The following is a 139,601-nucleotide window of genomic DNA, read 5'->3' as shown; positions in this document are numbered from 1 at the left end:
CAGGGAAACGATATCCCACTCACCGCTGGGTTTGAAGTCATCCCGTGAAGCATAATCGCTGAGGAGGTTGAGATCTATTTCTGTGTGGTCGTACGTCCAGGAACGAAACTTAAGGGTGCAGTTTTGCTGGTCAAAGGGGAAATCTCGGACTTCGATTTTGCATGCGGACTTGTAGATAGCCGGCGGGAGCCAGTCAACATCTCCATTGTTGGAAACTAAAGCGTTGGAGTAGAAGGAAACTTCATACGTTCCATCAGCGCTGAAAGAGACGAGAAGACCAAAGGTGTTTTTAAAACCCTTCTTTTTCAAGGACGGAATAATTACAGAACATAGAAACATAGTAATCAAGTTTGAAATAAAGCTTGATCAAAATTATGACCAAGAGCTCCAGCATATCATTACACCCTCACTAATATTTGCTTTGGCACATTTTTCTCAGTGAGTCGAACCTTCAAACTCACTTTTTGTAGCCATCAACAAGTTCCTGATAAAATTCTGGCTGGATATTTGAACTGGTAGGATCAAACCTTCAGCCAGACTTCTTTTCAACTGAGTTAAAGCTGAAACTTTAGATACATAATTCTGCAAGCTTTACGTCAGCCTACTTTATCCATTCTAAAACCAGTTTGGATGTGTGTTAGGCATCAATTGTCCTGTTTTGTTTTAGGTCTGATAGAAAAGGTTACCCTCAGTATATCATAGACTTTCTCCAGTAGCATTTCAGCTGGGCCAATCAGAAAATAGATAGAGAAGTTGTGAACGACAACATCTGTCCACCTGCAGTTTTAACAGTAGTGACGGAGGAAGTGTGAAGCTGTTCAGTCCGTGTGTTGGCCATGTTCACAGTGGGGGACAGTTGTTTACTGCACTGGCAATTTCCGGTAAGCTTCATAGCCTCCACAAGGTTTGCCCGTATACATGACTGGCAAATGTTAGATATTGGGTAAAGTTTAAAGCTTCAACAGAGTCCACACCTCCAGAGAAACGATATTAAGAAACATTTCTGAATATCATTTCTCAATATTTAGAAACTATATTGAGAGCTATCATTTCTCAGTAGCCAAGAGTTTACCTAGCAATTGGTGTTTCCTAAAAATAAAAACATATAAATATATATTTTTTCCCTTGTAGTGACCAGAAACACCATTAGTGAAAGAAACTTGAAAACTATTACCTGAAACGACGACAAGATAAAAAATATCAATATCAGAAATGAAACAGGGGAACTGAATTTGAATTCCCATTTAGAAAGTTGAGTTTTTTCAAGCATTTCTCTCAATCCTCCAATTTCATTCCAGCTATGCTCACACATGCACCACATGCCTACACACACACACACACACACACACACACAGTCAGAAAGTCATCTTACTTGTTATAAAGGACGATATCCGGAAGCCAGATGTGCTGTGACGGGAGCCTGATTTTCTTGATTCCCTCATACTCGTTGGGATCCCACATTAATCTGTAGTCATTCCATCCCTGATGCAAGATTAAAGTTATGGAAATCCATGTGAATTAATTAATTTAAACACACACACACACACACACACAGTCATTTCAAAATATCCATTATTTATCCCCTACAAGGAGCTTTGAAAAGATGTACGAATAATTGTAACAAAACAAAATAAATGAATGCTGAGGTCATACGTAAACAGGCTGGTTCATCCATAAAAATATTGGTTGAGTCAGCTGTCAACGTGTGTTTATAATAGTAGCACACCAAAATCTTTGGCTAACATGTGAGCTGACCTCACCAGGGAACTTTCTCTTTACGTCTGTGCACAATTTTCTACAAACCACTGCACTGCGACAAAGCTAAATACGTTTGTGAGCGTATGACACTGACTAATATAACTAAAGGCACGCAACAATCCCTTTTCTCACACAAATATAGCAACAGACAATGGAGTTCAGCTGAACAAACCTGGGTTAACCAGCAGTTGGTGGTCATGATCTGCTCCCTCTCGTTCTGAAAGGCAGACAAACATGGCGACACAGTTGAGACACATAGAGAAATCCTTTAAAATAGCAATCCATGACGATGTGATGGTGCGATAGCAGCATGTCTTTTCAGCTGTGGGATCCTGCATTCAATTACCACGTTGATCAGCTGGGCCAGAGACACTTGTATGTTAATGGAGACCTGCTGGCTGTTGTTGACAGCCGGCCTGATCAGCTTGTTATACCGCTCCGGTGACAACAGGTGACTCACCAGCCTCTCCTCTACGTCTGCACACAGGGCAGCTGGGTACATGCAGAGATAAACACACACGCAGAAAAAGAAAACTGTTGGAAACAAACTGACTAAAGCTTAGTGTCATTTTTTACATAATATCAAACATGTATGCAGTCATGTACAAAATCAAGCCGATTTCCTTCTTCAAGCTTTCATACTAATATCTTATCTAGTGTCTCTTATGCTAAAGGTGTTCATATAAATTAAATATTATAGCCACAAAAACATGAAGTCATTTCCAGCTACATACATTAAGCACAAAAAGTAAGGAAATGTGTGCGTGATTCATTATTTCTATCCACCCAGAAACAAGTGGATGAAACACCTGTGGATGCAACGCTGTCGACCTGTAATCACTGTAAAACCACCAAAAGGCAGCTATTCCAACACGATAGGCATGTGAGAATCTGTAGACTACTAGTAATGCACTTCTCAGATTTTCCACCATCTCACTAGTAAAAAACACGGTGTGGGCAGTATTATGCGGGGGGAATCATTTTCTTCAGCAGGATGGGAAGGTGGATGGAGCTAAATACAGGGCAACCTAGATCCAAATAAAGGATATGTTGTGAGACTTGATTATTGCTTTTTACTGACATCCTTGCCCAGAATGGTTGAACAAAAGCTTTTTTGCAACAAGACTTGGCAGACACTCACATCTTTAAATATGCAAGACTGGTGGAGACGTAACTCAAACGTGGTGGAACAAAGTAGAGTCAGAAAGGTGGACGTTTTTTGGTCAAATATTTTTGAAATTGTGTGTCATTTTCCTTAAACTTCATAAATATGCATTACTTTGTGTTTAATCTCAATAAAATACTGGGTAACACTTTATTTGAAGGGGGGTGAATAAGACTGACATGACACTGTCATAAAAACCTGTCATGAACATGAATAAGCCTTCATGAATATTTATGACTGTTGTCATAAAGCGTAATTCGGTAAATTATGACACTTTTAATACAAAGTTGACATTATTCAAAATGTCTTTGTTATGACAACTTGACATTAACCAAGAAATCATTACTGATATAAATTTGTTATAAAATAATTACTGATTGCATTTTAAAAACTAGGAAACTTTATGTTATTAAAGGTAAAGTTTAAACGGTAATGATTTCCTGGTTAATGTCAAGTTGTCATAACAAAGACATTTTGAATAATGTCAACTTTGTATTAAAAGTGTCATAATTTACCGAATGACGCTTTATGACAACAGTCATAAATATTCATGAAGGCTTATTCATGTTCATGTCAGTGTCATGACAGTATTATTTCAGCCCCTTCAAATAAAGTGTTACCAAATACTGTATACTAAAGTTTCTGCTCAAGTGTGAAAAGGTTTAAAGTTTTAAAGGGTATAATTTTAATTGGAAGATACTGCATGTATAATGACATGCATGCTCATAAAGACACTATTTAAACCTCACCATGGTCGCAGTGGAGTGATGAACAAAGACTGAGGTTTCAAATAACCTTACTATAGTCTTTTGACCTTGTATAATCGGCGCTTCTGTGGCAGCGTCCTTTTGCTACTTTTCTCACTGTCCCGCACCAAACAGAAGAAGCCAATTTTACTTTAAAAATGCAAAAGGGGGGCAATGTAAAAATAAACCGTCCCACAAAATATTTATCAACTGGGAAAGATAAATTTCTTCCTATGAATGCCAGAGCAACAGGAAAACATGAAGACGTGTAGCGCACACTACACACTGCACACTGCGCGAGGCCATGTTAGGTGTTAACTCTGACAGCAAATCCTCAAAGAGCAAATAAGGAAAGAATGAGCTCTATTAGCTGAGGGAAGCTGAGATGGAGCTTTGTGTCTACCAGTGGGTCTCATCACACATGCATGCCCACCCACAGAGAGAGACACTTCGGTCCGCCTCAGTGCACTCTCTCTTCACGTCAATAATTTATGGCCACTAAAATAAAAATACCATCATTTTTGGTGCAGAGAGACTCAAACATAATCAGACATTAATCTTCAGGTCTTTCCCCACTCACGTAAAATCTTTCAAAAGATCAGAACATGGAGATGAAAAAAGAAAAAAAAGATGAAGAGGGTGATGTTGTGTTTGAATGACACAGGCAGAAGATCTATTATCAGACGATACATAAAGGAAAACAAACTTTAGATTCTGCATCTTTTGGGTTTCTTTTTAGGATGGTGAATAATTCAGGGGAATGCCATCTGTGGCGGACCGAAACAATTCAGGCTTTAGCTGTATTAGGATTCACTCAGTACACTGCCCTAATCGGTCATTCTATTAAAAAAATAAAAAACAGAGTGCCACTCGTGCATCGTCTGACAGCATTGTGGTCAAATGCTGTCAGACCTCTAGCATTTTTTATGTGAACCTTCCTGGAGTTTCTGATTTCTGTTCATTGCTTTGTCTCAATGTTTTCCCTCTTAGTAAAAAGTTCTTTATATAAGGATACAAAAACAATGAAAGCTCTATATTGCCACATTGTTTCCTGTTTTTTTTTTTTAATTTCTTTCTTTGACGTGTCTGAAAACCATGATGGCTTACAACAAGAAGAGAAACAGGAAGCTCAGAAAATGGCTTTCTTCCTTTTCTCAGCTCCCACTGTGTGACTTTTACATGAATCCACAGCTTGGGTTGCAGCTACTGTAACTGCTGCCACAGTTTGTTTTGCTGATAGAGTTGATTTCTCAATTCATCCACTTATTCACCATCATCACAACAAGCGTGGTGAAACAACTTTATTCAGTAAATTGTAATATTATGAGTTCAGTAACTCAATACGTGAAACACATTAAGGCAGACAGACATCATCAAACCTACTTTCCGGTTAATTATGATGTTTTTCTACTTACTGCTAATGAAAACGTAACATTTCAGACTAAACTGTTACATCAGATCAATAAGAAACACTTAGTTCAGAAGTGTGGGAATAACAATAATAGAAATACCTGTTGAAATGTTGTTTTCAGGATACTTTTAATCTTACGAATGAGCTTAATTGAAATGCATATTCTAATTAACTCTATAGCCTGTCAGCTCATGGATAAGGGGCCCTGGTGACTTCACATTTATCAGTACTTATGAGAAAAGAGGTTTTATTATAAATAGTATCTTTCTAGTCTCAGAAAAAAAAAACATAGTTTTGAATTTTTGGGGGGATTTTTTTTTATAATCCACATAAAGTCATGATTATGTATATATAGTTTCTATGCATCCAGAATGCTCAGTTAAATGTTTTAACTATTGGTGTCAGAATGTTTTGAATATAATTATTCAGTTGGGAAAAAATACCATAATTCCTATTTTTATTTTTTAAAGCTTATCATTAATAATCCATGACATCATGTTTGCTTATGGTGCAAATATGAGATGACAAACAGGCTCATTTCTTTTAACCATAGCAACTATTAGATACTATGGATACAAAATATTGTTTTGGTGTGGTGTCAGGCGAACCAACTCAGATGTAAATATCTGGACTTTGGACTTTGCGTGGAACCATATGCTTTGTTGCAGTGAAACAAAGATGGAGGCTTTCAACAACAAAATAGTTCCACCCGGTTCAGCTTCTCACAAAGAATGGGTAGTGTGGGGAAAAAAAAGTAAAACTCATAACTAAAGTGGAGGGTGTCTGATGCGGTGTGCTTAGCGGGTGGAGTAGTCATGTTGCAATTAAAAGGTTGTAGGGTGAATTACAGCTTCCTCCTATCACATGTTGATGTGCCTCTGGGCAAGGCACAACCCAGACTGCTTACCAATCTGCGTGTTAGTGTATAAATGTAAGTGTGATTGGATGAAAGTAGCTACAGTGTAAAGTGCTTTGAGTGGTTAATGTGAGTGGAAAAGTGCTATATAAGCTCAGTCCATTTACAATTTGCTATTACAGCGATAGCATCAGGAGCTCTTTGGGATATAAACACACAAATAGTCCTCTGGACACAAGATCCACCTTTATCCAAGGACATCTTCAGTCCCAACACTCACCACAACAAATGATAAAGACAGATTGTGAAGAGAAATTGTCAAATGGTCTCTGTGTAGGATCTATCCTCATGAAATGCTATAGAAGAAAACTAAGTAGTCTCCCATTAACTACTGTTTTCCATTAAATAAATGTAGGTTTTGTTATTTTCAAAAGTTTGTCTGTGGTGTTATACCACAGCACTAAAATATGTTTTCTTAAAATAAAAGTTTTTACTCATATTTATGGTGGTAAATATGTTCTACACTGTGTGTAGCACCTTGCCAAATCCAGACACAAACAGTAAGCCTGAGATTAATTGGAAACCAGAAACTCCATGAGAAAACACACACAGAAATCAGCTCTGCAATGAATAAAATGTGTTAATGTTATCAGAATGGAGTAAAATCAACCATCTGGAAAATTTGTAAATTCTGCTTCGCATTCATGTCTGTTACAAATTTAAATGAACTCTGTCCATTCTAATAAAAAAGAGTGATACCCGGTAAAGGATTATAACTTTAATCCTGTGTCTAAAATAAAAGCATGCGGTCAAAGGGACATTAAAGCATTGTTGAGGCTGTAGGTATATATGAGTCTGTATGAATAACTCTGACTTTAAGTGGATGAAAGAAAATCTTTAATAATATCAAAATGCATAACAATAATTCAAATAAATCATTAAAAGTTCAAAACCGGTATGTCATTTATGTTCCTGATAAGTGGACCACTGTGTCAACTGCAGATGGAGCAGAGGTGATAATAAAATATTCATAAAATCAGTTCGGCTGCACATTAACTAATAAATAACATAAAAATAAATTAATTTGAGAGGAAAGAAATTCCAACCGGGACAGACAAAATAAACATTTAGTGGTTTTATTTGCAGTTGAAGACACACGACCAGAATGTTGTTGTATTTTTGCCACACGTATTAACGTATTAACAAATCAAATTATGATACACATTAGCATTGCTTTTGTATTTTATATTGTGTTCTTTTGAGCTCATTTCAGTACCATGGAGAGGTCCTGAAGATATTTTAACTTCTCATAATCTTCTAAATTCAGGCTTTGGGTTGAAGGCTGAGCTCTTACCCAAATGACTTCATGCTTTCAATGCCCAGTATCTTAGAAAAGTATTGCCTGTTTTACATCCACAAAGCTTAATAACGTATTTCACTGAAATTTCAACAGACTAAAAGAAAGTGGTGTATAATTGTGAGATAGAAACCAAATTTGTCATGGTTGTGGGAGGTTTTTAACTTAGAAAAGTGTAAAAACTGACATGTATTTGTATTCAGTCCCATTAACTCTTGTATTAAGTCCCATAGCAAAGTAAAATGTTGTTATTTTTAAATTTTCAGAAGTAACCAAAATGTTGTCATCCTGTAATCCCAGTGGCCTCTGAAGTTTATTAGTAAATAAAAAGCTTAATGAAGACCAAGGGACCCAACAGACAGATCAGGGATAAAGGTGTGGAGTAGTTTAAGGAAGATTTAGGATATATAGTGCAACAATGTTCAACAATTTCATTGTTTCCCTGAGAGCGATTTGAGCCAGCATCCTAAAATTGATGCACACCATACACAATGTGTCTTTGAATCATCCTGAATTAATATGAGTCACAACAAAACTTAATTTCTCTTTGGGATTAATAAAGTATTTTGAATTTAATTGAATGTCACACCAGCCCCTGGATGATAATCCAGCTAGGACTTGCAGTAACTTGCAATGACTTGCAGTAACTGATAAAATAAAGTCACTGTTGAAAGTTATTCATAAAAATATGTGTTTACCACGAGCAGTGAAACGAGCACAACAAAAATGTTGAAGACGTTGCTCTGGTCAAACCAAAACTAAACCCTGTGGCATAAATACAAAACACTGTTTGTCAAAGCAAACTATCCGTTTACATACCATCCCCATAGCAACGCATGGTGATGGCAGCATCATGGTTTTGGGATTCTTTTCTTCAGGAAGGACAGCTAATCTGGTCCAAACTCAATTGTCCAGTAATTGCATCACATAGTGGTTCTGTAGGAGGTGAATGATTTTTTGAAAACTATGTACCATTTTAATTATACTTTACAGTTAGGCATGATCCCACTTTGGATTGGTGCAACACAAACAAATTCCCAATAAAATTCCCCCAGATTTGTTAATGCAACACAAAATTTCGTTGCATGTAGGGAACAGAACACATATTTTAATTCCCTTCTTGTGTTTGTAGATAACATTATGCAGCTTTACATACCTTAAAAAGTCATAAAGCTTAAATTGCTTAAATTAAGATTTGAGGCTCTATCTCAGCATATCACACGTCACCTGTGTTATAATTAAAAGGTAGTTTAATTGAACCACCTGCTTTAAAGTCCAATTCCCACTGCATTGAAATTGACTCTAGAAAACTAGCCATGGATTAAGCATTTGCATTGAAATAAATAAATATAATTCTACCCAGATTTTGCTCCTTTAAACTTATTAAGCAATAACTTAATGATTCGGGGCAGAAAGTGCAATAACCTTCAACCAGTAACATCTCCATATGGTCAAGAAAGTGAACAGTAGGGCAAGACAATTTCAAGACAGCTCATCAAATTAATAATAACAACAACAATAATAAAAAAAAAAATAATGCATGAGAAAACTAACTCACCTTCCACGGCGAGAACCAGGAGAACCAGCGCTGTTTTCACCGGGACCCCCATCGCTTTATCTCCTCCAGAGCGACGCGCGCTCCCAAACTTCCAGATGGAAAGTCTGTTGCGTTTTCTTGGCGTGAGATTTACTCAAATCAGCAGGAGGAAAACGAAAAGCAAACCAAGACTAAAGCGCTTATAGTGCTGCCATCATGTCACACTCTGCGGCTGAACGCCGGTAGCTGATGAATCTCGGAGGCATCTAGAGGATGGAGAGGAACGCAGGCTGCAGACTGAGCCGGGAGAAGAGGAGGCTGGATGTCTTCTGCAAGAGCGCACCGCCGGTCCAGCAGCTGTGATTGCGCGCAGAGGAAGCCACGCCGTGGAAATCCGAGTCCTGCCTGGTTTCCTCTCACCAATGCGAGTTTTGTTTTAATAGAAAATACTTGCTAGAAGTAAGAGGCTCGTTGACTCAGTTATCGAGATGGAGGATTAAATCACTCTCTTGGCTGCGTCGGTTTCACTCTCTGCTCACCTGATCCACAGTTTCAAAGTGTGATAATTAATAGGAAGCTATTAAAGTTTCCTGAGGATGACCCTCAATCCTTAAAATGAACTGAAACCAAGCTAATCTGGATTAATTTTCTTGCACTTTTAATTGAAATTGGTGCCTTGAGAGTTGATTTGTTGTTAAAGCCATAAAACGTTCCATAATCAATTAATTATGAGCAAAAATGTTAATTAAACTAAGGCAGCCACTTTGCTTCAGGAAAAATGCTTCATTATCTACATCCGGGTAGGACAACACATTGTTGTCCAGGTCTGAATCTGAGCGACTCTTGGATTTCTGATGACTGTGAATTGGTATAAGAAAAATGAAACAAAAAAGATCATAATTTCAAGCAGTACTGTTGAAACCAATATTAGTCGTTCTTTCTGAATTTATTGAGATCATGCAATTTGTTGCAGTTGAAATGAAAGGAATCAGCTTATCTGAAGCACAAAACGGAAGTGTAATCTTCTGTAAAAAAAAAAATGCTGTCAGCCAGCTTTACAGCACATTTGATCATATTTAAGGCAGACCTTTGTAACTTCATCTTTATCTCATCTTTCAGGTGTAGAACTATCAATCTTCTAATCTAACTGAAATAATAATTTTCCACAGCACTGGCAATTTTTGACTAATATTTTTGAAGAAATCTCATGTAATCCACGAAATTTCAAACACACTTTGATCTGATATAAAATATTCTTTTAAAAAGACATTTTGTGCTTTCATGAATAGACAGATATTCCACAAAATAGTCACAGCTCCGGTTCCAGTCTGACTCTGTTGTCCTGCCGTCACGCCCTGTTTCAGCCACACCTAAGCAACATGCAAGCATTAGCCTTCCAAAGTCCCTGGCTGTCTCTCCTAATGAGCATTATCTCTGCGTCCTAAAAGCAGAGAAGAGAAAGAAGAGAAAGAGAGATTTAATCAGGGCTTCTCAGAGCTCAGTGTGGGGTCAGCTGAAAAGCCAGACACCAAACACACGAGCATGGAATATACTGATAGCATCTGAGCTCTTGGTTTGATCTTACTGAAACTGGATTTTTGCCATATGAAATATGACTGCAAAAGAAACTGACTGATTTTGAAAAGAGCAGGATACGTAAATAGGTTCTGGTCCTGGATGAGCGACTGATGGGGCTGGTTCAACAAATGATGGTTAGTTTGGTTTCTCCATGCAGACCTTTTCAGGTGGCAATTGCTTCTTGGAGGGCAGAAATTGTCCCCAGCCTCATCTGACGCTTCTCTCCCTCTGGACAACATGGCGCCCTGGTGAAGTGACCGATTCCCCTCCTGCATTAATGCTGTCATAAATTCATATCACATGGACACATTAGTGTCTTCATCTGACAGAAGGAGATGGGGCTTTTTAAATTCCAGTCTGGTGACCTGTCACAGTGGGACATTGTCTCGTTCCACTGGGACAGACTCCGTACACGAGGACGTCCTCTTCTCTCATCTTGTCATCTCTTTGAATACACGTACAGTGCTTCTGCCAATTTTTTTTTTTTTTTACCTCTGTTTACTTCTTTTTCTTTTTTCAAACTGAAATGTTTTAGTTTCTCAAACACATTTTCAGACCAGCTACAGATATCTTAAGTAACCACGTAATGCAGTTTTAAAAATTATGAGTTAATTTCTCCAAGCAAAAGAAAACTATTCAATCCAGTCTTGACGTATGCGATAAAGTGTTTCTCCTCTAAAACTAAAACTTTGGCAGCAACAACTTCCATCAAGTGATGCAACAACTGGCAAACCATCATCCTGCTTCACAGCCTACGGGTGAACGGTAAGCCACAAAGTGATGCTCCGACATCCTGCGTCAGGATTTTCCGGTGGTGAGCAAGAAGTTTTGGTTCCATCATCTATTTGAAGCCTGAAGTAGCAAAGCAGATCTGGACCTTCACCTGTTTGACAGCTGCGTGACGTTTATTTTTCTAAAATGCTGTCTTCATTTTGAGCCTGACGTAAACGGACTTACACATTCCCAAAATGTTCTATTTTTGTTTTGTTTGTTCACCAACAAATTTCCCAAACACTCTGGGGATTATCGATATGTTTTTGGAAAACAATAGACAAGGCTTTGCATTCTTTCTGTGATGCAGATCTTAAACAGTTTGGTTTTTGCTGAACTCTGAGATAAAAACAAATGAGGCCTGCAGTGGTTTATTTAAGTTTTATTCTATTTTAATAAAATTAACGTGGCAAATTACAGTTAATTAAGGCTGGCAAAAATATTTTAACATAAGGTTAAGATAGTTTAGGTCTCCTTTTTCCCTTAAAAATATAAGTACTTTAAAACTGCTTTTGTATTTTCTGTGTGTCTTTATCGTATACTAGGAGTTTTATCAGCTAAAACCTTGTTATTTTTAGCCATTTATTTTATTTTTATCATTTAAAAACTACAGGGAGATTACAGTTTAGCGGTTTGCTCCTACAAAATGTGTTACACAGCTTAGCACAATTGAGCTAATTGTTTTTCGATCAATTTAGGTCACTGTCATTTGTGTGGAAGTTCATAGTGTTAACATGTTTGTTTACACACTATCTGGGGAGGAAATATTCATACACACAGCTGAGTTGACATGCAGGTGTGGTTTTACAATTTTTGGATTCCAACGGACTCTTACATGAGCAGGAAACACTCATGAATAATAAAACGCTCCACACTATTTTCCCTCCTCTGCAGTTGTTTCTGATGTGTCTTCACGCCACATCCATGGATCGCTCTCTGCTGCTGCTCGGCTGCCGACTCATGCGTAATGAATTCAACACGAGATGAATGACTCAAAGTTATTCTTGAAGCAGTGTCGTTTCCTTTTCCTCCAGTGCAGCGATTTCTACAAGTAGAGTTGGTTTGGCTTTCGTGCAGCTGCATCACTTCGGCTCTTGTGGGCTTGACCAGCTTTGCGCTACCGCATGAAAAACGATACAAGTCGTGATTATCTGGGGCAGATCATGAAATGTGCTACTGAACACAAGCCCGATGGAAGAGTCCTGAGCACGAAAGGTTGCTGCAGCCGTCCCAGCTGAAAACCAGCAGAGCAGCTGTGCGATGCAGATTTTGAGGGCTGTTGGATTAACGTGAATAAATTATCCAAAATAAGATCAGTCTTCTATAATAATCACCAAGTTTACATTTTCCAGCAGCATAAAAGCGTAAGTGTTTTGTTGAAAGACCAAGTAGCTGCAGAATTTAAAGTGGATTTAAGTTTGTTTAACCTTACAAGCAAAGGTTATGTGTAGATTTACTCTCAAAAAAGGGCACAAAAAAAAAATTACAGAAGACAGAAAATAAACATCAGACAAAACTTTCAAACAGCCAGTTGGTTCATTTGATACAACTAAATATACAACAGCTTTGAACAAATGCCTTAGGGAAGTAAAACAACAATACGGGTCAAGAGAAGGTCAGGAGAAGATGCACAACTGAACCAATTTTATGTACAGATGAATTGATGAACTTGACCACTTTTTGGCTTGGTGGTTGTTATTCGTATCACCGTGCAATGAAGCGTTTCACGTTATCACATTAGAACCACAAATCTTACTGTGTTTTCGTTAAATACTTCTGCTACAGCAGTGTGTGTGTGTGTGTGTGTGTGTGTGTGTGTGCCAGCAAATCTCCGAGAAGGTGGTTCTTTTGTGGAAAGTTCAAGAGAAACAGATCTTTCATCAAATCCTGCTCTTTATCCCCTCCAATAACTCCCATGATCCAAACTGATGTTAAATGCTTTCAGTTCAAATATCGATTAAGAGAACAGAAACTAAAGGGACAAGAAAAATCCAAGTCTTACTGTAAACATAACTTTTAATAAAGTTGGAACATTAAAAAAGAAAAAGAGACTTTCTTTTTTTTTCTTTTTCTCAGTGGCTGCTCAAATAATATGTTGCAGCTCTTTAAGTAAAGTCATGGGATGATCTAGGAAAGCAGACTGAGTAAAATCTGTGTTTGCAGATTTTTGTTTATGAAGAATATTGTACCAAACAATATCCTTGACTGCACACAAAACAGAAGTAAACAAGCCACACACACCTAAAGAAAGTGATCCCTCTGAGCCTAATGTATGTTTTCAGGGAGCAAGAGAAACTTTTAGGAGCAAGATTTTAGTGTAAAATAAAATTAGATCACATAAAAAAGATTTATGAACTGATTTTTGAGAAGAAAAAGACAGTGTGCTCCAAAAGCAGCATTACTTGTTTTTAACACCAGCAGCTTTAGCCTTTTCCTTCCAGATATCCATCTGTCTTCGTCGACTTCACAGACTAACTTACTTATCTGGCTTTGACCTTTCTCTCAACCTTCCTTCAAAAACACAATATTTTTCCATTTTCATCAACTCAGCAAAGAGATGAATTTGATGTCCATGGCCCGATGTGACATGATGGTCTGAGCAAATATGACAAAAATCAACCTCAAACAAATGTTCATGTAACATGGTAGGACATGTTGTGCTCACCTTTTTCAGTGATGGGTTGAAAAAGACTTTAAATCATAATCAACCAAAAGAAAAGAAGAAAAAAAAACGAGGACAAATAACGATTGCTTTCACAATTTTAAAAGTTAGAACAGCCGCTGCATTTCTTAACAATCGGGAATATTCTTTTTTTGTGTGTGTTTTTGTACCTGATGTATCAGTGCAAGATTTATTTTTAATCAAACTTCGTTTTAAAAAATCACAAGTGACCAGTTTTATTGCTTTGTCAGTGATGGTTTTGTTTTTAACTCACCCCTTCGCACCTGAGCAGGAGAAATTGATGAAGCCATGGAGCGTGCAAAAGATCAAAACAAAACAAAAAAACTGTGTGATATTTTTTCTTTTAATTACTTAATTAAGAAAAGACACATGCAAAGACAATCAGAAAGAAGTTAAAATAATAAATTCACACTTTATCCAAGTATTTAAAGAATAACAACAAAACAAATAAAAAACATTTTCTGAGTGTATTTTCACATTTAAACTTTCTAATCAATGCATTTATTCAAAATACATCCATACATAATGCATGCTGGTTGCTCAGAAATGGAAATGAGCTTTTGTTTGTGTTTTTCACTCTAAAGGACAGCAACAGTCGGGGGGGTTTTATCTTATCAGATGACTTAATGAACTTTGTTCATCTCTCTGTGGTTCACACCAGCTCCCTGGAGAGAGAATTATCCATCAGACTGGGAAGAAGACCAGAGGCTCCTGCTGTCCATGTTCCCGCTGTGTAACGCGCAGCACACAATGTGTTGATGTAGCATATCAGAAACGGAAAGGATTGCATTGATAGATTCAAAGCTTTGCACCGCAGCTTTTCCGCTCCCCACATACTTCTTCCACCTGTCTGAGACACACCTCACGCTCCACGAGCGACAGCGAAGTCCTCTGGCAACCCAAAAAGGATGACAGCATGTAAATCCACCTCAAAGAGAGGGAGCCCTATGAAATAAAAAAACACTCAGACAGACAGACAGACAGACAGACAGACAGACAGACAGACAGACAGACAGACAGACAGAGATTGACATGCCATGTCATGCCTTGCTAATGTGTTCAGTTCAAGGAGAGTTAAAAAAAAAAAAGGTTTGGAGAAAGGCAAACACAGAGTGTGCCAGTACACACCCGCTTATGTGTGAATAAACGTGAGGCAGGCAGAGCTTGATGCTCTCACTTTCCTTTTATATAACAGCAGGATGGAGAAGTCGTGTACCCTGTCAGCCTGGGACAGTCTGCACACTACACACATGCTCTCCCACACAAGCAAGAGTTTTTCCTCTCTTTTTCTTTTTTGCTTTTATACACAATAAAAGTCGAGTACAAGAAAGAGAGGAAAATTTAACCATCTCTTCTGTGAAATATATAAAGCATATATGAAATATACATCAGTTTTGTCCTCAATCCATCCACGCATTATTCTTCCGTCTATCCATTTTAACATGTGTCAATTTATCGACCTATTAATTCATCCTCTCAATTATTCATTCATCCATGTATTTGTCCGTTATGTCCATCCATCCTTCCATTCATTAGTTTTCCCACGCCTTCATCTATTTGTTCTTCTATGTGCCCATTCATCTAACCCTGTTTACATCTATCCATTTATCTACAGTCATTTATCCTTTTTTCCTGTCATCCCTCTGTGTATTCAGACAGACTTTCTCCATTGGTCTTTACACTGTTTTCGTTTTTCGATCTTTCCATCCTTCCAGCCTGTGCTGTTTCCGTTTTACTGCCTGTTAACTCTTGAGATACATGCCTTATGTATAGTGTGAACTTTTGTGTTTATAATTTCAAAATTGGCCCGAAAACACAGAAAACTCTGACAATTTCAATGCAGGTGATTTTAATTTAATATTCGGTTGTTAAATTTTGGAAAATCTGAAGAATAACAAGGATCACTGAACAACATGTCAGACAATGATTCAGTGCTCTGAAAAACATCCATTGAGCTGATGGCAGAAAATGTTTGCTCGTGTAATCAGAATAAAGGCTTTCTGAAGAATGACTGCGTTCATTGGTTACATAATTGTTCAATGTGATGCCCTCTCTCCCTCTTTCTAATCTGATACTGAAAGACACAAATGGGGAAAACTGATCTTCTTCTCTGTCACTGCGAGACAAGCTGTCTGAAACACATCGGTTGTTGGAGCAAAGCCTCAAGACATCGACACACACACACACACACAAACCCAGAGTGAGACCAACCAACCAAACAGAACATTCAAACCAGAACTTTCACCACTGGGATTCCTCTCGGGTGCTAAAGCTCAGCTGTGGAAAATAAATAAATTAATAATAGGCAAAGCAGTTCATGAGGAAATCAGATGTGATGCATTTTAAAATGTTTTGTAGCTGTAACAAATATGGGGAATGTAATCCACACTGTGTAAAACGGACTTGTGGGTATTCCAAGGTTTAACCTTCACAATTGCATTAAATTTTTCAAATAAATATTGGATCGAGTTGAATATTTTTTTTTAGCTAATTGGCTAATTTCTTCTGTTAAAGTTGGGCAACTTTGAACAGCTTCAGTAAGAAATATAATATTATGTCTGGGTAAAACATGGGTAAGACACGGCAAGCTGAGTCTGTTCCCGGAAATGTCTGCGCCGCCAGTTCCAGACAGAAGTCCCCCATCACTTCCACTTCAGTGCAGAGGAAGCAGGTTAAAGGAGTGGGTGGTGATCACGGCTGAAGCAAAGAGGCAGTGGAGGAGGCTGAAAGGGAGGGTGCATACGTAAAAAGACAAGAAGAGAGCAAGGAGAGTCAGGTCACTACATGGGAAGAAAGAGGCGTTTGAGGAGAAAGAGCAGAAACAGGAAATGAGGTGATGGAGCAGAAGATCGGGGTGTGTTAGGGGATGCATTAGTAAAAGAAAACTGGGGACTAGAAGCTAGAAGTTAGGTGGGATAAAAATAAAAAAAATAAATAAAAAAAACCCTTGGTGACTCATCAGGTCAGGAAAAAGAGGCACCTCATTCCATTAGGCAAAAAGTTTAAATTTAGAGCTGCTGTCACCCTGTTGCTTTTCATGCCATGCAAGCTGGCACCAAGGTTTAAACGAAGCAACTTTTGTGAAATAAAATCCTGTCACTTCTTTCAAATATGATGTGTTCATCCCTTTTTATGTGTTTTTTTTTTTTTTTTTTTGTGAGTTTAGCTGTAGGATGGTGTGGGGTCTCGTTTTTCTTCAGTATTTAAGTAAAAGCCTTCTGTTAATGTTTTTGCTTTAATGAATCAGAAAGGATGCATTCGTGTTCAGCCATGTTGCATTCGAATGAAGGTGAATCTTTAACAGGGCACACAGAGTGTTTGCATTGTTTTGCATGACATTTGGTAAATGTTGTTGTTGGGAATGTTTAGAAGTAGCCATGTAGCAGCAGCATTGTCACATGTGGCGTACAAGGGGTGTAAGATTTGAAGCATTCATGCTGTGGAATTTTTCAGCCATATTTAGTGAAGCAGTAGTGACAATTGTTCTGTACTTTGTGAGAATTATTTTACCGACTGAAATGGCTTTCTCCCCAGGGCAGCGCAGGTTGGTGGGCGCAGAGGTAATCAAAACACAAAAACAGCACCAGCTGGAAGTTTTCAGTTTGCACTGTATGGCCACTGCATGGCTGATGATGTTGAATTAATATGGCCATGATCTGTGAAACCCTGATACAAAGAAAGAAATAAAAGTCCAGAGAAGACCAATTTGTTTTTTAGTGTTTGATGTGTAATTAGTTTCACAATGAAAACTTGATTTTATTTGTGCAAAACAGGCTTCATTGGGGGAGTGAGTGTTTTTACCCGTGTGTTGGGAAGCAAAAGCAGCTCCTGCAACCACTTACAAGAACTGAATCTGGTGGCAACACATGATTTAACAGTCTCCCAACTTGACTTTTAGAGCTTGATTTATACCAATGTTTGCATCTTTCATGAATACACGAACAGTCTTCTATGCAGACACAAAATGTTATGGCACAACCAAGAACTTGGGTGTCAGACCTGACAGCAGGAGTTTTCACTGTCGCTTTGAGACTTGATTCAATAGCGCTGAGAAAAATACACAACATTCAGATGTAGGCTTAAAATACAAAATAATGATTAAAAAACCCAGTATTCGTGTGCAAACAAAAATAATTTCAACATGTTTTCCTAAGTTGAATATCTCCATCTTTTCTCGATCTTGACCTCTAAATCCAACATGTGTGGTTCTAATGCAAAATCGTAATTCTGACACCAAAAATTAGGTGCATCCAAAAACAGATTACATGATCCTACTTCTTTCCTGGTGTTTTCTGTATGGTGTGCCCTCGTAAGTACAGTGACATTTGTGTTTTGTGTGCCTCAATCAGCCCCAGGCAAGCCACTTGTGAAAATGAGGCCATTTGTGCATGAAAGCCTAGAGGTGACACCTGGCCTTTGAATTTCAACATACAACATTTCATAGGTTTGTACAGTAGCACAAATGCTGTTCATCAGCAGAAGGCACAGGACAACGGCACTGCTGCAGGGAGACGTGTTGGACGGCTCATCTGTGCACAAACTCTACGCTGACATTTCTGTCACTGTAAAGTGTAAGAATATTCCACCAAAAGTAAGCCGTCGTTTTAAAAGGAACAACAATCTCTTAGGTTACAAGGTTCTGAAATGACTCAAGTTTAACCTCAAACAAAAACTGGATTTGAAAACTGCATTTAAAAACCACAGTAAGTACAACCTTCTGCTTCTACTGGACTGAAGAGAGAAACTAGACGCTGCACAGAAAAAAGCATCTTAATCACTGATCACTAGCAAATTTCACCACTTCTACTGAACCAACCTTCAACGTCTCTTCAGAACAAAGTGTTTGGAATTAAATATGAAGCCAAATGTGTACCGAATGTAGCAAAATGATCCTAGCAGGATATTATCAACAGAATAGCAGAAAAAAATAAAAACAAAATAAGTTTAGACCTTGGCTAAATTAATACAATGTGGTGGGACGTTAAGAAACCTCTAAATTGCTGCAATCTTGTTAAGAGGGGCATGATTCCTTCGACACGATGCAACTTATAGTCAAACAGAACAAAGTCCCTGAGTTACAACTGCTAAATGTTTCAACAAGTGTGTTTATAATAAAAACCTCATTACTGCTCTTAATATTTTTTATCATTTTAGCCATTACTTAACAATTTTCTCTCTTGAGCAAAGATATGATCCAAGTCGGTAAATGCAGAAGAACAGTGGCAACATCTAGTGGTCAATATGGTTATTGCATCCAATAAAATCTGTTCGCTCTGATGCTGCGTTCCAGTAACCTCGGAACTCAGAACTCACCTCTAGCCTGAAATAAGTCTGGATTTCAAAATGGCCACGACCATCGACATAGTTTGCAGTACCGCTTACAAGCACAATTTTAAGCTTTAAATTTCATAAGCAAACACCATTTTTAATTTTAGTTTACAGNTTTTTTTTTTTTTACCTCTGTTTACTTCTTTTTCTTTTTTCAAACTGAAATGTTTTAGTTTCTCAAACACATTTTCAGACCAGCTACAGATATCTTAAGTAACCACGTAATGCAGTTTTAAAAATTATGAGTTAATTTCTCCAAGCAAAAGAAAACTATTCAATCCAGTCTTGACGTATGCGATAAAGTGTTTCTCCTCTAAAACTAAAACTTTGGCAGCAACAACTTCCATCAAGTGATGCAACAACTGGCAAACCATCATCCTGCTTCACAGCCTACGGGTGAACGGTAAGCCACAAAGTGATGGTCCGACATCCTCCGTCAGGATTTTCCGGTGGTGAGCAAGAAGTTTTGGTTCCATCATCTATTTGAAGCCTGAAGTAGCAAAGCAGATCTGGACCTTCACCTGTTTGACAGCTGCGTGACGTTTATTTTTCTAAAATGCTGTCTTCATTTTGAGCCTGACGTAAACGGACTTACACATTCCCAAAATGTTCTATTTTTGTTTTGTTTGTTCACCAACAAATTTCCCAAACACTCTGGGGATTATCGATATGTTTTTGGAAAACAATAGACAAGGCTTTGCATTTTTCTGTTATGCAGATTTTAAACAGTTTGGTTTTTGCTGAACTCTGAGATAAAAACAAATGAGGCCTGCAGTGGTTTATTTAAGTTTTATTCTATTTTAATAAAATTAACGTGGCAAATTACAGTTAATTAAGGCTGGCAAAAATATTTTAACATAAGGTTAAGATAGTTTAGGTCTCCTTTTTCCCTTAAAAATATAAGTACTTTAAAACTGCTTTTGTATTTTCTGTGTGTCTTTATCGTATACTAGGAGTTTTATCAGCTAAAACCTTGTTATTTTTAGCCATTTATTTTATTTTTATCATTTAAAAACTACAGGGAGATTACAGTTTAGCGGTTTGCTCCTACAAAATGTGTTACACAGCTTAGCACAATTGAGCTAATTGTTTTTCGATCAATTTAGGTCACTGTCATTTGTGTGGAAGTTCATAGTGTTAACATGTTTGTTTACACACTATCTGGGGAGGAAATATTCATACACACAGCTGAGTTGACATGCAGGTGTGGTTTTACAATTTTTGGATTCCAACGGACTCTTACATGAGCAGGAAACACTCATGAATAATAAAACGCTCCACACTATTTTCCCTCCTCTGCAGTTGTTTCTGATGTGTCTTCACGCCACATCCATGGATCGCTCTCTGCTGCTGCTCGGCTGCCGACTCATGCGTAATGAATTCAACACGAGATGAATGACTCAAAGTTATTCTAGAAGCAGTGTCGTTTCCTTTTCCTCCAGTGCAGCGATTTCTACAAGTAGAGTTGGTTTGGCTTTCGTGCAGCTGCATCACTTCGGCTCTTGTGGGCTTGACCAGCTTTGCGCTACCGCATGAAAAACGATACAAGTCGTGATTATCTGGGGCAGATCATGAAATGTGCTACTGAACACAAGCCCGATGGAAGAGTCCTGAGCACGAAAGGTTGCTGCAGCCGTCCCAGCTGAAAACCAGCAGAGCAGCTGTGCGATGCAGATTTTGAGGGCTGTTGGATTAACGTGAATAAATTATCCTAAAATAAGATCAGTCTTCTATAATAATCACCAAGTTTACATTTTCCAGCAGCATAAAAGCGTAAGTGTTTTGTTGAAAGACCAAGTAGCTGCAGAATTTAAAGTGGATTTAAGTTTGTTTAACCTTACAAGCAAAGGTTATGTGTAGATTTACTCTCAAAAAAGGGCACAAAAAAAAAATTACAGAAGACAGAAAATAAACATCAGACAAAACTTTCAAACAGCCAGTTGGTTCATTTGATACAACTAAATATACAACAGCTTTGAACAAATGCCTTAGGGAAGTAAAACAACAATACGGGTCAAGAGAAGGTCAGGAGAAGATGCACAACTGAACCAATTTTATGTACAGATGAATTGATGAACTTGACCACTTTTTGGCTTGGTGGTTGTTATTCGTATCACCGTGCAATGAAGCGTTTCACGTTATCACATTAGAACCACAAATCTTACTGTGTTTTCGTTAAATACTTCTGCTACAGCAGTGTGTGTGTGTGTGTGTGTGTGTGTGTGTGTGCCAGCAAATCTCCGAGAAGGTGGTTCTTTTGTGGAAAGTTCAAGAGAAACAGATCTTTCATCAAATCCTGCTCTTTATCCCCTCCAATAACTCCCATGATCCAAACTGATGTTAAATGCTTTCAGTTCAAATATCGATTAAGAGAACAGAAACTAAAGGGACAAGAAAAATCCAAGTCTTACTGTAAACATAACTTTTAATAAAGTTGGAACATTAAAAAAGAAAAAGAGACTTTCTTTTTTTTTCTTTTTCTCAGTGGCTGCTCAAATAATATGTTGCAGCTCTTTAAGTAAAGTCATGGGATGATCTAGGAAAGCAGACTGAGTAAAATCTGTGTTTGCAGATTTTTGTTTATGAAGAATATTGTACCAAACAATATCCTTGACTGCACACAAAACAGAAGTAAACAAGCCACACACACCTAAAGAAAGTGATCCCTCTGAGCCTAATGTATGTTTTCAGGGAGCAAGAGAAACTTTTAGGAGCAAGATTTTAGTGTAAAATAAAATTAGATCACATAAAAAAGATTTATGAACTGATTTTTGAGAAGAAAAAGACAGTGTGCTCCAAAAGCAGCATTACTTGTTTTTAACACCAGCAGCTTTAGCCTTTTCCTTCCAGATATCCATCTGTCTTCGTCGACTTCACAGACTAACTTACTTATCTGGCTTTGACCTTTCTCTCAACCTTCCTTCAAAAACACAATATTTTTCCATTTTCATCAACTCAGCAAAGAGATGAATTTGATGTCCATGGCCCGATGTGACATGATGGTCTGAGCAAATATGACAAAAATCAACCTCAAACAAATGTTCATGTAACATGGTAGGACATGTTGTGCTCACCTTTTTCAGTGATGGGTTGAAAAAGACTTTAAATCATAATCAACCAAAAGAAAAGAAGAAAAAAAAACGAGGACAAATAACGATTGCTTTCACAATTTTAAAAGTTAGAACAGCCGCTGCATTTCTTAACAATCGGGAATATTCTTTTTTTGTGTGTGTTTTTGTACCTGATGTATCAGTGCAAGATTTATTTTTAATCAAACTTCGTTTTAAAAAATCACAAGTGACCAGTTTTATTGCTTTGTCAGTGATGGTTTTGTTTTTAACTCACCCCTTCGCACCTGAGCAGGAGAAATTGATGAAGCCATGGAGCGTGCAAAAGATCAAAACAAAACAAAAAAACTGTGTGATATTTTTTCTTTTAATTACTTAATTAAGAAAAGACACATGCAAAGACAATCAGAAAGAAGTTAAAATAATAAATTCACACTTTATCCAAGTATTTAAAGAATAACAACAAAACAAATAAAAAACATTTTCTGAGTGTATTTTCACATTTAAACTTTCTAATCAATGCATTTATTCAAAATACATCCATACATAATGCATGCTGGTTGCTCAGAAATGGAAATGAGCTTTTGTTTGTGTTTTTCACTCTAAAGGACAGCAACAGTCGGGGGGGTTTTATCTTATCAGATGACTTAATGAACTTTGTTCATCTCTCTGTGGTTCACACCAGCTCCCTGGAGAGAGAATTATCCATCAGACTGGGAAGAAGACCAGAGGCTCCTGCTGTCCATGTTCCCGCTGTGTAACGCGCAGCACACAATGTGTTGATGTAGCATATCAGAAACGGAAAGGATTGCATTGATAGATTCAAAGCTTTGCACCGCAGCTTTTCCGCTCCCCACATACTTCTTCCACCTGTCTGAGACACACCTCACGCTCCACGAGCGACAGCGAAGTCCTCTGGCAACCCAAAAAGGATGACAGCATGTAAATCCACCTCAAAGAGAGGGAGCCCTATGAAATAAAAAAACACTCAGACAGACAGACAGACAGACAGACAGACAGACAGACAGACAGACAGACAGACAGACAGAGATTGACATGCCATGTCATGCCTTGCTAATGTGTTCAGTTCAAGGAGAGTTAAAAAAAAAAAAGGTTTGGAGAAAGGCAAACACAGAGTGTGCCAGTACACACCCGCTTATGTGTGAATAAACGTGAGGCAGGCAGAGCTTGATGCTCTCACTTTCCTTTTATATAACAGCAGGATGGAGAAGTCGTGTACCCTGTCAGCCTGGGACAGTCTGCACACTACACACATGCTCTCCCACACAAGCAAGAGTTTTTCCTCTCTTTTTCTTTTTTGCTTTTATACACAATAAAAGTCGAGTACAAGAAAGAGAGGAAAATTTAACCATCTCTTCTGTGAAATATATAAAGCATATATGAAATATACATCAGTTTTGTCCTCAATCCATCCACGCATTATTCTTCCGTCTATCCATTTTAACATGTGTCAATTTATCGACCTATTAATTCATCCTCTCAATTATTCATTCATCCATGTATTTGTCCGTTATGTCCATCCATCCTTCCATTCATTAGTTTTCCCACGCCTTCATCTATTTGTTCTTCTATGTGCCCATTCATCTAACCCTGTTTACATCTATCCATTTATCTACAGTCATTTATCCTTTTTTCCTGTCATCCCTCTGTGTATTCAGACAGACTTTCTCCATTGGTCTTTACACTGTTTTCGTTTTTCGATCTTTCCATCCTTCCAGCCTGTGCTGTTTCCGTTTTACTGCCTGTTAACTCTTGAGATACATGCCTTATGTATAGTGTGAACTTTTGTGTTTATAATTTCAAAATTGGCCCGAAAACACAGAAAACTCTGACAATTTCAATGCAGGTGATTTTAATTTAATATTCGGTTGTTAAATTTTGGAAAATCTGAAGAATAACAAGGATCACTGAACAACATGTCAGACAATGATTCAGTGCTCTGAAAAACATCCATTGAGCTGATGGCAGAAAATGTTTGCTCGTGTAATCAGAATAAAGGCTTTCTGAAGAATGACTGCGTTCATTGGTTACATAATTGTTCAATGTGATGCCCTCTCTCCCTCTTTCTAATCTGATACTGAAAGACACAAATGGGGAAAACTGATCTTCTTCTCTGTCACTGCGAGACAAGCTGTCTGAAACACATCGGTTGTTGGAGCAAAGCCTCAAGACATCGACACACACACACACACACAAACCCAGAGTGAGACCAACCAACCAAACAGAACATTCAAACCAGAACTTTCACCACTGGGATTCCTCTCGGGTGCTAAAGCTCAGCTGTGGAAAATAAATAAATTAATAATAGGCAAAGCAGTTCATGAGGAAATCAGATGTGATGCATTTTAAAATGTTTTGTAGCTGTAACAAATATGGGGAATGTAATCCACACTGTGTAAAACGGACTTGTGGGTATTCCAAGGTTTAACCTTCACAATTGCATTAAATTTTTCAAATAAATATTGGATCGAGTTGAATATTTTTTTTTAGCTAATTGGCTAATTTCTTCTGTTAAAGTTGGGCAACTTTGAACAGCTTCAGTAAGAAATATAATATTATGTCTGGGTAAAACATGGGTAAGACACGGCAAGCTGAGTCTGTTCCCGGAAATGTCTGCGCCGCCAGTTCCAGACAGAAGTCCCCCATCACTTCCACTTCAGTGCAGAGGAAGCAGGTTAAAGGAGTGGGTGGTGATCACGGCTGAAGCAAAGAGGCAGTGGAGGAGGCTGAAAGGGAGGGTGCATACGTAAAAAGACAAGAAGAGAGCAAGGAGAGTCAGGTCACTACATGGGAAGAAAGAGGCGTTTGAGGAGAAAGAGCAGAAACAGGAAATGAGGTGATGGAGCAGAAGATCGGGGTGTGTTAGGGGATGCATTAGTAAAAGAAAACTGGGGACTAGAAGCTAGAAGTTAGGTGGGATAAAAATAAAAAAAATAAATAAAAAAAACCCTTGGTGACTCATCAGGTCAGGAAAAAGAGGCACCTCATTCCATTAGGCAAAAAGTTTAAATTTAGAGCTGCTGTCACCCTGTTGCTTTTCATGCCATGCAAGCTGGCACCAAGGTTTAAACGAAGCAACTTTTGTGAAATAAAATCCTGTCACTTCTTTCAAATATGATGTGTTCATCCCTTTTTATGTGTTTTTTTTTTTTTTTTTTTGTGAGTTTAGCTGTAGGATGGTGTGGGGTCTCGTTTTTCTTCAGTATTTAAGTAAAAGCCTTCTGTTAATGTTTTTGCTTTAATGAATCAGAAAGGATGCATTCGTGTTCAGCCATGTTGCATTCGAATGAAGGTGAATCTTTAACAGGGCACACAGAGTGTTTGCATTGTTTTGCATGACATTTGGTAAATGTTGTTGTTGGGAATGTTTAGAAGTAGCCATGTAGCAGCAGCATTGTCACATGTGGCGTACAAGGGGTGTAAGATTTGAAGCATTCATGCTGTGGAATTTTTCAGCCATATTTAGTGAAGCAGTAGTGACAACTGTTCTGTACTTTGTGCGAATTATTTTACCGACTGAAATGGCTTTCTCCCCAGGGCAGCGCAGGTTGGTGGGCGCAGAGGTAATCAGAACACAAAAACAGCACCAGCTGGAAGTTTTCAGTTTGCACTGTATGGCCACTGCATGGCTGATGATGTTGAATTAATATGGCCATGATCTGTGAAACCCTGATACAAAGAAAGAAATAAAAGTCCAGAGAAGACCAATTTGTTTTTTAGTGTTTGATGTGTAATTAGTTTCACAATGAAAACTTGATTTTATTTGTGCAAAACAGGCTTCGTTGGGGGAGTGAGTGTTTTTACCCGTGTGTTGGGAAGCAAAAGCAGCTTCTGCAACCACTTACAAGAACTGAATCTGGTGGCAACACATGATTTAACAGTCTCCCAACTTGACTTTTAGAGCTTGATTTATACCAATGTTTGCATCTTTCATGAATACACGAACAGTCTTCTATGCAGACACAAAATGTTATGGCACAACCAAGAACTTGGGTGTCAGACCTGACAGCAGGAGTTTTCACTGTCGCTTTGAGACTTGATTCAATAGCGCTGAGAAAAATACACAACATTCAGATGTAGGCTTAAAATACAAAATAATGATTAAAAAACCCAGTATTTGTGTGCAAACAAAAATAATTTCAACATGTTTTCCTAAGTTGAATATCTCCATCTTTTCTCGATCTTGACCTCTAAATCCAACATGTGTGGTTCTAATGCAAAATCGTAATTCTGACACCAAAAATTAGGTGCATCCAAAAACAGATTACATGATCCTACTTCTTTCCTGGTGTTTTCTGTATGGTGTGCCCTCGTAAGTACAGTGACATTTGTGTTTTGTGTGCCTCAATCAGCCCCAGGCAAGCCACTTGTGAAAATGAGGCCATTTGTGCATGAAAGCCTAGAGGTGACACCTGGCCTTTGAATTTCAACATACAACATTTCATAGGTTTGTACAGTAGCACAAATGCTGTTCATCAGCAGAAGGCACAGGACAACGGCACTGCTGCAGGGAGACGTGTTGGACGGCTCATCTGTGCACAAACTCTACGCTGACATTTCTGTCACTGTGAAGTGTAAGAATATTTCACCAAAAGTAAGCCGTCGTTTTAAAAGGAACAACAATCTCTTAGGTTACAAGGTTCTGAAATGACTCAAGTTTAACCTCAAACAAAAACTGGATTTGAAAACTGCATTTAAAAACCACAGTAAGTACAACCTTCTGCTTCTACTGGATTGAAGAGAGAAACTAGACGCTGCACAGAAAAAAGCATCTTAATCACTGATCACTAGCAAATTTCACCACTTCTACTGAACCAACCTTCAACGTCTCTTCAGAACAAAGTGTTTGGAATTAAATATGAAGCCAAATGTGTACCGAATGTAGCAAAATGATCCTAGCAGGATATTATCAACAGAATAGCAGAAAAAAATAAAAACAAAATAAGTTTAGACCTTGGCTAAATTAATACAATGTGGTGGGACGTTAAGAAACCTCTAAATTGCTGCAATCTTGTTAAGAGGGGCATGATTCCTTCGACACGATGCAACTTATAGTCAAACAGAACAAAGTCCCTGAGTTACAACTGCTAAATGTTTCAACAAGTGTGTTTATAATAAAAACCTCATTACTGCTCTTAATATTTTTTATCATTTTAGCCATTACTTAACAATTTTCTCTCTTGAGCAAAGATATGATCCAAGTCGGTAAATGCAGAAGAACAGTGGCAACATCTAGTGGTCAATAAGGTTATTGCATCCAATAAAATCTGTTCGCTCTGATGCTGCGTTCCAGTAACCTCGGAACTCAGAACTCACCTCTAGCCTGAAATAAGTCTGGATTTCAAAATGGCCACGACCATCGACATAGTTTGCAGTACCGCTTACAAGCACAATTTTAAGCTTTAAATTTCATAAGCAAACACCATTTTTAATTTTAGTTTACAGGTGCAGGCAGGTGTTAAGTGTAACATTTGATTTTGGACTCACAGCTGTATGAGAGTCTAGTAAAATAGCTTTACTATTTTATCTTAGTAATGTTGACGTGAGGAGCAGCCATGATGAAAATCCTACTTCGATTAGCATTCTGGTTGATTTTTTTCGACTAGGAAGTCAAAATTTCCAAATTCCGAGTACAACTTGAATGCAGCTTAAGCTTCAGGTTTATATACATCATGACAAGTAGCCCAATAAAACCGCATATTTTTTTCCTCACTCCAATTCTCAGTCTTTACTTAACAATTATTACAAAATACAAAATTTAAAAAGTTCATATCAAGCCTTTTATTTGGTATATAGATATTCATATATTTTTACAGTATATATAGATATATGCAACATGTGCCACTGCAAAACCACAAACGTTTTCTTTGAAAAGAAAGGAAAATATATTTGTTAAAAGTCAAAGTGGTGCTATGAAGCATTTGTAATTAGAACGGAATGATGAGGTAACTTTCAGGCAGGAAAACAACCAGTTATACTGCTAATAATAATAATAATAATAATAATAATAATATTTCAAACGAGCAACTGAGAAATACAGTGGCAGCATGGACCCTTAGTGTCAAACTAGAGAAAAGTCTATAACATACATACACACCGAGTATGCATACAGACAGTGCATAAACATATAAAAACAGGAAGAAAAGTCAATCATAAGAGCCAAAAAAAAAAATCATTGTTACTTTTGTCCAATACAGAAGAACAATTCATGCATGCTCCAGAATCCCTAAAATCCATCCCACACCTACACACACAAACACACACTGATAACACAGTCATGTACCGAAGCCCTGCAATATAGAGCTGACCAATGTCTGCACAGTTGTGGTGCATACACATCTACGCAGACACACACACACACACAGTACTGCAGGAAGGTGGGTCATTCACTTAAACGTGAGGACCTGTGTGCATGTATCAAAGGAGTGTGACAAGTTATCGGAGTAAAGAAAACATGTACGATTAACTATGGGGAATAAAGTGCTCCACCGACATGTAAGATAACGCTGCATATGTGTGTGTGTGTGTGTGTGTGTGTGTGTGTATGAGAACGTAGATGTGCATCAATTTATCAGGAGCAGGCAGTGCTAGATGTGTTAGACCAACAGCAGGAAGCGTATGGCTCCCTCTTGTGGTCACTCTGAGTCTCTCTGGACCTCGGAGGCGTCGGCTCGACAGATCGGACACGTCCTGTTGGCCTGAAGACAAACAGAGGAGACATTTCATATCAGCAGTGTTCTCAGCAGAAACACTAAAACGAATTAAAAAAAAAAAAAAAATGCAAAAACTCACTGAGAAATTAAAATGCCTCACCAGAAATTAGAATATAACAGCCCAAAATTATGAATTCACGAAGATAAATATAACATAAGACAGGAATTGCATGTTATAGCTATGTTATGATCTACAGTACACAATCACGGGGAAGATAGATGACCTGTCAGGTGTTTAGCAGACGGTTTCTGACCCTAAACGTAATTGCTACAACAGCTACAGAGCTCTGAATACAAGAACATTGATGGAAAGTTGAAGAGAAGAAAAACCTTCTGGTAGAAAAAGGAACACAAGAGATAATGACTGCCTAGAAAGACTTGAGAGGTACAGCTTCTAATTTTGTTTGAGGTCCAATGTGAAGTTTCCACAGTCAGTGATGACATGTCATCTGTTGGAGTTTACCTTGTACTACTCTGTTCAATAAATCTACAAGAACATGTCGGAGCACTCAATGTTTCCATCTGGCAACAAGCTTCATGGAGATGCTGGTTTCACTTTGCAGCAGGAACCTGCCCACATTGCAAAAAGTACCAATAGCTACTTTAATTACCCTGAGCTTGATTGGCCACAAACTGGCCTGACCTGAAGCCATCAAAGGTGACAGACACCAGAACCAAACATTAAAGATTAACTGAAGGCTTATTCAACCAATACTTCCTGAACACTTCAATTAATAAGCTCTTCTCGTTGAAATGAAGAAGTCAGTCAAGTAAAAGGAGCCACAACCAAGTCTTGATACATACTGTACAGCATATGGACATACTTTTCAGGAAGCTCACCTTTCGACTGAATCGTTTTTTAAAACACCCAATTTTCTAATAAACTGATTTTTGCACGATTATACAAGCCATGATTATCAATAAAAACAAAGGTTGAGAGTTCCTCCTGGACTCAGGGGGGCGCCAGCTCACCCTCAGCCACTTGTCGACACACTTTCCATGGAACTCGTGACTGCAGGGAAGGACTCGCAGCAGTTGACGGGACTCGAAATCACTCATACATACCACACACCTGTAACCAGACTTGTGTTAGTGTACAGTTCTGCAGCACACAAATCCTGCTGTGTAAACGTGCAGAAAGAAGCTTGTGCTTCCAGAACGTTATTCTGAAGAGACCTTGTCTGTTTAGGTGACATTATTCTTACAGCAGACGGATATCTACAGTCGTCTTAAAGTAACAAAGTCACACCAAGTGTGGAAAACTTCTAGATGCTTCTGGATTTAGAAAACGCACAAAACATGCAGATTAAAGCCATCACTTATAAACTGCAGTCTGTAACACAAAGAAAACAATAATATTTGGCTTTTATCAGCATGTGAAGGTGCTTTGAAAGGGCAGTGCTCACAGTGTTTGCTCAGACTGATGGTTATTTGGGTTGAATCGATAGGAAGGGAGTTGTTCAATGTCCCCCTTGGTCAGTCCGCGGAGTTTGGCCTCTCCCAGGCGCTCAGCAAGATTCAGGAGGGCCTTTGGGGAAAACATCAGCAACAATGAAAGAGTATAAAAGCCTGAATCTGGCAACGATAAACATGAATAACAACGGCATAAAGCAAACCTCATAGTTCTCCACTTCTCCGTCATCTACATCCAGCTCCAGGCTGATTGCAGGACCCGTGGGCTGGACTGGCAGCATTGATCTGTGCAAAGAGAAATCAATTAAAAAGTCATCAGGACAAAATTATGAAACTGTAATTATTTTTGCTGTTTTTTAGGTTGGCATGTTTCCCAGTGAACTTACAGGAAGTAAGGCAGGAGGCTGGGGTGATAAGGCGAAGGTGGAAGCTGTTGCGAACGGTACCGCCGTCCTGGGAGACGCCGAGGAATGAAATTTGGATAAGACTTCAGGAAAGATAAACGAGACACATGTCAGAGTTAATTCACACAGAAAGAAGAAATGTTCAGCTTTAAAATGCATTTATTTTTCCAAAGCTCACCACTCCAAAGAACTCCTGTGGCAGGGGCTCGTGGGAGAGGAAGTGGAGAGGCGTCGAGTGTGGGGTGAGGGCTGGGTGTGCGGCGGGGGAGTAGTGGAGCCCAGCACCCAGAGAAAGATGCTCCCCCAGCAGCTCCACGTCGTTCTCTATCCTCTGTAAAGGCTGCAGAGGACAAAAATAATAATAATTTTATTTGTCTATCACAGAAAATAAATTCAAAACAATTAAAAATATTGGAAAGTAGTATAAAAAAAAAGCTGAAAAATAATTTTACCACCTTTTTTTTTAAGTCTGACAAAAGAAATACAAGCAAATTAATTTGGGTCTAGAAACAAAATTTCCTAATAAAACCTTTAGAAAGAAACTGACGGGATTAACGACTGTGCCAACTTTAAAAATTAAAGGCTAATTTAAGCAAATGTCTTTTTAGACACCATTACATCACATATAACCTTCCCACATAATAATTGTGATTACAAAACACAACCAGCAAAATGTGTCCAGCATGAGTGGCAGCAAGTGTGAAAAAAAGAGAAAGACTGTCTGCCTCTGTAACAACCAACACCAGCACCTGGACATTAATGTTGCACAATCCTGATCCATTTTATCAGAGACAAGACTCTGTAATGAAGTCTTTATCCATTTTGCTCCTTGTTCATTTACACAACTGTAAATTGTTAATAAATTAGAAGTTTAAATGATCATATTTTTGTTCACACACTAAGGAACAGCCTTACTGCTTTTTGTTAATGTTCAACCAATGAGTAGCGATGTCCCTAATAGATGAAGCTTCAAAAGGTTTTTACATTTACAGATTTATTTTCCCCCCAACCAAACACACAAAAGATTTTGAACAAAAAGATGCGAACAAAGATGAGCACGGCACTTTGGCCCGTCGACTGCGAGGCTTCTTACTCACCGATCGAGCCTGCTGCGCCGGATAAGGTCCAAACTGCGCCGGCTGCGGCAAGTGAGGCGGGTGGTGGGAGAGATGCGTTGGAGGGTGGGCGAGGTGAGGAGGGGGGATCAAGAAGGTCGGGTCGCTGGACAGCAACGAGGGGAACGGGTAGGGCATGGGCAAATGCTGAACGGAACAAGTCTGAAGAACCTGACGTAGATATGAAAAGACGTTTTTCACTTGGCGAAGAATGTTGACTGAAGAATGTCAAAGATATCATGTGGAGAAGATATTCGTTTGAGAAAACGTTGAACTAAAATGACTTAAAAACTAACACTTACAGGAGGAGGGACGCTGCAGACGGGATAGTGCTGCCCGCTGAAAACCACAGAGCATGCTGGGATCTGCTGCGGGGCGGAGCGAGGCGGCAGGCCGGGCGGCACACCCGGAGGGGAGACCGGGTACGATACCGGAACCGAACCCTGAAACCAAACAGAAGATTTTAAACACAGTGATTAAAAGCCCACAACAACGCCTGCCAACAAGCAAAGCATTCCCATTTGTTGCTCCAACTGCAATATTATTTAAAGTGGAAAACAGAGCTGAGCTGCAGCTTTGATCGTCTGTCTTTCAGTTTTCGATAAATGCTTTGAAATGTGCCTGGACTTCTGCAGAAATATATGTATAAAAAAATACTTTAAGTGTTGCCAAAATGTCTAAATTCAAGTCAATTTAAAAACTTCTGGAAATTTTAATTTTTGTTTGATTACGTTTAGTTAGGAAAATGTTGCTGGTTCTTTGAGTTAGTGGTACTGGATCCAAACAAAAATTAAGGATTTTTTTTTTTCTTTTTCTGTGTTTTAAGATTATTCCCATTGTTGTACTAAAGCAAATGTTGCTAAACCGGATCAGAATTTTCTTTAACAAAGGTTAAAAAAAAGCATTGCTATAATGTTGGCAGTTCTTAGTTTTGACTCATTATGATTTTTCTTTAATTTAACCTGCAAATTACCAATCAAGCATCTGCAATTGTTACACAGGGCAAGATCCTTCCTTTTAGAGGAAACTTATATTAACTTTAGTTTATACACGTATTAAATACAAATGTGGCAGAAGACAAGCCCAACTTACTAAGTGTTGACTTAAAAAACGGTTTCTATGGTTCTAGACGATGGTCTCAAATCAAAAAGTATTTTTCAGTTCTGAAGTATTTGCTATACATGGTGAACAATTTAAAAAAATAAATCTCCAACATACCCAATTTAAAGCAAGCAGACAAACAGCAAGAAAATTTGTATCAAGTAAACCTGGATTACTGCGAATCTAGACAGACATTTGTTGCACTGTAAAAAGCAGGTCTGGCTTCTGATCTTTAGTTAATTTAATCTTCTCTTTGCATTTTCTGCACCTTTATAAAAACAAATAAATCTGCTTGATTCCCCTTAAGCCCACCTGTTCCTGGAGGTCTAGGACCCCACTGCTCTGTTGCTGGGATGGGTGGGGGTGTGGGTGCTGCGGATGGGCTCCAGGGTGCAGCAGCCTGGGCGACAGGTTCGGTGACTGGTGCAGGGGCCTCGGGGAGGGGTTGGGGGGATGGTAACCTGGACGGTCTTCGGGGCCGGAGCCCGGCCCTCGCGGGGGTTGCTGGCTGTAGGGTGGGTAGCCCTGAGGAGGAGCTGGGTGGCGGTAGTTTTCGTCCTGATGTCCCGGTGACGGGCCGTGGTGGGAGTGGAGATGGTGGTGATGGTGGTGGCTGTTTGGGTGGTGATGGTGGTGGTGATTGTTGTTGCCGTTATAGTGGTGGTGGTGGCGGGTCAGACGGTCTCGCCGGCCACGCTGGCGTCTCATTGGAGGGCTGGAGAGAAACAGCAGGAAAACTAAAGAAGAGCCAAAAAGAGCCATGTTGATAAACTACAAAAAAAAAAAAGGTTTAACTTGAATTTCTGGCTAAACCTGGAATATTTAGGGAGAAACACTTTAGGCTGATTGGGGTAAACAAATGCAAAATTAAAAGCAGGAAGCAGCTATAAAACTTCGTTGTGCTATAAGGTAGAATGTCCAAATCTGGACATTAAAATAAAATAATCTGAAAACTCAATGATAAAAATTATAAAGAAAATTGCATTATTTTTCCAATGTAAGCAATTCCCAATTTTTTTCATTACTTAAATCTGAAAATATGTGCACAAGTGAACTTAAAAAAAAAAAAGACAAATGTATCTCTTCCGTTTGTCTCTTTCAAACTGTTTCTTCCTACAAAACCCAACATCTTGACATCTTTGCCTCTGTCTGAGATGTCAGGATGTTTGTTGTAGCTGTCGTGTTACTGTAGTGCACACAAACACACTAGATTTAAACTTGAGCCTATAAGAACTGGAACCCTCCAAGCTGCTTCAAAATGTCCTGAAACGACGTCCATCCACAAAACATGGACGTTTTTAAAACCTCAACAGAATACCCAGCAGTATCAAGTTTTCCCTAAATGAATGCCCTGATTAAGGTAGATTAGATTTTCAGAGAGCTTTAAAATAGTAAAACAGAGAACATGAAATACTGATTACTCTGTTGGAGACAAAAATATGAACTCATCATTTAATTCAATATAATTATGTGATTGAAACAATGTGAAAACAGCTCACAGCATGAGAAAATATCTTATTTATGGTGATAGCTTGTTGACATTTGTACACACACACACAGACAGAGAGATCAGTATTTTACAGTCTACCAGCTTCTCTACTAGATGTGCCTTGTATTTTTGCTCCATTCGTCTTCACATCAATTAACAAACTTCTCTAATGAATGTTGGTCCATCACATAAAATGCTACCAAAAATACATTCAAGTTGTTTGCTATGATATCCCAAACTAAAATGTGCAGCAAATGTTATATTGTTGTGCACTTCTTTGTGTGAGACTAATATAATATCTCAAAATACATTTAGATTGGTTGTCGTTATGTGACAGAATGAGGGAGTATGAAGGCGCTATTGGACATGGAATATTCAACTAATGTGACCAAGTTTTAACGAAAAGACAGAAATCTAAATTGGACCAAGTATATGGACATAAAGGCTTTCATTTCCTCTTCATTTGAACCAATTAATTAAAAATGTGGACAATGACAGTAGAACAAGGTCTAAACAGGATTTCCACAACAAAGTTTTCACACCAAGAGATCCTTAAACAAAGCTGGACTGTTGAATGCGAGTTCTGTGAAACAAAGAGCCATTAATTCAATTTACATGATTGAATGGCACTATGGAGAGGAGAGAAAAATCCCACAGGTATCTTTAACAAATAATTTATTCAATTATCTTGGTAAAGTTTTCTGCTCCCTTATTTATTCCCTCTCTAGCACTTTCTTCATGCTTTCCTCATATACCAAAACTTCCCTGAAGTTTTGCCATAATTAAAGCAATTAAAATTGCTTTTAATTATGACACATTTTATATGCATACTTGCACATTACATAATTAGAGCATGTATTCATCATACATTTATTCATGTTTCTCTTCTTGTTTAAGTGTCTCTTATCACACCCGTCTATATTTAAAGGCTTGATGCTTACTGTGTATTTTTTGTTTTCACAACGTCTGATGAAGAACAAAGTGATAAAAACCTCTCCTCGGTGCAAAACCTGAACCTCAAGAGATAGTCTGCAGCATGCAAACCTCTTGTGTTTGCTCTTCTTTTTATTGTTTACTATTCTTATCATTAGATGGCACTTTCAAGGGGACTGTGTCACAAACATACCTGCGGCGGTTTCTGACAGGTGTGTGGCATCTCTCTGGCATGTAGTGGGGGTGGGGCCGTCGGCTCGGGGGCAACTCCCACGGCCGAATGGGAGAGGAAGGAGTGGAGGGAGGAGCCGAGCCGAGGTCCAACATGGACTGCTGGGAAAGACGCTGCCTTTTGGGGCTTGGGCTGTCCTCCATCTGCACATAAAGGAGAAGGAATAAATAAGGGAGCAGATAAAAAGGGAAGGACGCATGGGACTGAGCAAACAATGAAATACAAATTCTATTCAAACCAGGAGCAAAGCAGGGACAGCAGGAAGTAATGGTCTTTGATGCTTACTTTGTCTCGATCCTCACTGCACACATTATCTGGATGAAAATGCAGCAACCCTCCTGTAGAATAATAATTAAAAAATACTTCATCAGATAAAAACAAAGCTGAGAAAAACAACATCACAAGACAGTGAGCGTCTCTTGCTTAGCCAACATATCTACAGTAAACAAAAAGGAGGATGGTCATCATGTATGCCAAAAAGCAAACAATACGGTGATCGAACCCGGTTGGCTGCTTGGTTTCAATCGGTGACAGAGGTCTGATAAAGATTTATAGTTAAGTTCACAAAGTAAGATTTTATTTAAAACCATTTACTGATGTAAAGAACAAATAAAAGACACAGAACAACCTCACAACATATTCTTCTAATTCAACACAAAAAGCTTGGAAAGACAAACGGGCATCAATGAAAAGGGGCATCACAATGGAGTATCACTGTATGTTTTAGTTAAAACTCTCTACAGCTTTATTACTAACATTAAAGTGTGTCACCCAAAACAGACCAGGCAGAAACTTACTACAATATTTACTTATGCAAATAAGTCATTCATTTGTTTATATCAGACGTTCAAATTGCAAGGTTGACTTTCTTTGTTTAAGCATTGTAAGCCAAATATGTTTTGGTTACAACTGCAGGCTAGCTAAACCAAGGATGCAAATTGAAAATGGATGCAAATCTTAACATAATCTTAATTGTGTGGATTATGGTCCACATTTAATCAGCCAAAACATCAGCAACAACAAATCAATCACAACATAGTTTTAAAATAGAGCTCTAAATCTACCATTTTACCAACAACTACTGTCACTATAATAACAGCTATAACAATAAATAATGATTTTAAGCTCATATAACTGCTATAAGTTGCCCTGAGCAAAACTATTAACCATTTATACATTGACATCTTAGCCTTATCATTCAACATTTTTCCACAATAAGCAGCAAACAAGGTCCCTTCAGAAATAATGAAGCAGCAAAAAAAGTTCAACTTCTTTTATACAACACAAGATAACCTTCTAGAATTCAGTATTTTTTTCCTAAATGCATCTAGATGACATTTACTTTGTTTTCCAAAAAAACAAACAAGAGCTCTAAAGCAAAGTCTGCTACATTTAAAAAAAATGAATATAATGAGAGTTTTTATTTTCTCATTTCAGAGAACATGAAAGCGTTCTGCTTCTACCCTAACAATAACATTTTATAAAAATATCACCATAATAACAAAGAAGAATATGACCACTGAGCCTAATTAATACCCAGATTTATGGAAAGGGTTCTCATCTATTTATATGACATGTGCAGTGTGGATGCAACATGAGCACGGACACATTAAACTGATAAACATTCTCTTGCTTACAACAAAAAAAAAAAAAAAACAGGTTATGTGTCACCAAAAATAGGGCAGAAACTCATCCCTTTATTCCTTCCTGATTCTAAGCCCGCCTTAAACCAAAAGCCTTTTGGGTTAAACAAACCCCTTTGATTTTCTTGTTTTTGTGACATCACTCTCGAGTCATACAACCTCTGTAGAAGCGGACAACTCGAACACCGTCAGTAGCTCATGACAACTACAGCAAGGCCAATGCACCGCACTTTTATATATCCAACAAGCCTATTTCTTTTTCCCTCTGTTACATCTCAAACTGTCCAGAACCCAACACACCCATTTTTTTATGGAAAACTAGGTCTAGTTATGCTGATTCATCCCAAGGGCAAAAGGAGAAGGGATTTCAAGCCAGAACGGACGGGTTTCACTGGCGAGCAGACATGACCCTGTTTCCTTCAAGCATAGTTGCTAGGGAAGACTGACACCATTTCTCCCTTCCCAGCCAAACACGATCGAAAACCGAGCAAGGTCTTACTGCAACTAGCTTTTATATGTTGAGCCACTAATAGAAACGCTGTTTTTAGAGACGCAATCCATCTACAGTAATGTGGTGTCGCAATTAAAAGTAGTTCTGTTATCAGTCCGTGTGGGTGGGTTGCAACATTGATTATTATTAAAGCTGCGCTGTGCAACCACATGCTCCAGACCCAGTACCATCAGTCCTATACTGCACAAATTGACGCCAAGGGATGTAAAACACCAAAAAGCACAACCAAATAAGCATTAATAGTCTTTGCCTGCACTCATAATATGCAGATGGTTGCTTAGGGGAGAGCTCAACAACATGCATGTTTAAGACCCCCAACAGAAACCTGCCTGTGGCCTGCAAGATTAGAAAACGACTCTCTTTGCATTTTGGCTTTTTGGGGACAGTGCTGCTAATACGACACAGTTTTATCGAAAGCTTAAATTTTAATCCATCTCAGAGCTCCCCACCCGCCCCTCATCCCTTTTTGATAAAATCCAGTCTGCTGTTCCAGAAGTTTTCTCTAGCAACTTTCCAGAGGTCAGCAGGGAAAACTCGCTGAACCTTGACGTGGAAAGTCAGGGCAAAAAGAAATAAGGGTATCTTGGTTGTTGCTTGATATTAAAATCTGTTTCATTCATATTATTTATTTTTGTTATGAATAAATACTTTATCGTCAGTCAACAGAGATAAATCTGACATGGCAGTCAATGTTTGTGTTTTCACAGAACAAAAACATAGACGTCGTCTTAACTTTTGTGCTTTTCAAAACATTCACCGTCCTCTGCTAAGCCTGACAATTTGAGGACAACTCAGAGCTTCAAGGTGGCTGGATCTAACTTTAACACCATTAGTTGTCATGGATGAAAAGACTAAAAAAAAACTCAACCGAGAGTAACACACAAGTCAGCTGGTGTCACAGCAGTTAGCAATCTAAGGAGAGGGGGGAAAAAAAGAGATAAAAAAAGTAACATACAATAGATGATTTCATTTTAAGCTGTTTAGAACGGCTGCTTCAAGGACTTGAAGGGCTCTGCATCAAGAACATCATGTATTTAGAGTCAAATGACTGGGAGCTTTCTGTGGGACATCTAAAACTCTGTCATCTGATAAATGGAAAATGGATTTTCAGTCCAAAACGCAACTTTTAAAAGTGCGTGCTTTTTAATTCTTTCATCTTAAAAAGAAAACGCTCAACTACCATTTAATCCAGACTCGACCGGCAGTGTGGAAAATGTGAAAAGAATCGCAGAATCCGGCTACAACACGTCAATAACTACGGTTCAAAGTCAAGCGCTTAATTAAAATAACCAGGTCTAAGTTAATATTTCTAATAAAAGTAGAGTGCTCCTTGAATTTCAAATAAACCAAAAGTTTGAGCAGTTTAAAGTAACAAACACCAGTGGGCAACAGGTGTCATTTGATTTGCTTGTAAACCATCAGTGCATCTGATGAAAGTGATTAATAGTTTCCCCAGACATTTCACATCATCCAGAAATCAGATTCGGTCCTTTTAACGCGACGTTTGGTAAACATCTGTTCCAGGATGTCAACTTGCAAGACCGTTATGCCACTTGCAGCACGACGTTTGCGTATCTAACGCAAACATTTTTCTTGTTTTGTTTTTCTGAATGCGTCGGAATTGTCAAGGAGAACCTAACAGACTTACTTTCACAAGTGGAGCATTACAGCTACGTAATGCAAGGAGGGTTTCTAAACTGAAGTATGTGGGTCAGTTAAAGTATTCAATGATTTTGTGTGGCACACGACTCCAATTTAAGAAGAATAAAAGTCTGTCAGCCCAGCACAACAAAGTTAATTTAGATGCAAACTTAAAAAAAAAAAAAACATTAATGGAATATTTTTGATTGTAATCTTCTTAAAATGGAAAATGTTAGATACAACACAAAGTGTTTGGCTTTTATTCACCAAGATTTTTTTATTGTAATGTCTGCATAAATGGGACTACAAACTAACTTAAGGAGATCCATTTAGTAAACTTGACAAAATACAGCAAGTGTCAGAGAATGACAGACCCTTATTTGAGTCTTGCCACTGAGAACATGTTAAAATATTTTTTGACCAAAATAAATAAATTACTTGAATATTTTTTATTTTATTTAGTTTCTTATGCTACATTTTAAAAATCTAATTTATGTTGCCTGTAAGCACTCTAAACTTGGCAATTATGGGGGGGAAAAGTTTTAACACCATTTGTTTTTACATTTGTTTGTTCTGGAACAAATCTCTGTAAAGGTAAAACAATGGCTTTCAGAAATCTACTTGGCCTTATTTTTTTTCTAACCTCTCAGATCAGTATAACCTTCACAGCTGAACTTCCACCACAACATTTAACATACAGCTGGCCCCTCTATGCGTCAGCTGGCAGTGAAAACACTAAAACCTTTTACTTAAATGCCTCAGAGCCTGATAAAGCTGCAAGTGGTCTGCCTGCAGCCCTCAGGGGGTTTATCCTGTGTGAGTGTGTAATGATGCATCTACCCCCTCCCAACTCCCCTGGATGTGGGCCCCGTTTATTCTAAAGCCTGCTTACCTGCCCCGGGGTGTCTGTGAGCTCCGTGTGCAGAGTGGCGCTGCACCCCCGCGGACAGGTAGCTCCCCTGGGCGTGCTGCTGCTGCGGCGGCAGCGGCTGCTGCTGCTGCTGGCTCTCCGGGTAGCTCCGTCCTCCGTGGTGCGGCGCCCAGCCGGGGTTACTCGGCGGCGGGTAGCTCACCCCTCCTCCGCTGGCGCTCATCAAGCCCCCGTCGTTGCCTCCAACGCTGCCGTTCATGGAGAAATGATAGAAGCCAGATCGAGACCGCGACCGAGTCCTGGGGGGGTCCATGGCCGGAGAGGCGGTGGGCGGCGGTGGATGGATGGATAGATGGGTGGATGAGGAGGTGGACTAGATGCAACCGCTTCTCCGCGACCAACTTAGCTATTACTTGAGAATATCAGCTACTCGTAGTAATTTATTATGCATTTAAATGAGTATTTAATCAAATTAAATAAACCTGGAAGCTGCAGGTTCAGGGAAGCACAGCCCTGAAATAGCATGCAGACACAATCTGCTTCTGCTCCATTCGCTATCACTGTGTGCAAAAACGTTATTTCAGTTTATTCTTTTAGCATAATTGCAAGCAAAATATCTAAAGTAATACAGTTTATGTGTGTGCTCTACAAAAGAAATCGACAACAAAAATCAATTATGTTCCTCAATACCAGAACAAGCCTTTTTCTTCCTTTTGTCTCTCGCTTTGAACACTGTTATAAGAAATTAAAGTATTTTATAGGCACTGGTTACACGAGTGAGCCCGTTGCAAACACGTATATTTACCATCAACTTAACACCGCCTGCTCTTTGTCATCAAAACCCAACCAAGTTCAACACTTCAAGCCGTCAACCCGAGCAAAGATGGCTAGCTGAGGAGCGCTAGCAAACTAACCCGGATACTAGGCATTAAATAAAAGTTATCAGCATAGATTTGTGAGGGAAAATAGAAGTCAGGTGGAAGGACTGGCTATCGCAGGCAGCAAAGTTACACCCCCTCTTTTGTGTTGGCTAACTATACCTGCTCGGTCATTAACATAATGTCGATTTTCCAGCGAGCCCGAGGCTAACAGGAAGCGAGGTCTACGGGGAAAAACAAGTCCAACGCTGCCGACATTACAGCCCAGCTACCGTCGCTCTGCGCCAACGCTGAGCCGTTCCTCTGACACACGAACCCGCGGACGATGCCAACCCGCATGAGACCGCAAAGGGCAGCCTCGTCCGTCAACTAAAGCGGACGGTTTTTGTCTAATTTAAATCCCCTCTCGCATTCGCTATCGGGTGTTTTCTCTGGTCAGCGGGGAGTGGAGTGGAGATCAATCAATGGGAGCCTCGCATCTCTGTCAAGTCGCGATCAATCGATAACAGAGACTCATGGAGCTCGTCAGCACAGACATTTGTGGTACATTTCAAACTATACTGAATGGAGAGGAAGAATAAGAGATTAATTTCTTAAATATACATGATTCTACATTTTCCCGCATATAGAATCCTTCGTGTGCTACTTTGAATGGGGCTGTTTTTATCAGAGTCGACTACTTTTGTCTGAAAAACCTCAGGCAGCTGCTCTGCTCATTAATAATTCAGCAGCTTCACAGCAGAGCTACTATGAGACAAGGCTTTGAAAAAACCCACTGGCTCCACACGGCTTTTATTCGTTCGGCATAAACAAATGCAAGCTTCATATTAATAAAGCTAACCACTTTTATTTATTGGCCTAAATATTATACTTTCTTGCAGCCTCAACATTAGCTTACACTCACAAATACGGTGTTTACGGTTTAAATGTCACAGGCAACAAAAGGACATTTTTCAAACTCATTTTTTTTTTACTACTCAGCATTTAAATTGACTATTAAATAGGGGAAAAAAAACATTATTGGAATCACCCAAAAGTAGTTTACTGTATCCACATTGCTACACGTAACCCAATCAGCAAAATATTTTTCATTAAAAATTATATAAAATGTTTACAAACAAATTTTGCCCAGCCAATATGATCATAGCCAGGAGTTTGGCAGTGAAACTAATAGTAGATTCATTCAACGAGTTCTTTTTTCTTTTCTTTAAAGCAATCCACACTTTGATATATTATTGTATTGAATATTATAAATGCAAAGAGCTACACCATATTGAAAAATGTACCTTACAGAAAAACAAAAATTAAGTGTATTTTGAGAATACATATCCATGTGCAAGTAGTAAAAACGCTAATTAAAACTTTGGAATCATATCCTAATAGCAATTAAAGTATCAAAAATCCACCTTAAATCCTCAATGCAGCCCGATTAAAGGCTGGTTTCTATAGTAGATGGTAGATATTTGAAAATTGTCAAGGTTTTAAAAAAAAAATGACAATTTGGTTTTAAACTGAGGTTGAAATCATGCAACCTCAGTTTAAACAAACTTAAACTGTATTTCAGTTCAAAGGTTCACTATTTCTGCATAGTAGAAATGAAAAGGAAGAAAACAACCATAGCAAATCAGAAAAAAATGTAATGTATAATAAATATAAAGAGACTCTTCACATGAATTGAATCCATATGCAAGGCTTTAATATTTATAACATTAATTGTTCTTTAAAAATTTAAAAACATGAGTATAAACTTTCACAAAACTGAAAAAAGGCTTAAGCTACTTCCACACTTGATTCAATTAATTTTTCATTAATGTATTTTATGCGTTATTAAATACATATTATAAATAAACTGAGCAGAACATTTAATGCCACTAAAAGGGCATAATTTCACATCACTTATCTCCTTCGGTGACGTACTCTCTGCTTTGGAGACAGAAGGTTTTCACTTCCAATGTCAATGTCACCGTGTGGATACAAATCCCCGCGTTTTATCCCCCCTCTTTTTCTCCACTTCTCTGTCTCTCTGCTCTTCCTGCTCTTCTTTCCAGCTTTCTCCTCTCTCTTTTTGTTCTCCTGAGACGTTTTGTACTCTCCATGACTGCGCAGCATGGGTCTATAGGGGTCAGCGGGGCAAACTGCATCATCAATGGTGCAAAAATGCCTCCCCAGAAATCCTCCTTCCCGCTTAGCCTGGGCTTCCCTCCTCAGTCGCTTCACTTCACGCCTCTCTCTGCGCCTTTCAGGCCAGGTCTTCCTCCTCCCAGGATGAGCGCCAGGCTCCAGCTTTGTCCTGCTTCTTCCCTGCATCAATGGCGTATCTTTGCAACATTCCTGCTGTGAAGAAGTCGGGGGTCCAGCACTCGCAAGGTCTGAAAGCACATGTCAAATTTCACAAGTTTAAAAACCTTTTGTTCAATTAGTGCAGCTGAAAGACTTTGTTCTAAATGTAGATATTTTTTGCAATAATTATTTAAAAGCAACTTTTAATCACCTTTGGCTGGTGTGAGCGTCGGGGCGTTCTGCTGCAGAATGTCATCCAGAGTGTCATAATAACAAACATAAGGCAGTGAGGGAAAAGTGCCACTGATCATCCTCCTCTTTGTGCATTCCTGATGTCAAGAAAGACAACCATCCAAATGAGTGAGAGAAAAAGGACAAAATATAGGAACAGAGCATCCTGAGATGATGAAAGTCATCTACTTACATGACCATAATGTCCCCTTTTTGAGCAGTTGTAGCAATGAGCATGGTGGCTCTTATGTTTGAGGCTGCAGGCGTTTCTGGGTCTGAAAGGAACCCCTAACTTGACCTAGAAAAAAATGAAATTGACCTTTTATGTTTTGCTTGGCATTAATTAAAATGCATTGACAAATCCATACTTCAATTGCCACAGAGTACATTAAAAAACATATTTTCCTCAGTTTTTCTTCTGCCTCTATCGTCACCTCTGTTACTGACATGTAAAGTATTGAGACCACATGTACTTTTCCGTAGTTTATCACACTATAAACACAAACTTTATTGTGAGTTTTTGTGCTTAGTCAACGTAAAGTAGTAAATAACTGTAAAGTGAAGGAAAAATGTTTTATGATATTCAAGTTTCTCTTGAAAAAGTGAAAAGTGAGGCATGCTTCTTGAGTCGACATTTTGTAGAGCCACCTGTAGCAGAGCTGCAGCTGCAAGTCTTTAAGGATACGTCTCGCTATGGAGACAGAAAATTTTACCCAGTCTTGCTTGCAAAGCTGAATGGAAAGTGTCTGCAAACACTGATTTTGGACTTAGTTATGAATTTTAAGAAGGTCACTCTTGCACACTTCCTACTTTACTTCTACTGCATGTGAGTACTTCTTGATTTGATGGCGAGTTGAACGATTGTTCTCATTCACAGAATTTCATTTTATTGTTGACTTGTATTGACCCTGCATGTGACAAATAAACCAATCAGAATATATCCTTTAAACAGCTGTAATCATCTCTCAATAAACGCCAACCAGTTTTTCTCCTCCTGTTGCAAGATTGTTCCACTATTATGACTGACCGTGGGGTTGGTGTGTTTGCACAAGGATTTGCATGGAAGTTGTATTTTGATTATATCTGACCAGGAAACAGTCTTTGTCTCTAACATGGCTAATGGCAAACTGTAAGCTGAACTCCTGATGGCTTTCTTCTTGCCTCTCTTCCACCGAGGCCATATTTGTGGAGTGCACAGCTAATAGTAGTTCTGCAGACAGATTCTACTCCCTGAGCTCTGGACCTCTGCAGCTCCTCCAGAGTTACCACCGGATTCCTGGCTGCCTCTATGACTAATTATCTCCTTGTCCAGCCTGCATGTCTAGGTGGACTGCCATGTCTTGATATTGTAGTTGTGCAATGCTGCAGATTAATTAGGAATAAAATAAAACTTCCTCTTACAGTCAGGTGGTATTGTCGCCATGTATCTGGGCAGGCCTGAAAAAAACCCCACAACAAACAAAGAATAAGAATTTCCCTCTGAGCAACATCCAGATAAACACGGTAGTTTCACAGAAGAGGAAATGCAGAAACAGAGCAACACTTTATAAAAATTGGGCTAAAATGCAGAGATCCTCACAAGATTATAGAATTAAGTTTCAAGAATTTCTTCAACACTAAGCACACTTTAATCAAAACAATCCAGGGAATTTCTAATGAGAGTTGATAGATGAACTCACATCAAACATGTGGCCGGTCACGCCGCAGCGCTGGCAGTGCTGCTTCCACACTGGAGGCACTCTGCAGGGATTGAGGGCATGCGAAGGCAGCCCACAAGTGGAACAGGGCCGGCTCGGGCAGTCTCTTTGGACGTGGCCCTGGACGCCACAAAGGACACAAGTGGGACTTTTCTGCTGAGGAGAACAAGATTTTTTTTTTTTTTATCAATTTTTGATTGATGACATGATGTTGTCAACAAACACAGGTGACTTTAGCTGTACCTTGTGAAAGTAGCAACTTCTGGCGACGTGTCCCATCCTGTTGCAGATGTTACAGGTGGATGAGCGACCAGCCATGAAATAGCGACTGCCCAGAGACCGAGTGCCTCCATACTGGACATATTGGAAGATCCAAATTGAGTACAGCAAATAACTATTTCTGAGTTCCTACAACATGTTTTCACTGAATATTTTCTGAATCAACAAGCTTAGTGTTTGAAATCTAGATAATAAAGATTACCATGTCTTTGTCTGAGACAGCCCAGGAATCCCCTCCTGATTTCACTTCCTTGTCTGTCATACCTTGATGGAGAGAATGACCACAAAATGCTTGCGTTACCTGTTAGTGGAGGGGCCACTAGGGCTGCACAATACGAGGAAAATAGTGAATTCTGCGATAGGGACACAACTGGCAATAAGTGATTAAGTGTATTTGATGCAGTATCAGCATCAGTAGTCTAGTAAATCTTTACTGGATTAAACATCCAAATACTGCTGTCCTTTTTGGGGCCCAAGATTTTGTGTAACTCTATAATATTGCCTTCACATAAACAGTAGATGGCAGAAAATACCAAATATAAAAAGATGCCTGAGTTTTTATTGAATGTAAAGAATTAATTACAAAATTCAAGTCTTTAATACCAAACTACATTGATTTTGTAAAACTACAGTTATGAGCTATTTTGATAAGACAAGCATTAATGAGAGAAGCACACAAAGAGCCCATAGTTACTCTGGAAGAGCTGCAGAGCTCCATAGCTCAGGTGAGAGTATTGGCTAAAAGGGGAAATAATTTGTGCCCTCCACAAATCTGCAATCCTATAAGAAAACCTGACACAGGCTGCAGCAGTTTCCTCTTCAGCATAACAACAACCCAAACTCACACCCTGGACTACAGAGAAATGGCTTAGATCACACCTGAAGTAAATGAATAGTTGTTATGAGTTAAGTAATTCAGCCATTTGATTCAGATATGAAGAAATGGATCTAGATCTCAGAAATCATTAGTTTTTATTAAAGCATATTCATAAGGGGACTATGTAATCCATTTAGCTAAATTTTATGTCTTTTTTATTATTATTATTAATATCAGACAAAAATATGTTTGCACTTCATCTACTGCGATTAAAAGTAAGATAAATAATGCTGGCAAAGATGATCTCTAACCTTCATCTTCAACATCCTGCTCAGAGCTCTGCCAGCAGCCGAGGTTGAGCTGGATGCTTGGGTCTTCCGCCTGCTCCTCTCCATCCAGGATCATCCACTCCTCAATAGGCTGATCGCTGTCCTCTTCCAGCTGCTCCTGTGAACCAGCACTGGAGACACTGCTGGTGTCCTGATGAGTCTTTCCAGAGGTGATGGAGAAAGCAAGGAGCAGTGGAGGAGAGCTGTCTCTGCTGAGCTGTGAAAACAGCTTGGCTCTTTTCTCATGTTTCATGTAACCAGAACACGTCTCTTCTCCACTCTCTGAAGTGATGGAGTCCTCAATGAAGAAAAGGTGGTCTTTGATATTTCCTTTACCATCCGATACTTCATTTTCATTGACAGAGTTCATAGTACAATCTTAGGTGGCTACGGAGCGCCGCTCAATGGTGAAATCGTGTATTGCATCTAAGCAGCGCGGGACAATAACGCATGTTACACTACTACTTCTCAATTCTCACCCCAACAGAAATTACATTGGATCAAGTTGTTTTAAAACTTGTTTTGTTTTTCAAATACTTTAAAGGATGTTCTGTAAATGTTTCTAACATATCGGAAACGCGCTAAGGCAAAGCGCGTTTCTAGGAACCCTAGCACCTAGCAAGAAAGCTACATTACAAACACGGCTAATACGATGTCAAAACAAAGGCGCTTTTGTGTAGTACACTAATTTATTTCACTGCATCTCGGTAGCGATTACCTCTGTCAACTCAAAACGCATTTCTTCCACAAAGCAGAGACAAATGTAGTTCCCACTAAGCAGGTTTGTGTACATGTGGTTATGATTTGAATTACTTAACCGGCGTTTCCGGAAAAAGTTGGACAGCCAAAAATAAACCCGGAGTTACGTCACTTTTCTTTTCCGGGGAAATGAATTAATGGAGAAATTACATTACATCTTATCGGAGCCAGAAAGGTCTGCAACCTGCGGCTCTTTGAACCCTATGTACTGCTTCCCTAGTAACTTTGACTGTCTGTTTTTAAAAATAGACATAATAAAATTAAATTAAATTCTGGTTTTAGCAGCTTTTCAGGTTTTTTGATGCAATAATTGCATTGAATCTTCACAACAAATAGTAAAATATGCATCGTTTTCCACAAATAGAAGAAATGTATGTATCTACTTTTTTCTTTTTTTGCAAAAGTTGTTTATTATTTCTTTAATTTGAAATCTGGCAACAAAAATAAAACAAAAGTCTTTTAAAAATTACCTGTAACATACTTATCAAATCCAAATTGTCTTTATTAACACATGTACATTTTTCAACTATATATGAGTTTTACTTGGCTGGACTGAGGGAAAATAGCTTTTTGAATCATAAAGATTGTTGACCCCTATTGTAAACCAACTTATTGTGTACTTCTAATGTCTACTGTGTAGACATTAGAATAATTTTAAAATTTATTGAGGAAATTATATTTTACAGTCCTGCGGGTTTTATGAAATTAGTTATTGTGTTCTATTTTAAATATAAAAAATATTCATAACACTTTTGGATTTTTTTTTCTTTGTCTTTTTTCTTTCTTGTGATATTACAGCAGAAACCTAATGTATTTTATTTATAATTTTGATGATAGAGCAAAACACAGTGACAAGTAACTCTAAAGTGAAGGAAAAGGGTATCCATGCTTTTTATGACTAATGCCACACGTTCTCAAATGGACTTATGTGTGGACTTTGACTAGTCCATTTTAACACATCAATATGTATCAAGATGGATCATTTAATTCTCCTGACTATGAATGTCAGTCCCAGTCTCTTCTCTCTTGAAGTCACTAACATTTATTTTTGTAGGATTGGGCTGTATACCTGTACATACAACTCTGACCTGCCCTTGCTGATAAGAAGCATCCTCAGGGTATGATGCGTCCACAACTATGTTTGGATAATGTGGATATCATGTTATTTTCTGTCACATTTCTGCTGTTTTTACATAGGTCAAAAAGTTTTTATTTTAATTTTTTCAGTCAAGAAATCTATACTAGCCAGGTACAAAGACTGCAGCCAGCATGCCTAGGTGGGCCCCATGTGAGGGAAAGGAGGGCTGATATATGGGTCCTATATGGGTCCCATATGGGTTTGTCCGCGGGTTCCACGATGGCCCCACATGGGTTTGCCCATGTAGGGCCACAGCCCACATGGGCCCTGCATGGGCCCTAAATGGACAATCCCATGTGGGCCACCACCATATAGGGCCCATGTGGGCTCTGGCCCTACATGGGCAAACCCATGTGGGGCCATCGTGGAACCCGCGGACAAACCCATATGGGACCCATATGGCCTGCCCTCCTTTTCTCCACATGGGGCCCACCTAGGCCTGCTGGCAAGCACTCAAAGTCAAAAGAAATAAAATCTTTAGAAAGCCTGAATTACTAACGATGAATTAAAAGATCAAGAAAATCTAGTTCTTTGAAATTAAAGAGATAAGGAATAAAATTATGTTCTTAACGCTTAAAATCCCCCCCCTTTTGTTCAACTGATGCTTAATAATAGATGAATTACATCGCAATTCTTTCTCTAAGCATTGCTGAAAGAGCTCACTGGGTTAAATCTTTATAATATTTAAAAAAGGAAAAATTGAACGACGTCGACAATATCAAGTTGAACATTTAGAAGTTTCTTTTAAAATCCAGACATACTTTTTGAAACGACCGTTCGGGCTAAAGAGAAATGCTCAACAGTTATTACAATTTGTCCTGTCTGCTCCCTTCTTTGCGTATAATTGCGCTCGACGAAACCATAAGCGCCTCAGCCCCGCCTGTGCGCTCAGAGGCTTTCACTGCTGTTCACTGATCAGGTGCTGAAACTATAGTAGAGAGGTAGTCTGCATTTAAAGTTTTAAGTCTATACTTTATTTTCAATTTCTCCGTTTGTTTGAAGGTCCATCGCCAAACTTTGTATACAGAGCTGGATCTAGGATGTAATTTTTTGTTTTGCTCAAGTTTCTGTGTCTTATCTAAACCTTGGAGGTGGAACCACGACAAGTTTAGCTGGTCGTGGTTCTTTGACGTGTCTGTGATGGAAGTAAGTTTTGGACTGGTTCCGTTCACAGTTGCGCACAGTAAGTATCGGAACCTCGCATCCTTTCCACAGAGGCTGTCTGAAGTCCTGGAACTGGGTCTTCTCGTTCTGCTCCGACACTCAGGGTTCGGCGGGGTAAACCAGCTCGGCGGAGTCTTCATCAACGGGCGGCCGTTACCGCACGAGGTCAGACACCGGATCGTGGAGCTCGCGCAGCACGGGGTGCGCCCCTGTGAGATCTCGCGCCGTCTGCGCGTCAGTCATGGCTGCGTCAGCAAAATATTGACCAGGTAGCTGCAGTTTAAAATGGGTTCAGTCATATGGAATCAGGAAGTTATGACATCATAAAATCTTTCAAAAACAAATGTTTGAAAGCTCATGGATTCTTTTAATGCTTTTATCGAGTCATCGTTAAAAGCATTAACGATGACTTTCGGTCTGTCTATTTTAATCAGGGCGTTTGACCAAAACCAAAAATCTTGAAACTCGCTGCATACAATGCACAAGCAAAATAACAATTATTAGAAGCTTAATAAAAGGATTGTAGTTTTTTTTTTTTTGTCATAATTGCTTTCCACGATTTTTAATTTGGCATAGAAAAAAAGAGTAGTCGTTTGATTAAACTTAACACAACAAAAAAAACCTTGATATTCACAACCAAATGTTGTGGCATGTAGGGTTTGATTGATAATGCTAATTTAATGAAAATGGAAACTACACAAAGTAAAAGTTGGCAGCCAACGGGTCGCCTGTTTATCCTTGTGTGTGTAAGTGTCAACCTTTCCTTGCCACACACGACTCTTAAACATGCCAGGTACAACGAGACAGGAAGCATCAGACCAGGGCTGATAGGTGGCTCCAAACCCAAGGTGGCGACCCCCACAGTGGTGCAGAAGATCCTGCAGCTGAAACACAACAGTCCCACGATGTTTGCCTGGGAGATCCGGGACAGGCTGGTGCTGGAGCAAGTGTGTGACCCAAGCAACGTTCCCAGCATCAGCTCAATCAACAGGTAAGGGTGTCCAGGTGTGTTTCAGTGTTTCTGCTTGACAGCAAAGATCTGGAAAACAAGTGTTGATTGTTTTGGTGTTTGCAGGATCATCAGGAGGAAAGTTCAGGCGAAGCCTTGTGAAGATGGTGAGTGTTTCTCTGTTATACTTCTATATGCCCAGTCTTCCTCTCAGTGATGTTTGTGCCTCTGTATTGGCAGCATCATCTGTTTCCATGGGGACAGACTGTCCCTCTGAGTCCAGGTTTTCAATAGGAGGGATTGTGGGACTCAGAAAATTCAATAAACAAAACGAAGGTGAGAATCATTATATGTTCAAACAGCATGTGTCCGTAATACAATGAGCAAATTTAAGTGAAACTGACATTTTTGTTAAACTAAATGTCATTTTTGTTAAACTATTTAAATATCACTCAAAGATTCAACATCATTTTTGTTGTGAAATGATCTTTGTTTTGGCAAACGTGGGTTTTAACAAGGACATTCTGTAATCTTTAATTTTATCCTTTAAAAATAATATTTCATAGATTTCTTTGCATGCCTATAATATTTATCACATATAAAGGACAAAAAATAAGTGGTTTATGTGCATGACAACTGGTATTTCACATACCTATTAATTTCAAGCAATCCAATAGATGAAAGATTGGGGGTTTTTTGTTAGTAAAATACTTGGTGTTTTTTTGTTTGTTTGTTTGTTTTACAAGTGTGAGGTGTGATAATAGTTGTGGTGTGTTCATTTTGTCCAAATAAACCTGTCATGTTTTAAATTATTTTATTAAATTATTTGTGCATACAATGTTATGTCCGTATAATCAGATAAGCTTGTCTAATTAGGGTATCTTTCATAAGAAATCTATTTTTATACTAAATTAATGTCTTTTCAAAAAATAAAGATGGAAAAAAAAAAGAAAGTACAAAGCTTTTTCTTGGTTAAGGTTAATTTATCCTAAACAGTAATTTACATCTTTTGATTCTAGGAACTGTTGCTTTTCTGCTTTTCACATAATCTTTGTAGAAACAGTTCACTTACATGGCAATCACTCTAAATGTGTAACTACTGGGAGAAAAACAGTTCTCACAATTTTGAGTGATATTTTTCATTATCACCCAAAATTTCCATTCATTTCCATTCAGGCAGGAAATGAATACACTGCAGTCTATATTATTTTTCTGTCCACGCATTAAAGTCATTCAAAATGTTTAAACGCAATTTAAGTTTTTAATTGAAATTGTTAGAGAAAAAGGTCACAAAGTAGAAAATAAGCACTTAATAAGAATAAACATTTGAATAAGCTACGAATACGCACAGCATTTGTTAAAATGGCTTTTAACTGGAGACCACACAGGAGACGGATGCGTAAGACTTTGTGCTTTATGTTAATATAAGTCAGACGGAGACACTGCAAGCAGCAGGAGGTCCACTTCGTCTCCCCAGGTCTCCATCCTCCTCCCTGCCTCCCTTTCCATCACAGGGAGAATTAGAACAGGCGGCTTCGGAGACAAATAAGCATAGTTATCTATACGAATACAGCCATCCATGTGGGCTGTTTTTCATTCTTCTAATTAGAACAAATGGAGGTGGAAATGGAGATAAAAGCAAACCTATACGCTGAAGCTGTTCTGTTTTCCAGGAGCGGACGAGTCCTGCGGTGGGCACCACACCCAGCTCTGTCTCTGGAGCAGGTCTGACCTCAGCTCGCCATTTCGCCATCAGCCGCCACCTGACCATGATTCAGATCCGCTAGGTTAGTCTGCACTGATCTGACGTGACGGCCGGCGGATCTTTCGCCTTCGGTCTTCATTTCACCGAAGGACAGAATTCATCATGTCTACAATCAGAGAAAGCATATTAAAATCAAACTAAAACCACCCTCCTCTTATGTTGTTATTTGTTTACATAATTTGGAGGATGGGAACAGCAAGGTTGCTGTGATCAGTTCAGAGTGTTGTGGCCTGTCCCTGCGGTCATTTTCTGCTCAGTCAGTGGCTGTAAAGCAACATCATTAGAGGCCCCATGATGGACAACACTGGCTGCTTTCTGTCCTTTGTGTCCAATTCCCTTGCCTGCTCTCATGGATGAGGAATCTAGGAAGATGAGAGCTGCTGAAGGGACCAGCAGGGTGAAAAAACATCAGAGCAGCTCAGAGCGTTTTTGTGTGAAGGCATACACCGACCAATAATCAAATTCATTTATGAAGCAGATACTGACAGAATTTCAGATTGATTCTTTGTTTCTGCAATGCATTTGTGTTGAGTTGTGACTGAGCAATGAATAAGCTGCCTATTCGCTTTTTACCTTAACATTTCTCAAAAATGTCCCATTGACTTTGTCTCTGTTATGTTGCATTATAGTAATTCTAACAAAAGGACATTCTCATAATATATAGATAAACTATTTTATATACATAGATTTTTTCCCCTAATTGATCATATTAGAAAATCAGAAAATAGAAAAAAAAATAGTACATTTGGTGGGAAAGTGGTCTATGAAGACCCTAAGTGTGTTTCAGCACAGCTATTCAGAATGAAGCCACTCTAGGTTTTGACAAAATAGAAAACTTTTAAAAGTTGACATGATGTCTCCAGGTCAAAAACGACATTAGTTTTATTTCTAGCATCTTAAAGAGCCACCAGCAGACCTGTAGTCTGACAGTGAAAACATACGGAACTATCCTTTTTAGTGGAGCTTCATTTTCCAGAACCTTGTGTTTCTTCCGTTTTTGATTCAACAGGGAGTCAGTAAAGAGAAGCAAAAATCGGAGAAATGTGATATATCTCCACCTGCATCTGTCCACATCAGCTTAAGGTATTTTATTGATGTCTTGTAGGCATCCTTGACTCAGTCAAGAAATAACTTACAGGTAAGGAAATTGCAAAATGGAAGAAAACATTCTCTTTTTAAGAAACGTAAAGATGTCTTCGGCTTAGAGGGCATAAAATGGGGGCCAACCCTAAATACTAACAGCTCTACCAGAAGAAGGAAAAGAAAGAAGAAAAAACCTGGACGACTAGACTTTTTGTCCTGCTATGTCCATACTTAGTCTCTAGAGGGCAGTGTTTTCATCATCATTCTCTGTGCCACGGGTTTCTTGCTTACATCTCAGTTAATAAACAAATAACAGTACAAAACAAGACCATGTTTATACGACACTAATAAATTACTTTGTGGGACAAGCTGAGCCTGTTAGTTAGATTTAAGTAATAAATCCAGGATTTTTGTTGTTGTTGTTGTTGTTGTTTTTTGGTCCAAACAGCTCCTGTAAAGTGAAGGCAAATGTTTTTTTATTTACTTTAAAGCACAATATTACAGATGTTAAAAATATTTGCTCTGCCAACACAAATTCTTCAGCTGAGACACATTTTTATTGGTTAGATGTCACCCTGAGTCTTTCAGACATTTAACCTGGTATTTAACATCAGTTAATCATTAAGCACTTTCACCTCAGGTTAAACTTAGATCGAGCCTCATATTTCCCCGTCTTGACAACAGTGACACCAAGAAGCTGAGGTTTAAATCCTGCTGCTGCTGTTAATCAATACACCCACTTCTCATGGTGTTTCTGCTGAATTTATTGTGGGGAAACAAAATGAAAGGTTTATTTCACATATGAAATAAGGCTTTTTTGTGCCTCTGATTGTGTTTACTATTAAGAAAAGAACCAAAACTTTAAATCCCACCACTACACTGCAATCAAACTGTTTTTACCTGATGCAGTGTTGTTTGTTGACACCATTATTCCTGAGCGAACCCAGATCACATTGTGGGGTTCCACAGTGTGGATCCATCCGCAGGCCACTTTAAGTTGACATCTACTTCACCAGCCTAAAAGATCTTCTATTACAACATCTCATACTCTGTGTGAGCTGATTACACACATTTTTTGTCACCACATGACCACAGTTCCTTGCAATAACAGGCAGAATCCATAATATGAGTTAATCTGAATTTTCTTTAGCTAATGGCAGAAAACATAGAAGTCATTGTTTTTGGTCTAAAAAATATTCCCAGGTTAGAAATCAACTCTCTACTAGACTTTAGAAATACTAAAGTTCATAGACCACGAAACGTAGGTGTTGTCATGGATTTAAACTGAAATGAGTCTACTACCTGGCTACCATTCTGATAACATTTCCAGAATTAGAGTTCTCCGTATGAATATGATGCAAAAGACTCCTGTGATCCTATAGTTTCTGTAAGTTACACCAGTCTCTGCCTGCTCATCTGATATGCAGCCATCAGCGCCCTGAACATCAGAAATAAATTCTCATGTCACACAATTTTTTGAATTGCTTCACTGGCTATATTTTTTTCCAACTAAACCAGAAATGTAAATGTTATATTTAATGTATAAGGCACTGAATGGTGTTGGGGTTTCAGATATGAATCACGTGGATACCTCAGGACATCAGAGGCCTCTTCACTCAGTGCTTCCTGGACCAAAACTAAACAAGACAAAGCAACCTTTAGATTTATTTTATGTTTTCCTCTGCTCTGCAAACAGATTGTACGAAAAAGTGGGGCTGCAGAAAATGTTGGCTGCTTGAAACAAATCAGGTATGATGGTTTAAATACACTTTATCTACATCAGGAGTTGATTTACTTTGGATTTTTATATGACACTGAAATGCATTATCTAGAGGGAGACATGCTTCATTATGACCTGAGCAGTAAAAAGCTGTTTATGCTCTATCAAGTGACTTTGGAGTAGCTTGAAACTGCAACACCACACGCTGAAATAAACGTTTCATTGAGCCAACTTTAAAAAAAAAATACTCTAATTTGTTACAGCTAATTGTATTAGTTTTTCTCAAGCTATAAATTAAATCCGAATTACAGTTTGAGCAAAACCAATAAGATTAACTGTAACAAATTATTATTTTTTTTAAAGTAGGTTCAAAGAAACATTTTTTTTCAGTGCAGCCCGTGAGACATTAAAACCTAGAATTAGAAAATAATGTAAAAAGATTAACATCCTTAGAGGAGACATGGGCAACATTTATCAATATAAATCTAATCCATTCAGAGAATCATTAAAAACAAAAACAACAATAACAATATTTTTGAAACACAGTGTAACATTTTATTTTCACGTGCACCGTAGAATGCAGCTGTTTACCTAACCCATCTTGTGGACTTTACAATGCTTTTTATCTGATATGTTACTGCTGTAGTTGTCACTCTTGAGCATTGGCTGCAATAAATCCAGGATACTTAAACCCAGTGCAGGAGATTTTAATTGGCATAAATTCAGAGCTGTTTTTCTTTGCATTACAAAGTCTCACCTTATAGGATTCAGGTATTACAGTCTGAGCTTTCTTGTGCGAAAAGGAGTCTAAACTGAGACTAAAAGTTGAGCTGTTTATCTACTTACTTTTATCGCTAATGATTAATCCGTCCTACATTTTTAGAGTTTTGCCTTGAAAAAAGCCTTTGTGTTTGTGCGTGAACTAACGCCAACACACTTTACTGCACATGAGAATGAAAAGCAAATTATCATGAGTTATGCAGGGCCAAAGTACAAATACTGATAATTCTTTGGCTTTTATTTTTTTATTTTTTATTTTTTCAACTAACTACTTCCTTCTTCATAAATCAGTGTGGCATTTCCCAGTTCAGAGCCAGAGCAGCTCTGAGGCTGCGCGAGAAAACTTATGATAGTGGAGTTATAGAGCAGTGACAATCTCAGGCAGTAAATCAGTGCATCTCAGCTCGCACAAAAACACAGACGAGCTCAGTTCTCAGCTCAAAGGCTCACGAGCGTTGAGGCGAACTAAGCAAGGAGAAGAAACTCGGAGATCTGATGGAGGGCAGGCCGCACCCGAGAGCTGTCCACAGGAGGAGGGAGACGATCACAGCGTTGCCTCTGTACCACTGTGGAAGCCTGCTGAAGAAAAACCTCAAAGAGAAGGTAACATAACCTACACTGCAATTTAGTAGAAGTTTGAAACTGGAGATTTAAACACAGAAACTGTCAATGAAAGAGGTATTCATGACAATATTTTTTGGCTGATTCTTTTTGTAACCTTTTTTTTTTTTTTTTAGAAACCTGATCTTGTTGCCAAGGTCAAACTGAGATTGCTTTATTTTGTGGGAGGCTATTTTAAACTAATAATTTATGAAGAAGATCGATTCCTACTGATAGATGAAGATTCTTTGAATGATGAGTCTAAAAAAAAAACTCGCTTAAAACTGTACTGTTTTCATAAATAAGTAAATTAACAATCTCGATTACTTTACCGGAGATTAAAGAAAATTAATTGCACTTTAGTCGACCATAAAGACGAGGGTGAGTTTATTGGATTGCAGTTCTGTGTAAAGGTTAACGTTTCATCCACAGCAGCAACTCAAAGGACATTTATGACTTTCAGGATTTCAGGAACTTCTACGGAGAGCTCAGAGGAACAACACTGTTTCTGTACAAAAATGATACACAAGACACAGTAAGGACACAGTCAAAAGTTTGTCTTTCATAAAATAACGCGGTCAAATTTAATTGAAAGTATTTTTCGTGTGCAAGACCCCAAAATCTGAGTCCAAAGAAACTCATCAGAGGGGCAATAAGGAAGTACAAGGCTGTTGATATTTCAGCTATTAAACCGCCAAGGGACTTTCTGTTTGTTCAACAGTATTCAGAAAGGCTGGACCTGGGGCTGATAAAGTCCATGGACATGGAGTCTCCTTATAAAAAAAAAGTGCCAACCATTTTCACCCTAAGCTTGCCCCTGGAGGAGGTGCAGCTAAAGGTTTGTAAAACTTCAAACCGACTCAGCATTTATCACAGAAATGTCATTCACTTAGTTTTAGCAGCTGGTTAATTTGAATACACACTGATTTAGGTACTATAAAGTTTAACTAGGATTTAGCACTGAGGGGCTGAAATGCAATTTCAAAGAGTTTATGTAACTATGGAAGAGAAACGGGCTCACCTCATCACAGATCTTCCACCATACGTAGCAGTGAGCCTGAGGTGTTTTCCATATATGTATTATTTATTTCACATAAAGCTCACGTGTGGTATTTGTTGAAGAAAAGCAATTGGTCTCATCTTACCAACACTTGTGCTGTTTTCTCTGCCTCTGCAGATGGATAATGCTGACACGGGAGAGGAATGGAGAGGCTTCATTATGACTCTGGTTAATGTAAGTCAAAAATCTGAAAAACAGAAACAAACTCAGGATGAACATGAGGCTCGCAAGCTTGAAAACTCCTGTTTTATTTAGTATTCATAGGAAAATTACTTTTTCAAAGTAGGTCAAGTACTCTGTGTCATTAGATAGAGTTAAATTCATTTGTCTTCCTGAACTCCATCATCTAATTTTAAGATAAGCAACTGCATGTAAACAGACAGCTAGAGATGGCAACTACTCAACTTTGAAACATTAGCTACACATATGAGCAATAAAATATGAGCTGCTGTCATCTTGAACATTACACATTTCTAAATGAGATTTTAAATTTTAGTGGGTTTTTCTAATTAAATTCAGTGTGAATTAATATAAAATTAAATATGGTCAAAAACAATGAAAAGTATTAATACAATATTTATCTGTAAAAATTGCTTCCTTGTGGTAAAACTCAACTAGCTAAAATTTAGAACTAAGCTAGTGCTAACTTTTACCTTAGCAGAAAGAATTGATGGAAATGTTATAAAAGATGTTATTTTTCTGTAGTCCTCCTGCATGCCATGGTATCACAGCTTGCAAAACATTTTCAACATCTCTGCTTGTAGAAAAAATACATTCGTTGTGGCTGGTTTGTAGAGTTACGGCTGAGCTATGGTGCATCTTTCAGGTTTTCTTGTTGATCAGTGTGTAATAAAATGTTGAATAAACAATGTGTTTCTGCAGCATACGTTGAATATTTGTCCTTCAGATTACTGTAAATCTCCATAGAATGACTCACAAGTCAGTTATTAAAAGAAAATAGCACTTGAATATTACCGGTTCAATGTTTGCCTCAAACTGCCAAGACGAAGAAAACATCCCTCCAAAATTGAGAAAGTGGTGGGTTTAATATGTAAAACTTCCTAAATATTGTACCTACTGTTTCAGTTCATGTTAATATTTTAAGTAAAGTGTGCATTCAATTTTCTCTCCTGTATTTTATGGTGAACTACGTTGTGTAAACAGTAATCTGTATTTTATTGCAGAAAGAGATTCCCTCGGACATTCAGATGCTGCCTGGTCAGAAAATTAAGCTGGAGGAGATGCTGACTCTGGAAAACAAAAGAAACCCCCAGCTGGAGCGCCCTGCTCTTCCACCCCGACCGGGCTTCCTGCAGACAAAAGATACTCCTGACATGCCTGCGTGAGTTAAACTGAGGAGCTTCTAACACGTTATGTTTGTCTGCATCTCGAAACAATGAGACAACTATCCCGGACAATAATGTCTGATAATATCTACAGGTTATTTCAAGCAGTTTTAGCCTCTGTCTCCTCTCCTGCATCATTTCTTGGTTCTAATCAGTCCTATAAGCATCATGTTTCCATCTCGAGACTCTTGCAGTGAGAATATGATTTACCTTCAGTTACGTAAATACCTGCTTGCTCACAGCCTTCCTTCCTGTAAGACTCAGATACCAGAACTCATAAAACTTAAGAATCAATAAAAAATGTACGAGTTTGTTTCACAATGACCTCCAGAGAAAATTAAACTACTTAGACAAAAGAAATTCTAACATTTCAGCTCTATTCACAGCTTTTTAAAATATTTTATTGAGAAAAACAAAATTATTTGCTTTCAAAACTTATAGCAGATGTTGATCGTGTCTTTTTGCTTTCTTTGCTCCCCGCAGTTGTTTCTTCGATGTGACCCGACAGGAGGCTGAAAAGCTGCTCAGTGAGAACCCGGAAAATGGAGACATCATCCTCCGTCCGTCCACCATGCCCAAGAACTACGCCCTGACGCTCAGACAGAAGATAGACAGGTTTACTCAAACTTCACCCTAATCTCACTCAGCAGCTCCAATTCCCTCCGCAGAACTTCGAAATAAACCAGCTGGCTGTTAAAGTTTATTTTTATAATCCTGCTTTGACAAAGAAGGGAAACCAAACATTTCAGCCAGTTAGACAAATGATAGAAACGTTAATCTGCATTCAGAGTAACTATCTTGATGTCCACTGTGTTGCAGAGGGCATGTCCTGAAGAACTACAGGGTGACCTCCACGAGCGCCGGCTTTGTGATCGAACTCGAGACTCCAGTAAGTCTAAAGTATTTGTTTTTACGGTTGAACAGCTCTCCTCACAATCCACAACCTGAACATAGTGACAATCTGAAAGAAAACGGTGACATGAAACATAAATGTTTCATTGAATTTATTGTTTGCTAAAGGAAAATGCAGTTTTGAACCTTAGCATCCATCCATATGGAGTCAAAAGTGTTCAGACATTCTGCCTTAATTGTGTGAAATAATTTAGGCAGAGTATCAAACATGACGACAGCAAATAATTCTGTTGTTTTGTCAAAAAACTTTTTTGATGGATTTTAATTAAAGCGCCTAAAAAAACTGACATTGGTGATTTCTCACATGTAACATGCCGGTTTCATGCGTGTTAGAAGGTATTTAGCTGTTATGTAACTCAGGCTGTGAATGAAAGGCCAGATGTCATAAGGTGGTCATAATATTTAATGCACAATCACACCACTTGCTTTAATCAATTGTGCAACATTGTAAATGATTCACGTCCAATTAAAAAAAAAAAAAAAGACTTGAGGATTTCCTTGTTGGTTACATCAGAAGCTAAACATCAACCGATGTCGACATGACGACACGAAGAAGCCAAATCAGTTTCTCCTACAATTTTGCCTCATATTTCTGTCTCAATTGTGGAACACAAATATTGCTCAGTGGTTTCATATTCATATTCATTTCCATAATAATATTATTACTAATAATAAGCTCCCATTTCTTTTCATTTTGCTTCCAATCTTGTGATGTTGACCAATTGTTCTTTAGATTTTACTAAATGGGATCAAAAATTGTAATGGCACCATATTGTGAAAAATGCCTTTAGGAAGGTTTTAATTAAATAGGGCTGAAAAAAAAAACTAACTAACTATTCTGTCTTTCAAGCTCTGTGCATGTTTGACTGACAAAATGTAAACAAATTGCATATTTGACACAGGCTCCAATTAACAAATGATCTAATAATGCTGGGAAAAAAATGACTTCTTTTGACTTGTCTCATGTGTAAACTAATATCTGGTACATCTCTTGAGTTCAGTGTGCCTGAAAATTAAAAGGGCCAGAGGGGAACAACTAAACAAAGACTACTGAACAGAAATGAGAAATTTCAAAGTGACTGAAATAAACATATCAAGGCCTGATTAATAGATTAAAAGAAGATCTGGTTCCATGTAAGGAAATGAAAGCTGACTGAGCACATTCAGATTACTGTGTTACATAGGAGTTTATGTTATGAATGTTAACAGTTTCATAGTTGATTGCGATATGCTGTTTTTTTTTTAAATCATGTTTTATTTATTTTTATTTATTTCAAGGAGGTCAGAGGGGGGAAAATAGCCATGTTTATGTAGTTACTTTTCTGTGACGGTTGAATCTTAGTCTGGAATATGTTTTTCTGACATTTCATGATAAGTACGCCTGTAAAAACATAAAATTCATACATTTCATAACTAATTCTTCCCTAATGTTTACTCTGCAGATGACAGTCCGCTCGCTGAACGATGTTCTTAAGTACTTCCTGGAGAAGACAGAGTACCGCCTGCGTCCCTACATTGTAGCTCAACCCTACGATACTCGGATTGGTGAGGATTAGCACTCCTTTGAGAAGCGAGTGAGTTCACGCTGACACAGATTAACGTCTGCTTTTGCTTGACAGTAATGGATCCTCCACCAAAATGTGTCAACAAGCCTCCACCTGTAGTCCCCAAAGCTCAGGTGGCCCCCATGCAGCGATTCCAGGCCAAAGACAAGCATCTTCCTCCCGTTCCCAAGCCTGACGAGGGAGATTATGTGTTACCAGAAGATCCCGACATGGACGATCATATGAAAAAGAAAAGTAAATACACACTCAAACAAATTTATTTGGATCCTGAGTAAAAATGTGTTCAAAATCTAAAACAGATTCTTTTTTTTTTTCATTGATTCCATTTAAAGAATTAGGACAGTTAGAGGTAAATAAAACAAGTCACTATTGGAGAATTGTGTGCCGTAACAACCATTGGACAATATCTGCATAGCAACTGGTTGGACTTTCTCTGTCCATCCAGTTGTCCAAACGTGGGGAGTTTGCTAAAATGGGATTTTAATTGAACCTGTATTTTTTTTTTTTTGCTAGACAACATCCAGACAGAACTTTTCAATTACAAACCAATACAGCTTCTTTGACTAGAAATTCAGGAGCATCATGCCCACGGTCAAGTACGATGGTGGAACTATGATGCTGAGGGCCTGTTTCTCTTGTAAGGGGGTGTGGCATCAGTAGACCTTTAAAGAAAATCTGGTGGACTTTGAGAAAACTGAAAGTATGTGTTCATTGGGTTTTTTTAACGTGATTCAAAACATTCCTCCATGGTCATATCTGTCCCCAGACCAAACCCTGTAGAACACCTACTGGATAAACAGTCAATAGGACAGAAACAAGCAACAATGTGATTGCACAGATAGAAAAAAAAAAAGTTTATTCATACTCCAACCTTGGGAAATAGGTAAAAAAAATATATGTCCAACTGCTGATTGTATTTCTGAATATAGAAAATTATCTGCTGAAAGGAATATGCTCAAATGCGAGGTAAAATTTTTCTGAAATGTTCTGAGTGAAATTATGCTTCTTCTATAAAAGATGAGTTTATTTTACATCATAACTAAAGTTCAACCGAATGCATGTTAGTCGATGAAATTGATCTCAACGAGTAACGCTCTTTTCTGGGTCTTAATCAGCTCAGATAGCTGGTGAGCTTCAGGCAGTCTTGCAGAAGAGAAGAGGAAACATCTACGTGGAAAGTGGAAACGACGAAGACTCTGCCTACCAGAATGAAGAAGGTGAAAAATTCAAATCAAAGGTCCAGTGGACAACCAACGTCCCCATGCCATGAACTTTAACTTTCTGCCTAATATGTGGCTCAAAGATTACATGTTTTACTGAGTTCTGCCACCACAATCCATTTTTTTTCCTATGGGGATATTAAATGTGCACAAAAGTCAAGAATATGAGTTCTCAGTTAATTATGATTTTTTTCCCCAAGTTAGGGAAATTTGGTCAAACACTATAGATATCTCTAAATTACACCTGCAATCCACAGATCAGTCAGAAAACCAGTGAAGGAGAAACAATATTTGCTAAAAAAAATAAATAAATTTGGTGCTTCTGAGGTTTTTTGATAGAAACTTTAACTTCACACAAAACTGAGAAAGACTGCATTTATGTTTTATTGTGATCAGAAGGTTTTGCACAAGTCAGAGGAAGAAAATGTTTATTTCAGAAGCATGTGTTAATATTCACTTCTTTGTTGTACTTTGTCTGGATTTGATGCCATTAAGAAAAGCTTCTTGGGTCAAAATGACTAGAAAACTGACAAGCTAACTGTAGAAGTCTGAAATAACGAAAAAGTTACTTAAAAATAAATCTCAATCTAGGGTTTAAGGAAATGTAAATTGTTCAACTTATTGTGTTTTGCACCACCGGGCCTCCATACTTTTGTAGCTTTATGATAAAAAATATTTTCTGAAATGGTTCCCTTATGTCATAAAGGGATTGTCGGCTAGCAGTACCTACACCGAGCTCAAGACTATCCAGACTCTTCTGTGTCGTTCCACGGTGGTGGAATGAGCTACGAACCGCGACCAGAACACGGGCGACCCCAACTTCAACAAATCCTAGCGAACCCAACTCTTCTGAGAGAATCTCCCCCTCCGCTACACTTTCTCTTTCTACACCATCACATCTGACAGAACCTGCCTGGTGCTCTTACCTCCACCATATTATATATTTCCTACCCTACTGTTAGTAGATCATTGCCGTTAGTTGGCTACTAGCCTGCTAGCAGTAGCCTACTACCGTTAGCTTTGATATTAGCTGTATTATGTTATGTCCTCATTTGTCGGTGATTTCTGCCAAATGCATTAACATAAAATGTGATTTTGTTTCACAACACAATGTTGACACTACCAAAAAAAGTGAGCTAGAGAGAAATAAGACATTTTCACATGTGACAATAATTTGCCAAAACCATCTTATTGTGAACATCGGCAGATTTTCTGTTTAGAAGGCTGGTAAACTTTCAGTTTTGGCTAATTATTTTTTTTTCTTTATGTTATTGTAACCATGTCAAATGTAAAAAAAAACAAAAAAAAAAACAATGAAGATGTAAACATGTAAAATATTTTAATGCAAGTTGAAGACAGGAATAATAATCCAAGATTATCTTTATTTTTTTATTTTTCCACACTTAGGAGTGATCCAACATAAATGCTTAGAAGGTTTTTTTTTTTATTCTATTATGTTTTACTGTATTTTTTTTGTCAGTGTAGTGGATCATTTAAGTTTAAGGATCATTCATCACTCAAAAACAGCAAGACTGTGAAAAATATTCAATAAAAAAAAGAAAAACCTCCCTTTTTGTTGTCTCCTTCGCTTAAGTGTACAGTATTTTATTCAAAGTAACCCATTTCGCATTTCCTACATCAATTCCTTTCAGTCTGTGCATGTTAGCAGCCTTCATGTGACAAAAACAAAAAAAAAATATCTGCAATAATAAATTAATGTCTTGGGATTTAAAAATTAAAACAGAATAAATTAAGTGTGGACCCGTCCAGCTCCAGCTGCAGCATCACTTCTCCGTGAGAGACAGCTGCAGGATTCTCTCCAGCTCCTCCTCTTCCTCCTTACGCTTCCTGGAACAGAAAGACGAACTGGGTTTAACAGATTTCACCACTCAAAGTTTTTGTGGATTCAATGTCTTCAGTGTTTATGCAGGAAAGGTTTGACTGGACACATTATCGTCTCTAATATGGGAGCTACACGCAGCAAAGAAGGTGTGTTTGTAGAGCTCAGACATGGAAAAACTACAGTTTAACCAATCATTTATCAGCTTGGAGTAAAAAAAGAAATGTTTACAGAAGTAGTTAGAAGTCATCGTTTTCATCTTACATCTTAGTGGACGAATGTTGAACAGTTTTTCTTTATAATGCATCTTAATGCAATATACTCTATATATAATATACTTGTGATGTAAATTGTCTATGGCCCTCTGTATGCTTTGTAATTCATTTAGCCAATTACATTATTTCTAAACAGCAATAGATACTGTTAACGAGATGAATTTTCATCACCCCAGTGATAGTAATGAACATAAACAGCACAGCAAACAAATAGCTGCAGGAATGAAGGACTGGGTGCTCTGGTGAAGTTTAAGGATGTAGTGCGAGTGAGTAAACACAAAATACGTCTCTTCCTCAACTGCCATGCATGCAGACATCCGTCACTCACTCACAGAAGGATCAGATCACAATCTGTCAACACGAACGTTTTGCCTGAGGTGACCGCCAGGCAGCCCCCCCCCCTGCCCCCCACCTGTCATTCTCCTCCTGCTCCCTGCACGACAGCTCCATGGCGAGCCGCAGCTGCTCGTCGAAGCTGGACGCCACGCCGAAGGGGCCGGAGGAAAGCCTCGGGTTGGTGGCGGCGCTGTAGGAGAGCGGCGAGTTGGAGGCGGGGTCCTGCGGGGACATGGAGGGGGGCAGGCTGGGGTCGGCCGTGTCTTCTCCCTCTCTGCTGGCCAGAGAGATGGAGAGCGACTCCTGGATCGCCCTGAGAGGAGGCAGACAAAGTTGTCTAAGACGGTTGTTTTCAGTGTCCTTCTGCTTAAACTCCAGTAGAGGATAAAAGAGAAGTGCTGCTCTCTTGAGAAGAGAGAAAAAGCTAATTACTGAACTCTATTTAATATCTTTCCTTAAATTACAGCTCATGCCAGAAGTTCTCCTGAAGAAAAAAAGATTAAGACATCATTAGAATATTAATTCCCCACACATTCAACTATTTATTCTCTAAATTACTAATCCATTTTAAAAAAAACAAAAAAAACTAATTATTCTCTACTAACAGTGGAGTAAAGCCACAGTTCCAGTAGAGTGATGACAAAAAAAAAAAAAAAAAAACAACTAATTATTCTCTACTAACAGTGGAGTAAAGCCACAGTTCCAGTAGAGTGATGACTGCAGCAGGTAAAATCCTCTTACCTCTCCAGCTGAGAATCCTCCTCATACAGCGGAGACTGCGGCCCCGGGCGGCTGTTCGTCAGCGCCTCCCAGATGGTCACCTGGAAATTTAGAAGCAAATGGTTCCTGGCTTTAGACAAAAGAAGTGCTTGCTCAGAGTTCAATGTTCGACTAAGAGCAGCATCTACAGTGTTAAAAAGAGCTCTGCGCTTTCCAACTCAAGGAGGAAAAACAGATGCAAAGACGCAGGCAAATAAAGAAACGCTGCTGCTTCTGCAGAAGCTACGCCAGACTGGACCAACAGCGCCAATGACGCAACATTTTTATGCTGAATTATTGGTATTTATAACTAGATATAGGGAGAACATGTCAAAAGCAGTTTTCTGAATTAATTTAACGTCTCAAGTCAACAATAAACTTACTTTTTACTTGACTTAAAAATTTTCACGACTCTGTCAGTGTTTTTAATCCAGCCTTTGGAGTACAGTCAGGCATCTTGAACTTTTGCACATTTTATCATGTATTTCATTTAGCAAAGTAGCAAATTATTGTGAAGTTGAACTAAAATTATGCAAACAATCATCTACTCTCAAACTATTTTCTATGGAAACATCCACAGACAAACACAGACAAACATCTGTTAGTTGTGCAGTCACAACTGCAGTTGTGCAGTTGTACAGTCAGCCTTTTTGAAAGACTATGGACACAGCAAACATAAGGAAGAAGGCAAGCGTTTTACAGAACCCAAAATAAATGTCTTTGACCTGAATGTCAGAGGCTCAGCATTGTGGAAACATGACGTCGCTACGAAAACATGTTGCAGCGACATCATGCTGCGTCAAAGCAATTCTAAGAGGCTAAACGACGACCTTAAAAACTCAGCAAAAATCACAGGGGAACCATTTAGATCCCAGCACAGTTATGAGCTACAATGGCCCAGTCAAAGTCCAGAGCTTAGTCCAGGTGGACTTGATATTTAAAAGATGCTTTACATTTGCTAAATGTGTGAAAGGCGGTAGAGACGCACAACAAAACAGAGATGCTTCTACAAAATATTGGCTCAGGGGGGGATTAATACCAGGGTCTGCCACACCTTTTTGGATTTTTATATTAAAATTTTTTGAAACTTTGCAATTTTCCTGTGACTTTACAAGTTTGTGTTACCTTGAGTTTGACTAATACATGAAATCACAGGTTATAAAGGAGACATAGGAGAAAAGAACCACAAAATATCTCCACTGATACGTCTCCAAATGCTGAGGAATCTTCCTAATTAGTTTTGTTATTTTAACCATAACAAATTCCGCACAAATCCTTATCTATGTTTTTTTTATTTTTTTTATTTTACAAATAGTTCAGGAATATATGGGTTGTGTCATTAAGGTGCACAAAGATAAGGAGGGAATCTCGAGTGTCACTGCGAAAAACTCAATACCTGCATTCAGTCACACACAAGGCTGCATCACATTACAGTGAACAACAGCCCAGCTGCTTCAGTTCACAAGTCTATAAGAATATTTATTCTAGTAAATGAAACTGCAGAATAAAATCTATAAACCTCCGACATCAACAGCAACATGCTGCACAACAATCATCAGATCTCTGCGCAGAACTCCATAAACGTTTTCGATCCACCTTGCAGACATTCTTCATGGTCTGTTGGCGAAGCCGCTGCTCTTCTTTATCACTCACTTTTTATTACTGGCACCACATTTCATCACATTCTGCTTGTTATAATAAAGCTATCTATCAGTAAATCTACTCGTTTATCTATCCTGTCCAAAGTCTCCCGTCTGTCTGAGCCAAACTGAAGGCGCTGTACTCATTTCACCGGGCTGATTACGGCGGCGCTCGCACCTGATCGCTTTCGGTGCCGGCGTCCAGCAGACTCTGCTGGATGGCGAACTGCAGCAGGTTGTCGTCCTCGTCCCTCAGCGGCTCGCTGCGGCCCGGCCCGAGGGTGGTGTAATCTGGAGGGGGCTCGAACACCGAGGGGTCCACCTCGCAATGGAAGTCAGGGGGAAGCTGACCTGAGGAGGAAACGGGATGCGTTCATGGTTCGATGCGTTAAAACGCCCCTGCAGGCGGGAGGGAGTGGGAGCGCAGCTGTGATTAGCTACAGCTGCAATTTGTTTTTGTGCTGAAAAAACATATTGCTCGACACCCCTGGCAAAGAAGTACAAAAAGATGTCAAATAAACTAGTCTTTTATTGTAGATGAATTATCCCAGGATAAAATTTCTAAAATTTCAACCATTAATCTGGTTACCTTTGGGGGGGTGGGGGGAGGAATCAGAAATAACTTCATCGATTGTTTTAAGCCAGTTCCACCTGGAGATTTTTTTGCCCCAAAGCTCAGCCTCTCATACAGAGCGTCTTCTTTAAAGTTTCAGTAGAGCCCTGCAAACTCCACATGTTTGTAATAACAAACATGTGGATAACAGGATTTGCGATAACAGGATAGAAAATTTTCTTCTGTCATGTAAATTGCATCTAACAGTTGCTATGGAGACCAGACCACCCCAAGATGCCACTCTTTGCTGCAGTCCTCAAACTGAGAGATTAGGAGATTTTGTTTTTAAACACTTAGCGTTCCTCTCTTACCGTTTCTTCTGGAAAGATAAACTTCAGTCTTTTCGATTTTTAAATTATTGCTCTGACTGTTGATGCAAGTTTGGACAATTTCCCTATAGTACGTTCCTAACTCATGAAGATCAACTTAGACATACCTTACTTAAATATGTTCTCATGTTTGTCCCATTTTGAAGAGTGGCGACGACAAATGGGCCTCTGCGTTACTTCAAATTTACACCCCAGGGAAACAAGGATAACAGATTAAAAGTTCCTACATGCTCACTGAATTTAAAAGTAAAGCATAAGCTCACTTTATAAGAACAGGTGAGCAAAAATGTTTTGTTACAGGTAATTACATTAAAAAATAGCAAATTATTTTCCACTGAAATGCTCTCAAAATAAAGGTTTGGCACCGATTATTTTCCAGTAAACGAGGAGGGTGCTGCTCAGATGAATGTCTTCAGTGTTTACTGCGTGTGTTGGGAGTCGTAGTTACCCCGAGTCCTCTGCAGTTCTCCAGGGTCCTCTGGCTGGTGAACAATCACAGAGCTGACCGGCTCGTCGCAGCCACACAGATTACTGAACGTCACTCTGGCATTCAACACGTGAAACAGAGGAATCTCTGAGGAGGCAGAAAGAGAAAATACTGAAATGGGAAGGTGCAGCTGAGTGGGTTTCCTTTGGCCGTTATTCTACTGGAACAAGCAACGTTTCCAAACTAAAGCTCCAGGGCTTTAAAAAAAAAAAAAAAAAGCCAAAGTCACAGAGAAGCTTCCTGCAGAGTTGAAACGTCCCATCAGATATGCAGCCAATGACAGCACTCACCTATCTTCACAGGGAAGCCCGGCGGGAGCCGCAGGGTGATGAAGTCCCGCAGTTTAGCAAAGTGAGCGTTCGAGATGGCCATGAGGTCGATGATGGGCGTCACCTGCTCAGCCAGGGACAGAGGGTGTTTCTCACTCAGCCAAAGTGTGGCTTTAAACCTAAAAGACAAAATAAGAGACAAATGTAGTGCAATAATGATAATAAACGTGACTGACCTGATGCTGCTCTGCCTTCACCAAACCTCTGCACTTTGCTTGTGAGCTCGACGGGGCGTCCGATGTCCCGGCCATTCAGGTTGAACTCCGGGTTGAAGTATTCCTCGGCTGTGATGGCTGTGGGGTTGTTAGGACTGGCACACTGGGACACGTTGCTCTGACAGGAACATGCGCACACACACACAGAGGCAGTGGTGAGTGTATGTGAAAGGATGAACGAGGTCGCGTGTGGGGAAGAATGTGCGCCGCTGAGGCTCCATTACCCCGTCGTGAGCCGTGTGCTGCTCTGCAATCCCCAGGAAGGACTGAAGGGGAGTCTTTGAGCCTGAGAAAAAACAGGAAAAATACCCGTTTTAATCAATACGTTTTAATCTACAGCGCAACCAAACCTCTGCTCTGTTTGCCTCTATGTTGATAAAGTGACACACACACCATGACGGTTTTTTTTACCTACCAACAAGCCTGAGATGTAAAGTAAATACAGTTTCTTTTGTCCAAATAAGTACAAAACAATTTAAAGCCATATACACAAATCTGACAAAATACACAAACTGGGCAGTATATGAATAAAAACAAGTAGTTTAATGTCTCAGCAGCGACAAATTCATCCTACCAAGATTTTGCTCCTAAATCACACAGATAGTTTTCTGTCTCACCTTTGCTTCTGGACTTGTCCTGGTCTGATAAATGCTCCGTCCTCGAGCGGGTCACCAGCTCCACATTGGTGGCGCTGTAAACCTGGACACAAACAGAGACACCATGGACGACATGTCTTCTCACACTTTCAGCATCAGACAAAAATGTCTGGAGTGACAGTGAAACCTAGAAAAACAGATCTTGTTTTGTGCAGACAAACTAAAATATAGAAACTGTTTCTTTTACAACCTCAAGAGCTTCTCGTATAAAAAAAAATATGATGACAATGATTGGACAAAAACAAGAACAACAAACAATATAGGTTAGTTGTTATGAGACCAGAAGGAACTTTGATTAAAAAAAAAAACAACAAAAAAAACTAAACAAATAAGTATTTAAGTATGTAGAAGTGTCCTTTTGTGAGTTTAGCTGTGATCATCACATCTTTTAGCTCCTCTTAGAAATCAGTCTGGAGTATTTTGGCAGTGGGGAACTCTTCTTCCCCCACACTGCTCTGAAACAAAACATTTGTCAACTTTAAACAGAAATAAGTTCAAACATATAATTTAGACGAATCAAAATAAAACCAGTTCTATGTGGTAAACCCATCGACGTCGGGTTGGAGCGTCAGCCTCCTTACCTTGGCATCGTAACCGCTGACGACCTCGGTCTTCTCAGAACGCCAGCCCCAGATCCCCGACTTATTCCTGAGACAAATACGAAAACGCAGGCCAAACTCTTAAGTGAGGCCGTCATCAATATTTCCATTTTAACTCTGCAAAAGTGATGCTTGGGCATTCAGTCGTTACCGCTCAAAGGAAATGTTGCGCGTGTTGAGGTGCGTGGAGACGATGGGCGACGTGAGCCTCTGGGCCGTGTTCTCCTGCGACGGCTGCATGGCCGCCAGAAGGGACGGCGCATCACGAGGGGACAGCACGAGCGGCTCCGTGTACACCACCTGCTTCTCGTGGTCCACCTCCATCACCACGGCTCCGTCGTCTGAGCAGAGAGACGGACAGGCTGCGAATCCCCTCCGTTCATTCGCTCATTTATGCATTTACGTCACACACCTCCACCCTTGAAAATGTAGCTGCGCCGTCCTTTCAGCCAAGTCATGTGTTCAAAGCCCAGTAGGGTGGTGTCAACACGGAGGCACGAGCCGCTTTTCCAAACCCGGTAGACGTCACTGGGGCAAACCTTAGACACCAGGGGTACTGCACAGAGACAGGAGGGAGAGGATGGGGCTTCCTTCAAAACATGTGAGAGAGAGAGCAAGAAACACATAACCAAAGAAGAAGTAATAGAAGAAAATCTTGTTTTATTTTTTCACCAGCGCATCAAATAAATTAATCTGATTAGTCCGAGTAGCATATTTTTTTCTGCCATTGGTCTCCTTGCTTTCTAAATGCCTCAGACTGAGGAGAGTGTTGCCTAAAAATGCTTAGCAGGATGATCCTCCTGCTTTCTCAGCATTGATTTTTCCCTCCCCGGTTTCTAAAAGGGAGCTGCTGCTTTTAAACAGGCCAAGGACTTCACAGTCATGAGGCAAACCCTGAGAAGCCAAGAATTTTGTAAAACAGTTTCATCTCTACCTAAACTAAAAATTATCTCTTTATGAAGCGGGAGCTTAACTTAAAACTAATTTAAACTGAAACCTTGCAAATCAAAGACACCGTCTCACTTCTGATTAGTCATTTTGATTAGAAATGCACAGATCAGACTTTTTACATGTCATGTACTCTCTGACATGCCAATTCCAATTTTGACCAATTCTGATTCATTTTTCTTCAGACGGATGACAGATTAAAAAAATAAATAAAAGTTTAATTAGATGGACAAGTTTTAAACGCAACAAAAAAATTGAATCACAAGATGACCACCACTCATACATCACAGTATTTTCTAAACCATTATCTAATTTTTAATCAATTTTAAAAAGTGCAAAATTTTTAGTTTCATTTCTTTGAGAAAAAAAATTAACTAATTTTTCTTTTTTTTGTTTTTACTGTGGATCTCCAATCAGAGGGAACTAAATCTACCAGTTCCAATCTCTGCTCTGTTAATTGGTGCATGTTTATTTAGGACTCACAAGTTTTCGCCTCTTTTTCCAAAAGGTGTAAATTCAATATAGACACAGTCTGCTGCTCAGGGGAGCTGTCCAGCTGCAGTGGTGCTGAAATTTACCTCAGTGTGGGAAACCTGAAATCCACTCACCCCAGCTGGTGAACTCCCACTTCATCTCCACGTAAAAGTCCCGCGCCTGGAGAGACAGGAAAAGGATGTTCACATGGTGACCGTCCTCATCTAATGAAGACGCTGAGAGTTTTTGGCAGCATGTCGGAAATATTGTTTAAAATGGAAAAGCCACCCTGGCAGTCAAGTGTAGAGCTCTTGCTTCACTGGAAGCATCTTAGAGAAAGACTTTGGAACAGCACAGAAGAGTGCATTGATAAAGGAGATGAGGAATTTAGAGGCTAAAGGATGATTTTTACCTGTCTCAGTTTGCTGAGCAGCTCTGGGATGCCCGCCAGTCTCTCTGTAGCTCGTTTAAAATCTCTGTACTGAAGCACCAGCTGCACCAGCTCTGGGTCCCCGGTGCTCACCGCCTCCTGCAAGACTGAAGCAAATGTCCGGGTGATTAACTCACAGCAACCTCAGGACATGAAGCAAAACAGCAGCAGCAGCAGCAGCAGCTTGAAGCACTCACTGGTCCAGCCCTGCGTGTTGCAGTGCGTCGGGTCCGCAGAGTACCTGAGCAGCACCCGGGTGGACTCCAGGTGACCCAGACAGACAGCCAGCTCCAGCGGGGTGCGCCCCCGTGGATCCAGGCGCTGAACATCCTGCTGCATGTCCAACACACACACGCACACACACAAGCTGCGTCAGCGCACTGCGGCGCGACATATAATAAAGCGCACCTGTAGAAACCCATCACCCACAGAGACTCACTTCTTTCTTCTGCAGCTCTCTGTCCAGCTCTAGGTACTGATTGTTCCAGACGTAAAAATGCAAGGGAAAGGCCTCCTGAGCCATGGCTGACACACTCTTACAAAGACTTTTACAGCCACAAAGATCGCAGTGAAATGGATCGGCACCGCTGGTTAGCTAGCTAGCTTCGGTTTTTACTTAAAAATGTTACACTCCGACAGCAAAAGTTGTGTCACTTAGAAAAAAACCTGCCACTTGGCAACTCTATTGTAGTAACTAACATGAAGCAGCAAAACTATTAGTGGGCTGAGTCTGGAAGGCTAACTCAGCCCACTAGTTAACTAGCAGCTAGCTGGCTAACCTTAGCTAACTAGCCAACAACATTGTTTTCAGCTTCTAATTTCCATACTGCGGGATGAACGGGTTTAACCAACAAACAGCTCACAACAGTGTCCTCTCATTTTTTTTCTTTCTGTTAAATACTTATACTGTAGCAGTTACGATAATCTAGTTCCAACCGCCGGATAATAAAGTTAGCTAGCTTGTCCCGCTGCCGATGAGAGCATCCTCCGTTTCCATCGCAGTGTTGTAACCAAAATAAAGCAAGATACGGCCCTTCAGTCCGCTTCCACATCCAGGTCACTCCAGTTCAGGGTCTGATGAGAAGATGCCAGCTGCTGCCAATAACGCATCTGTCCAGTGCGCCCTGATCCTCTGCGATCAGCTCCGCCACAATCAAGCTCTCCCAAAGCTGTTGCAACGGTTTATTTAGTTTGAAGGGGCTTTGTTTCCAGGTGGCGGAGAGAGGCTGCTGGGTGGAGCCGGGAGGCAGGATTTCTGTCATCCAGCGATGCAAATCTGTGAGAAAGTACTTCCTCCGGATTTCTTCCCTTCTTGCTTTTTTTTGTTCATAAAAAATTTTCAGATTTAAAAAAAAATGCAAAACTCAATTTAGAAATTATTTCATAAGATCCCCTTTCCTCCTTTTTAAAATCAGAAATTAACTATAATTAGCCACATTTTAAAAGCAGGGTCTAATTTCACCAGCCACACCCAGGTCTGATTACTGTCTGAGCTGAAGAAGCATAAAGTAATTTTATCATTAGAACCTGTTTGACGTGAAGTAGGCTAAAGGAGCAAAAACACCAGCACATCTCAAATGTAAAGAACAGATGAGAAACAACGTCACTGACTTTGTTTCTCAAGGGTTAAAAAAGTAATTTATAACAGCTTGGGACTTAAGTGCTATGAAATACTAGAAACTTTCCCCATTTAAGGTAGTACAAGAGCACATTAGCGTCTATAAGAAAAAAAAACTAACATCTAAAAGTAATGCAAGTCTCACATTTGAAAAAAAGACTTCAGAGAAATCCTACCAACAGTCCAACATGGTGATGGTCTTGGACTGCTTTGCTTCTTCTGGACAACTTGAACTGAAGGAAACGTAAATCATGCATCAGAAAACCCTGAAAAACAATGTTCACCCATCAGTTTAAGAGCTTGAAGTAAAGCACATCTGGGTTATGCAACACCAGGAGGGCTAACTAAGTAGCCACTCAAAAACAAGGATTTTGAAGTAGCCTGGTCAAAGTTGGGGCATAGGCCACCTCAAAATCCACCAAAGTGACTGTTTTAAAATAATTCGGCAAGAAGAATGGACCAAGATTGCTTCATAGCAGAATGAAGAACTCATTGCACCAAAGGGTGGCGCAGTCAGTTCTGAGTATTAGGGGGGAAATTAGGTCTTCATGTACAGTCAGCAAACTTTATGCTCTCAAAAAAAAAAAAAATTCAAACTGCATTTGTTACTTTTAATCCCATTAAAATTAGCTTGACAGGTTAGAAGTAAGGCGGAGTCGCCATTTCAACTTAGCAAAGATGCTGAAATCGATGTCAACTTTTTTTTATTTTTCTTGAAAAATAACACAACATGAAGTGAAAAAAGCTTCTGAAAATAATTACAATGCTACACGATCCGTTTATAATCTAAAAGAGGAAGCCAAAAACAAAAAACAGAAGAAAAAAAAATACACATTTACACAAAAGTAAATATTTATATAATTATATTCATTCTTAGGGATATGGCCAGGGGAGCAGTCCGGGAGGAGAGCTTTGTTTCAGAGTTTTAACACTTAAAGGAAACAAAAACAAACGAGCAAATTCTCCAAATAAAATCTTGCATCTCCACGCAGACAGAGACGAGTGAACAAATGTGACTACTTCCCCCTCTCCCCCCAATCCATTAAAAAAAAGAAAATTGTATCAAAGAGGGGCGGGGAGCAGTTTCATCTACAATATTTTTTGCTTTCAACGTCTGTACAAAAAAAACAAACCAATACGTGTTTCAAAATAATAGCACCTGAAGTTGAACTGCTGTTTGGAAATGCACCATTTATCTGTCAGCGTATCCTTGGCTTTTCCCCCACACTTATTACAACCTGCCCCATCGGCGGGGTGAGGTCTTGTTACTATGTTGATTGCCTACTCACACAGTCTTTGTACCTTCTCAAGCTTTACAACAATGTATACCCCTAACAACTGCTGCAATAAGTCTTTTAATTACAAAGCTGGATGCACAATGGTAAACACAGGCCATTCCAGTAGTCTGATGATTTTGCTTATGTCTAGATAAAAAATAAAAATAAAAATCTCCAAGCATAGCTGTTGTGCATAAAGCAAATGTTGACAATTTAACCCAGACAAGAAAAAAAAAAAAAAAATCTACTAGAAGCACCCAAATGTAGTTGAAGTCAAAGCGATTCTGTTTTGTCACAATGAAAATAAGATTTTATGATAGATTAGCATAATGGATCAATTATTTATATCCCACGGATGCAACTCAAAGTCTTTGCTAATTCTGAAAGGCAAGAGTTTGTGATGAGAGCCAACACTGGTACTTTTTTCACAAAAAAAAAAAAAAAAAAAGTCGAGGCGGCCATCCACAGGACAAACTGAGCTAGTTGATCAGTCTCCCATTCCAGTTAATGAAAAATTATATGCTCTTTCCAAAAGTTATGTCTAAAATGAACAGCAAAAAGGCTCCTGAGCGTCTCTGTAGGTACACAGAAAAAAACAAAAATAAAAGTAAGACGTATTGATCTTGCTCTAACACCTCCCTTTACCAAACACCAGTGAAGCAAGCAAGCGCTCCAGTTCAGACCCCACCCCTCCTGCAGTTCAGTTTCCCTGTAGAGACGGGTCCGGAGACGCGCCCTCTGCTTTTTGCATCTCAAATCACTAAAGCGCAGAGAGAAGGCAGGCGACTAGGATATCCGCTGGATCAGTTTCTCATCTGATAGGCAGTAGAGTGTGTTGACCGACAGCTCAGAGATGAAGGCCTCGCAGGCCTTTCTGGAGACTCCTTTGCAGCCTCGCAGGTCGAGCAGAGAGATGCACGACAGGCGGCGCAGATATTTCAAACACGCGTCAGTCAGTTTGCTGCAGCCTGAAGAGAAACGAAGGCAAAGGTTAAACACGAGGAAATGCAAACCGAGATGTCCGTCCCGCTCTCAGCATCGCTCACCTCCTAGGTTGAGCTCGGTCAGCGTGTTCCGGGTGGACGAGCCGACCGCGGTCAGCAGGTTGATGGAGTGGTCGGTGAGGCTGTTGCAGTGGGACAGATCCAGTTTAGTTAAATGGGGCATGTGGCGGATCACCAGCCGCAGAGTGGGGTCGCTGATGTCCAGACCTGCAAGCCGCAAGCACTGCATGCTCCTCAGCTGGCTGCGGTTGTCACAGCCTGGTGGAAGCAAGTGGAGAAAAAAAGTTGGAGAAGTTATGGTGTTGTGGCCTAAAATCAATACTCTCCTGGACCAAGTATTTTTACTGCCACTTTATTGGGGTTTGAAAAAAAAAAAAAACAATCTGCAAATAAATGAAGTAAACGTGCACTTAAAAGTTATAGAACAAATAAGCAGAAATGAACAAATTTAGAAGTATTTAGTAACGTTCTAATGTCCTCGCAGAACCCAAAATGTTCAAAATGTTGACGCTTTTAAGGGGTAATGAGCTGCTTCTCGACCAGCTCTACCAATACAGCTTCAACATTCTGAAATGTTCATTTTCTTAACCTCCCCATCTACTTTACTTCTTGTTGCAGACTGTATGGGGTGGAGTCTAAAGACGACAGGCTGTACACAGAGCAGCGTTTTAAAGGGACATGAGCATAGCCTTCCAATACAGACCCAAAGAAAGACAACTTTTCTTTTCATTTTTTTAAATACTGACATGGGTAAAATCATCAACATCGTCAAATTTTGGTGTCTGTTAAAATTTGTTCCGTCGCCCAGGTCTACATCAACTTTATATTAATATTTTGTCAGGCAGGTCTTGTAATGTACACCTGCAGTCTGAGGCGGCTCTTCTGCTTACCTGGAGGTATGACCAATTCCCTGATCTGTGCGTCTTTGACGCCGTACGCGTTTCGCAGGTCCAGAGAGCGAAGGAGAGGACAGCCGGTGGAGCAGAGAGCTGAAATCGACGACCAGGAACAACCGGACAGCATCAAGTCCTTTAGTCCTGCAAAATGGATAACGGGTCGCATTTGTTTTCATACTGTGGCACTACCAAATAAGAAAATCAAAACAAGGAGTCCAACAAGAGGCTTGTACTTGAGTCGTACCAGGCAGGCGGCCAATCAGCCAGTTGAGCTGTTTTTTGGAGATGTTCGTCCAGGAGAGGTCGAGTGTGACGGGTTGTCTCTTTATGATGCCTGTGAGGGCCTGAGGGGTCACAGTGCGCTTGATGCTCAGGTCAATTCGGGCCCAGAGCCTTTTATCTAAACACCTACAGACAAAAATAACTCAATAAAACATTTCTGTCAGGCGGCTTATTTCAGCAGATAAACCTATAATCCTTCCAAGAGGGGAAATGTCCCACGACTAAATTCATAAAATCAGGCAAAGATGAAATTTAAGAGCATATTTGCCTTAAATTTCAAGTTTGTTTGTAAAACAGAATGAGAGGTTAACTATGACTGAAAGGCAGATTGCAAAATGTATACTTTCAGTTTTTACAGATAAATCTCTTGGATTTTAACTGTTTAAATCCCAGCCACCATTTATAGCTTTTGTCCACAGAGGGGAAGTAAAATCTGTGAAAACAAGGGGCAGAACTTTTTTTCCCTCAACTATATCATCCTTACACATTGGAGGCAAGTTAAGTGAAATGTTCTTAGGTACTGCTTTTGTCACCTCACTACTCCTATAAATATCAAACAGCTGAAAGTTGCTCAATGTAATTTGATCAGAGGTCATAACCTGTCAGATTTCCTAAATGTAAACTAGACTACACAGGAAAAAGAAATAGTTTTCTGAAAATACTAATTTACCTATGAATATGAAACAAAGTACTTTTATGGTTATCTCTATAAATAAAGGCAATATTTCACTGCCAAGAAAAATGTACTAATTTTCATTGGTTCAAGCCTAAAATTATGTTTCAAAAAAACAAATCATGGGGGAGGAATAAGAGTACAAAGGGGTGTAAGAGAGAAATTACTTACAGCCTTTGTTTTGACACCCAAACTGCGTTTTGTTGCCTGTTAATTATCAAACTCAGAAAAGATTTTAATAAACGTTAGCATGTGAAATATTGACCAGATGAGTAAGAATCTGGGATAAATGTGAAACGGAGAATCTGAAGTTCACACTTTAGGGTGAAACCTTCTGTAGCTTATTGTTAAAACTCCTCATAAGTAGAAGTCGACTTGACTTCTCACTGATGAATGAAACCAAATTGTGAGCGACTCATCGTTCTGTAGCTCGTGTCTGCAAATTTAAATTGGACCAGAATGGACTCTGGTATTTACAAGACAAGTTGGCCAGAAAAGCAAAAAACGAGTTTAAGTGAGAGAAAATGAAAGGAGGTGAAACTAGTCAAACTGTTAATCGGATCTACAATAACTGTGTGAACAGGTCTTACCATTTGTACCAGTTCTTGCAGACCGCCATGCAGACACACAGATCCGTTCGGTTCAAGTAGCGAAAGACGGAGACCCAGACCTCCCTCTCACAGGTCGGCCCGCCCCCGCAGCTCTCCCTGTCCGCGTCCCCCCCTCCTTCCTGCAGGGCGGAGAGGGGGACTCTGAGATGATGAAGCTCAGTCGATGAAGAGGAGGAAGCGCCGTTGCTAAGTTTAGCTGGTCTGGTCGATCTCGTTTGTTTTGATGCTTCCAGCCTGTCCGGGTTGGAAGAATGAGAGTCTGTGTGTCTGCTCCGAGTGCGCGGCGGCGTCACCCGGTTTGTGTTTCGGTCCGGACAAGGCCCTCGATTTCTGATGGGGGGTCTGTGGAGGGCTTTGCTCTGGTTGGTTGCTGCAGAAGCTGCAGTTTGAGGGGCGACGGCCTCTAATTTCGGGACGATCGCTGAGGAGTCCTGTTTTGCTCTGGGCGGCTTTTGAAGCGTCACTTTAATGAACGAGCCGTCTTTGTCCCCTTTTGGAATGTCGTACTCCGTTTCCTCCTCTTCGTCATCCTTTTCTCCTCCGTTTTGGTTGCCCAGTCCACTTCCACACTCGTCCTGTTCTGTGGCGGGCTGCCCTCGCCTCGACTGCGGCCGGTTCTCTTTATCCCCCACCCTCCCGTTGTTCAGCCCGCTCTCCTCTTCCTCCTCCTCCTCCTCCTCCTCCTCGTCGTCTTCCTCGCTGCTGCTGCTGTTGGTGCTGCTGCTGCTGCTGTCCTCGCTGTCCTCCTCCGGCTTGTGGTGTCTCCCTCCACCTCTGATGCCGCGTCCCGCTCCTCCTCCTCGCAGCCTCACACCTCTTCCGTGCCCCCTGCGGGGCTCTCCTTTGGGATGAAGCACCAGGCCGTGGGAGGACTTCTGCTGCCCAAACGATCCATTACCTCCCAGAATGCTGCTGTGAGACGAACCAGTTGCCCAACCAGAGCCCCGGATTTGGCCCTGAGACAGTCTGTTGACTGGAGAGTGCAAGCGAGAAATCATCCTGGAGCTCAGGAACCGGGGAGAGCGATCTAAACACGCCTGTTTCTTTGGGAAAAAAAAGGTAAACAAGGATAAGATATTTTTAAACACTAATTTCAATCAGTCAAATCTGAATGCAAAACAAAAGCATGGAATGATTAGAGCCAGGGGTGTCCAGAGTTTTTGTCACAAGGGGCAAAATCAGCAAGTTAAAAGGATCTGAGGGCCGAAGAAGTTCATTTTACCTCATCAACAAAAAGCTAAGAATGCAATAGTTTAAAAAAATAAANACAAAGATCGCAGTGAAATGGATCGGCACCGCTGGTTAGCTAGCTAGCTTCGGTTTTTACTTAAAAATGTTACACTCCGACAGCAAAAGTTGTGTCACTTAGAAAAAAACCTTGCCACTTGGCAACTCTATTGTAGTAACTAACATGAAGCAGCAAAACTATTAGTGGGCTGAGTCTGGAAGGCTAACTCAGCCCACTAGTTAACTAGCAGCTAGCTGGCTAACCTTAGCTAACTAGCCAACAACATTGTTTTCAGCTTCTAATTTCCATACTGCGGGATGAACGGGTTTAACCAACAAACAGCTCACAACAGTGTCCTCTCATTTTTTTTTCTTTCTGTTAAATACTTATACTGTAGCAGTTACGATAATCTAGTTCCAACCGCCGGATAATAAAGTTAGCTAGCTTGTCCCGCTGCCGATGAGAGCATCCTCCGTTTCCATCGCAGTGTTGTAACCAAAATAAAGCAAGATACGGCCCTTCAGTCCGCTTCCACATCCAGGTCACTCCAGTTCAGGGTCTGATGAGAAGATGCCAGCTGCTGCCAATAACGCATCTGTCCAGTGCGCCCTGATCCTCTGCGATCAGCTCCGCCACAATCAAGCTCTCCCAACGGTTTATTTAGTTTGAAGGGGCTTTGTTTCCAGGTGGCGGAGAGAGGCTGCTGGGTGGAGCCGGGAGGCAGGATTTCTGTCATCCAGCGATGCAAATCTGTGAGAAAGTACTTCCTCCGGATTTCTTCCCTTCTTGATTTTGTTGTTGTTGTTCATAAAAATTTTCTTATTAATTAAAAAAAAAATGCAAAACTCAATTTAGAAATTATTTCATAAGATCCCCTTTCCTCCTTTTTAAAATCAGAAATTAAACTATAATTAGCCACATTTTAAAAGCAGGATCTAATTTCACCAGGTCTGATTATGAGCTGAAGAAGCATAAAGTAATTTTATCATTAGAACCTGTTTGACGTGAAGTAGGCTAAAGGAGCAAAAACACCAGCACATCTCAAATGTAAAGAACAGATGAGAAACAACATCACTGACTTTGTTTCTCAAGGGTTAAAAAAGTAATTTATAACAGCTTGGGACTTAAGTGCTATGAAATACTAGAAACTTTCCCCATTTAAGGTAGTACAAGAGCACATTAGCGTCTATAAGAAAAAAAAACTAACATCTAAAAGTAATGCAAGTCTCACATTTGAAAAAAAGACTTCAGAGAAATCCTACCAACAGTCCAACATGGTGATGGTCTTGGACTGCTTTGCTTCTTCTGGACAACTTGAACTGAAGGAAACGTAAATCATGCATCAGAAAACCCTGAAAAACAATGTTCACCCATCAGTTTAAGAGCTTGAAGTAAAGCACATCTGGGTTATGCAACACCAGGAGGGCTAACTAAGTAGCCACTCAAAAACAAGGATTTTGAAGTAGCCTGGTCAAAGTTGGGGCATAGGCCACCTCAAAATCCACCAAAGTGACTGTTTTAAAATAATTCGGCAAGAAGAATGGACCAAGATTGCTTCATAGCAGAATGAAGAACTCATTGCACCAAAGGGTGGCGCAGTCAGTTCTGAGTATTAGGGGGGAAATTAGGTCTTCATGTACAGTCAGCAAACTTTATGCTCTCAAAAAAAAAAAAAATTCAAACTGCATTTGTTACTTTTAATCCCATTAAAATTAGCTTGACAGGTTAGAAGTAAGGCGGAGTCGCCATTTCAACTTGGCAAAGATGCTGAAATCGATGTCAACTTTTTTTTATTTTTCTTGAAAAATAACACAACATGAAGTGAAAAAAGCTTCTGAAAATAATTACAATGCTACACGATCCGTTTATAATCTAAAAGAGGAAGCCAAAAACAAAAAACAGAAGAAAAAAAAATACACATTTACACAAAAGTAAATATTTATATAATTATATTCATTCTTAGGGATATGGCCAGGGGAGCAGTCCGGGAGGAGAGCTTTGTTTCAGTTTTAACACTTAAAGGAAACAAAAACAAACGAGCAAATTCTCCAAATAAAATCTTGCATCTCCACGCAGACAGAGACGAGTGAACAAATGTGACTACTTCCCCCTCTCCCCCCAATCCATTAAAAAAAAGAAAATTGTATCAAAGAGGGGCGGGGAGCAGTTTCATCTACAATATTTTTTGCTTTCAACGTCTGTACAAAAAAAACAAACCAATACGTGTTTCAAAATAATAGCACCTGAAGTTGAACTGCTGTTTGGAAATGCACCATTTATCTGTCAGCGTATCCTTGGCTTTTCCCCCACACTTATTACAACCTGCCCCATCGGCGGGGTGAGGTCTTGTTACTATGTTGATTGCCTACTCACACAGTCTTTGTACCTTCTCAAGCTTTACAACAATGTATACCCCTAACAACTGCTGCAATAAGTCTTTTAATTACAAAGCTGGATGCACAATGGTAAACACAGGCCATTCCAGTAGTCTGATGATTTTGCTTATGTCTAGATAAAAAATAAAAATAAAAATCTCCAAGCATAGCTGTTGTGCATAAAGCAAATGTTGACAATTTAACCCAGACAAGAAAAAAAAAAAAAAAATCTACTAGAAGCACCCAAATGTAGTTGAAGTCAAAGCGATTCTGTTTTGTCACAATGAAAATAAGATTTTATGATAGATTAGCATAATGGATCAATTATTTATATCCCACGGATGCAACTCAAAGTCTTTGCTAATTCTGAAAGGCAAGAGTTTGTGATGAGAGCCAACACTGGTACTTTTTTCACAAAAAAAAAAAAAAAAAAAGTCGAGGCGGCCATCCACAGGACAAACTGAGCTAGTTGATCAGTCTCCCATTCCAGTTAATGAAAAATTATATGCTCTTTCCAAAAGTTATGTCTAAAATGAACAGCAAAAAGGCTCCTGAGCGTCTCTGTAGGTACACAGAAAAAAACAAAAATAAAAGTAAGACGTATTGATCTTGCTCTAACACCTCCCTTTACCAAACACCAGTGAAGCAAGCAAGCGCTCCAGTTCAGACCCCACCCCTCCTGCAGTTCAGTTTCCCTGTAGAGACGGGTCCGGAGACGCGCCCTCTGCTTTTTGCATCTCAAATCACTAAAGCGCAGAGAGAAGGCAGGCGACTAGGATATCCGCTGGATCAGTTTCTCATCTGATAGGCAGTAGAGTGTGTTGACCGACAGCTCAGAGATGAAGGCCTCGCAGGCCTTTCTGGAGACTCCTTTGCAGCCTCGCAGGTCGAGCAGAGAGATGCACGACAGGCGGCGCAGATATTTCAAACACGCGTCAGTCAGTTTGCTGCAGCCTGAAGAGAAACGAAGGCAAAGGTTAAACACGAGGAAATGCAAACCGAGATGTCCGTCCCGCTCTCAGCATCGCTCACCTCCTAGGTTGAGCTCGGTCAGCGTGTTCCGGGTGGACGAGCCGACCGCGGTCAGCAGGTTGATGGAGTGGTCGGTGAGGCTGTTGCAGTGGGACAGATCCAGTTTAGTTAAATGGGGCATGTGGCGGATCACCAGCCGCAGAGTGGGGTCGCTGATGTCCAGACCTGCAAGCCGCAAGCACTGCATGCTCCTCAGCTGGCTGCGGTTGTCACAGCCTGGTGGAAGCAAGTGGAGAAAAAAAGTTGGAGAAGTTATGGTGTTGTGGCCTAAAATCAATACTCTCCTGGACCAAGTATTTTTACTGCCACTTTATTGGGGTTTGAAAAAAAAAAAAAACAATCTGCAAATAAATGAAGTAAACGTGCACTTAAAAGTTATAGAACAAATAAGCAGAAATGAACAAATTTAGAAGTATTTAGTAACGTTCTAATGTCCTCGCAGAACCCAAAATGTTCAAAATGTTGACGCTTTTAAGGGGTAATGAGCTGCTTCTCGACCAGCTCTACCAATACAGCTTCAACATTCTGAAATGTTCATTTTCTTAACCTCCCCATCTACTTTACTTCTTGTTGCAGACTGTATGGGGTGGAGTCTAAAGACGACAGGCTGTACACAGAGCAGCGTTTTAAAGGGACATGAGCATAGCCTTCCAATACAGACCCAAAGAAAGACAACTTTTCTTTTCATTTTTTTAAATACTGACATGGGTAAAATCATCAACATCGTCAAATTTTGGTGTCTGTTAAAATTTGTTCCGTCGCCCAGGTCTACATCAACTTTATATTAATATTTTGTCAGGCAGGTCTTGTAATGTACACCTGCAGTCTGAGGCGGCTCTTCTGCTTACCTGGAGGTATGACCAATTCCCTGATCTGTGCGTCTTTGACGCCGTACGCGTTTCGCAGGTCCAGAGAGCGAAGGAGAGGACAGCCGGTGGAGCAGAGAGCTGAAATCGACGACCAGGAACAACCGGACAGCATCAAGTCCTTTAGTCCTGCAAAATGGATAACGGGTCGCATTTGTTTTCATACTGTGGCACTACCAAATAAGAAAATCAAAACAAGGAGTCCAACAAGAGGCTTGTACTTGAGTCGTACCAGGCAGGCGGCCAATCAGCCAGTTGAGCTGTTTTTTGGAGATGTTCGTCCAGGAGAGGTCGAGTGTGACGGGTTGTCTCTTTATGATGCCTGTGAGGGCCTGAGGGGTCACAGTGCGCTTGATGCTCAGGTCAATTCGGGCCCAGAGCCTTTTATCTAAACACCTACAGACAAAAATAACTCAATAAAACATTTCTGTCAGGCGGCTTATTTCAGCAGATAAACCTATAATCCTTCCAAGAGGGGAAATGTCCCACGACTAAATTCATAAAATCAGGCAAAGATGAAATTTAAGAGCATATTTGCCTTAAATTTCAAGTTTGTTTGTAAAACAGAATGAGAGGTTAACTATGACTGAAAGGCAGATTGCAAAATGTATACTTTCAGTTTTTACAGATAAATCTCTTGGATTTTAACTGTTTAAATCCCAGCCACCATTTATAGCTTTTGTCCACAGAGGTGAAGTAAAATCTGTGAAAACAAGGGGCAGAACTTTTTTTCCCTCAACTATATCATCCTTACACATTGGAGGCAAGTTAAGTGAAATGTTCTTAGGTACTGCTTTTGTCACCTCACTACTCCTATAAATATCAAACAGCTGAAAGTTGCTCAATGTAATTTGATCAGAGGTCATAATCTGTCAGATTTCCTAAATGTAAACTAGACTACACAGGAAAAAGAAATAGTTTTCTGAAAATACTAATTTACCTATGAATATGAAACAAAGTACTTTTATGGTTATCTCTATAAATAAAGGCAATATTTCACTGCCAAGAAAAATGTACTAATTTTCATTGGTTCAAGCCTAAAATTATGTTTCAAAAAAACAAATCATGGGGGAGGAATAAGAGTACAAAGGGGTGTAAGAAAGAAATTACTTACAGCCTTTGTTTTGACACCCAAACTGCGTTTTGTTGCCTGTTAATTATCAAACTCAGAAAAGATTTTAATAAACGTTAGCATGTGAAATATGGACCAGATGAGTAAGAATCTGGGATAAATGTGAAACGGAGAATCTGAAGTTCACACTTTAGGGTGAAACCTTCTGTAGCTTATTGTTAAAACTCCTCATAAGTAGAAGTCGACTTGACTTCTCACTGATGAATGAAACCAAATTGTGAGCGACTCATCGTTCTGTAGCTCGTGTCTGCAAATTTAAATTGGACCAGAATGGACTCTGGTATTTACAAGACAAGTTGGCCAGAAAAGCAAAAAACGAGTTTAAGTGAGAGAAAATGAAAGGAGGTGAAACTAGTCAAACTGTTAATCGGATCTACAATAACTGTGTGAACAGGTCTTACCATTTGTACCAGTTCTTGCAGACCGCCATGCAGACACACAGATCCGTTCGGTTCAAGTAGCGAAAGACGGAGACCCAGACCTCCCTCTCACAGGTCGGCCCGCCCCCGCAGCTCTCCCTGTCCGCGTCCCCCCCTCCTTCCTGCAGGGCGGAGAGGGGGACTCTGAGATGATGAAGCTCAGTCGATGAAGAGGAGGAAGCGCCGTTGCTAAGTTTAGCTGGTCTGGTCGATCTCGTTTGTTTTGATGCTTCCAGCCTGTCCGGGTTGGAAGAATGAGAGTCTGTGTGTCTGCTCCGAGTGCGCGGCGGCGTCACCCGGTTTGTGTTTCGGTCCGGACAAGGCCCTCGATTTCTGATGGGGGGTCTGTGGAGGGCTTTGCTCTGGTTGGTTGCTGCAGAAGCTGCAGTTTGAGGGGCGATGGCCTCTAATTTCGGGACGATCGCTGAGGAGTCCTGTTTTGCTCTGGGCGGCTTTTGAAGCGTCACTTTAATGAACGAGCCGTCTTTGTCCCCTTTTGGAATGTCGTACTCCGTTTCCTCCTCTTCGTCGTCCTTTTCTCCTCCGTTTTGGTTGCCCAGTCCACTTCCACACTCGTCCTGTTCTGTGGCGGGCTGCCCTCGCCTCGACTGCGGCCGGTTCTCTTTATCCCCCACCCTCCCGTTGTTCAGCCCGCTCTCCTCTTCCTCCTCCTCCTCCTCCTCCTCCTCGTCGTCTTCCTCGCTGCTGCTGCTGTTGGTGCTGCTGCTGCTGCTGTCCTCGCTGTCCTCCTCCGGCTTGTGGTGTCTCCCTCCACCTCTGATGCCGCGTCCCGCTCCTCCTCCTCGCAGCCTCACACCTCTTCCGTGCCCCCTGCGGGGCTCTCCTTTGGGATGAAGCACCAGGCCGTGGGAGGACTTCTGCTGCCCAAACGATCCATTACCTCCCAGAATGCTGCTGTGAGACGAACCAGTTGCCCAACCAGAGCCCCGGATTTGGCCCTGAGACAGTCTGTTGACTGGAGAGTGCAAGCGAGAAATCATCCTGGAGCTCAGGAACCGGGGAGAGCGATCTAAACACGCCTGTTTCTTTGGGGGAAAAAAGATAAACAAGGATAAGACATTTTTTAAACACTAATTTCAATCAGTCAAATCTGAATGCAAAACAAAAGCATGGAATGATTAGAGCCAGGGGTGTCCAGAGTTTTTGTCACAAGGGGCAAAATCAGCAAGTTAAAAGGATCTGAGGGCCGAAGAAGTTCATTTTACCTCATCAACAAAAAGCTAAGAATGCAATAGTTTAAAAAAATAAAATAGTCATAAATTATTCTGCATAAAACCTAAATAGTTTTTCAGGTTTGCCTTATTAAAATGCATTTTGCAACTTTTCAAGACATCAATTCAAAAATATAAAGATATTAAAATTTTGTCAATTTTGAGAAATGTAGTCAGTATTTAGGTAATCGTTTCTTTGAAAACACCAGCTGGATTTAGCCAGGTTTAATAAACTAATTAAAAGTTTATTAAATCATTTAAAGCAAATTTAAATGATTGGTGTCGTTTCCAACATTTTCTATTGGAAGAAGATTTTACTTTGTGATAAAAACTTTGTAATTAAAAACACAAGGTTTGCATCAAACACCTGTGCTGGAGGCTGGGGGATTTGTATCATCTTTAATATGAAATTATGGGCAATCAGTTGAGGGGCTACAAATGGCCCCTGGACCACACTTCGGACACCGCAGGCTTAAGCACAATATTATAAACTGCAAAACAGCAAAAGTTTCTTACTCTTAAAAGTTTGCTCCTCTCCATTTTTATCTGGAAGGTGAAAAATTAAGAAACATTGAATTTTTTTTCTACAACCTTGTTTCAACAAGTAAAATATTAAATAGTAAACACTCTTCAAGTGCATCATATCTACCCTTTTCTTAAGTCTGTGCTCCAGTGCACTCTCTCGTTTGCGACTCTGTTGATGCTGTAGCAGCAGCTTTTGGGAGGGAGGGGGCGCCGTTTGTCGGCCGTGCAGTCGGCTTCGTTTCCCTCGACTCGGACCTTCCTCGCAAACGTCATCCTGATACGAACGTTTAGACTGTGGCATGAATGTGGAGCCCTCCGAGTCCTCACTCTCCTCCTCACTGGAAGACTGAACATCGATAAACCGGATGTTATATTTTAACTGGTTGGAAAAAAAATAGTTTCTAATACAATGAAACACCAAGAAACAGAAGCAGAAATCTTGTACCTCTGAGTCGGAGTCATTCCCTTGGTAACATCTGGGACACTCCCAGCAGCTGGGCAGGTCCTTGTTGATCTTCCCCTCACCGGGTTCCTGAAACGGAAACGCTAAAGCTCAGACACAAACACGACCAAATCTAGCAAAGAAATGCATCTTAGGCTTAGTATGACACCAGTCACCAACACGGTAATGCATATAGTAACAAGTCGAAGGTTGATCAGTGAATCCCAAACCAAAACAATGACATTTATGAATGAAGTATTATGATGCACCTGCCCCAGTGCTGAAAGGCATGTAGCAACTGATTTAATGTTTAATCTTTATTTAACCCTCTCCGTTTCATTGTATCTGCTTCTACGCCTGCAGAAAAGACTCACCTTAACACACTGACGATGTACGATCTGCGAGCAGGCGGTGCACTCCATTAAAGAGTACGTGCTGGGATCTGATTCGTCAAACTCTCCTTCTCCACAAACGGCACATCGGGCTGTGTTTGGCAAAGCAGGCTGCAAAAAAAATATATTATAAGAAACTTCTGCTCTCATACAGAAGATCACAAAAAATATAAAAAGCTGCTAAGAATCTTTTTTATATTAAAGAAAAAAAAGTAAAATCTCAATTTTGTCAGAGAACCTCAAGCTACCAGTCTCATATTCTTTAGAATCTAAAGAATATTTTTGGCATCATTTAACAGAATTTTAAGCTAAACGTTACCTTTTGAAAGTCCTGCAACATTATTTAGTTTTAACATTGTTTTATAGCACTCCATCAGTTTGCCTGTCATCTCACCATTAGACATTGCCTCATAACGCAGCTCTTTTTCATGCGTCCAGGACCACCAAATTTTCTCATGTCGTGACAGTACTGGCAGTCCCCGCACTCCTTCCTGCAGCAGGCGGAGCATCGCTTGCATCTCACCCGCCGGCGCCGCAGCGCCGAAATGGAAGTGTGTTTGGTAGACCGCTTAGATTTGTGCAGAGACGGACCCAGGCGGGGACGATAAATAACAGGTGCTGGGGGTGTTGGGGGCTGGTACCATGACGGCTACACCACAGCAGAAGAAGACGTTTGGAGAAACATGTTAGTAATGAGAGAATATTAACATGAATTGAGCTTTTAATATCACAGTGTTAAAACAAAATAGATATATTAAATATCCGTAACTCACCCTTTCAGGCCACTTGACGATCGGCTCTCCAGTGCAGGATAGTTTGATGTCGTCACCGGCTCGCTCCCTTAGAACAGCCTGGACACAACCAGGTAAGATGGAAAACATTTAAGCTTTGTAGAATGATATCACATTCAAGAAATGTACAGCTACCCACCCTCATGTCCTCCAGCAGCGCTGCAGCATTTCTGATTCCTGCAGGGACGCACTTTTTATGGGCTGGCAGCTCCTCCAGCTTCCCTAAAAGGTTCCACAGTCCCTCCAGTTCAAAAGGCGTCAGCACAGGCCGAGTCGTTCCTATTTTGTTTTCAAGCTCTTCATCGCCCTCCTCTTCCTTGATCTCTTCTACCTTCGGCTTTTCTTCATCCTCACCGTCGACCCCGTTGGTGCCGTTAATGGGGGGATCGTTACTTCCGACATCTGCGCGAGTCAGTCCTGAAAAAGAAATCAAAGACGAAATTGTTTCTACCCGATCCCGTGTGGGAGCTTGAAAACTAGAAAAACACAAAAGGAAAACTTTGTTTTCATTCATTCTTACCAATGCCGAGCGAGTATTTCTGGAACTCCGGGGTGAGGTGGGAGATGTTGGTGAGACAGAAGAGGTATCTCTCTACGACGTACCAGCACATCTCATAGTAGAACGGGTACCGGAACTTTGCTGGCACCTAAACAACGATGACAGAAATATGTACATATTTTTAAATAATTCAGCTCACCTCATCATTACTTTTGTTTATTTTCATAAAATTTATTTAGGTATTTATGATGTAACTGAAGACAAGATTTTCAATAAGGGTGCATTCACACCAGTCCTATTTGGTCTGTTTTAATCAAACCCTGGTTCGTTTGGGGAGGCGTAAATGCGTAATCGAGCAACAACAAAAAAGAGAAATCTGATCTGCCTACAACCTTGGTTCAGTTGAACTCTGGTGCGGTTAGAATACATATGTGAATGCCAAAGTGAAACCGAGACCGCTCCAAAAGCAGAAATGACTATAGCACAAGGCATTCTGGGTAAAGTCTTCCAGGCTATCAGGTGTTGAGACATCCTTAAGCTCCCATCAGCTTTTCCTGAGCCATGACCAACAGGTTCTGAAAGGTGTGTACTTCTACCAGCAATTCAAAGCTAATACGATAACAACTGTTGCCATTTGTCAGCAAGCTTCTTACATATTCCTATGTGCAGAAATAGTTTCTACTATCATCCAATTATCAGCAACAAATACCTTTTTCTATTTTAAGAACGATTGGTTGAAATCTTCTCTTGCATCCCAGGCAGTAGATCAGAAGTTCAATTGCAACATCGCCACAAGTTAAGTCTTGCGTTACACAATGGTATGTATGTACAAAGATTTACTCAACAAAACACACCAACTGCTGGAAATAAAGATTTAAGACCTTCAGTGGGGAAACTGTGAATCATGTGCAAAGACTCACTCTTTTGGTACAGTTGTGTAATCACTTATTATACACCTACTGAAACTTTGCCTTGCATTATAATAATAGTATAAAAAAACACTATCTGATAAGCTTAGGTATGATTTGTTTCTCACCCGTGTGCGGTCTTCAATATTGTAGATGTTGAGCTGCATGGGGATGTTAAAGCTGTGGAGAAAGTTCCCCCCGAACACTAAAGTATCTTCTGGAGTGTACACAGCATGGATCCACCCTGCAGCACACAAAACATTCACAATAAATGTGACGATCAAGTGCGTTCTTCTTCCACTTTTATCTAACCAGGGTAAAACTCCTTGTTTTACCCTCTCATGTTCAATAAGAAGAAGCAGATGTGTTTGCTTGACCGTCGTTATTGGCGTAACAGACCTGACGGGATTATGAAGGTGTTGCCCTGCTGGAGCTCTATCCTCTGGCAGTCGTAACACTTGTCTCCCAAGAAGATGTCGCCCTGCTTTCCCGATAAAACCCAGTTCTCATACATGTCCAGGTTCTGAGGCGTTGGTGGAATCAACCAAAACACCTGCAATAATATGAAAATGTTCATAGATGATAAATACAGAGTTTGAATCATCTTAAATATTATCTCCCAAACCAGATTAAACTTAATCATGTCTTAATCATCAAGCCTTAAAAACCGTCTCCACCTCAAAACTATTCCAGCTTAGCAAAACGTTCAACAAAGGCGGGTATACAGAGGTCACAAAATGAATTTGGAACCAAATTTTCATTTTAATTTCCACTAACAGGAAATGAAAGGTGATGTTAAGAAAAATTGGCCTATGATCAAATACAGCAAAAGCTTTCCTTTTTTATACAGCATCATGCCAAAACTGACCTTTGCCCCTCGCAGAATGTGGTACCAGACTGAAGTTCCCCCAAAGTCAATGTGGAAGTCTGTGAAGCAGCCCTGCACACTCATGAGACAGTACCTGAGAAACAAACACAGCCAGTTTCAGAAAACAATGAAGCAACTTTTCTTAAGCATCTATGTACTAGAAATGTCCAGTAGAGAACTTTAACTGAAGTGAATCAAATATCCAGGTGGTTTACTCACTTCTGTACTTTGGGATAATGCATGTCTATAATGGCATTAGTGGAGTCTCTCTGTCTCTCCTTCAGATGACGAGGCCACATGTTGTCCACCCAGTCAATAAGGTCCACCTGGACAGAGGAGAGAAGAAGATGATGCCAATGTGTCTTCACACTTATTTCTACCACTGCCAGCCAACAGGATTTCTTTTTGCAAATAAAACGCAATCTAGTAAGTGTTGCCATGGCCTTGTCAAACAGTCAAAAAGTCAAAAATATGTTAAGTTCTTTGTTATGCAACTGTAAATATGTGTAAAGATCTAAAGTGTGAAATGACTTTGGTCCTTACTGATGCTGGTCGTTTGACCAGGTTCTCCAGCCTGGTGTGGCTGAACTCCAGGCTGATCACATTGTAGAGTTTCTCCCTTTCCGATGGCGGCGTCTCGTAGTAGCGTCGCCACTGAGCCATAGACATCTCAATTCCCTTTTGGGTATTCACATCCATAACATCTACAATCCGTCGACTGCCTGCAGGTCAGTTGACAAGAGTTCAGCAAATGACACCTCCATAAACGAAGCTAAAATTCAGCCCTGGAATAACTTCAGTTTTGAGAAGGAGGGAAACTTCAGCAGCCTAAAATACACTAAGCTAAAATAATTAAATAGCAATTAAATTTGTGACATATGTTTTAAAAAAGGTGTTGTATAAACTTTTAAATTGTAATAAATAAAACGTTAGACATAAAAATTGAGCTCAATTTGTCTTTTTTCAGGAAGAATTGATGACATTTAGCTTTCCAACATTTTAAAATAGTTGATCCTAAAGACGAGCAACAAGCCTAAGAGAAAACGGTCAAATATACAAACAGAATACAGAATTCAAGAACTTACCGACAAATAACTTGACATCACTCACACTGAAATCTGGGTCTGGCATTCTGTAAGACAGAGTCGTTTTTTTAATTTTTCTAATTCTCTTTAAATGATATTATGAGATGAAAGATAAATACACCGACTTACTGTATACCGAGCCCATCGGTTGTCTTAAAAATAATGGGGTCCCTGAGCCCTTCTCTCTGTATATATTCATATGTAAAATCTATCAAGGAGATGGAAAAAGCAAAGAAAATGATTTAACAAACAGGACACACTCCTGTGTTTGTAAGTTTCACCTACAAGTACAGAACAAACTGACTTAAAAATAATTGCACTGCCTTTACACATCCTGAGTGGATCCATTTCATTTACATGCGGGCATCTCACCTTTACCCTCCATGTGTTTGACGAGATCACTGCCAAACCTCTCACACTGCAGCTTCTCATCCAGGTCAAAGGTTCGTTTGCCTTCGATCTCATCATCTGAGATTCCATCATCCTGGTACTGCCTTCGCGGAGCCGTCCGCTGAGGAGGAAAAGTGGATTTTAAAAGTCAGAACCGATTTGAGTGACTACAATATCAGCAACAGTTTAATGTGTAGGTGGGGGAAAGGGATGGAGAATTTAGCTCCAGATGTTCTCTTGTTTTCTTTTGTGCCCCGAATTATTTTTAAATTCTTTGATGCCACTTTTCTCACTTCCCTTTTCCCTTCTGTCATCTTGGTGATTGTTTCCAATAAACGCTGTTATGTTGTGATAGATCTCAGCTCATTCAATTATCAATCATGTGATTCTGTGAAAGAGCAAGTTGGATTTTTTAAAGTCTAAAGTCCCCCAGGATTTCTTAAAGTAACTTATTTTGAGCAGACGGAAAAACAAAACAGAGCAAAGGAGCAACTCTGGAGACCTTGTGAATGACATTTAAATATAATTCACACCAACACTGAACTACAAGTTCCTATAAATCATTTAACAGACACTTTCTGGGCTAAAAATGATCATTTTCCAAATTCCTTGACAAATCAGCGCCACAGCAACTAATGTAAAACAGAAAACAGCCGCATGAGCAAATAAGATGCTAATTAAAAAAGCTGTGCTCCAAACCGCAACTGGGATAAAAGACTATTTTATCACTTGTTCTGAAAAAACTAATTTGGAAAACAGCATGAAAGATCTCAAACACAAAAGGAAAGTCAAGTTAATTTCAAATGAATACAAGGATAATAGAAAAGATTAGAACAGTGTTTATATACATCCTTTAAAAAGGTGCATTAGCAAACCTTTTAGAAGAACTGAAGGTTAAAACTAACAACTTCATTTGAAAGAGCAATAATTAAAAGAAAACTAAAATTATACCAATATTGAGTGTGTAGGTTAAACAAGAGAATGGCTTCAGCAGCTGGACTTTGTGAATAAATTTTGCCTTTCAATCTCCAGTGAGACTTGTAAAGAAAAGATTGCAACACAAGAGCACAAAACATGTCTGGCTTAAATGTGATGGATATAGCAGTAAAGTATTTTATGAAGAATGTTGTGTTTTATGTGGCTGGAATAAATTCTTAATTAATCTTCAGCAGCTCATTTATTCAGCACAAAGGCCACATTTGTTACTTTACAGCAACATAAAAAAGCTAAAAGGCACCTCACTTTTTCACAATTGTTATGATTAAATTCAAGAACTTGGACAAAAAGACTGTCACAATTTTTTTTAATTGAAACCCGACCATCTGGGCTTTAGTAAAGCAGCTTGAACTTGGACATAAAAATCTTGACAGTTTGGTTGAGAAACATTTCAGACATGGTTTCATCAAAGCAACGTTTCCACTTTGATTTGTTAACAAGTATGAAAAGAAAACGACCAATTATGGTTTGAGTTTGTTAATCACCAGGAATTCTTTAAACAGAAAATCACAATAGCAAATAAAAATATTTTTAGGCAACAATTAAAGCAAAAGCATAAGGTGCGACAACTAATTGACGAGAATCAACAAATTTACTTTTAATTGGCAGGTGAAATTATATTAAACACAAAAAAACAGCAACTCTTCGTCCTGTTCATGAAACACTGTAAAACTATGAACTAGATCAATTTTCATTCTATAAATGCATCAACAACAAGTTCTTTGACTTATTTTTGTAAAAACAGATAACATCCACTTTAATTCATAAATGGGTATATCCTTTTAAGCTTTTTATTTTCTTTTGAGTTCAAAACTACTCCCTCTGCCAGTGAACCCGCAGCATACATTTTTCTCCATGTATGCTTCTCCAAGGTGCTTCTGTCATCAAAAACCCAAACACAAAGTTGGCCAAAATCTGAGTATGCAGCTCATCCCTTAAAGGAAACCATAACTCACTGTCAGAACAAGCTTGATCCTGTATTTCTAGCAAAAACATCAAGCACAGACAAACCGATAGCAGCGTGCCTACTTACAGCACATGGAAAGATACTGGATAAAGCTTGTTTTTGATCTTCTCTAAAATCATGATTAGTCTTGAACTGTAATTCTAGATGAAGACGAAAAATCAATTCGCCTGAGATCACTCAACCAGCTGCGGCATCACTTCATGTTGCACACAAAGAATTACCATAATACGATGGCAGGAGTTAATCTTCTACACACTGCCCCCTTCGAGCCCCCCTCCCACATGAAGCACTGTTTGGCCAGACAGATGGATTAAACCCCTCCACCCCCCTTCCCAAATATGTGCTTTTCTCACACCAAATAAACTATTATTTAAGCTTAAATTTGCTTTAAGAATGAAGAGCATTCCCCACTCTTAGAAACTGTCAATATACAATGCAATCAAACCAGAACTGCCTAATTATGCTAAAATTTAGAAAGGGAACAAACAGGAAGAAGTGTTATTCATCAATTTAACTTGCAATTACATTAAACTCTTTGAGAAATTGAACAAGTGAGTCAACAGAAAAAAACCCTATATTTCCAAGCTTTCTAAAATGATGTTTAATAACCCCCCGTCCAGAAACTATTAAGATAAATATTTTTAAATATATTGTCCAGGTGGACTTTTATTGCTTTAAATCTGAAAGAAAAAAGGGTTGTAAAAGGGTGAAACAAGGTCGCTGAACAAACGCTATCAGGGTAGATGGTGAACTTGACCTTCTATTGAACCCAGGGTCTTTAAACAAGTTCATTACAACCAAAACAGAGAGGCTTCTGCTTGGAGTCAGTTGCACAAAAGAAGCCGGTCGTTTCATTCAAACACACCACACAAAGGTTTCACAATTACTAGCAGAATACGGCTACATATATATATGCAGGGCAGCAAATGCATCTTAGACGTATTATAAACAACTAAAGTGTTTAGGAGAGGTAGCATCTTGGCTAAGTTACTTACCAGTCGTTTGCTGTACCGTGTGTGAGGATCCTCCATAGTCTGCAAAAGAGGAATAAAGTTAAATCTCTAAAACGGGCAAACTAAACGCTCAAAGGCATTGCTATAATGTCACATATTTCTTTAAAACTAATAGTCTTCTATTTGAGCCGGGGCTCACTGCTAGTTCTAGCCTGCTACTATTGCATTAGCCAGCGAGCTAAAGCTAGCATCACACGATTGGTTTTGTCTACAATATATTCTTATTTTTCAAATTGCTAAGGGTCGAAACTGACAGCAACATAGTTAATGAACTAATATGTGTCGCTATAACCAAACGTCAGCTGAGCGGGCAAACTAGCTTTGCTGACAATACAGTTCTTAGGTCGTCGGCTATAAATGATGCTAACTAGCTAGTTGTCGCTAGCCCGTCTACGGTAGTTGGGAGCTTTTCATCATTACCTTTATGTTTAAACTCCGCTAAGACGGTGTGGTGGAAGTAATGTGTCCCGACTAACGCGTCTGTAGCCTCTGGATACGGTTTCTCCCCATGTTATGTGGAAAAAAGCCCAGTATTTTTGAGGTGTTTGTTATTGTGCGATAAAAGTTAGGAGCTATCGACGGTCCGGGCCGCCGCCATTTTCAGCTGGTTAGAAAACACACACAAACACTCACGCACACACACACAAAAAGGAAAAGATTTAATCCCCGCCCCCTTCCCTGTTCACCACCAGACTGGAGATTAGCATGAGCTTCCGTCATTGGACACAGCAGGTGCTATTTAAAAAGCTATTACAATACATTAACATACAGGAGTGTTTTATTTATTCACCGGCTGACGGATAGGTTACTTCGTTTCATTGACGTCCGGATCAGATTCGACAGTAATTTTGATTAGAAAGTAACAAACAAAAGAAAGAAAAACAAACAAAAACTATATATCATTTGACGAGTTTCGATTTACAGCAAATTAAAATACTAAATTTAAAAATCTAACCATCATAAAACATTTTTAATAATGGTGGATGTAATGAAAACAATACAGACTTAAAAATTGTTATTTTCTAACGATAGTTTTAATCTGAGAAATTAGCTGCGTCAAAACGCATAATGTAATTTACTGAAAAAATATATTAACAAAATACAAAGAAAGTAGATTAAAATAAATGAATAAATGTATACAAACACATTATATTTTTTAAAAAAAACGTTCAGAAATCAGTTTGATATCGGAAATGTTTCGAGATTTACATGACTGAAATATTACTCTGACAAATGGGGGGAAAATAATCATAGAATTTACCAAAAAACAAACAAAAAAAATTCACAGTTTTAATCTCCTTGCATGATCTTTTAATATTGGACACTCTTTTATAAATGAGTAAATCATTACATCTTCTGTATTTCTGAAGATTACAGAATCAAACCTTTAAATTTTATTCCAAATTTACTGTTTAATATAAACAGTTAGGACTCTCACTTATGAAATTCACAAAGCAACCCTGAGTACTCTTTTGCATTTACTTTTTAAAAAAGTTTGTCTTTTTTATTCTCTGAAAAAGGACATTTAACATTTTTTAATAATTTTGACCCTTCCAGTTTATCCTCCAAATCCGGATGAGTAAAACGAACGCACCCCGCTCCAGGTCGAGCAGATGGGCGGGGCCTCTGAGCAGCGGCGAGATGGGGGATGAAATTAGGTCAGAAGGCTCACCGGAGGCTAAACAGCAGAGCATCAGCTGGACCAGATCTGCACAAATGATCAATGCTACAAGTATTTATTTATTTATTTATTTTATTATTTTCCCTTCAGCACGTATGGTCAGCTGATGCAAATGGTTCACTGAAGGACTGAGGCATGCACGGTTCTTGGTTCACTGTAGATTTCCTTTTATTACATAACAGGCTTTATAGAGTTAACAAGCTTTTTTAAGCAGCATGGACTCATACACACAAAAATCACATTTATAACACACAAATGATATAATAACGCAGATCTGCTTCAAACATTTTATAGTGTAGGCAGAGAAAACCCAAAATTTTGTAAAGTTTAGATGACATTCCCAGTCACTTCTTCATAAATACAATGTTCACAATGGTTATTTGTTCAGAGAACCACCAGGAGGCGCTGGACTAAAGCTGAACAGAGCGATGCGTGAAGATTAACAGTCACATGTTGAGCCATCTGTCTAAGTGGAGGCAGACTGAGAAAAATCCACACATTTATAACACGTTTTCAAACACTTTATACAGCAAGAACAGATATTCAATTGAGACTCAGAGGGGAAGGGAGAAAGGGTAAGAAAGCAGTGGTTATTTTTCTTTTTTTTATTTGAGAGTGGCTTAAATTTAATCTACAAATTTAAATGACAGAAACTGGGTAAGAACCACAGGAAAAAAAAAGGTTTTCTCCTGGAGATCTCTATTCCTAGGAAGAACACAAAGACAGAAGAAGAGAGGTTAAACATTCAAAGCACCATGTAAATAGTAAAAATGATCACAGACTGATGTTTCACCTGCACAAAATCTTTTATGAGAAGAAACTGTAGAGATAGGAGAACCCAACGATCCCAATGATGGCACAGCACAATGTAATCATCATCTTTTTCTGGAGAGTTACAATACACACAAGAAAGTTAAAGAAGAAACAAAATACAAGTGTTTGCATATCTAGGGGAGTTGGTTAGAGGAAATGATGCAGCAAAGGGGAAGGAAGGGCCAGATTACGGTGTGTGTATCTGTATGCTATAGAAGATAGGTGATGCAACTTACCTTCACTTCCGCATATCAAGTCTTTGAAAACTGTACTTTAACACAGCGGTCAAGAGAAAACACTTTCACACATCTTCTCCACAACACAGTCATCAAAACTATTCACATGCAGCTACAGTGGCTTGCAGAAGTATTCACGTCCTGTTAGCGTTTAAAAATTTTATCAACAAGCTTCAGTGCAATTTATTGGGATTTCACGTGGTGAATCAACACAGAGTGGTGCACAAATGCAAACGAAGAGTATACTTTATTTTTTTACAAAACAAAAGTCTTAAGCCCTTAAAAAACTGCAACCAGTTGCCTTCTCGAATACACCAACAGAGGTCACCTGTGTGTAATATGAAGGCCGACAGCATTGCACAATCCATCATTAAATAAATTATAAGAATAGCACAAGTGCAAACTTTCCACAAAATAGCCACAGAGTTTAACTGACAGTCTAGGAATACTGAAACTTTAAGGGTGATGTAAAATGTGGAAGAAAGGCCAAACTTTTGGTCAAAACTGCGTGGTGATTAAGATTGGTGGCATCAACAATTATCAGAAGCTGGTCAAAGTTCATGGAAAGATGGAGGTTATAAAATATAAAGTTAGATGCTGCAAAAGATTTGAAACTGGAGCGGAGCTTCTCCTACCAGCAGGAAATCTACTCTGAACACCGAGCCACAGCTACAAGGGAAGTGGTTTTGATCAGAGCATATCTGTGTCAGACTGGCCTTGTCAAAGCCAAGACCTAAATCCAAACAAGGTTGATATATTTTGTAAAGAATGAACAAAAATTAGAGTCTGTAGATGTGCAAAGCTGGTAGAAACATACCTTCAAATACTTACTGTGTTGATTCTGGGAGGTTGAAAATAAATGCAAATCATAGTTTCCAGGGTTTTGTTGTTTTTTTTAATCATGCACTATTTTGCTTTAATTTTACAAATATGTTTTACTTTGACTTGAATTCTTATATGAAATCCCAATATATGTCTGACTACTCATTGTATATTTTAGGTTGAGACTCAGAAACAGCAGCACAAACAGTCAGACTTAAGAAAAAAAACTAACAAATCTTTAATTCTTTTGAAATATTTGACATAAGAAATGTGCAACAAGCTTTAATTTTCCCCGCTCTTCCTTCGGTGACCTGCATGGCCACAAAAAAATCATGCTGGACGCTGATTTCAAGTATTTCCTGAAAGTGTAAAGACACAGAATCTTGTAAAAAAAAAAAATGCTTTGGCTCCTGTTGACTGACTGAAATGACATCTCGCCTTCATATGCACACAACCACCTTCTTTACTGTAAGTCCTAAAGCCAATGTAATGTTTTGTAAACTGTCAGTCTGGAATATTATCTACAGAGAAAAATAATGGTGACCAATAAACATTCAACTTAACTACCAGCTTATGAAGTTCACCGCATTATACAATATTTTAAATTAAAATAGAAGCTCCATGATGTTACCTTTTCATTTCAATTCATGCATATATAAATAAAAATGATCATCAAAGTGTTTTGTAAATTATCTGGTGACAAAATAATTTTATAAACATGAAGAAAAAATGGCTCTGCACATCATTCTAACAGGAAAATGAATGGATACACTTCATAAACTGGTAGCTTAGCCGTACGTTTACGGTGGAAACAATCACTTAATACACCTAAAAGGAGTTGTTACTTTCCTCATGATTTAGTTGTCCCTTTTATATGTAAAAACTTGTTAAATCAAAAAAAATATTTACTAGTGTTAATTCCAGTCTCTGCAAACTCTTTGGTAGCACATTAACAGTTTCTATTACACTCTATCTGCCAAGATTAAATTTAAGGCACCGTCTCAAGACAATGGATAACTTGTTGCCCTTTTCTTTCAAATGTTGCTGAAATATGTCGTCCTTCATATCTGAAAAAGGAACATTTTCTTACAAGACTGTCAACAGTGCACAAACATGACTTCTATTATTTACAACATAATTACGTAAACCGTAGCTTAATTCAATATTTTTAACAGTGAAAGTGCTGGAACTCTCTAAAAACAACCATAACCTGGAGGAGCAAACATTCAGTAGCTTTTAAAGTAGTAATATGTGTCAAGGCTCATTAAGGCAAGAAGAGTGGATCTGGGGTTTGTATGTGCGTGTGTGTGTTTGCTCCTGCATGGTTTAAAGAAGAGCTTAGGACAAACACACACAGGGGTGCCATTTTGGCATCAAATGTTAAAAACAATGAGTTGTTCGGAGATGGAGGAGTGATGAGGAAACAGTCAGTTATTTTCCCAGTTCCCTTTTTGTTGCTTCCACAGAGGTGTAAGCAGGTACTGAGCCGCATTTCAGTTCTCATTTCCTCATCAGAGCATCCGTAGATTGTCCAGAACTGAAGAAGTCGCAAAAGATCATCTTCCCTTTTTTTTTTTTTTTTTAAACACCAGCAGCACTGATCCATACACAGGAATTTGCATCAGTTGTTTTTTTGTTGTTTTTTGAGCAGATGATGAAACAAAATGGACGATCTGGGTGAAGAAAACACATGACGGCGATGGTAGGGGTCCGGCGGTCCTATCATAGTGTCTGAGTGAGGATGATAATGAGGATGACGACTACAACCACAGCACAGCACACACCGATGAAGATCATCTTCTACAGAAGGGGAGAGACAGAGACACGACGACGGGAGAGTTAGTGACAGAGAGCAGGAGCGTTTAAATCCCCCGCAGATCAAACCAACTCACCACTAACACCAAGTTATTTGACAGAGTCCAGAAATGCCAACACACACACACACACACACACACACACACACACACACACAACAAATGAGCTCCCAGGACAGACGGAAAACACACTCATTCAAGTCTAAAAGAAACCGCTTTGCCAAAGCATGCTTCATTCCCACTTGTTACAGCACTACACTGAAGATTTTCTCCAAAATTACTCACCAACATCTCTTCTTTTAGTCAAACAGTTCCTCATTTTTTCAATCCCACTGCCAGCCCAATTATGAGAGCTAGCAATGCCAGTAAGATCACCACAACAACCACTATAATCACAGTTTTCTGTTGGGAATAACCAAGTACACACATTCTGATCAGATCCAAATCTCAGTTGGAAAATTACTTAAAAACAAACAAAAAAAAGCAGACAAATCGCCACGTAGCTGGAAGTTGCGAAAAAAAAAAAAAATCTGAACAGTTATTTTCACCTACACGAATGCTTGTGCTGGTAAAAGCAAACAATATCTTCAGCATCAACAGACAAGCACTTTAGTCACATTCAAAAACATCAGCAAGGTTAAAAACGAAAAGGCGGGAAAAAGAGAAAAGAGAAACCAAGCAGTGTGTGTGAGTGGCAGTGTGTGTGTGAGTGGCAGTGTGTGTTTCAGTGGGTGGGAGGAGGATCGTCTTGGTTCTGGTCATGGGTGGAGGACGGGTCACAGCAGCGGTTTTATCACAGGGATCCACAGAGTTGGTAATAAATCACAGAGGAGGGTCAGGGGTCGTCACAGATCTCACTCATGAAATTAATGTGGCTTCCCAAAAGCACTGAGGTGTTCGTTTAGTCAACAGGCAGTTTCTTGTAGTTTAGTGGTACTAACTTAATTTCTTAATCATCTATATTTGCTTTAGTCTGGGAATCATATCAGATTTAACTGGTGTTTGAAAAGTCGATACACTTATTTTTTTAAGATGCCTCTACTGATTGAAATGAGTTGTTTTATTAATGAACAGAAATAAATGGCTGACAATTTGGAAAATAGTTTATTTGTGGAAATTGATGTATGATTTTAGCAACTGTAGAAAACTGTTTAATTTAAAAAGAAATAAAGGTTCAACACTAGTAAAACTAAACTACATCAAACTGATTTTTTCAGTCAGAGCTTCTAGGTTTAGTTGTGCTGCTCATTAACGTTGGTATACGACTGAAATAAACAGCATGCTAATCTAATGCAGTTTTATTATAAGAAAAAACTGATAAATAAACTAGACAAAAATATTTTTATGCAGCTGCAGCTCGATTTCAATATGAAGATAACTTGATTAAGGAAAATTTATGTTTCACATGCAATGGGTGCACTTTTAATTCAATCTCTAGTTTTGCAAATAAACATAAAATACACCTTAAAAACTTAAAATATCTTCTTGCTGACAGTAAAGTTTGCTAGATATGAGGGCCAGAAACCGGTTACCATGACGTTTTGATGCAGATTTGAAATATACTATTTTACTTTGATGCTCGTGGAGATCGAATGCTTTTATTTGACGTTTTTTAACAAGTCGACGCCTCTCGTTAATAAGCTCAAATGTTTCGGGTGCTTTTAGGAAGCCGGAGTTGCAGTTCTTGACCACAGCCACTCACACGGCGAGCCTCTTGCTGGAACTTGGCAGCTTTCTTAGTATCTGCAACAGCTCTCTCCACAAAGCCCACCGACTGGTCCATGTTGCTCTCAATCCTGTCAATCATCCCGCCCTGACGGGCACGCAGCCGGAGGCGGCAGCAGACGGAAACGAGTGACGGCAGAGAGGAGGAAGCATGCAGAGAGCTTACACATTATTCTAACGGTTGTGTGTGAGTGGTAATGGCAGTGAGGCAATTAGAAGAGCGATATGCAGAGCATGCAAAGCGGATGAAATGTGCTAAACTGGGCAAAAGTGCCAGAGTGACTGAAATTTAAAAAAAAAAAAAAAAGAAGCAGCAACAGGAAGAGGTCATATTTGTGCGATACATTGCAAAACACTTTTTTACCTTGCGGGCCTTGGTCTGGTACCTTACGGCTTTTTTGGTCTGCTCCTTCGCTTGAATAATGTGATCCACCGACTGGGATACATTCTGCTCTATGTTGTCTACTATTTCCCCCTGAGAAAAACAAAACAAAAACAAAAAAACACAGGAACATGCATTTTAATATCTATCAAGCAAACGTGTGGTCACAAGTTTTGGCATTGACACGTCTGTGTTTTGCAAACTGTGAGGCTTCAGTTTTTTTTTGTTCTTTTTTTTTGTTCTTTTTTTGTGATGAAAGATCAAAATGTTTTTAGAGTTCTGCAAAGCAAGATCATGCTGCATATGCCCAAATACAGATGTGAAAGACTACAGCTGAAATCGACAGCAGTCTAATCTCAAACCTGAAACATCTCCTCTTGAAGAGCGAGCTAAAACATGTTGCCACCGATGAAGAGCTTGCTCAAAACTGGCAGCAGGTATGTGTGTGTGCATGCACAAGCACAAGCACAGAGAGAGGCAAAGAGTTTTTAAACACTGCTGTTGTGAAGAGAACAGCAAAAAAAAAAAACATTTATGTTAAAGACTGAATTTCTGCAGGAAGCATCAGGATTTAAAAATAACCGACATCATGGCAGATAAAAGCCTGTAAAACTCATTATACTCATACAAACAACTGCCTCAGTGCGAGGCGGATCGAGCTCATTAACTCCAACGAATTTATTCCTTTTATGAAAACGATTACTTATAACTTGAAAGGTATAATTAATGCGTTGGATGGATCTTTAGTGATGCACTGCAGATTGAAATCAGGTAATTCTTTTTTTTCCAATTCAATTTATAGCAAACAATGAGAGCTTCCAAAAGTAAAATCACCACCTTTTGCAGCAAAAGGTGGTGATTAAACATTTTCTAAGTGCATCATGTCATTGAGACAAGGTTAATTCACAACCTTGTCTTTTATTTAGATGACAAAAAAAGAGCTCAATGTTATGAAGATCAAATTGTGCATGTGCTGCTTAGAATTAATATGTCAATAAAATACAAGCAAAATAAATATTACTGTTGTATTTATTATGCATTATGCTCTCTGCTACTTTTAGAAAAAAAAAAACATTCTAACTTTGTAAAGTGTGATTACACACCAGTTTCATAAGCTACATTCCTACTCATCTGATTGCCAATCTGCATAGAAAAAAAAAATCAGGAAGTAATACTGAGGTGGATGGATCTGAATGTGGTAGTGATGGCATCTAAAGAGTCTTTCATTTTCACTGTTACCACATGCATGCCAAATGAATGATGTTACGCAATCAACCGTCCTCCGTCGCTACATGTTGGCTCAGGAGGGACGGTTTGCTGCAAAGCAAGTGACTCAATGCAGCTTACTGGTTTCTTTAAATGGCTTTTTCTAAAGGAAACACATCAAATTAAGGGGACTGCATAGTACTATTTGAAATTTAATTGAAACTGAAGTAATTCAAAGTATTTATTGGGGATTTTAAGTTCATATCCCTTTAGAAGCAAGTGGTAATGTCGGCTATTTATTTATTCGAGAGCAAAATCTTTTCAAATTCCAAAAGTGAACATAAATAAAAGGGGAAAAAACAGAAGCAACACAAAGAGTGCTTACCTCAAACAACCATTTCCCTCAGAAAGCATGGCGGTGTAAGCAGCACAAAACAGTTGGTCATACTCTAGTAGTTTAATTATGATAGTTGCTAAATGTCTTAAAACCTTGTCTGTGATGAAATAGGTGTGAATGATGCTTGGTTCATATCTTACTACATGTATTAAGGTTCCATGGAGGGAATGAGATGAAGGCGGTGGTGGCGGAGGACAGGTGTAAGAAAAGCATGGAGCTGGAAAAAAGACAGACAGACGGATGCAGAACGACAGTCATAGAACAGCAGAGGAAGAAAGAGAAAAACACAGAGACAGACATGACTGATTCCTAAGACACGGTAAAGATGAGCTGAAAGAACGGATGGATGGATTTGAATGAAACGACAAGAAGGTGATATCCAGAGGAGAGTACCTGGCTCTCCACCAGCATGGCGATGTCTACAAACATGTCGTGCAGCTCTTTGATGCTACTTTCCAGACGGACGATGTCTTTATGCCTGGATTCAATCTCACTCAGAGCCTGTTTTGAGATCCCAGAGTCCACAATCTGCAAAGACGAGCAGTTCACTGTTACCACGCAGGCTCAAAACAGACAGCAAATAAAACATCAACATCTAGTCATCAAGTGTGAATCCAAGTTTTTTTTTTTTCTTGAATGTCAATATCAAAATAAATTTCCAAATGTTTTAAATTGATAAGCATAACAGTTCTTGTGTTGCTTTTTAAGATCCTAAAAAGTTCCTGTAATTTCCCAGTTATTGTTGTTATTGCAATTGTTTGACAGTTTCATATGAATTACTGAGAACCTCAGGTGTGCATTTACATTATAGGAATAAGATATAGTAATAATTTAGGTGTGGTTTGTCCCAGTCTTTGCACATCAGGGAAGCCTAAACTGAACTCTGTGTCCTTGAACAAGAAATTCCTCCTCAGTCGAGCCGAAAACAAGCTCCTCTTTATCAAAAAGCTTGAACAGAAGCTGAAGTGCAACATGTTCTCATTTTATCAGTGACACATGCAGTCGAAGCTGCATGATTCGGTGTTCCCGGTCACTCCGTTTCTTTCTAGAAGCCTCCCTAGAAACCGCTGCTTCATCTGTTTGCTGAGACGTCACAAACAAGCATGACTCCTTTCCTCGAATCTTTACGATGTGGTTATTAAATATGTAAAACATCATCCAGCTTGGCATTATGATCTCTTAAATGAAGATATTTTGAATAGAAAATATTTTCTAGAATCTGAACAAGAAAGACAAAGTTCCTTTTATCCAAACATCAGAAACCTAAAAATTAGCAAATAATTGGCTTTTTTTTTTAAACTGCAAAACCAATTTTATTTGCAGTTTAATCACATGACAATAGAAAGGTGTTAAAACAGTGGCCATAATTGCTCATTTACACACAAGACACACTCACCCCAGCAGTGAAAACGGCAGCATTTCCACTTTCCAACATCTCCTCCAGCTCTTCGTCCGTCTTCGCTTGTCCAGCTGGACAGAGCAAAGTGAAAAACACAGATTATTATGGGATTATTCTACACTTTTTTTCTGCGCATCTAGGTGCAACTTACTTATCTCAAGTTGTCTCTGGATACGTCCTTTACTCCTCTCCCGGAAGTCCACCTGCGCTTCATTATACTTTGTCATGACCTCAACAAACTTCCTGGACAGCACTGCATGCTGGGAGGACAGAATAGATGCAAATTATGATCACAAACCTTTCTCAACATCCTGGAAACAGCTGCACATTGTTTACTTTTCAGGGGGTGGGAGTCTACCTTTATATGCTGGAATATTTGACTAAACTAAACCCTATGAAACAATTTAATTTGAAATTAAAAAGCCCTATTTAAAAGCTTTATAAGTAACTATTTTAAGTCTGAAAATTCTTCATCCTGTGCACAATTTACCTGCGATTTACGTATCCGCATATCAGCCGACACCCTCTCCTGCTGCTGCTCCGACTCCAGATTTCTCTCAATGGCTGGAAAAAAAAGCAACGTTCAAATTCACGTCATAAACACGTCATCCAACATTTTGGATAAAAATCAGGAAAGGTTTGACTCATTGTGACGAGAGAAAGTGTGATTGTCACTGCCAGACTTACTCTTGAGTTTGTTTCTTGCATTGTTGGCCATCTTCTTTATGTCATTGGTGATTGATTCCAAGTCATCCTGCGTTTCTGAAGAGAAGAAAAAAATTAGTCTTAAACCAGGGCTGTTCAGATAGAAATGAAGTTTTTTTTTTTAAAGATTATGTATGCAGAGAAAATGAAAATGCTTGATATTTTCTGAAATATTTCATATTCTGTCATCTTCTGCTCAGATTGTAACAGAGTTCAATTCAGAACAAAAACCACAAATCGGAAAAAAAACTACAGTAACCTTATTTTTGTGAACCAGGTTCAAACAGCTTGTATAAAAAAACAAACAAACAAAAAAAAAACAGGGCAGACAAATACAGTAAATCAGTGAAAGGTGAGATGTCTCACTCTGATCCGACGTGGGAGCCGACAGGATGACCGAGTAAAGCTTTCTGACTTCAGCCACGTTCTCGTCAATTTTATCAATACTGTTCCTGATGTCTTCAATCTGCAAACAGACGAGTCACAATTAACAAAATTTTAAAAAATATGTAAGAGAGGTTAGGTCCCTGCACGACAACAACCGAGAGCGTAAAACCTGACCTGAGAGAAGAACTCGTCCATGAAGGCTGCGTTGTCCACAGCGATCTCCACCTCCTCATCATCTTGATCACAAGTCTAACATTTGAAAACAAATAAAGCTGTTTATAATCGTTGAGCCTTTTAGCTTAAAAACAACTAAAATGTCTTTTTGTGATTTAAGATACCATTTTAAATTGGGAAAAAAAAAACTGGAAGTTAATAGATTAAAACCATAAACCTGAAATTTTAACTGATGGTTTATTTTGGAAATGATTGAACAACATTCATGGCTGCCAAGAATAAGACGAAGAAAAAAAAAAAAAAACATACTGTCAGATTAGAGTACTGGATAGTTAAAATAATCTACTACTCAACAAATCACAAGTAGATTTTTTTTTTGTTCAAATTACTGAGAAATCAAATTTAAAAAACAAAACAGACACAAAAACAAAGATATATCTAGTTCTTAAATTGTCACTATATAATTAACTTTTTTTTTTTTTTACTTGTGGCATTATCAAAATACTGGAAAACAAAAAATGTCTAAATAACTATATTTATACCCATTTTAATGTTAGAGTAATAGTAAATACACATCCAAATATTTAAATGTGAAATCCATCAAATATAATTATTTCTGCATACAAGTATTAAATGATTCCTGTTCCAAAACTCGCAAAATAAAATAATCAGCGAGACTCTTTAAACCAACGCTAACATCTGATTGGTTAATCTACACAGCAAGTCAACGTCTGATTAGTTATATTGACAAGAACACTCAATACACATTGTCCAGTAACTTTGATGGGCAAGATAATGGATAAGATAATGGATAAAGATAAAGTGCTGCAGCATGCAAGAATAAAAACAAAGTAGAAATAGTTTGGCTTTTCATAAAAACACTTATGACACATTTAACCAATGTTATATACATTGCATTATATACATTATATACAAGTTATATACATATAACTTCACTTTGCATCAGTTTACTGATTTGTTTTAGCTTGTCAGACAAGTTTATAGACACAGTAAATGAGACTATTAAACTAATAGCCAGCTGATTAACAACATTATTCTTTATATTTGCCTATATTGTACCATTTAGTTGTGAAAACACTGTACTAAATGGAAGAAGATGGCAAAAAGTAGATTTTCTGTTTACTGAGCTGTCAGTGTTGGCTGCACTGCAGCATCCAGTGTAGTTATTCTTCATGTCACGAATCAAAACTAGACGTGCAACGAAGAGGTCAGTGTCGGATGCTTCTTAAGTCCAGTCTCCTTCTAGGTCAAAACATACCACTTTCAAACTTTACTGTTAACCTTTAATTCAACAATTACATACAACAAAAGCTTATAGAGCTAAATTGGGGCCAAANAATAATTTTGACCCTTCCAGTTTATCCTCCAAATCCGGATGAGTAAAACGAACGCACCCCGCTCCAGGTCGAGCAGATGGGCGGGGCCTCTGAGCAGCGGCGAGATGGGGGATGAAATTAGGTCAGAAGGCTCACCGGAGGCTAAACAGCAGAGCATCAGCTGGACCAGATCTGCACAAATGATCAATGCTACAAGTATTTATTTATTTATTTATTTTATTATTTTCCCTTCAGCACGTATGGTCAGCTGATGCAAATGATTCACTGAAGGACTGAGGCATGCACGGTTCTTGGTTCACTGTAGATTTCCTTTTATTACATAACAGGCTTTATAGAGTTAACAAGCTTTTTTAAGCAGCATGGACTCATACACACAAAAATCACATTTATAACACACAAATGATATAATAACGCAGATCTGCTTCAAACATTTTATAGTGTAGGCAGAGAAAACCCAAAATTTTGTAAAGTTTAGATGACATTCCCAGTCACTTCTTCATAAATACAATGTTCACAATGGTTATTTGTTCAGAGAACCACCAGGAGGCGCTGGACTAAAGCTGAACAGAGTGATGCGTGAAGATTAACAGTCACATGTTGAGCCATCTGTCTAAGTGGAGGCAGACTGAGAAAAATCCACACATTTATAACACGTTTTCAAACACTTTATACAGCAAGAACAGATATTCAATTGAGACTCAGAGGGGAAGGGAGAAAGGGTAAGAAAGCAGTGGTTATTTTTCTTTTTTTTATTTGAGAGTGGCTTAAATTTAATCTACAAATTTAAATGACAGAAACTGGGTAAGAACCACAGGAAAAAAAAAGGTTTTCTCCTGGAGATCTCTATTCCTAGGAAGAACACAAAGACAGAAGAAGAGTGGTCAAACATTCAAAGCACCATGTAAATAGTAAAAATGATCACAGACTGATGTTTCACCTGCACAAAATCTTTTATGAGAAGAAACTGTAGAGATAGGAGAACCCAACGATCCCAATGATGGCACAGCACAATGTAATCATCATCTTTTTCTGGAGAGTTACAATACACACAAGAAAGTTAAAGAAGAAACAAAATACAAGTGTTTGCATATCTAGGGGAGTTGGTTAGAGGAAATGATGCAGCAAAGGGGAAGAAAGGGCCAGATTACGATGTGTGTATCTGTATGCTATAGAAGATAGGTGATGCAACTTACCTTCACTTCCGCATATCAAGTCTTTGAAAACTGTACTTTAACACAGCGGTCAAGAGAAAACACTTTCACACATCTTCTCCACAACACAGTCATCAAAACTATTCACATGCAGCTACAGTGGCTTGCAGAAGTATTCACGTCCTGTTAGCGTTTCAAAATTTTATCAACAAGCTTCAGTGCAATTTATTGGGATTTCACGTGGTGAATCAACACAGAGTGGTGCACAAATGCAAACGAAGAGTATACTTTATTTTTTTACAAAACAAAAGTCTTAAGCCCTTAAAAAACTGCAACCAGTTGCCTTCTCGAATAAACCAACAGAGGTCACCTGTGTGTAATATGAAGGCCGACAGCATTGCACAATCCATCATTAAATAAATTATAAGAATAGCACAAGTGCAAACTTTCCACAAAATAGCCACAGAGTTTAACTGACAGTCTAGGAATACTGAAACTTTAAGGGTGATGTAAAATGTGGAAGAAAGGCCAAACTTTTGGTCAAAACTGCGTGGTGATTAAGATTGGTGGCATCAACAATTATCAGAAGCTGTTCAAAGTTCATGGAAAGATGGAGGTTATAAAATATAAAGTTAGATGCTGCAAAAGATTTGAAACTGGAGCGGAGCTTCTCCTACCAGCAGGAAATCTACTCTAAACACCGAGCCACAGCTACAAGGGAAGTGGTTTTGATCAGAGCATATCTGTGTCAGACTGGCCTTGTCAAAGCCAAGACCTAAATCCAAACAAGGTTGATATATTTTGTAAAGAATGAACAAAAATTAGAGTCTGTAGATGTGCAAAGCTGGTAGAAACATACCTTCAAATACTTACTGTGTTGATTCTGGGAGGTTGAAAATAAATGCAAATCATAGTTTCCAGGGTTTTGTTGTTTTTTTTAATCATGCACTATTTTGCTTTAATTTTACAAATATGTTTTACTTTGACTTGAATTCTTATATGAAATCCCAATATATGTCTGACTACTCATTGTATATTTTAGGTTGAGACTCAGAAACAGCAGCACAAACAGTCAGACTTAAGAAAAAAAACTAACAAATCTTTAATTCTTTTGAAATATTTGACATAAGAAATGTGCAACAAGCTTTAATTTTCCCCGCTCTTCCTTCGGTGACCTGCATGGCCACAAAAAAATCATGCTGGACGCTGATTTCAAGTATTTCCTGAAAGTGTAAAGACACAGAATCTTGTAAAAAAAAAAAATGCTTTGGCTCCTGTTGACTGACTGAAATGACATCTCGCCTTCATATGCACACAACCACCTTCTTTACTGTAAGTCCTAAAGCCAATGTAATGTTTTGTAAACTGTCAGTCTGGAATATTATCTACAGAGAAAAATAATGGTGACCAATAAACATTCAACTTAACTACCAGCTTATGAAGTTCACCGCATTATACAATATTTTAAATTAAAATAGAAGCTCCATGATGTTACCTTTTCATTTCAATTCATGCATATATAAATAAAAATGATCATCAAAGTGTTTTGTAAATTATCTGGTGACAAAATAATTTTATAAACATGAAGAAAAAATGGCTCTGCACATCATTCTAAGAGGAAAATGAATGGATACACTTCATAAACTGGTAGCTTAGCCGTACGTTTACGGTGGAAACAATCACTTAATACACCTAAAAGGAGTTGTTACTTTCCTCATGATTTAGTTGTCCCTTTTATATGTAAAAACTTGTTAAATCAAAAAAAATATTTACTAGTGTTAATTCCAGTCTCTGCAAACTCTTTGGTAGCACATTAACAGTTTCTATTACACTCTATCTGCCAAGATTAAATTTAAGGCACCGTCTCAAGACAATGGATAACTTGTTGCCCTTTTCTTTCAAATGTTGCTGAAATATGTCGTCCTTCATATCTGAAAAAGGAACATTTTCTTACAAGACTGTCAACAGTGCACAAACATGACTTCTATTATTTACAACATAATTACGTAAACCGTAGCTTAATTCAATATTTTTAACAGTGAAAGTGCTGGAACTCTCTAAAAACAACCATAACCTGGAGGAGCAAACATTCAGTAGCTTTTAAAGTAGTAATATGTGTCAAGGCTCATTAAGGCAAGAAGAGTGGATCTGGGGTTTGTATGTGCGTGTGTGTGTTTGCTCCTGCATGGTTTAAAGAAGAGCTTAGGACAAACACACACAGGGGTGCCATTTTGGCATCAAATGTTAAAAACAATGAGTTGTTCGGAGATGGAGGAGTGATGAGGAAACAGTCAGTTATTTTCCCAGTTCCCTTTTTGTTGCTTCCACAGAGGTGTAAGCAGGTACTGAGCCGCATTTCAGTTCTCATTTCCTCATCAGAGCATCCGTAGATTGTCCGGAACTGAAGAAGTCGCAAAAGATCATCTTCCCCTTTTTTTTTTTAAACACCAGCAGCACTGATCCATACACAGGAATTTGCATCAGTTGTTTTTTTGTTGTTTTTTGAGCAGATGATGAAACAAAATGGACGATCTGGGTGAAGAAAACACATGACGGCGATGGTAGGGGTCCGGCGGTCCTATCATAGTGTCTGAGTGAGGATGATAATGAGGATGACGACTACAACCACAGCACAGCACACACCGATGAAGATCATCTTCTACAGAAGGGGAGAGACAGAGACACGACGACGGGAGAGTTAGTGACAGAGAGCAGGAGCGTTTAAATCCCCCGCAGATCAAACCAACTCACCACTAACACCAAGTTATTTGACAGAGTCCAGAAATGCCAACACACACACACACACACACACACACACACACACACACACAACAAATGAGCTCCCAGGACAGACGGAAAACACACTCATTCAAGTCTAAAAGAAACCGCTTTGCCAAAGCATGCTTCATTCCCACTTGTTACAGCACTACACTGAAGATTTTCTCCAAAATTACTCACCAACATCTCTTCTTTTAGTCAAACAGTTCCTCATTTTTTCAATCCCACTGCCAGCCCAATTATGAGAGCTAGCAATGCCAGTAAGATCACCACAACAACCACTATAATCACAGTTTTCTGTTGGGAATAACCAAGTACACACATTCTGATCAGATCCAAATCTCAGTTGGAAAATTACTTAAAAACAAACAAAAAAAAGCAGACAAATCGCCACGTAGCTGGAAGTTGCGAAAAAAAAAAAAAATCTGAACAGTTATTTTCACCTACACGAATGCTTGTGCTGGTAAAAGCAAACAATATCTTCAGCATCAACAGACAAGCACTTTAGTCACATTCAAAAACATCAGCAAGGTTAAAAACGAAAAGGCGGGAAAAAGAGAAAAGAGAAACCAAGCAGTGTGTGTGAGTGGCAGTGTGTGTGTGAGTGGCAGTGTGTGTTTCAGTGGGTGGGAGGAGGATCGTCTTGGTTCTGGTCATGGGTGGAGGACGGGTCACAGCAGCGGTTTTATCACAGGGATCCACAGAGTTGGTAATAAATCACAGAGGAGGGTCAGGGGTCGTCACAGATCTCACTCATGAAATTAATGTGGCTTCCCAAAAGCACTGAGGTGTTCGTTTAGTCAACAGGCAGTTTCTTGTAGTTTAGTGGTACTAACTTAATTTCTTAATCATCTATATTTGCTTTAGTCTGGGAATCATATCAGATTTAACTGGTGTTTGAAAAGTCGATACACTTATTTTTTTAAGATGCCTCTACTGATTGAAATGAGTTGTTTTATTAATGAACAGAAATAAATGGCTGACAATTTGGAAAATAGTTTATTTGTGGAAATTGATGTATGATTTTAGCAACTGTAGAAAACTGTTTAATTTAAAAAGAAATAAAGGTTCAACACTAGTAAAACTAAACTACATCAAACTGATTTTTTCAGTCAGAGCTTCTAGGTTTAGTTGTGCTGCTCATTAACGTTGGTATACGACTGAAATAAACAGCATGCTAATCTAATGCAGTTTTATTATAAGAAAAAACTGATAAATAAACTAGACAAAAATATTTTTATGCAGCTGCAGCTCGATTTCAATATGAAGATAACTTGATTAAGGAAAATTTATGTTTCACATGCAATGGGTGCACTTTTAATTCAATCTCTAGTTTTGCAAATAAACATAAAATACACCTTAAAAACTTAAAATATCTTCTTGCTGACAGTAAAGTTTGCTAGATATGAGGGCCAGAAACCGGTTACCATGACGTTTTGATGCAGATTTGAAATATACTATTTTACTTTGATGCTCGTGGAGATCGAATGCTTTTATTTGACGTTTTTTAACAAGTCGACGCCTCTCGTTAATAAGCTCAAATGTTTCGGGTGCTTTTAGGAAGCCGGAGTTGCAGTTCTTGACCACAGCCACTCACACGGCGAGCCTCTTGCTGGAACTTGGCAGCTTTCTTAGTATCTGCAACAGCTCTCTCCACAAAGCCCACCGACTGGTCCATGTTGCTCTCAATCCTGTCAATCATCCCGCCCTGACGGGCACGCAGCCGGAGGCGGCAGCAGACGGAAACGAGTGACGGCAGAGAGGAGGAAGCATGCAGAGAGCTTACACATTATTCTAACGGTTGTGTGTGAGTGGTAATGGCAGTGAGGCAATTAGAAGAGCGATATGCAGAGCATGCAAAGCGGATGAAATGTGCTAAACTGGGCAAAAGTGCCAGAGTGACTGAAATTTAAAAAAAAAAAAAAAAGAAGCAGCAACAGGAAGAGGTCATATTTGTGCGATACATTGCAAAACACTTTTTTACCTTGCGGGCCTTGGTCTGGTACCTTACGGCTTTTTTGGTCTGCTCCTTCGCTTGAATAATGTGATCCACCGACTGGGATACATTCTGCTCTATGTTGTCTACTATTTCCCCCTGAGAAAAACAAAACAAAAACAAAAAAACACAGGAACATGCATTTTAATATCTATCAAGCAAACGTGTGGTCACAAGTTTTGGCATTGACACGTCTGTGTTTTGCAAACTGTGAGGCTTCAGTTTTTTTTTGTTCTTTTTTTTTGTTCTTTTTTTGTGATGAAAGATCAAAATGTTTTTAGAGTTCTGCAAAGCAAGATCATGCTGCATATGCCCAAATACAGATGTGAAAGACTACAGCTGAAATCGACAGCAGTCTAATCTCAAACCTGAAACATCTCCTCTTGAAGAGCGAGCTAAAACATGTTGCCACCGATGAAGAGCTTGCTCAAAACTGGCAGCAGGTATGTGTGTGTGCATGCACAAGCACAAGCACAGAGAGAGGCAAAGAGTTTTTAAACACTGCTGTTGTGAAGAGAACAGCAAAAAAAAAAAACATTTCTGTTAAAGATTGAATTTCTGCAGGAAGCATCAGGATTTAAAAATAACCGACATCATGGCAGATAAAAGCCTGTAAAACTCATTATACTCGTACAAATAACTGCCTCAGTGCGAGGCGGATCGAGCTCATTAACTCCAACGAATTTATTCCTTTTATGAAAACGATTACTTATAACTTGAAAGGTATAATTAATGCGTTGGATGGATCTTTAGTGATGCACTGCAGATTGAAATCAGGTAATTCTTTTTTTTCCAATTCAATTTATAGCAAACAATGAGAGCTTCCAAAAGTAAAATCACCACCTTTTGCAGCAAAAGGTGGTGATTAAACATTTTCTAAGTGCATCATGTCATTGAGACAAGGTTAATTCACAACCTTGTCTTTTATTTAGATGACAAAAAAAGAGCTCAATGTTATGAAGATCAAATTGTGCATGTGCTGCTTAGAATTAATATGTCAATAAAATACAAGCAAAATAAATATTACTGTTGTATTTATTATGCATTATGCTCTCTGCTACTTTTAGAAAAAAAAAAACATTCTAACTTTGTAAAGTGTGATTACACACCAGTTTCATAAGCTACATTCCTACTCATCTGATTGCCAATCTGCATAGAAAAAAAAAATCAGGAAGTAATACTGAGGTGGATGGATCTGAATGTGGTAGTGATGGCATCTAAAGAGTCTTTCATTTTCACTGTTACCACATGCATGCCAAATGAATGATGTTACGCAATCAACCGTCCTCCGTCGCTACATGTTGGCTCAGGAGGGGCGGTTTGCTGCAAAGCAAGTGACTCAATGCAGCTTACTGGTTTCTTTAAACGGCTTTTTCTAAAGGAAACGCATCAAATTAAGGGGACTGCATAGTACTATTTGAAATTTAATTGAAACTGAAGTCATTCAAAGTATTTATTGGGGATTTTAAGTTCATATCCCTTTAGAAGCAAGTGGTAATGTCGGCTATTTATTTATTCGAGAGCAAAATCTTTTCAAATTCCAAAAGTGAACATAAATAAAAGGGGAAAAAACAGAAGCAACACAAAGAGTGCTTACCTCAAACAACCATTTCCCTCAGAAAGCATGGCGGTGTAAGCAGCACAAAACAGTTGGTCATACTCTAGTAGTTTAATTATGATAGTTGCTAAATGTCTTAAAACCTTGTCTGTGATGAAATAGGTGTGAATGATGCTTGGTTCATATCTTACTACATGTATTAAGGTTCCATGGAGGGAATGAGATGAAGGCGGTGGTGGCGGAGGACAGGTGTAAGAAAAGCATGGAGCTGGAAAAAAGACAGACAGACGGATGCAGAACGACAGTCATAGAACAGCAGAGGAAGAAAGAGAAAAACACAGAGACAGACATGACTGATTCCTAAGACACGGTAAAGATGAGCTGAAAGAACGGATGGATGGATTTGAATGAAACGACAAGAAGGTGATATCCAGAGGAGAGTACCTGGCTCTCCACCAGCATGGCGATGTCTACAAACATGTCGTGCAGCTCTTTGATGCTACTTTCCAGACGGACGATGTCTTTATGCCTGGATTCAATCTCACTCAGAGCCTGTTTTGAGATCCCAGAGTCCACAATCTGCAAAGACGAGCAGTTCACTGTTACCACGCAGGCTCAAAACAGACAGCAAATAAAACATCAACATCTAGTCATCAAGTGTGAATCCAAGTTTTTTTTTTTTCTTGAATGTCAATATCAAAATAAATTTCCAAATGTTTTAAATTGATAAGCATAACAGTTCTTGTGTTGCTTTTTAAGATCCTAAAACGTTCCTGTAATTTCCCAGTTATTGTTTTTATTGCAATTGTTTGACGGTTTCATATGAATTACTGAGAACCTCAGGTGTGCATTTACATTATAGGAATAAGATATAGGAATAATTTAGGTGTGGTTTGTCCCAGTCTTTGCACATCAGGGAAGCCTAAACTGAACTCTGTGTCCTTGAACAAGAAATTCCTCCTCAGTCGAGCCGAAAACAAGCTCCTCTTTATCAAAAAGCTTGAACAGAAGCTGAAGTGCAACATGTTCTCATTTTATCAGTGACACATGCAGTCGAAGCTGCGTGATTCGGTGTTCCCGGTCACTCCGTTTCCTTCTAGAAGCCTCCCTAGAAACCGCTGTTTCATCTGTTTGCTGAGACGTCATAAACCAGCATGACTCCTTTTCTCGAATCTTTACGATGTGGTTATTAAATATGTAAAACATCATCCAGCTCGGCATTATGATCTCTTAAATGAAGATATTTTGAATAGAAAATATTTTCTAGAATCTGAACAAGAAAGACAAAGTTCCTTTTATCCAAACATCAGAAACCTAAAAATTAGCAAATAATTGGCTTTTTTTTTTAAACTGCAAAACCAATTTTATTTGCAGTTTAATCACATGACAATAGAAAGGTGTTAAAACAGTGGCCATAATTGCTCATTTACACACAAGACACACTCACCCCAGCAGTGAAAACGGCAGCATTTCCACTTTCCAACATCTCCTCCAGCTCTTCGTCCGTCTTCGCTTGTCCAGCTGGACAGAGCAAAGTGAAAAACACAGATTATTATGGGATTATTCTACACTTTTTTTCTGCGCATCTAGGTGCAACTTACTTATCTCAAGTTGTCTCTGGATACGTCCTTTACTCCTCTCCCGGAAGTCCACCTGCGCTTCATTATACTTTGTCATGACCTCAACAAACTTCCTGGACAGCACTGCATGCTGGGAGGACAGAATAGATGCAAATTATGATCACAAACCTTTCTCAACATCCTGGAAACAGCTGCACATTGTTTACTTTTCAGGGGGTGGGAGTCTACCTTTATATGCTGGAATATTTGACTAAACTAAACCCTATGAAACAATTTAATTTGAAATTAAAAAGCCCTATTTAAAAGCTTTATAAGTAACTATTTTAAGTCTGAAAATTCTTCATCCTGTGCACAATTTACCTGCGATTTACGTATCCGCATATCAGCCGACACCCTCTCCTGCTGCTGCTCCGACTCCAGATTTCTCTCAATGGCTGGAAAAAAAAGCAACGTTCAAATTCACGTCATAAACACGTCATCCAACATTTTGGATAAAAATCAGGAAAGGTTTGACTCATTGTGACGAGAGAAAGTGTGATTGTCACTGCCAGACTTACTCTTGAGTTTGTTTCTTGCATTGTTGGCCATCTTCTTTATGTCATTGGTGATTGATTCCAAGTCATCCTGCGTTTCTGAAGAGAAGAAAAAAATTAGTCTTAAACCAGGGCTGTTCAGATAGAAATGAAGTTTTTTTTTTTAAAGATTATGTATGCAGAGAAAATGAAAATGCTTGATATTTTCTGAAATATTCCATATTCTGTCACCTTCTGCTCAGATTGTAACAGAGTTCAATTCAGAACAAAAACCACAAATCGGAAAAAAAACTACAGTAACCTTATTTTTGTGAACCAGGTTCAAACAGCTTGTATAAAAAAACAAACAAACAAAAAAAAAACAGGGCAGACAAATACAGTAAATCAGTGAAAGGTGAGATGTCTCACTCTGATCCGACGTGGGAGCCGAGAGGATGACCGAGTAAAGCTTTCTGACTTCAGCCACGTTCTCGTCAATTTTATCAATACTGTTCCTGATGTCTTCAATCTGCAAACAGACGAGTCACAATTAACAAAATTTAAAAAAATATGTATGAGAGGTTAGGTCCCTGCACGACAACAACCGAGAGCGTAAAACCTGACCTGAGAGAAGAACTCGTCCATGAAGGCTGCGTTGTCCACAGCGATCTCCACCTCCTCATCATCTTGATCACAAGTCTAACATTTGAAAACAAATAAAGCTGTTTATAGTTGTTGAGCCTTTTAGCTTAAAAACAACTAAAATGTCTTTTTGTGATTTAAGATACCATTTTAAATTGGGAAAAAAAAAACTGGAAGTTAATAGATTAAAACCATAAACCTGAAATTTTAACTGATGGTTTATTTTGGAAATGATTGAACAACATTCATGGCTGCCAAGAATAAGACGAAGAAAAAAAAAAAAAAACATACTGTCAGATTAGAGTACTGGATAGTTAAAATAATCTACTACTCAACAAATCACAAGTAGATTTTTTTTGTTCAAATTACTGAGAAATCAAATTTAAAAAACAAAACAGACACAAAAACAAAGATATATCTAGTTCTTAAATTGTCACTATATAATTAACTTTTTTTTTTTTTTACTTGTGGCATTATCAAAATACTGGAAAACAAAAAATGTCTAAATAACTATATTTATACCCATTTTAATGTTAGAGTAATAGTAAATACACATCCAAATATTTAAATGTGAAATCCATCAAATATAATTATTTCTGCATACAAGTATTAAATGATTCCTGTTCCAAAACTCGCAAAATAAAATAATCAGCTAGACTCTTTAAACCAATGCTAACTTCTGATTGGTTAATCTACACAGCAAGTCAACGTCTGATTAGTTATATTGACAAGAACAGTCAATACACAATGTCCAGTAACTTTGATGGGCAAGATAATGGATAAGATAATGGATAAAGATAAAGTGCTGCAGCATGCAAGAATAAAAACAAAGTAGAAATAGTTTGGCTTTTCATAAAAACACTTATGACACATTTAACCAATGTTATATACATTGCATTATATACATTATATACAAGTTATATACATATAACTTCACTTTGCATCAGTTTACTGATTTGTTTTAGCTTGTCAGACAAGTTTATAGACACAGTAAATGAGGCTATTAAACTAATAGCCAGCTGATTAACAACATTATTCTTTATATTTGCCTATATTGTACCATTTAGTTGTGAAAACACTGTACTAAATGGAAGAAGATGGCAAAAAGTAGATTTTCTGTTTACTGAGCTGTCAGTGTTGGCTGCACTGCAGCATCCAGTGTAGTTATTCTTCATGTCACGAATCAAAACTAGACGTGCAACGAAGAGGTCAGTGTCGGATGCTTCTTAAGTCCAGTCTCCTTCTAGGTCAAAACATACCACTTTCAAACTTTACTCTGTTAACCTTTAATTCAACAATTACATACAACAAAAGCTTATAGAGCTAAATTGGGGCCAAAGATCTGTTTAAGAAAAAAAAAAAAACGCTTAAAGATGAAAAATGATTTGAAACTGAAAAGTCATTTTGAGACTGAAACTGGAAAGGGATTTGAAACAACAACAACAAAAGGTCAAAACATCTTTCCAAATTTGAGGGATTTTTTTTTTTTTTCCAGTTTAAAATTCCACATGATATGGACAAAATATTCCCAGCTGTTGCGTTAAGAACCAATGGGAGTTGGAAATGTATTTTCCCCCTCCATTTCAAATCTTTTTTCAGTTTCAAAAATTGTTTTCCAGTTTCAAATCTTTTTTTTTTAATTCAGTTTTAGGCTGTAAAAAATTCCAACAATGCGTGGCAGGGAGAGTCTTTAAACCACATGGACATGATCAGGTTGAAGATGTTCCAGGAATTAACCAACATGGTTGATCAACTTCCTCTGAACTGCTGTTTAGAAGTCAAATTAACCTCCATGTGCGACACCTACTTCCAGGTAAACCAGATACTTACAAACGCAGTATAAAAATAACCTTTCTTCCAACACTGTTTGGTAATAATTCAGTTCAAACTTTCCATAAGTTAGGATTTCAAAGTTTTTTTTTTTTACAATCCAAATGCCAGAATTTGCCACAATCATCAGGTCAAACAAAAATCCTATTATCGAAATGTCCAGCGATCGCACCATTCAGGAACGACCCGGATCCGTCTCCCAGAGATGAACATGTTTTGGTGTGAAATTTGCATATCTCCCCAAACACAAAAGTGTGTCATGATAAAATGTGAAATGAATCCAGTGAAATTCAGGGAGAGGAGGCCCAAAAATGGGAGACCCAAGTCAGTTTAAAAGACAGATCTACCAAATACAAAAGGTAATTTACAGTATGTAAACACCTGACTTTAAATGCATAAATGTAGCTTGCAAAAGTTAGAGTCCTTTACCAGACTGGAAAAGGTTATTTGTCATTTTCTAAGCTGTAAAAAATATATATATTTGGTTCAATTGTGTGTGTCAAGTTCCAGTGTGTTTAATGGAAAACAATACATCTCTGTAAAGAACTTTTTCTTGGTTTTACATATAACTTTTACCGGTTATATATTGCTTTATTTTGTTATGCGTGTGTGTGCGTGCGTTTGTGTGAGTGGGGTAGGAGGCGTGATATAATTACAAATGTCATAAAGTTAATGTTCTGATCTACCAAGAAAATGTTAATAAAACTAAATAAAAAAAACCAAACATCTGTATTTAACTTAAACATTTGCCATACGTGCATTTACAAGTTCAATCATGTACATTTCATTTATTTAAATAAGTTAAATACATTTTCGCCATGACAAATGTGAGCCAATGTTTTACTCAGAGACACTCCATGGCATTATTCAGATCTGGTGGAAAATCTGGAGCACAAAGGAAGGTTTTAGTCCCTCATCTCCCAGCTAAAGACCACAGCATACCAATAAAACCACTTCCTTGTTTGGCAGCATGACACATCAAGCTGGGATACTGCTCACCCTAACCAGACCACACCCAATATATTTATTAGACAGCTTTACTTCTAAAGTATATAAATAACAAATAACGTCACTGGGATAAGATGGCAAACACAGTGAGGTGCAGTCGGATGTTTGCATGCCTGCAGGAACTCCACCTGTCTCCAGCCGGCGTTAAAAACCAAAATTAAAGAGTAAACGTTTGACAGCGTCGAGTTAAAGGAAAGAAATTCTACCAGTTAATTTGTTTATTCCTTTTTAATCACTTCGACTTTTTCAATCAAACAGCGTTTTAATGACACCCACGCGATGCAATTGGCTGGTGATCTTTATGCGAGTCAGGTTGTGTGAGTAATGTGTAACCAGGTCCAAACTCTTCAGGTGTGACAGTCAGGTGTGTGTGTGTGGGGCCAGGTCAAAGTCAAAGTGCGGAAAAAGTCGGGCGTCACAGCTGTTGGTTTCCCTGCAATCATATCATCCAAACAAACTGAGTGAACACATGCCATTTGAAGTGTTTACATTTTTCCAAGTTAACGCCATAAACCTGAATTAATTGTATTTCCGGAACACAAAGTAGATTAAGTTGAGAGAAAATGACATGATTTACAAAATTCTCTATTAAAAGCGAAAATCTGAAGCGTTTGCATGCATTTATATTTATGCATTATTTTTGCCAATAGCCCTATATAAAATCTAGTGCCACAATGAACAATCATGTTCCTCACAAATCTGACTTAAGGATGGCAAAAAAACACCCATAAGGAGTCTCATGTGACTGTGCCTACTATCAATTCTTGCCACACTTTTCAGATTTGACTTGTAAAAACTTCTTCCACTTTACAATTATGCAACATTTTACGTTGGTCTATGAAATAAAATGCCCATAAAATACAGTGAAACTAAAAATGGAGTATGAAAACCTTTGCAGGGAAGCATTTAGACAGAGAGTTAAGCACAGAACAAAAGTTGTCATGTTTTACTCACAGAATAACATTTACCTGTAATTTAAGTATTTATACTTACATCTCCCCTAATTTGATTATGACTTGGACTAATTTTCGAACTGGAGTGCAGCTTTTTCCTCCCACCAGTTCAAAAACCTGCCCTCTTTTTTCCCCAGCACTTCATCCAAAGTTTCACTTTAACCTACGCAAGCCTTCAAAATTTGAATTGCAAATGTTTTTCTGGACTATTTGTTTCACTCCGTCATAACTGACTATTAGTTGTGAAGAGAATTCCCTGAACATGTATTGATATAGTTCTTATTGTCGGTGACTCAGGTCATGTGATTTTCCATCAAAAGCGAAGTTTGGCCTCACACATTACAGCCTCTCTGACACACAGTGCTTCTGCAGCGATGAGATAACGACGAGCTCACTTCCTTCCACAGGCCAGTTCAGCAGAAACGGGAGGAAAAGGAGGTCGATCTGTGCAACACGCCCTGCAGCGGTGGGCCACAAAGACGCAGCTGGACGCTTTCTGTGCAGGATCACCTCAGAAACCGGCAGGAACAATCAGAGGAAGAGGAGTTATCCGGGTCAGACGGAGACTTTCTGTCGCAGGCTCGCATAATGAATTAGCTTCTGCAGTCAGAACAGACACTGAACCGCCTTGAACGCTCATAAACTAAGATCAATTTTAGATCAGATAATGTCAAATGATGGTTTCTTTTCTGAACAACATATTAAAGTGCTTGAAACCTTTTTTTTTTCTTTTATAAAAGATAAAACATAAAAACCACACTGACAGAAGACCTGTGAGCTGAAATACAGATACAGCGAGTCACGCTGGAGCAAATGAGATTTTGATCTAAACCAAGAAACAATAATCTCCTACTGAACATCGCATAATCATGAGAGTGAAGTGGACATAAAGCTTAAAAAAGGGGCACAAAACACAAACGCACATGGAAGTGGGAAGGTTGGTTTGTTCCTTCAATGCAAAACATCATTACGCTCACAAAGTGTCCATATGTCATGTTGCATAATTCCCTCTTAACAAGGCGATGCCTGAAAAGGTTTGCTTAAAGGTTTTACATTTAAGCAAACACAGTGATCCTTAGCCTCAGAAATCAGTGGCTCTCTTAAAGGGGAAGCTGACTAAGCTCCATCATTCACATTTTTTCTCCTGGGCTGTGGCGCTACCCGTCCATCACCACAGTTTTACCGTAAAAGTGAAGGAGGGTTAGCTGCTTAATTATCTTAAAAAGAAAACAAAAATGAGTCAAATGCTTCCACCTGTAAACCTGGAGAAGATTATCAATTAAAAGCTGCCAATCCCACAGTTGAAGAAAGATTTATTTTTAATGGACAAAGTTTGTTTTTGTCAAAGAAAGTCTGGATTAATCGGGTCTTTATAGCTTTAAACTTCTCTTTTTAAGCTACTGCTTCAATGTTTAATTAATAGGGGAAAAGGTCTATCCTGCTTGAATGCATTTTAATATCTGGAGCAGAAAACAGAAAAATAAATGTTGCAAATTAATGAAAAAGGCTAATTTTAGGGTCTTGCTACAATTTGAAAAGTTTAATAAAGCAATTTATAACGTTTCTGTAAAAAAAACCAACTTTGATATTTAAGTAACTCTGCAGAATTAATGCGGTTAATCCCATCCCATGTCAGTTTCAGGTGTTCTTAATAGAGATGAACCAATCAGGCCTTTACTGGTCCAAACATCTCTGGTTTTCTTTTAGCTCACACCTGATAATTCAATATCTAATCAATAAGATATACAAAAGAGAAAACTGAAGGGCCGATTGAGTAGTTTTGAATCCAGCAGAATAGGAATTACAAAATTACACATATGTATCCATTAAATATAAACGTGCAAAGCAACAGCTGTTTATCTGAGCGAAACGAGATATTTATCAGATTCTGATCTCTAATCAATTGATCAGTTTGTCTCTAATTCTGAAGTCGTCCCAAAAGGACCAAGCAGCCAACAGAGTCAATTTGTTCTTAGCTGCTGTTTTTATTTATTGTACTTTTACTAGAACTGCACAATCAAGTCACAGCAACCACCAAGATATCAACAATGTGCAATACTGTAATCGCAAAAGGTTGTTTGGCTTTGGCAGGAAATTATTTATAAAGTTCCACACGCACGCACGCACGCACGCACGCACGCACGCACATATATAAGCCAGTTGTGCAGACATTTTTTGATTAGAAAGGTCTATTTTTGGAGACTGAGATGCTAAAGCTAAAAAAAGAGTAGAGGAGGTATTGTGATAAAGAAAGGCCTGAGTCAGGACCATAAAGGCATCCAGCCATAATAATACAGCTGACAGTTACAGCTCAGTGGAAATTAACTTGTTCCTCAATGGAAAAGATCAAAGCAAAGTTCCTAATTTATGGACAGAGAACAAATTATCTTATATGCACTTTTACTGGTGCAATAAACAAAAACCTGCCTTCTGTTGAAGAACTTGTAGTGATTCCTCAGATTGGTGCATTAAAAGCTCTGCGATTCTTTGAAAGCAACAACAAAGCGAAGCAGAACAGACGGCCATCAGTGAAACATTTACATTCAATTCAGGGCTAAAGTTCTTCTTTAAAACGATTCTCACCAACGACTCGGTCATTAACACTTTGCTGCGCTGCGCTTCACATCTCTGAAGTGGGAATAACATTTCGGCTTAGCGCTTTCCAGTTACAAGTCAGAAAAACAGTGGGACTTAATTGTTGATTCAACTGGTTCTAGCAATACAAGCCAATAGCAATAACGCACTTCTAAAGTATCTCATCGATTTGTTTGTTGATTAAATACTTCAGAACTGCATTACACCTCATCTCAGTTCAGCCAAACTCAAAAACTGCCTTTTAGCTTAAAAAGGTAAACGTCTTTGACTGACCTGAATGCGTGCAAACACCTTCAATTTAGTCAGGTGAAAAAGAGCAGGGCGGTCTTAGACTACTTTCTAAAGGTTTTCCCATTGTCACAATCACACCTTTTTACCTACAACTCATTGGGTTCATGTGCTACTGAAGATCAGAAATGAACTCATACTCTCAGTTTAAACACAGCGGAGGCTTAACTACATCTAAAAACTAAAGATCGCTGCAGTTTTAAAGAAGGCAACATGTTGGAACCAGTTTGTAATCCTGAGAAACGGCCAGCACCTTATTCAGAGGGTTTTTATCATGTTGAATGTTTAGCATGCAGCAAACATGAAATCTTATTTCTGTGCAAGCAGAGCTGAAAATTGAAGAGGATCTGGATTTCTGGGTCATTTATCTGAAAATATTTTCTTCTCAGGAACTAAACCATGATACATCTTCAACCAAAACAAAACTTTTACAAAACTTTCATTTCAAATTTTGGTAGAATCCGATTCATGTTTGTACATTTCATTCCAATGATTTGTAGTTTTGTGCATCACCCTTGTCATTTATAGTAGTTTAGGATTAAACAGGATGATATTCACTTAGTTCTGTTTTACTTAATTAGATTGTGCCATAATATTAGTTTATGGCTGATATATCTGCTGCAAACCCGATTCCTTCACTTCTTCACTGAACTATGACGTATAAGAAGCTGTCGGTTAGACAACGGCTAGCAATCTGACAAGGGAACATAAAGAACCTATAATAGAGGAAACGATGTCAGTGCTACTACAATTCATCCATTCATTAGGATTCAAGAGGGGAACCAAAACCAGCAGGCAGTTGAGTTAGAGTGTTGAATTACTGCGCACGCAAAGCTGAAAAAATATTTAGCTTTTACAGAAAACTAAGCAACAAAAAGCTGTTTTGGTTTTCATATCCACCTTTTGTTATAGCACACAAAGGGAAACATCCAAGTCAATTATTTGAGGTTAAAACCACACAAGAAGCCAGGATAAGTCCAACTAAGCACCGTAAAAGCTGCCATAACTCAAAGCAAATTATGTTCCACAGTTTCTTCTCGTCCCAAACGTCTTCAAGTTTCCTGAAAGTCAGGTGATTGTTAGCAGTAGCTTGGGCAAACATTTACATGAAAGTAAGGCTGCAGAATGACACATATGCAGTCTAGATTACATCCAGCAGGTTAAACATTAGGAAGGAAACTCAAGGAGGAAAGCCAAGGTGGAGCCGAGTCCGGATAAGAGGAAAAGATAAATGGAAAGGTGGTAAATATGAGAACAACGTCGAGTCTGTGTAGGTTATGTAGCTTCACCGAAGCATGAAGCACACTTTCCGTCAACTTCCCTACACACGAATGGCCTACTTAGGCTACTATCTGTACTTCCTTTCACCAATATGAGGACAGCTGTGTGTCAGAGGCAAGCACTCTGGAGCGCAGCGGTCTTTAAAACAGCGCAAATATTTAGCCAAATGTTTTAAGAAGCCATGGCAACACACTTCATATTGGGTTACAACAACAGGATCAAGGCCTCAGCTCCACGAGCACCAAGAGCGGGAAAAACACTCAACATTGTTCACATCGTTCACCTTCAGAGTAACTTCTTCTCTTCTCAAGGCAGATAACAGACTTTTAGAGTATCTTGTAAAAGTATCTAAAACTTAGCCATTCATTTCCAAGAATGTGTTTTCAAAGGTTACATTTTTTTTTTTGTTTTACCATGGAGGCAGTTTTATTGCTGATTCATTGCTTAGCAGCAGGTAGCTCCGCCTGGATGGGTAGGAGATTCTCGCTAGATGATAAACTTGAGTAAAAACACCAGAAGTTTGTGGTTTTTACATGCTTAAAACAAATGCAAAACATCCAACTGCTGTTGTTTCAAAGAAAAAGCAACATTTATTCCTACAGCTGCCAGAAATCAAACTCAGATTACTGGAGTTTTAATTATATCACAGTTAGCATCAGAGCAAAAAAATAAAAAAAATAAAAAAATACACATTGTTGTCATTCTGTTACTTATCACAACAATAAAATACTGTTGTAAGCAGGTCGATACGTTGGTGCATTTGTTCCAGCAGTAAGCCTGAAGTTGATTTTTAAGCAGATTTTCAGCATTTATTTTGCAAGCTGTATCTTAAACATCAATAATGAGGGAGCTGTGGAGTTTACACACCAACGTGGTCTGTGTTTGTATTGGTCAAAAATTGTCCTTAACAGTTGAATTAGTCAAATCTTGTGATTGAAAAAAGAAAAAAAAAAAAGAACGTGTGCCTTCTTTCAGCCGTCCATGTGCAGAAACAGGCAGGAGAGGGGTCGCACTGGCTTAAGCCACACGACATGAGAAGAAAACTTTGGTGACCAACGTTTGGTCACTCCAGCTATATGTCTGGTATCTTATGAAAAGGACTTCGAACAACTCTCTAATACATTTGACCTTCTACAAATCCAGTTCTTACCATGTCTATCTAAAAACTGATTGATTGGTTTTTAAAATAAACTTAAAGAATGTCAATATTTCCAAAGGTTTGAAGTGAAACTTCTCTAATTAGCTGATAACACCTAAAAGATGAGTATAATCAGGTAAACAAGAGTAAGATTGTCAATTACTTATTGATTTAGAACAGGAAAGCTTAGGAGAACAAGACATTAAGATTATTGTTGAAAACTGTGATGTTGACATTAATTGCGATTAACCTACAATTTCAACTCAACTTTCTTATTATCCTCAAGATGTACCCAGAAGTATCCCTTTGCATTAGCATCTATGCCACCAACATCTATATCAGCAGTAGGAATAAATAAGTGAAGTTCATCCAACTGGCCAATAATATTGGTGATAAAGAATTAGAACAGTATGTATGGTCCTGATAGCTTAACAAAGATTGCATCCAGGCAGTCACTGGCACACTGAAACTGAATAGAATTGTGTTAAAGCGTTAACTATTATTGAATAGATAGATTTTCCCCTAGCCAGCTCCAATTTGAAGATAATTTCCATAACCCCATTCATTAAACCTGTCAAAACCAAGAACTCACAATGTCTGCTCTTTAAACGTCGTAACAAACCTTAGTGTACGTTTTGAGTTAATCCAATAAAGTTCAAAGTTCTGAGGCCTAAAGGGAATTCAAAAATGTCAGAAATAAGAACAAACAGAAATGGGGGGGGGGGAATCAGAATTTAAGAAATCGGTATTGGGACGAAAAAAAAAGTCTGATCAGTGCAATAACTGAAAAAACACACTTTGAAGTTTAGTACTAAGGTAAAAAGAAACTAAAACATCACAATCGATCACCAACCAATCTTAAATTTCAAGTTGAACACATTTGACACAATGACTTAAATGATCCTTCTCCTTTACCCAACACCAGAATATTAAATTCACATATAAGCTACAATTTTACTACCATCTATCATGAGTTATGTCATCTCGTGGCCGGATATATCATAAAATGTGTTTCCTTTCACTCAGAAGGTTTGTTCCCGTGTTAAATTAAGTGTCTCCTAACGACTTAAACATTCTCCCAATAAAAATGTAGTTTTACACAATGAAAGAGGTGGACAAAAACACATTTCCTAAACATTACTCACCGCTTTCAGCTGTTCCAATCGGTCCTTCATTATTAGTTGTGTAATATAACAGTTCAAATCCAAAAAGACAACACCAGTATTGCACCAAATTGGTTGGAAAACTATTCCCAGCGCCTGGATTCCTCAGCCAGCTGCAGAGCTAGCTGTGCAGCAGAAACCCAACAACCTGTGAAAGGAAATTTAAAACTCCCCAAAACTCCTGCAGGTCTCTGAGGAGCGGAGTTTTTTTTTCTGAAAATTAGAGTCTTTCCGTCGCTTTTCCATACAATATGGCTGCTGGGTTTAAAGGCTGGGGTTTTTCTTGCTAAATCTCTTCTTCCAGGGGATTAAAACAACAGTTGTGTGGAGCCGTATAATCTGCCTCTGCGCTGCCCACCACTAATCATTCTAAAACGCACTTTTCAAGCTCACGCATGCGCAAACAAGTCCCTCTTCACTTTGATAAAGCCACGCCCTGAGCCACCTGCACTGCTGATGCATTTAGGTGCTGTGGGAATAATGGCGTTGAACAACTCCATCTGGGAAACAATAGGTTTTTGGCACTATTTGTGAACATCAGAGAACACGGAAAAAGGATCAGATTATATCTTAATAAAATTACAGCATTTAAAAGTCATGTTGTGATTTTACTCTTAGTTTTTTGTCTCAATTTAATTAATCTTAGAGAACCTTAAATTTGTTGTTGTACTCAGAACTTGTTCACCTTTTGTCACATTGTAACGAGAAATAGTGATGAGATATTTTAATTTTTTTATTTTATGTGTAATTTGTCAAGGGCAAAGATTAGAAATGGAAGATAAAATATAGGTTTCAAGATTTTTCTTTACAGGAAAAACTAAAATCTAAAAAGTGTACTTGCATTCTGCAGAATTTCTTTATCAAAACTAAAGCATCTTCAAATACACAAACTCAAACTTCTTAAAGTCTTTTTGAAGTCATTCTCCTACATAGTGAACCTCTGGCTCGGTTTCAAATTGTTTTCCATTTCGGATTTTTTTGACAGTACCTTTGTTCTTCCTACTTTTTACTGCAAAAACTGTTTTGTGGGTTGCTTGGGTAATTGTTGTCATGTTTCACTTCAGCTACAAATGTACCATGGGTCTCCTGGCTGCTTCTCTGATTAATTCTGACCTACCTGCTGTGGTCCTTGGTCTTTCATAATGCCGTTTGTTAACTAATGTTCTCTAACAAACCTCTGTGCCCATCACATAACAGCTGAAATATAAAATGCTGTTTTATATTTAAATTACAATAACATGATAAATGTTCGAAAAGTTAATTTAAAGTAGCCATTTCCAAAAGTTGAGTCACGGTTCCACCGTGGATAGCTAAACACTGTATGGAAAGCCGTGGGGCAATATTTCAAAATAAGAAAAGCTTCAAAAAATTATAATGAAATTTATATAAGTATAATTTTTCAACAATTATGCTTGTTGGAAAACAAGTATAATTTAACTGGTTAATTTGTGATTGCTAACTAGAGAACATAATTTCATGTAAAATAACGTAAGTTAATAATTTTACGTAAAATGAGGTGATTAGCTAAGCTGTCTCACCAATGAAGGAATATATTCCTCCTCAATAACATGAATTCAGAGGATAATAAAAATAAGTCAACCGCTTATTTTTGATCTGTGGGAAACTAGATCAAAGCCGTGTAACAGTCGAGATTTGTTTGGTCTTCTCTTGAACAACAGAGGAGAAATACCACAAAGATCAGCTTTCATGTCTTGAGAAAGCTTGATCTTCCAACATTTTCAGCAATATGATTGTGAACAGTGGAATTTGTTCTGCAGCTCTGCATTGCTGCAGCAATGTCTTAGCAGCTGGGGTTAAAACACTAGAGCCTCATGGGAGAATGGTGAACAACCATCATAACATACAGCAATATTCAGTCATTGCATTCTTCAGTTCAGTTGCAATAAACACTAAAGATCATTTTAATTCATAGTAATTACATTTGACAAGAATCAAATGTTTCCTTTTGCATTTGTTGTTTTGTAATTTGCATTACTAAACTTAAATCATTAACCCATTTTCTTTTTGTAAATTATTGGCCCACTCATTTTGTTTTAACTTTTCTACTCAAGTTCAATTTTTTATTAGATACCCATTTCGATAACTTCTATTAATACACAGACTATTTACCATTAGTAAACCGTAAAGTATGCAACCTGATTTTCGACCTTTTTTCGTGTTACTTGAACGCACCATTCATAGTTTCCAGATAAGTATCGATGCAGTAACAATAATACACCACCGTACAGACATGTGATGCAAGTTTAATTTAAAAAGGCTTATGGTTTTAAAGTAAGATAAGAAACAAAACGGCAGCGCTTTCTTGATGCTGCACATTTATGCACATGTGACGCAGTACAATCATGTTTGTTATTAAAACAGTGATTGTGTTTGATGGACAATAAACTGGTTTAGGGTCTCATTTAGGGAAAAGAGCAAAACTGGTTACACGGTGTTCATCCGTCTAGGTGAAAGACATTACACGTCACATTGAACGTAATCAGCAAAACTGTTACGTAATTCTTTATAATGGTTCAATGCGCCAAGGAAGAAAACAATGTTGCCAGTGACACCTAGTGGACAGAAAACTGAAACGTCACTATAGTTAAAATCTAGAAACCAAACCGGCTGTTAAAAAAAACATTCATTTCGGAAAAAATTACATTATGAATCGTCTTTAAAGCAATACCACATCTTTTAGAGAAAAAAAATATAATATTTCTCTGTGGTTTCTGCATGCAAATTATGTATTGCATATTCAACAATGAGGTCCTTTTGTATAAATTTAAGTTTCATACACATCGAAAAACTGCTCAGCCTTGGGTTATTCCCCACCCTCAAGTAGCTCCTTTCTTTCAAAGTATGTCTTTGAAAAGCCTCTGCCCTACATGAACAACTGGGGCACCCTATTCCTTAAGAACAGTGTAGAGTGAAGGGCTGAAATGGGATTTAGCCTGTTGAACAAATTCAATATCATGCCTTTATTTGCCCATACAGAGTATTGCAACTGAAATAAATTTTACATAAATTTTCCTTTGGATATTCTAGGTCTGTGATCATATCCAAAATGACTGAGGCAAGACAATTATATTATACTGAGAATGTTTTTATTCAAAGTTTATTCCCCTTAGTGCTTCCAGTACACCGTACAACAGCATTATGTGAGCTGGATATGTGCAGCGGAGGAGGGTGCTTGACGACGAAGAGAGCAGCATGTTGCCATGCCAAACAACAACACTAGGGTGGGTGTGTCATACAGTGAAATTAGAACCACGACTTTTGCACCAAGTTTTTTTTTCTCTTAAGTTTTAAAACAAAAAAATTCAAAAATAAAAAAAAAATCTGAAAAGGGATTTTACAGTAAAGGGGAAAAAACTCAAACTTCCTGTCCACAGCCGGGGGGAGAAGGGGAGGGAAAATCAGAAAACAGGTTAGAGGTCATCTTCTTCATCTGGGAGTGCTGTCTGTGATGCAACCTGGAAAACAAAAGCGAGTTTTAGCTTCCGGTTGGGAATGGTTTTGACGAGCTACAAACAAAGCGCTGCAAGATTAGATTTGCGTCATTAAAAAAAAAAAAAGAACACATTTAGACTTACTTGAAGCTCTTCCTCATACTTGGCGGCAAGGGACGGGTCCATCTGGACTTCTGGGGGAGCAAGGGCTGGCATAGCCACAAACTCCAAGTTGGGATCGCCGATCAACTTCCTCGCTAACCACAGGAAGGGCTTCTCAAAGTTGTAGTTACTTTTGGCAGAAATGTCGTAGTACTATGGAGAGGGTAACCACAAAAGACAGACTTAGACCCAATGAAGATTAGATCAGTCAAGCAAACTCAGAATAAAAACGGGAAAGTGTTCATTACCTGCAGGTTCTTCTTGCGGTGAAACACGATGCTCTTGGCTTTGACTTTCCTGTCTTTGATGTCTACCTTGTTGCCACACAGAACGATGGGAATGTTCTCGCACACACGGACCAGGTCACGATGCCAGTTGGGCACGTTCTTGTAGGTGACTCGGGAGGTGACGTCAAACATGATGATCGCACACTGAGCTGTTAAGGAAAAATCAAGGTAACACACTACACAAAGAAAGAGGCCAACCCAACTGCATCCAAGCCTTTTAAGATGTGGGTTAGTACCTTGAATGTAGTAACCATCTCTCAAGCCTCCGAACTTCTCCTGGCCAGCCGTGTCCCACACATTGTACTTGATGGGTCCTCTGTTGGTGTGGAACATCAAGGGGTGCACTTCTACTCCCAGAGTAGCTATAAATGAAGACAAGTTGTATGAGAAACATGAAACATTTTCAGAATTTGGCATGTGTGCATATGTAAAAGCCTGTATAGATCAAACAAGTCTGGTTTAATGAAGCAACTCGATGAGCAGCTCTATTTTAGAGGGAGGAGGTTCATTTTTTCCCCACCAGGTCTTGTATATTTTCTCCAATGTAAAAGCTTTGATGGGTGATACCTGATCTGTTTTATCTAGCCTTCAAACCTTCCTATGAAGTGTTTTATAGAATATTTTCTGTCCATGTGAATCATTTTCAACTGAGTTTCATGAATTTAAAATTCATAATCCCAATTTGCTTACATTTTGAATAATTTTTAAACTTAAGGAATTTAAACCTAGCCTAGAAAATAGTCAAATTTGGTGAAATTCACTTCATAAATCTGTTTTAATATTTTAGCAGGTCATTGTTATAATGCAACCTTTTGCCTTCTTTAGAACTTAACGAAGCAATCGTAATATTTTTAATCATTTGTAAGAGTAACTGTGACGTCTGTATGGGATGTCTATAAAGTCCAGATATTTTATTTCCAGATATGAAAAGGACACTTAAGTAACTTTATATATATATTCAGTGCAGTAAAGTTAACATTTATGTTCTAGCAGTACTGACATCACTGGGACATTTACAAGAATATTTATAAATATACAAGACATTGCAAGACAGAAATGATCTGTACATTTTCTGACTTCATTAAATTGCCTGGTGAACTTCATATATGAATACTCACCGACATACTTCTTCTCAAACTCTCCTGTAATGTGTCTCTTCACAAAAGTTGTTTTTCCTGTGCCTCCATCTCCGACCAACACCAGCTGAAAGGAAGAGATAGTAGTTAGTCCAAACTGGCTAGTACCGGTCCACAACTGCTAACTGATGAATGCCTCAAAATCACCATTAGAATCCCTCACCTAGACATAAAACAGAATATAATTGCTATCATTGAGTCGAAAGCTTACCTTAAACACCGCCACAGGTACACACTGTCCCATAGAGTCAGCCATAGTTGCGACTTTTCTGAGTTGAAGAAAAACAGGGCGGGATGGTCAGTTTGCATCTTGTCCGTTATCCCCCAGTTGATCATGCTAGGCTAATCGTGTTAGCAGTTACCCATTTTATGTATTTTAATTACGCCTCTGAAACAATATTGAATATATCAACAACGAGGGCTTTGGGTGGTTTGTTTAATATTTGAGAAATCAAGCTGCTACATACACAACTTCTTCTAGCATGTTCGATCCCCGCTAACGTTCCGACACGCAACAAACGCAGTGTTACGTTAACGTCAGTGCGTCTAGCCTAAAATTGTGTCAAATAATACAGAGTTCTGCATCCAAAATTAAAGCAAATATTCAAAACTTTATCTTGGATGCGTGTTTAAACATCACTGGGCTGCTAACTAGCTTAGCAGCTAGCCAACTGCTGGCGTTAGTTTAGTGCGCCATATGACGAGCGAGCGCACTTTTTCTTGTTCGAGTGGAACAATCAGCCTGAAGAAGCAGCTAATGTGTTCCACACTGCGGCTAACTTTAATCATCATCAACAGTCCACTAGGTGTATAAATACTACTGCCCAAATTCAGAATATACGTTTTGAAAAATAAATAGATGCAAATACATGGATGCCAACAGTTCTGAAGAACAAAGCAGTGTTACGAGAGCTAGCCATAGATGCTAACATGTTACCATAGCATGGGCATGGAAGCCATTCTTTCCTACACGCTAGCGGCTAAGTTAGCTAGCTAGTAGTTAGCACACACAAGACAAAAAAAATCGATGGCGTGATCTAGCTTTTCATATGGCAACAACCGCAACGACTAATGAATCCGATAAGCACCTGAAAGGTTTCGCCTGCTCTGGCTGACTTTCTGCGCAAATATAAAGTTGAAATTTAGGCCGAGCCGCAGTGAGGAAGGAAAGTAGAGACTCACCGGTGTCACTACGAAGAGAGGAAAGAGTAAATGGCTGCGTTCGCGGGAGATTCAGCGTGGACTATGAGTCAGTTTCCGCCCTGGTCACGTGACATGTGCAGCGGCAAATACGTATGAGAAGCGTTTATTTTGCTCAAGTAAAGTAAAAATCTGCGGTCAAAGAAATTATCCTATTTAAAGTAAAAGGGTATTTCGTAAAAAAAAAAAAAAAAAGCTAATGAAGTACTGAGTATGATACAGACAGAAACATAAAGTTATGTGCAAATTTTGGTATTTCAACTGCACAATAATAATGCTGTAACAACAATAGTAATAATAATAGTTATTATTATATAAAAATCTGGCTGCATTTTATTGCCATGAAGTGGATAGAATCAAAGACATTTGGAGTGAATTAGATTGTATGTAATTACATAAAAATTTGATGTGCCTGTCATGGAAAGTGCCTTGAAATGTTTGGTGTGAATTCATACAATGTATGTAAAGAAAGCTGACCTTTATGCTTGAACTCACAAGCTGCCTTTAAAAATCAATGCATCATTTCGTATCATTAATTCAAACAGTCGTGGATTAAGAACTGCTTTATTCCAGTGGACTAAAAAGCTTTAATACTTTATAATTACTGACATAAGTTTAAGTTATACAATCAAAAAATACATATCACTGTGTCACAGTAATTGCTCTATAAAGACTGCAAAATTTGACATCAAACAGTTTAAAAACACAACACTGCTAGGCCAAAAATAATCTATTAATGGGGTAAAAGTAAGAACTTTGCACTAAAAAACAAACAATAAAAATGTCACACTTCTGTTTTGCATCAAATAAATAAAACAGGGGGGCTGCTTAAACCAGAGGTATCCAAATTATTTGACACTTGGGCCAATATTGTCAACCTGTCTTTAAAAACACAAGAAACGGTGATCATTTAACAAGTAAAAACAGAAACATCTATTTTTCGCAAACTAATTGCAATATGTTAATGAAACAAAATAATCTGATTCTTGTTGGGAAGGTATCTGATGTCCTAACTTTGTATTTTCTTCGCTTAGAAAAAAAGTAGTATGAAGATCACTCTTTTCCTCAAAAATGCTTTATCGACTTAATCAGATTTAATGAATAGCAGACCCCCAACCTGCTTTGAGTAAGCTGGATGTTTGTGGTCCTGTACATTATGTGGCAGTGTTAATAAAAGACAAATATAGAGTTTGTTGTATTTAACTTTTCCATTTTAAAAAGATTTTAACTTGTCAGTGAAGATCTCGCCATAAACAAGTTTTGAAAGTGTCCGTCTGCATCAATTGCTTGTGTTAGTACCAGTGATGCTACTCTTGAATTGTGATCGAGGGCCACGCGAAATTATTTCAAAGGTTGCCCATGGAATCAGCGTCGCACTTTCAACAGCCTTAAACCCTTAGGATAAGGAATGTCAAATTCATTATAAAAATCTGGTAAAATGCTTTTGAACTGTGACATGCTTCACAAATAAATATTTAAATAAATACAATAAACCAATTAATTAACACTTGGAAACACTCACTGCACAGTCAAGTTAAAAATAAAGAATGCAATGTGGATACTTGGATACTGCTCCAATCAATTGGACTAAAAAGCTGTACAAACAGCCGCAAGAAATAAAAAAAAAAACATTCAATAAAGTTAACAGTGGAAAACAGCTTACTTCATCTTAATAGAAAGGAGAAGGATTATAATCTGAAACAATGGCAAAAAGTCACATGGTCGAATGAGTCCCCTGATTCAGAGAGATGAAAGCATTATATTAAGAAGAGGAGTGGATAAGTTGATGAATTCATCATAAATAGTGTGAATCAGTTATAAAAGGCAAGCTGACAACCCAAATGTGTTAACTGACCTTTTTTCCATAAAAGGATTATTTCCTTCCTGGTGGCAGGTACATTCTAACGTAACAGTTTTAAGACAATTAATCATTGTTTCCACACATGGGTGGCTCTGGCAAGAAATGTCCAAAAGACTTTATCCCACAGTTCAACAGAATGTAACATCTTAAAACTGCCACTTTGTTTGAGAATAGTTTGTTATAAGCTCACCGATACATTAAAATTAGAGTTACAGCTAAAGCTGGGTCAGCAAAATAACATGATATTTTTCACCAGGCAGTGTATAATTTGTGCGTATCTGCAGCATGGCTTCAGTGCTTACCCCCATTTCACTTTTGCATCAGTAAGGCTACATGTAGCTATTTCTTTTATTGCACATATATGTTAAAATGTTTGTTACTGATGACGCAGTTCATCTGTAAAGATAATCAGCCTGTATGTTGGCTGCTATCTCAGCCTCCCAACGGTCTCCGTTGTTGAGCAGCTTCTCTTTGTTGTACAGCAGCTCCTCATGTGTCTCTGTAGCATATTCAAAGTTTGGCCCCTGGACAAAGAATCAAATGAGAAAACTGACTTTCAGTTTTCTGAACTGAAAGTCATCAAAGTCATGAAAACCATCAAAGACGTACAATTAAAAATGGTAAATACTGTTACGAAGCACACGCAGCTGCATGAGTTAGTGTCACCTTTTATGTCAGGGGTTTGTTCGAGGCAAAACAGAAATACAAAAATACTCTTTTCTCACCTCAACAATGGCGTCAACAGGACAGGCTTCCTGACAGAAACCACAGTAGATACACTTGGTCATATCGATATCGTAACGTGTAGTTCTCCTGCTACCATCAGCTCGAGTCTCCGCTTCAATAGTAATGGCCTGAGGAGAAAAACAAAATGCCCAATAGTGGAATGAGCTGAAACAAATTTAGGACGACATTTTTATTTATTTATTTTTTTGCTTATAGATCTGTGATCAACACATTTTTGAAATTCAATGCATGGCTATCTTTTTGTTTACCTGAGCAGGGCAGATGGCTTCACACAGCTTACAAGCAATGCAGCGCTCCTCTCCATTGGGGTACCGGCGGAGGGCGTGCTCGCCTCGAAACCGTGGCGACAGCGGACCTTTCTCAAACGGGTAGTTGATGGTGGCAGGCTCACGGAACAGGTAGCTCATGGTCATTGCCAAACCTGCAATGAATAATCACAAAAGAGTGAATAAAGGATTGGTGATGACTTTAATTGATGCACTTTTTTAAATGCGGATTCATCTTTGATTGTTTGTGGCAGCAGGGCGCCCTTCCCCTTATCGAGTCAAATTAATTAAAATAATTTTTAAACTAAAACGCATTGGGTATTTTAAGCTACCAACAGACTCAGAAGCTGTGTTCATCACTGGGCAAAAAAAAATTGTAATGAGCAACAAATCAGCTTTCCCTACACAACCAGCAATTGTTTAAGTTAAATCTTGGTCTTCTCATGATATTTGACAAGAAAATACAAAATTTAGCTTCAACTCCATTGCATGAATCAGGTCATGTGCCCAGAAGTAATAACAGCTCTGACCTCTGAAAAGCTCAGTCCAT

General features: G+C 38.8%; 12 protein-coding genes across 27 annotated transcripts in view; 2 read left to right on the top strand and 10 right to left on the bottom strand.

The window, feature by feature from the left end:
• Positions 1 to 9,450, bottom strand: part of chrnb5b (cholinergic receptor, nicotinic, beta 5b) — a 12,159-nt gene extending 2,709 nt beyond the window's left edge. Inside the window, exons 1-5 of one of the 2 annotated variants that reach the window (XM_007565881.2) lie at positions 8,852 to 9,450; positions 2,105 to 2,250; positions 1,931 to 1,975; positions 1,373 to 1,482; positions 1 to 259 (exon numbers count right to left, since the gene is read on the bottom strand). The exon at positions 1 to 259 is cut by the window's left edge and continues 732 nt beyond it. In XM_007565881.2, the coding sequence (XP_007565943.1) occupies positions 1 to 259; positions 1,373 to 1,482; positions 1,931 to 1,975; positions 2,105 to 2,250; positions 8,852 to 8,903 (612 nt within the window). In that variant the 5' untranslated portion in view covers positions 8,904 to 9,450. The remainder of the gene's footprint in view (positions 260 to 1,372; positions 1,483 to 1,930; positions 1,976 to 2,104; positions 2,251 to 8,851) is intronic. The other variant, XM_016678421.1, reaches the window with a different exon arrangement.
• An 18,586-nt stretch (positions 9,451 to 28,036) lies between these two features.
• Positions 28,037 to 41,681, bottom strand: LOC103147500 (E3 ubiquitin-protein ligase RNF38-like). The gene is made up of 12 exons (XM_007565880.2): positions 40,367 to 41,681; positions 35,965 to 36,017; positions 35,641 to 35,822; positions 33,338 to 33,740; positions 32,227 to 32,367; positions 31,907 to 32,095; positions 30,988 to 31,149; positions 30,792 to 30,892; positions 30,609 to 30,690; positions 30,399 to 30,520; positions 29,965 to 30,064; positions 28,037 to 28,977 (listed from the first exon to the last, which is right to left on the bottom strand). The coding sequence occupies exons 1-12, from the start codon at positions 40,656 to 40,658 to the stop codon at positions 28,915 to 28,917; spliced, it is 1,890 nt and encodes a 629-aa protein (XP_007565942.1). The 5' UTR covers positions 40,659 to 41,681; the 3' UTR covers positions 28,037 to 28,914.
• Positions 41,682 to 42,893: 1,212 nt separating this feature from the next.
• On the bottom strand, positions 42,894 to 47,756 carry LOC103147498 (zinc finger CCHC domain-containing protein 7-like). 3 transcript variants are annotated; one of them, XM_007565878.2, is made up of 8 exons: positions 46,839 to 47,756; positions 45,913 to 45,974; positions 45,675 to 45,785; positions 45,414 to 45,587; positions 45,136 to 45,171; positions 43,928 to 44,032; positions 43,715 to 43,832; positions 42,894 to 43,592 (listed from the first exon to the last, which is right to left on the bottom strand). In XM_007565878.2, the coding sequence occupies exons 1-8, from the start codon at positions 47,224 to 47,226 to the stop codon at positions 43,120 to 43,122; spliced, it is 1,467 nt and encodes a 488-aa protein (XP_007565940.1). In that variant the 5' UTR covers positions 47,227 to 47,756; the 3' UTR covers positions 42,894 to 43,119. The 3 variants fall into 3 exon arrangements, with proteins under 3 accessions (XP_007565940.1, XP_016533906.1, XP_007565941.1); XM_016678420.1 differs by having other exon boundaries at positions 45,414 to 45,551; XM_007565879.2 differs by having other exon boundaries at positions 45,414 to 45,584; positions 46,839 to 47,753.
• Positions 47,757 to 50,332: 2,576 nt separating this feature from the next.
• On the top strand, positions 50,333 to 52,695 carry LOC103147497 (paired box protein Pax-5-like). The gene is made up of 4 exons (XM_016678460.1): positions 50,333 to 50,908; positions 50,993 to 51,033; positions 51,107 to 51,202; positions 52,540 to 52,695. The coding sequence occupies exons 1-4, from the start codon at positions 50,598 to 50,600 to the stop codon at positions 52,656 to 52,658; spliced, it is 567 nt and encodes a 188-aa protein (XP_016533946.1). The 5' UTR covers positions 50,333 to 50,597; the 3' UTR covers positions 52,659 to 52,695.
• A 3,359-nt stretch (positions 52,696 to 56,054) lies between these two features.
• Positions 56,055 to 63,785, top strand: LOC103147496 (signal-transducing adaptor protein 1-like). 2 transcript variants are annotated; one of them, XM_007565876.2, is made up of 11 exons: positions 56,055 to 56,817; positions 57,278 to 57,349; positions 57,536 to 57,652; positions 57,992 to 58,048; positions 59,059 to 59,216; positions 59,704 to 59,835; positions 60,040 to 60,109; positions 61,575 to 61,677; positions 61,752 to 61,931; positions 62,813 to 62,914; positions 63,624 to 63,785. In XM_007565876.2, exons 1-11 carry the CDS (start codon positions 56,710 to 56,712, stop codon positions 63,635 to 63,637), a joined length of 1,113 nt encoding a protein of 370 aa, XP_007565938.1. In that variant the 5' UTR covers positions 56,055 to 56,709; the 3' UTR covers positions 63,638 to 63,785. The 2 variants fall into 2 exon arrangements, with proteins under 2 accessions (XP_007565938.1, XP_007565937.1); XM_007565875.2 differs by having other exon boundaries at positions 56,056 to 56,817; positions 62,813 to 63,785.
• Positions 63,786 to 64,368: 583 nt separating this feature from the next.
• Positions 64,369 to 74,118, bottom strand: ankrd13d (ankyrin repeat domain 13 family, member D). Of its 4 annotated transcripts, none has more exons than XM_007565868.2 (16): positions 73,287 to 74,118; positions 73,045 to 73,180; positions 72,830 to 72,954; positions 72,552 to 72,597; positions 71,408 to 71,551; positions 71,147 to 71,336; positions 70,978 to 71,044; positions 70,358 to 70,439; positions 69,965 to 70,026; positions 69,728 to 69,858; positions 69,487 to 69,644; positions 69,158 to 69,283; positions 67,946 to 68,118; positions 66,110 to 66,189; positions 65,445 to 65,681; positions 64,369 to 64,765 (listed from the first exon to the last, which is right to left on the bottom strand). In XM_007565868.2, exons 1-16 carry the CDS (start codon positions 73,368 to 73,370, stop codon positions 64,702 to 64,704), a joined length of 1,905 nt encoding a protein of 634 aa, XP_007565930.1. In that variant the 5' UTR covers positions 73,371 to 74,118; the 3' UTR covers positions 64,369 to 64,701. The 4 variants fall into 4 exon arrangements, 3 of the variants coding, with proteins under 3 accessions (XP_007565930.1, XP_007565932.1, XP_007565931.1); XM_007565870.2 differs by lacking the exon at positions 64,369 to 64,765 and adding an exon at positions 65,806 to 65,852 and having other exon boundaries at positions 65,589 to 65,681; XR_001663905.1 differs by lacking the exons at positions 64,369 to 64,765; positions 65,445 to 65,681 and adding an exon at positions 65,710 to 65,954 and having other exon boundaries at positions 66,010 to 66,189.
• Positions 74,119 to 75,569: 1,451 nt separating this feature from the next.
• Positions 75,570 to 80,261, bottom strand: LOC103147494 (lysine-specific demethylase 2A-like). Its single transcript, XM_007565873.2, has 5 exons — positions 79,188 to 80,261; positions 77,887 to 78,050; positions 77,637 to 77,783; positions 76,789 to 77,004; positions 75,570 to 76,710 (listed from the first exon to the last, which is right to left on the bottom strand). The coding sequence occupies exons 1-5, from the start codon at positions 80,204 to 80,206 to the stop codon at positions 76,529 to 76,531; spliced, it is 1,728 nt and encodes a 575-aa protein (XP_007565935.1). The 5' UTR covers positions 80,207 to 80,261; the 3' UTR covers positions 75,570 to 76,528.
• A 2,291-nt stretch (positions 80,262 to 82,552) lies between these two features.
• Positions 82,553 to 97,008, bottom strand: kdm2ab (lysine (K)-specific demethylase 2Ab). The gene is made up of 23 exons (XM_007565874.2): positions 96,789 to 97,008; positions 96,351 to 96,389; positions 93,375 to 93,513; positions 93,132 to 93,210; positions 93,003 to 93,049; positions 92,461 to 92,639; positions 92,137 to 92,243; positions 91,918 to 92,011; positions 91,449 to 91,602; positions 91,178 to 91,293; positions 90,163 to 90,289; positions 89,782 to 90,059; positions 89,625 to 89,702; positions 89,246 to 89,500; positions 88,834 to 88,962; positions 88,463 to 88,549; positions 88,142 to 88,363; positions 88,009 to 88,038; positions 86,243 to 87,306; positions 84,942 to 85,105; positions 84,692 to 84,838; positions 83,844 to 84,059; positions 82,553 to 83,765 (listed from the first exon to the last, which is right to left on the bottom strand). Exons 2-23 carry the CDS (start codon positions 96,384 to 96,386, stop codon positions 83,584 to 83,586), a joined length of 3,930 nt encoding a protein of 1,309 aa, XP_007565936.1. The 5' UTR covers positions 96,387 to 96,389; positions 96,789 to 97,008; the 3' UTR covers positions 82,553 to 83,583.
• Positions 97,009 to 99,995: 2,987 nt separating this feature from the next.
• LOC103147530 (syntaxin-3-like) lies at positions 99,996 to 109,304 on the bottom strand. The gene is made up of 10 exons (XM_007565912.2): positions 109,254 to 109,304; positions 108,110 to 108,184; positions 107,915 to 108,014; positions 107,531 to 107,605; positions 107,334 to 107,407; positions 106,995 to 107,103; positions 106,841 to 106,914; positions 105,838 to 105,972; positions 103,824 to 103,934; positions 99,996 to 101,720 (listed from the first exon to the last, which is right to left on the bottom strand). The coding sequence occupies exons 1-10, from the start codon at positions 109,302 to 109,304 to the stop codon at positions 101,643 to 101,645; spliced, it is 882 nt and encodes a 293-aa protein (XP_007565974.1). The 3' UTR covers positions 99,996 to 101,642.
• Positions 109,305 to 110,210: 906 nt separating this feature from the next.
• On the bottom strand, positions 110,211 to 130,343 carry LOC103147491 (syntaxin-3-like). Of its 7 annotated transcripts, none has more exons than XM_007565867.2 (11): positions 129,923 to 130,343; positions 119,667 to 119,741; positions 119,472 to 119,571; positions 119,088 to 119,162; positions 118,891 to 118,964; positions 118,552 to 118,660; positions 118,398 to 118,471; positions 117,395 to 117,529; positions 114,994 to 115,104; positions 110,405 to 110,496; positions 110,211 to 110,316 (listed from the first exon to the last, which is right to left on the bottom strand). In XM_007565867.2, the coding sequence occupies exons 1-10, from the start codon at positions 129,950 to 129,952 to the stop codon at positions 110,419 to 110,421; spliced, it is 861 nt and encodes a 286-aa protein (XP_007565929.1). In that variant the 5' UTR covers positions 129,953 to 130,343; the 3' UTR covers positions 110,211 to 110,316; positions 110,405 to 110,418. The 7 variants fall into 7 exon arrangements, 5 of the variants coding, with proteins under 5 accessions (XP_007565929.1, XP_016533963.1, XP_016533962.1 ...); XM_007565865.2 differs by lacking the exons at positions 110,211 to 110,316; positions 110,405 to 110,496; positions 114,994 to 115,104 and adding exons at positions 113,187 to 113,277; positions 113,577 to 113,693; positions 115,381 to 115,491 and having other exon boundaries at positions 129,923 to 130,341; XM_016678477.1 differs by lacking the exon at positions 114,994 to 115,104 and having other exon boundaries at positions 129,923 to 130,342.
• A 2,687-nt stretch (positions 130,344 to 133,030) lies between these two features.
• Positions 133,031 to 136,262, bottom strand: ran (RAN, member RAS oncogene family). Of its 3 annotated transcripts, none has more exons than XM_007565864.2 (7): positions 136,160 to 136,262; positions 135,189 to 135,246; positions 134,960 to 135,044; positions 134,078 to 134,203; positions 133,803 to 133,990; positions 133,537 to 133,707; positions 133,031 to 133,416 (listed from the first exon to the last, which is right to left on the bottom strand). In XM_007565864.2, the coding sequence occupies exons 2-7, from the start codon at positions 135,231 to 135,233 to the stop codon at positions 133,372 to 133,374; spliced, it is 660 nt and encodes a 219-aa protein (XP_007565926.1). In that variant the 5' UTR covers positions 135,234 to 135,246; positions 136,160 to 136,262; the 3' UTR covers positions 133,031 to 133,371. The 3 variants fall into 3 exon arrangements, with proteins under 3 accessions (XP_007565926.1, XP_016533903.1, XP_016533902.1); XM_016678417.1 differs by lacking the exon at positions 136,160 to 136,262 and adding an exon at positions 136,066 to 136,089; XM_016678416.1 differs by lacking the exon at positions 136,160 to 136,262 and adding an exon at positions 135,445 to 135,476.
• Positions 136,263 to 136,725: 463 nt separating this feature from the next.
• ndufs8b (NADH:ubiquinone oxidoreductase core subunit S8b) overlaps positions 136,726 to 139,601 on the bottom strand; it is a 5,121-nt gene continuing 2,245 nt past the window's right edge. The window contains exons 4-7 of the mRNA XM_016678473.1: positions 139,582 to 139,601; positions 139,034 to 139,206; positions 138,764 to 138,892; positions 136,726 to 138,562 (exon numbers count right to left, since the gene is read on the bottom strand). The exon at positions 139,582 to 139,601 is cut by the window's right edge and continues 70 nt beyond it. Of these exons, the coding sequence (XP_016533959.1) occupies positions 138,431 to 138,562; positions 138,764 to 138,892; positions 139,034 to 139,206; positions 139,582 to 139,601 (454 nt within the window). The 3' untranslated portion in view covers positions 136,726 to 138,430. The remainder of the gene's footprint in view (positions 138,563 to 138,763; positions 138,893 to 139,033; positions 139,207 to 139,581) is intronic.

This window comes from Poecilia formosa, unplaced genomic scaffold, assembly GCF_000485575.1.
Source record: "Poecilia formosa unplaced genomic scaffold, Poecilia_formosa-5.1.2 Scaffold183, whole genome shotgun sequence".
In the NCBI taxonomy this organism is placed as follows: Eukaryota; Metazoa; Chordata; class Actinopteri; order Cyprinodontiformes; family Poeciliidae; genus Poecilia; species Poecilia formosa.
This window is presented reverse-complemented; position numbering and strand designations above follow the sequence as displayed.

Excerpts from the sequence above, each read along its gene's own strand:
- LOC103147500 (XM_007565880.2), bottom strand. The coding sequence starts at position 40,658 with ATGGACCCCCCCAGGACTCGGTCGCGGTCTCGATCTGGCTTCTATCAT. Across the intron at positions 32,368-33,337 it reads TCCTAGACCTCCAGGAACAG|GGTTCGGTTCCGGTATCGTA; the intron begins GTGGGCTTAAGG and ends GTTTGGTTTCAG. Across the intron at positions 30,893-30,987 it reads CACAGGAGTTCTTTGGAGTG|TCTTATCCAAATTTCATTCC; the intron begins GTGAGCTTTGGA and ends TCTTTCCTGAAG.
- LOC103147498 (XM_007565878.2), bottom strand. The coding sequence starts at position 47,226 with ATGAACTCTGTCAATGAAAATGAAGTATCGGATGGTAAAGGAAATATC. Across the intron at positions 45,786-45,912 it reads CTGTCTCAGACAAAGACATG|TATGGAGGCACTCGGTCTCT; the intron begins GTAATCTTTATT and ends CAATATGTCCAG. Across the intron at positions 44,033-45,135 it reads GGCGACAATACCACCTGACT|GTCAAGTTAGGGGTTCCTTT; the intron begins GTAAGAGGAAGT and ends ATTTTTTTCTAG.
- LOC103147497 (XM_016678460.1), top strand. The coding sequence starts at position 50,598 with ATGAAAATGGAAACTACACAAAGTAAAAGTTGGCAGCCAACGGGTCGC. Across the intron at positions 51,034-51,106 it reads GGCGAAGCCTTGTGAAGATG|CATCATCTGTTTCCATGGGG; the intron begins GTGAGTGTTTCT and ends CTGTATTGGCAG. Across the intron at positions 51,203-52,539 it reads ATTCAATAAACAAAACGAAG|GAGCGGACGAGTCCTGCGGT; the intron begins GTGAGAATCATT and ends TCTGTTTTCCAG.
- LOC103147496 (XM_007565875.2), top strand. The coding sequence starts at position 56,710 with ATGGAGGGCAGGCCGCACCCGAGAGCTGTCCACAGGAGGAGGGAGACG. Across the intron at positions 57,653-57,991 it reads TGGAGGAGGTGCAGCTAAAG|ATGGATAATGCTGACACGGG; the intron begins GTTTGTAAAACT and ends CTGCCTCTGCAG. Across the intron at positions 61,678-61,751 it reads ACCCTACGATACTCGGATTG|TAATGGATCCTCCACCAAAA; the intron begins GTGAGGATTAGC and ends TTTGCTTGACAG.
- ankrd13d (XM_007565868.2), bottom strand. The coding sequence starts at position 73,370 with ATGGCTCAGGAGGCCTTTCCCTTGCATTTTTACGTCTGGAACAATCAG. Across the intron at positions 71,337-71,407 it reads CTACATTTTCAAGGGTGGAG|ACGACGGAGCCGTGGTGATG; the intron begins GTGTGTGACGTA and ends CTCTCTGCTCAG. Across the intron at positions 66,190-67,945 it reads CCGGCACCGAAAGCGATCAG|GTGACCATCTGGGAGGCGCT; the intron begins GTGCGAGCGCCG and ends CTAAATTTCCAG.
- LOC103147494 (XM_007565873.2), bottom strand. The coding sequence starts at position 80,206 with ATGATTTCTCGCTTGCACTCTCCAGTCAACAGACTGTCTCAGGGCCAA. Across the intron at positions 78,051-79,187 it reads TGCAAGAACTGGTACAAATG|GTGTTTAGATAAAAGGCTCT; the intron begins GTAAGACCTGTT and ends TTTTGTCTGTAG. Across the intron at positions 77,005-77,636 it reads GGAATTGGTCATACCTCCAG|GCTGTGACAACCGCAGCCAG; the intron begins GTAAGCAGAAGA and ends TGCTTCCACCAG.
- kdm2ab (XM_007565874.2), bottom strand. The coding sequence starts at position 96,386 with ATGGAGGATCCTCACACACGGTACAGCAAACGACTG. Across the intron at positions 92,012-92,136 it reads CATTATCCCAAAGTACAGAA|GTACTGTCTCATGAGTGTGC; the intron begins GTGAGTAAACCA and ends TTTGTTTCTCAG. Across the intron at positions 83,766-83,843 it reads GACCGAGCTCAACCTAGGAG|GCTGCAGCAAACTGACTGAC; the intron begins GTGAGCGATGCT and ends GTTTCTCTTCAG.
- LOC103147530 (XM_007565912.2), bottom strand. The coding sequence starts at position 109,304 with ATGAAGAATAACTACACTGGATGCTGCAGTGCAGCCAACACTGACAGC. Across the intron at positions 108,185-109,253 it reads CAGCCAACACTGACAGCTCA|ACTTGTGATCAAGATGATGA; the intron begins GTAAACAGAAAA and ends TTCAAATGTTAG. Across the intron at positions 106,915-106,994 it reads CCAGAGACAACTTGAGATAA|CTGGACAAGCGAAGACGGAC; the intron begins GTAAGTTGCACC and ends TGCTCTGTCCAG.
- LOC103147491 (XM_016678476.1), bottom strand. The coding sequence starts at position 129,952 with ATGAAGGACCGATTGGAACAGCTGAAAGCG. Across the intron at positions 117,530-118,397 it reads CTGCCGTTTTCACTGCTGGG|ATTGTGGACTCTGGGATCTC; the intron begins GTGAGTGTGTCT and ends TCGTCTTTGCAG. Across the intron at positions 113,694-115,380 it reads ACCAGACCAAGGCCCGCAAG|AAAACTGTGATTATAGTGGT; the intron begins GTAAAAAAGTGT and ends TATTCCCAACAG.
- ran (XM_016678416.1), bottom strand. Across the intron at positions 133,991-134,077 it reads AGATGGTTACTACATTCAAG|CTCAGTGTGCGATCATCATG; the intron begins GTACTAACCCAC and ends TTTCCTTAACAG. Across the intron at positions 133,708-133,802 it reads ACCGCAAGAAGAACCTGCAG|TACTACGACATTTCTGCCAA; the intron begins GTAATGAACACT and ends CCCTCTCCATAG.